The following is a 121,896-nucleotide window of genomic DNA, read 5'->3' as shown; positions in this document are numbered from 1 at the left end:
CTGGCCAAGGCAGGGTTGGGAGAGGCCATGACAGACCCCGCGAGGGCAGAGGCAGATAGGCACCAATTCCACAGCATGAACAAAGCCTCTCCTGGCTCCCTTCCAGCTGCAGAGCACTGCACTGCCACAGTTTATGCAGCCAGCAGGGGTGAGGCCTCACTTGCACCCCTTCCCTCTCCCAGACCCACTGTCCCACCTCCATCCCTGCCCGTGGACAACTCCTGATGTGGATGCTGAGCCTCACAGCACCCTGCCTGTCACCCAAGGAGACGGGCAACGGGTGTGGGTCAACTAGCAGGTCTCTTAAGCATCCTTTCTCCATCTCCTATGTGCATGGCCCCAAGCTCTCCCCACACAGCATCTGGGGGCACACAGTGCAGCCCCACACCCCCCCAGCAGTGCCCACGGAGGAGGCAAACTCCCTTCTGAACTGTCACAAGGAAACCATGCAGCCAGATTCACATAGCAAGTGTCTCTTCAGCGGGTTTGCCCCCATATATAGGTGGCATCTACTGAATATTTACATGCCTTAGCAATAGCATACTGGAAACTGTGCCACGCGTGACTTGATGGTGCTGAACTAATGCGTACATGGTCCATGTACCCTCTAAGTACAAAGTTCCTCCTGTCCAGCCACAGGTGGATCCCATTTTCAGGCATGACTGGTAACCTCCTGCGGCTCCTGGAGGGCACATGGCTTCAGCATCTGCCCAGTTTGCTCACAGAGCTGCCGGATCCAGGAGGAAGGTTTGGTGCTAGTCTGCTGTGGGATGCTCAGGGTGGCAGAGTCCAGGCCAGGTGCTTCAGCCAAGCTCCAACCCTCAGGCCAAGGGCTGGGGTGCCCACTGCTCCATGCCCATGGGTGATTGCAGGCTTGGGCATCAGGCAGCGGCTTGAAAAAGCTCTGCTATGTGCCTTCCTCTCATGGCAGGTGAAGATGTGCTGCACAGCACCCTTGGGGCATCCAAAATGCATTTTGTGGGCAGTTGAGCAGCTCTGGAGGGGCTGTGGTCAGTGAGAGGATGTCCCCTGGGTGCACCTCTCACTGGGGCTGGCATGCCCACTCCTCCCTGGCTGACATGGAGGAGCCAAGGAGCTGGGAGTCCTGTCAGGCTTCTCCCTGTGCAACTGAGTTCTGGCCGGCAGGGAGAGGGCTTCCTGCCCCTCCAGACAAGCATGTCCAAATCCCAAAATGCCCAGAGAGTTTGTGTTTTCACCCTGTAGTTATAGAGCCCACTGGGAGCTACTGTCAGCTCCTGGCTCCTCCTCAAGCAGGTACTGGCTACCAAACAGACCCTGCTCCAGTGGGCAGGTACCTGCACACATCCCTTCCACAGGCACCTGCTCCATGCATGGGCCTGGAGCTTCCTTACTTAAGGAAGTCCAGCTTTTAGTCCAGCTGACATTCCTCCTCTCTGACTGGGGGAGAGAAGCTGCTCTGTCCCAGTCATCGTCACCAAGAACATGCTCCATCAATAAATAACCTTCTTCTCAGCCCATGTTGCTCCTGGGCTTGGGTCAGCACGTGAGCGGGAGGTCCAAGTTGTCCCATGTTGTGGCTCTTCTGCTGCCCTTGAGGTTTTGTTCTGAGGCTTCACTGTACAATGAGAAGACCAGCCGCCCGGATTTCATTACTGAGTTCAAGTGAAGTGGCTTTGCTTTGCACATGGGGCTCCTCTGGGAATGGGGAGGGATGGGGACCAGACCTGGGGGGAGCAAAGGATCATTCTTCACCGGCTGACTCCTGGAGAAGGCGATGGATGTCCTGGAAGGAGGGACGATCTTTAGTGTCCCGTCTCCAGCAGCTGAGCATTAGCTTATAGACTGAATCAGGGCAAAGTGCAGGCTGGGGAAGGTAGGTCTTCAAAACAAAAGGCAAAGATGACAAAAGGAGAGAGTTACTGCCATGGAAACAAAAACAAACATAAAAAAAGCAAACCATTCCTGGGGAACCCCATTTCTCCATGAACCTGGGTGAGGGGCTGTGTGTCCAGGGCTGTGGGGACCCCCACATGCCACAGTGGGAGGGCTGGGAACATCTGCTCATATCTTCCAGCCTGGCTAAAGGCTGGTGAGGGGTCAACAGGCAAGTGGTGCCTTTGACTGCTTGAAGTGCAGAGTTTGCCAAGCCGGGCCCATCACCAGGACTCGTTCCCCCAAAACACCCCAGAGCCAAGCTCCCTGTCTGGTGATCTTAAAGCCCTTTCCCAGATCTCCCAGTGTCCCAGGAGCACTGTTGCCTGTCCTGTCCCATCCTGTGCCATCCCATCCCATGCCATCCCTACCTGCCGGCCCTGATCCCGGAAAAACTCGCCAGTGTTTTCGATGACCTGCTCGTCGGACAGCTGGGAGTAGGGCTGCTCCCGGCAGAGCGTGAAGGTCTCCCACAGTGTCACACCGAATGCCCACACGTCACTGGCTGTTGTGAACTTGCCCTGGCCAAGGGAGCAGAGCAGGGTCAGGCACAGGCATCACCCCATCCTGCTCCATAAGCTCTGCATGCCCAGGGTTCAAAACCTCTTTCTGGATGCTTCAAATCTGGGGCCAGAGGGGGCTTGTTTCCACAGACCTGCTCTTTGCCTGGGGCCAGAGCCTGGCAAGCTCTGGGTCCAGTTTGCAGTGACTGCTCTGAGAGCTGGGGCTTGGTAAGAACTGGGTCTTACATAGATAAAAACTAGCCCTGCTCCCTCTGCCAGGTCTGACCACAGCCAGGAGAGGATGTCAAACAACCTGCTCAAAGGCCAGGCGCCAGAACACCAAAGATCTCCATACTCGCCCCATCCCACTTTGAGAAGGTGCTGCTACTCCTGCCTTTCTCCGCTCCCATGATTGCATGCTTCACCCCAAAGCTGGGTTCCAGGGAGGATGGACTTCTCCATTCCTTCTGTACCCCCAGCCTGAGGAAAGAGGCTATGTCCAGCCCCAGGGCCCTGTCAGCATCCACCAGAGGACCCCCGCCCACGCATACCAGCAGGATGCTCTCCCAGGACATCCAGCGGATGGGGAGCACTGCCCGCCCCTGGATGCGGTAGTAGTCCCCGCTGTAGAGATTCCTGCTCATGCCAAAGTCAGCTATCTTGATGGTGTAGTGCTTCCCCACCAGGCAGTTGCGTGTGGCCAGGTCTCGGTGCACAAAGTTGAGGGAGGAGAGGTACTTCATGCCAGAGGCAATCTGGGTGGCCATGAACCGCAGGTCGCTGCAGATCACAGAATCACAGAACTTTGGGAGTTGGAAGGGACCTTAAAGATCATCGAGTTCCAATTCCCTTGCATGGGCAGGGACACTTTCCACTAGAACAGGCTGCTCAGAGCCCCATCCAACCTGCCCTTGAACACTTCCAGGGATGGAGCCCCCACAACATCCCTGGGCAGCCTGTTCCAGTGTCTCACCACCCTTACACTGAAGAATTTACACCTGATCTCTAACATAAATCTCTCTTCTTTCAGCTTAAAACCATCACCCCTTGTCCTCTCACTGCAAGCTCTTGTAAAAAGTCCCTCCCCAGCTTTCCTGTAGGCTCCCTTCAGGTACTGGAAGGCAACTATGAGGTCCCCCTGGATCCTTCTCTTTTTCAGACTGAACAATCCCAACTCCCTCAGCCTGTCCTCATAAGAGAGGTGCTTCAGCCTTTGGATCACTTTCGTGGCCCTTCTCTGGGCACATTCCAACAGGTCCACATCTTTCTTGTGCTGGGGGTACCACAGTTGGACGCAGTATTCTAGGTGAGGTCTCACCAGGGCAGAGTTACCTCTCTCCATCTGCTGGCCACACTTCTTTTGATACAGCCCAGGATGCAGTTGGCCTTCTGGGCTGCAACTGCACATTGGTGGCTCATGTCCAGCTTTTGATCCACTAGTACCCCCAGGTCTTTTTCCACAGGGCTGCTCTCAAGTGGGACCTCCCCCATCTTGTGTTCAAGTCTTGGGTTACAGGGGGGGCGGGACAAGGGAAGACTGAGGCTCTGGGCAGGATGGCAGCCAGAGGGCCATGACCCTGAGCAGGGCACCCAGCATGCACACAGGGTGCCTAGAGCAGGCAGCCCTGCCCACCCCTGCCCATGTTACCTGACAGTGGGTGTGTGGCCAGTGAGGGGGCTGCCTGCCTGCTGGCGGGACAGGAACTGGTTGAGGTCTCCATTCTCCATGTACTCAGTGATCATGCACAGTGGGTCATCCGTGATGCACACTGCCAGGAGCCGGATGATGTTGGGGTCCTTCAGCCGTGACATGATCTTGATTTCCTTCAGAAAATCATTCCTTTCCAGAACAGAAACCACATGGATTGGATAGACAGACCCAGAGGGCCAAGGAGGTGTACACAGAGCGTGCCACCCGCCTGCCCAAGCCTTGCAGGTACCCATGGGTCCCCTCCCCTGGGAATGGTGGCCATGACGGGGAGCTTGGGGCTGATCCACACATGGCTGTGGGGTGGACTCAGCTGGTAGTGCTAGGGAGACGTTTGGGACCAGCAAGGACGGCAGCTCAGCATCTCCAGATAGCTTGGACACGTGGTCCTCAAGGCTGCACTGAGCACTTGGTGGCCCAAAGCAGGGGATGCTTTCCAGGCATCCCAGCTCTCCTGGGGAGTTCAGTGCAGAGGGCAATGATGCCAGGACATGTATGGTCCTTGGCTCTTTACCTGGCATTCTTGTTGGCATCCGCTCGCAGCATCTTCACAGCCACCAGCATGGGGCAGTTGGAGCTGGTGTCCAAGCCCTCCAGGGCAAAGTCCTTGTCCATGAACTTCTCCATGCCCTCCACTTCACAGAGGTGAACCTGGAGGAGGACAATAGACAGCCCTTACCTCTGCCAACCAACAGCCTCCGCCAGTCCCTGCAAACCCAGAAGAGCTTTGCCAGAGCCCTGCTTGGAGCAGGTCTGGCTCACACTCACCTCCCCAAACTGGCCTTCCCCCAGCTTCTCCTTGAAGGTCAGCAGCTTCCTGGGGAACTCTTCAACAGCCACGTCCTTGCCGGAGAGCAGATCCATGGTGAGGGCTGGCACCGAGTAGGTGTTGCCACCCGTCACGCCCTGCAGGTTCACGATGTCGGCCTCAGCATAGTGGGGGACACCCTCAGGGACACTGGCCTGGGGTGGCTTCACAGGGCCACTGCAGCCTGTGGGGAACACAGCAGGACCAGCCCTGACAAGGGTGTCCTGTCTGCACCCTCTGCTCCCCAGTATCTACTCATGCTCCAGCCTCTGGCTTCTCCATCCCCATCCTTCCCAGAGCCCCCACACTCCCCTGGCATGGCCAGGCTCCTGCAGACACTGAAGGCTGCCACCCTCCTTCCCCATCACCAACTGACCCAGCCCAGGCACCAGATGAGCAGGGATCAGAGCCTGACCTCCAGGTCACCGTGGAAGGGAGGCTGGAGCATCCCAAGAATGGTGGTGGGGACACAGCTCAGCCTGGCATGCACATGGGTGATTGCTCTCAGTCCCAGGCTCAGTGTGACCTTCGAGCTGGATGTGCAGGAGTTCAAGCAACATCCCCCCCCCACACCCCTTTGTGACAAAATGTTGAGAGCTTGGTCAAAAGCCGTGTCTGTGCTGGGCTGGGTGCATGGTGGCCAGCTCTCAGCACACAGGGGGTCCCAGCTCTCACCTGTGTCCTCCTCCCCTGGGGTGAACTCGGGTAGCTTGCGGATCAGGCGGGAGGGCTCCTGGTAGTCGGGTCCCAGGGGGAATATGCGGTCGTAGGTGGAGCTGGACTCCTGCTCACTGGAGGACGAGGAGTGGTTGTGGTTGAACATGCTGGATTCACTGGGCAGGGAAAGGCTGACGGTCATCTCGTCATCCAGCATCCTCCGCGATGCCTGTGAGAGGGGGCAAGGGAGGAGAGAGCTGGGGCAGGAGGTCTCCACAGCACCAGTGGGATGGGGGTCTCCTCTACACCGTGGCACTTTGGCTGTGTCCAGCCACAAGTCTCTCTCTCCGGTGCCCTGTCCCAGGACTGCAGCACCCGCTTGGGGAAGACATTTGTCCTCCTGTAACCCCCTTCTATTGTGTGCTTCTGTGCAGAAGAGTTTGGCTTCATCACCTCTGTGATTGCCCTCAGTTAGCCAGGGGATGCAGTGAGACCCTTCAGGCTCCTCTTCCCGAGCCAGCTTCAAGACAGAGAGATGGAGAAGCAGGCAGCTCCTAAAGTCACCACCCTGCTCAGCTAAATCCCCTTGCTTGGGAGATGGGTGCAAATCACAACCTTCCCAAGGAGAAGAAGGGAGCATAAGCTCCTACACAGACTCCGCTTTTCCCACACTGAGATCCCAGGAGAACCAGCCTTGCACAAGTCCACCACCCTGGGAAAACTCACCAGCCACCCCACCCTTGCCCACCTTCTCCAGCATCTTCTGCCAGAACTGCCGCCACAGTATGATGACAATGATGGCCACCAAGATGAAGATGATTGCCACCAGGCACCCGATCAGGATGCGTGTGTTGCTGTCGTCTACCTTGAGTGTAGGGTCTAGCAGGAGAAGAGGACAGCAAGAGCCAGTGACACTGGTGCATGGGGAGAGTCCTTGCCCCTATCCTCCATCAGATGGGGCAGAAAACCCCCAGAGCATCTCCCCACCCAGCTCAGTGTGACGTGCTTCTCTGTGCCTTACCATAAGTGGTGGGGACCACGGACACCTCTGGAGGGACCAGAGAGTTGTTGTACATGGCTGCATCTGGCAAGAGGAAAGAGGAGAGCATCAGGGTGGGAGGTGTGGGGCCACACTCCCTCCTTGAAACCCTCCCCCCAGGAGGGTCTGATCCCCACAAGGCTCATGGCAGCAGGTACCTGACTGGAAGGTGATCTCACTGAACATCATCCAGGTGTCAGCAAAGTAGTACTGGCACTTGATGGCATTGGCCATGCGGTGGAGCAGGGGCACGGTGACAAAGCGGGCACTGGGGTTCACGTCATCCAGCACCAGCACCGAGGAAACTACACTGGGCTCCCACTCGCTGGTCTCAGCACGGAAGTAACACTGCACCTCCTTGAAGATCTTCACCCCTTTGGCAAACATGTTGTTGCAGTGGACCTGTGGGGCAGCCTGTCAGTGCGGCCATGGCAGAAGACGGGGACAGGGGACGGGATGGGGGGCACGCAGACCTTCATGGCGGTGAAGTTCCTGATGCGGTCGAACTCGAAGGTGATCTCCACGTAGCCACCAGCCGTGCTCTCGTTGCGCCAGCCCACGTAGTCATATCCTGGCCAGACGTGGTACTCGTGGGTCTGCGTGAAGTCGTCCAGCCCCGACACCCCGTCCGTCAGCTGGCCCAGGCCCTCCGTCATGCTGGCGTGTGCGAGGGGGAAAGGGAGCGTGACTCTCACCAACCCCACAAACCTGCCGCCACTCAGCACCCCCTGAGCAGCTCCTCACAGCCCCTGGGAAATTCAGGAGGGGGTTTGGCTCCCTCTTAAAAAGGCTAAGGGATGTTCAACACGCAGTTAGCATAAATCCAGGAGAAGGGCTGGGAGTGCATTCCTCATCACGCTATCCCTATCACCACGTGCAGCCTCCCAGAGCTGGTCGTGTTCCCCACTTCAGGGAAACCCCAAGTATTTGTTCTGCTGAGAGTCAGCACATCAGCCTGCAAATGCAGGGAAGAAACAAAGAAACACCCCCATCTCCTCCTCCCATGGCACCCACAATGTGTGCAAGCCCACCCAGTCCTCACCTGTACCCAAATGCCCCATCATACACCGAGTCGTTCAGGCAGATGACGGTGCCCCCAGGAAGGACAAGCTGCTGCCCAGCTGGTGCGTTGTAGGACACCAGCCCGTCTGCGGGGAGAGGAGGGTGAGTGGCTGCCCACAGCAGCACTGACAGACAGCCCCTCAGCTGAGCTTTGGGGGCACAGGAAGGGCACAGGACCAAAGCACCCACCCAGCCAGACGCAGCCGTACAGCTCCACGCGCAGGCAGACGTTCATGGAGTGGTAAGTGACAGGGATGAAGCGGACAAAACGTGCGATGAGGGGTGGCTCCAGGTCCCTCAGGACGATGTCGTAAGGGTTAGTGTTTCCATCCAGCACCTGGCGAAAGAGAAGCACAATGGTGTAGGCACTGCCTACACCCCAGCCACCACCCAACTCAGCCCCTGCCCACCTGCTCACCTGCTTCCCATGCCGGTTCCTCCAGGAGATCCAGCGAGTGCCATCACGGCTATAGTTGATCTTATACATGGGTGCAAACTCATTGCCATGGCCCCCAGCGTGGCGACCCTGGGTGCCCACCAGAGTGATGAAGTGGAGTGCATGCAGGTCGATCTGCAGGAACTCCTTCAGGTCATCAGGCTCCACTGGGCTCGCAGGGCACCAGGCGCCATCACCATCCTCTGAGTCCAGCCTGCAAACCCAGAGCAAAGGAGCCGTTTGCAAGTGGCCAAAGCCAGGCCCGTGCCCCTGTTTTGCCTTTCCCAACCTTGCCACAGCAAGGACCCCACACTCACCGTCCATACTTGGCAGCTGTGGAGTGGGACCACTGGCTGGAGGCTGAGATGTCCTCTTCAGGGATGTGCCCGCCTGACATTCCCAAGGGGTACCGGCACACCGCTGCAATGAGACCGGTGGGGTGCTGAGCAGGCATCCCTCCTCACCTCCCCATCCAAGGGAGAACACAGCTGGCACACGGCATGGTACTACTGGGGCTGGGGCACACCCGCAGCACCGCGGGCACTGCAGCACTTGCCATCCCTCTGCCTCACAGAGCAGGGAGACTGAGGACAAAGCACGATGTCCTGCACAGGCTGATGCCTGCCCGGGTAAATGGAGCTCCTGGCCAGAAGTAGGAGAGCGAGCCCGTGGGCTAGTGCAGCTGCCCCACACTCCTCATCCTGGGGGCACCTGCAGAACCACTTGCAGCAATGGGCTCCTGGCCGTACGATGCCACTGCTCCCCCACCTGCCCAGGGGAACAAGTGACACAGGCGGGCACCTGCCCTCCCTGCCAGCTCCGCAGCTCCCGCCACCAGCCTTGCTCCCGCCCTGGCTGCGAGTGGAAAAGTACCCAGGGTGGCAGGCAGGCTGCGTCCCCGCGTGGGAGCCGGCTCCCCCAGCACCACATCCACGCCGCTTCCCAGGAGTTATTTTTTCACACCCAGCTGCCAAGGGAGCTGCTGAAAGGCTGGTTTGTCTGCCTGTGTTTACCGTCTGGCCGCCGGCTCCAGCCCATGGTGCTCGCTCCACACGCTGCCCCGAGCAGACGCCGCACTGAGGCGGCAGGGCCCAGGTGAGGAGGCAGTGCTGGGATCACCTCCTGCCCACACAGCCTCCAGCTCACCCGGCAAGGAGCCCATGGTGCTTCCCGGCAGCCAGCTCTCATCCCTTGTTCCCCATGCCACAGGGACCATCTCCTGCATCTCAACAGAGAGATGGGCGCATCTTCAGCATGAGCATGGGGACAGTGAGGAGCATCTCTTGTCTCCACCTCTCCTGCTTGTGCTGCTCTGCAGAGTACAGCTCCCACTGAATTCCCATTTAATTCTTGCTGACCGTGCAGCCAGCCCAGCTCTTTTACCCTAGGTAATAACCATCTTGGCCAGGCAAAGCCAACACTGCCAGCCCTGGATGGCTGCAGAAGGAACAGGATTTCTTCCCTAAGCACCGTGCAACCTCCAGACCCAGCAAACTTCCCATAGATGGAAGCAGCCTTTGAAGGGACCTGTTACAGGGATGCTCTGGAAAAAAACGTAAGGCACTGGAGGCATCTGGGCTCTGTGTCCACTCCTAAGGCACAGGAGAGGGCTGAGTCCTGCAGAAATAACCATTTAAACACGCTTCCCTGGCTGACGTTGGGCACAGTGTTGTGGTTTCTGAGCAGAAGCCAGGCACCTAGTTAAGCTGCTTTACTAAAGCCAACCTTGGTTTGCTGTGAAACTGCCAAAGAAAGAACAATACCCCTGTGCCTTGCCTTCTGCACACCACTGCCCCAAAGCTCAATGAGCCCCTAGTGGAGAAGGGCTCCCCTCAGAGTCCAGAACTTCAGCTGCAGCACCTTACCAGGTCCCCAACACCCCAGTGGTGCTGGACAGGTGCCCATGGCACACAGAGGATGCTTCCTGGGTCACTGGTGATTGCTGAGCTATATGCAGGACAGCAAAATGCCAGGCAGGCACAGGCTTGAGGGCCATCACACACTGCTCCCAGGGAAAGCCTCAGAGATAGTGGAGATGATGTGAGCCCAAGCTCAGACACCCAAGCTCTTGCAGCCACCTGGTCCCTATCTCACTTACCTGGGTTGACCTGGGCTCTTGCAGCCTGCATGACAAGCAGAAGCAGTGGCAGCAGCAGCAGGGCTGGTCTGGGGGTGGCCAGCATGTCAGCAGTCCTGTAGAGACAGAGCCAGGACTTGTCATGCAGAGGCAGATCAGCCCCACAGAAATGCTGGTCCTGCTTGGAGCAACCAGCTAAGGACAGGAGGGCATCCCCTGCACCAGACCCCACAACCCCACCTCAGCCTTGCAGGGGGAGCAGAGCCCCAAGCCTCACATCTGTCCTAGTGGTCAAAGGGGTCCTGGTGTCCCATCTGCTCTGCTGTGACCCCCCAGGAGCCACAGCATCATACTGCCACACCAATGCAGCCACATGGGCAGGTGATGTGGCCCTTCTGTGTCTCTGGAGCTAGTGGTGTGAAATACCCACAAGGCCCACAGGAAGGTCCTAGGGCTCTGCCGTGCAGCTCCACCAATGGGCACCAAGGATCTGGCTGGGCCACCTGCCCTTGGATGGCTTTGAGAGCAAGACATTCCACAACCTCATCATAAACCAGAATAATAGCACATTGCTGCACAAGGTTTCCCTGCCTTCTGGCTCAGGAGAGATAATAGTAGATAATCGCCCAAGATTCACAGCGTATTTGTTGTGACAGCTGCCTATGGCAGAGCAGATCTCAGGGACATGGGTGACACAGAAGGGTGTGACAGAGGGCACAGGAGACAGCTTGTGCCCTCTGCCTCTGGGGGAATATGGGACAGGGTTAGAGGGGGTCTGGGGGTGCTGGCAATGGGGCTTGGGCTTCAGCAAGGGGAGAAAAAAGGCTGGTGCTGGGCGTGGGGTCCTCAAAGCAAGGCGTGGTATGAGGGGATCCCCCCGGCCCCAGGGAGTGCCTGCCCTCTGAGCCAGTGCTGCCACCACAGGCGTTTTGCAGCCATCACCCTGGCTTTGGCTCACCCTCAGTTGCCAAGGAACCCTTGGAGCTCAAGCAGCTCCTGCTGCACCCACACACCTTGGGCAGCTACCATGGGGCATGACACAATGCTGGGGGACACACCGGGGATGTCCCTAAACATCACCAGCCCCGTTCCAGGATCCCCGGGCTCCCCCTTCCCTTATTTGTTAAGAGGACATTCATCCTCCTGGGACAGCTCTCCACACAAGAACTAGATTCACATTACTCCTCTTTTTATTAAAAAAGCATTTTACACGCACATTAACCTTTGCAGGAACAACTTACTAACCCAAGGGTTAAAGGGACCAGAGCTCCTGGCTGCGTTTGACACCCAGGGTAAATCCAAGCAGAGTTCTCTGTACCAGAGCTGGCTGGGCTGGCCCAGCAGGTCCCCGAGCTGGCCCAGAGCCAGTGACACCACAGGTGGGTGCCTGGTCGTGTCCCTGCACCTACCCCACACCAGGACCTGCAGCCTTGTCCCCACCACCAAGAGAAAGCCAAAGCCCACCCTGAACCAGCTGCCACCTGGCAGCTGCCCCCCTTCATGCAGAGCCCAGCTGGATCCAGCCCTGCTCACTGCCAGGATGAGGGTTTGGCACAACAGGAGCAAAGAAGACTTGCTGTGACCACATCAGCACCCAAGGGGGGGTGCAAAGCCCCAGGACCTGCCTTCCACACCCTCCCAGAAGCTCCCCACACCAAGGGGTGGGCTGCTGGGCTGCCCAGGGGTCTGATAAACACCACAAGCTCTGAAGAAGGTACAACTGAACACTTAGAGTTAGGGTGATTTTTTTTCTCTTTGTTTTCTTTTGTTGTTGTTGTTTGGTTTTTTTTTTGGAAAAGCACATATTGGGCTGCTTTTTCTTTTATTCCCAGCTGGGAAAGTTTAGTTGGTTGCAACTAATTCAGCTGCAACTGGGAATTTCAGCTGCATGGCTGCGAGGCACACACGAGGCTCCTGTGTTTGATGACGGTCAGTTTCCCCAGCATTAAAATCTCAATTTCCTTCTGCATTCCAAAAAACATCCAGGAATATTTTTATCCCACTGTTCTTTCAGGCTGAGTGAACTCTTTAAGCATCAGGATACCAGATGCCATAACGTCCCAGGGCAAATGCATTTACATTGAGTCTAATACAGGGAAACGATCCCCGCGCAGCCGTGGTGAAGTGCCTGTTGCTCCTCAGGGAAGCAGGGCTGGTGGGGGACAGGGGGTAGCCAGTGACTCAGGCAATGAGGCTGGGGGCTAAGGGACACAGGGTGAAACTGGCTGAGCAATATTGGCAGCCCAGCTGGAAATAATTTTTGTTCCACCAACCCTGCAAAAGGGATGGCTTTGCAACTTTTTGTCTGAAAATGTTTGCTGAAAATTTTCAATCGCTGGAAATTTTTAGTGCAGAGAGGTTTTTGGAGCTCCTCCCTGGCATCGCCTGGGCTCAGGAGCTTCCATTGGTCTCTGCTTTGCTTTTTTTTTCTTCCCTTTTTCTTTCCCCCCCTCCTTATTCTACTGAATTCAACAAAGAAAATTAGTGGGGGAAAAAAAATATCTCCACAGCTGTTTAGAGACAAACCCCACCTGAGCCATGGTCCCTCTTACTCCCCAGTCAGTGCTGGCTGGTGAAGCCCCCAGAGCCCTTCCCAGGTGGACATTCTCACTGACACCAGAGGAGCATTATCCATTGGGATGGGGCTGGATGGCCTTAGCCTGCATCCCCTGTGCACCCCAGGTCCTGGATGTGGGTCTCCCAGGGCTCCCGCGGCAGCACATTCCTACTGGGATGGAGGGCCGGTGGGAGGACATGCTGAGGCTACTCTGGAGGCAATGTCTCTGAGAGACTCCCCGTGGCCCTGGAGCATGACCCAAGGCATGCAGTGTTTGGGTAAGGGGGCTCAGGACCCCCTCCCCAGCTGGCACTACAGCCCCCAGCATGCCGAGCCGCCGGCGCAGGCTCGGCGGGAGCGCAGCGCAGTGCAGCATGCCGGGATCCGTAGTCCTCCTCCCCTCCAAAAATGCCATTTTAGACCTTCTCTGGGCTGGATGCAGCCCCATTTTCTGCAGCAGCAAGCACCTCCCCAGCCATGGCTGGCCAGCTCAGTTGGGTCATTGCAGCCGTACAGGGTGCTAGGAGTGGCCGGCGCATCCCCATGGCTGCCAGCCACCCTGGAGAGACCTGCCAGCAGCACAGCCTGTGGCCGTGGGGCCTGGGGACACAGTCCAGGGGGTGCTGCACCCCCCAAGCACTGCCAGACAGCTGAACACTTGCCACCCGCCTCCCTGCTCCGTGCCACAGGGCACAGTGTCATCCTGCCACGGCGCAGGGCTGGGAAGCCACAAGCAAGTCCCCAGCACCAGGATGGGAAGCAGGATGCTCAGGAGCACCAGACGGTTGTCTCCATGTCCCCTCCCCAGGGTAACCAGGTCCTAGCTGGGGGACCCTGGGGATAGCAGGGCCTCTCTGGCTGGCCAAACACCACCGCCGGCTCTGCCAACACACACACAGGCGGGAGCTGAGGTGGGACACCAGGAAACACTGGCCTGGCTCTAGGAACGAGAGAAAATGCTGGCGGCTGGGGGAAAAAATAGAAAGAAGGGAGCAAATGTCACCTCCCTGAATAGGGACACTGCCCTGCTGCTGCCCCAGCCCCTTCCCAGGCAGACCAGCACCCCTCTGCCCAGGCTCTGCCGCAGAGCACGGCTCACCCCACATCCCCCCAAAATCCTGAAGCTGGGGGGGGCCCCAACGTCCCTCCACGCACCCGAGAGCGACTCACCCGAGCGGAGCGGTGCCGGGCGGGCTCCTCGCCCCTCACCGGGGGAGCCAGGCGAGGAGCAAACTTTCCCGGGCTGATGCAAGATGCCTCTGGGAGCGCGTTCACATTCTGCAGATTCCTGGGAGCCGGCCAGAAATCCCACAATCCTACATCTTGCACATTTGGTTTCAATTAGGGAGCAGAGAAGGGGAGCCAGTCACCAATCCAAGCTGGCAGAGGTTATTTTCCTCGGCCCGAGGGAATGTGTGCAAGGCTGTAATTTACAGCAAAACCCATTCATAGCGCGAGAGGAAAAAATAAAAAAAATCAAAAAAATCCCCGTAGCTGGTGAAGGAACTTAAAGCAATAGGCAGCATTTTGCTTTCCAGCCCTTGCCCCCACGGCCACAGGATGGCACAAGTGTCTGGGACCCTCCTCCCACCCCACGAAGTGCCGGGGCCAGGTAGGACACCCTCAAAACGGAGGTGATGGAGGCACTTCCCGAGTCCCCTTTGCTGGCCCAGAGGGTCCCGCATGGGCTGCCCTGCTCCGGGCCCTTGGTGGAAGGGTGTTGGGCTCCTGTGGGGACATGTGTGGCCAGGACACCCGCTGGAGAGACAACCTGCTCCAGCTCCCCTGGTTTTACTTCATTTCCACCAGGCACCAGGCTGGCACTACAGCCACCGACCACGGCAGGGAGAAAACACTAATCGGCTCACGTTAATTTTAACGCAACAGCTAAAAATGCAATTAAAAAACCCCGACAAATGAATATGCTTTCAGCCTAGTGTTTTGGCCGTATTTCACACCAGCAACCACACTGCTATGGGAGGCAGGCAGCACCCCAGCAGACCAGCAGCAGACCAGCAGATCCTGCCCTGTGGGGCACCCCAGGCTGGAGAATACCCCTGCCCAGGGTTGCCACCATGCTCCCAAACCCCATCCGTGCCAGACTCCCAGCCCATCTGCTCTCCAGACAAACAAAGCAAGTCCCCACCACCCAGCAGAATGCCAGAGACCTACTGGACACCCTCAGTGGCAGCAGCTGCAGAGCCAGCCCAGCCATGGGTGCAGCAAGAGCCCCAAGACGAGGCAGAGCACCACACCTACCCTGGGCTGGCAGGGAGGGCAGGCAAGAGCAGCTTGGTGCAGTGCCTGCTGCAGCAGTCTGCACCATGTCCCATCATGCCATCCCAAATCACCTGGCCACAGAAAGCCCTCACACAGGCTGCCCTGTGTGCACAAACACCAGCTTCACTCACCTCCTGCTACCTGGAATTGGCAGTCAAACAACTTGGAAGCAGCCAACACCACCACATTGCTCTGTCCCAGGACCTAATGCCAAGGTGTTGGTGGGCAAACAGAGCCAAAAAGCCAAAGCAAACCATCCCTCCTCCAGTGCCTAGGGAGGCAGGAGCAGTAAGACCCTCAAAGCTCACTGTGCAGTCTCTCACTCCTGCTCAGTGCTGGTCCCAGGCCCACAGCATCACTCCAAGGTGGGCCACACTGTGCTCCAGCTGCTGCTGCTCACCCCATGCTAAGGAGCGCCCACCTGCTCCCCAGAGAGCAGACATGTCCCTTCCCCACAGCAGTCGCTCCCAGGGCCCAGCAGAGCCAGTGGGCAGGGGGAGGTGGTAGTGCAGACCACCCACCCCACTCCACACTGTCTCTTCTCCTCTGCTGGCTCCCATCCCAGGCTGTGTCCCCTGGGACCTGCAGCTGCCAGCCTGCCTTGGCCACACGCAGCCTGGCTGGGCACATGGCAAGCCACCAGCAGGCACAGCCCCAGCTTCCCAGGCACACTGCCTAGGGAGTTGAGTGCTCACCTGAGCCCAGGATGCCCAACAGCCACCCAGGCACTCGTGAGACTTGGTGACTTCCCCTGGGGGGTGTGGTTTTGGACCTCATTCCCAGCCCTGCAAGGGAAAAATCCTCCCCCCAGGCCAGTGGGCAGCTGTGCCACCCCACTCCACCCCAGGAGATGCAGCAGGACTCAGGAGCAGCTGAGGTTAAGCAGTATCTCCCCTCCCAAGAAGGAGGGGAAGCAGCAGAGCTACTCTGCCCAAAAGCATAGGGACACCACCCCAGGACAGTGGGCTCTGAAAAGCCCTCCCTGGAAAAGCAAAGAGCACAGGATGCTGCTGGAGGGCAGTGACAGGCTGGTTTCACCAAGTGCTCCAGCAGCATTGCCCACTCACCTCTTCATACCTGCTCCAGGTTTGCCACTGCTGTCAGAAATTCAAGAGGAAAGCACAGCCCTCTGCTTCCTCCACGAATCCTGCAAAGCTCAGCAGGCCAGAGGACCTGCCTGCAAACCCCCTGGGGCGGCAACCTCCCACCCAGGGCAGCAATGCCTGCCATGCCAGGCAGAGCAGAGCACTCTGTGTGACAGAGCCAGACCTCTGCTCCGCGGGAAGAGCCTCTGCAGGAAGTCATTGTCACTAAAGCAACACCAGATGAGACAGGAGAGGGACTCAGAGTTTAATTGGGTGCTTCCAGTTGTGCAACATACAAAGGATGACCAAAAGGAAGGAATGGGCAATGACAAGAACCCTATTAAAAAAAATAGTCATGTAGATTTGAGAAAAATAAAAATTCAAGATTGACCCCAGGCCCGTACCATAAAAATCCTCTGCATGTACAATGACTATTACTATATACATGTTTAAAAATACATGCCCACAGCCTGGAGTGCAGAGAGCAACACCATAGCTGTGCTTCGTGGCAGGGGAATCCACAAAGTGTTTGGTTTTTAAATTAAAATATAAATAGAAGCATACAACATGCCAAAAACCGAGTGGGTTACATCCTCCTCTGCACAGGGCCAGAGCGAGCAGGATCATCCCCTACCAGTTATATCTATAAACCTTCATGTGTCCGAATTCCCAGCCTGCCAAGCAGGACAGGCAGCCCAGCCTGGGCACTGTGCTGCTGCTACATCCCATTCTTCACCAGCTCATGGATCCCATCCTCATCGATAATCAAGGGTGTGCGAAACTCTCGGTCCTTCACATATTTTTCCAGACCCTACAGGAGGATGAAGCAGCTGATTAGAAAAGCACCACGTGTCATCTGCTCTGCTGACCCGCTCACAGGTGGCTCTGGTCCCCTCCTATACTAGTGGCCTGGAGGACACTGCCTTGAAAAGCTCCATGGTAAATTCAAGTAACACTTTGTTACTTCCCGCTCTTCCCTGGCCAGGGCTCACATGTGCCCCACCAGCCCCCACACCTGTCTGGTTAACCTGCAAGGACACCTGAGCTCCAGTACTCACTTCTCCTCCATAGGAGATGAGGGGAGAAATTTCACACTGGATTGGCAGGTCGTTTGCATCCTTCAAGCTGAAGAAAGAAAGAAAGTCAGGAGGGTTAACCACATCACACCAGGGGACACGATGGGTCCCAGAGATCTCACAGACACCAGCGTGGGGGTGACCAGTGGCTGCTGGCCCACGCAGCCCCCGCCAGCACAGAGCTGCCCTGGGTTAGTCAAGCCTTGCGTGCTCTCCACGGAGGTGTGAGCTAAAGTTTAGATACCAGCAGGGGCTGAAAGGAAAGTTTTAGATGTAGCTTTAATGAGGAACTATGTGCCTTCTCACGTGTGCAACTACAGCAGTGCCCAAACCCCAGCCTGTGCCACAGCTCCACTGTATTTGATGCCACATGCAAGCCAGTCACCCATTCCTCCTCCTCTTGCGTCCTTGGGGTAGTGACAGATGCACTCACAGCAGCCTCCTGTTTAGCTGGTGCCAAGAGGTCTTTTTTTAAACACGCTCCTTGTTGAAAGCACAACCTGAGGACACAGGTTGAGCATGTCTGCTCCTCCTGCCTTTGCCTCTCAGATCAATTGTCTCAGCTCCTCTGTTCCGCACATAAGCCCAAGCTGGTGAGGACAACAGCAGCCCCAGGCCAGCACTGCTGGGCAGAAGTTCACATAGGGTCCCTCACCCCACTCCTGCTGCCACCAGCCTTTGTAGGACCCTCCAGATGCTCCCTGGATCCAGCCAGCACATAAGCATGGCCAAGGAGAGCTGGCAAGGAACCAAAGTGGCACTCTGGGCTGCCCCTTGACACTTGCTCGCCACGGCAACCAGGCAGGCATGGCAGGACATCACCTGTGATAACAATCCTGTCACCAAGCTTGAAGTTCGCCCTCCTATCACACACTTGCTCAGCCCCTGCCTGTCCCAGCTGTGAGCAAAGAAAACTCAACCATTCTAACCCAGCCCTTGTCCTTGTGTTTGCCTTAGAGTCAGAGTCACTCCAAGATAATAGTTTAAAGAAAAAAACAGGATTGGTATTAACTGGCAGTGAAGGACCAATGTAGGTTAAAGGACATCCTCTCTCCTACCTGCATCCTTTATTCTACATTAGAACTGTGATAGCCTAGTTATAAGCCTGAAAACACTTGGAATCTTGAGTTAAATACAGAGACTCCAGCCCACTGGAAGTACCAGAAGATACAACTCCTCCCAAAGGGGGTTAGATAACAAGCTTGCTTTGTCTGGAAGTCATTTACACTCCCCAGCTCTAAGCCCCAGTGGCCCAGAGATGCCCTGTACCTACAGAAGAACATGCTGCTATCGCAGAAGTTACTGTAACACTTCTGTCAACTTTCCCATTTACTTCTGTAAACTTCCCAGTGCTGAGCCAGGGGCTTTCCCTGGTGTCACAATCGGGATCTTCAGAACTCAAGAGCTGAAGTCACACAAAGCACAGCTGGCAGCTGCCTACGCCGAGATGTGCACATGCTACATCAAAGCCCACTTGAAATTGACTTCATTTTTTTAGTCCCATTTCAATCTGCCTGGATGCCTGGTGGAGCAACGGGAGATGGCAAGCAGGCTCCAGGATCAGCCAGGGTCTGTCCAGGCTGCACTGCTATGGTGTGACCAACAGGGGAATACCATCAAAGGGACAAGCCAGTGTGCCTCCCAACAGCATCCTGCCTGCGGGGGGGGACGACCTTTGGGGGCTGCGTGCACTCAGCTACCCACTGCCCTCTGCCACCAGCACAAGCCCCCTCCCCTGCCACCCACCTGCTGCCTCTGCAGAGAGGAGGCCAGGAGGGAGCAGACGCTGCCCCACCAGGGTGAGAAGAGGAACCCCGGGGTCCTGCAGCCAGGCATGCCCTGCTCCCAGCATGCGGCCCCGGCAGTGTTAGTCACACCAGGCTCCTGCTGCCCGGCCCGCAGCCACCGCAGCCCCGTTAGCCCCTGAGCACAGCCCCGCCACCGCCCCCGCTGCACGGCGCTATAGTTACTTGTCATTGACATCTGCTGGGGTGGCATCTGACCTTCCGTTTGGGACACTACGTGGGAATAAACAAGGGTTAGCAAGGGTGGGAAAGAACACAACAGGAGTCTGGGGTTTGCTGTTCTCCAAAGAGGGGTGCGGTGGGAGGTCTGTCGGTTGAGGGATGCTGTGAGCCCCAGCCTGGCTGCTGCACGGATCTGCTGGTGTGCTTGGGCTTTAGGGAGCCACCTCCTCCCTGCACTGGCAACCTTGGCTGTGCCATGGAGACCAGCAGGATTCGGTTCAGAGCATTGCATCAAGCAGGAAAGCTCCTGCAGACCAAGCAATTGGCCCTTCTGCAGCCACCACCCAGCCCGCACCTGGCTTTGCCCTGCGGGCCACCCAGAATAAGGGACCCACAGCTGGTCACTCCAGCAATGCTCATTTTCTGGAGTGCTGAAATGGAGAAGGGCTGGGTGCTTTATGCCCAGCAGAAGAAGGAGGCAGGAGTGCTGGGAGCAGCAACTCACCGAGGGATGGCAGGGATACGTGTGCCGTTTTCATCCACAAAGTGTCCCCCCGCATTGAGAACCCAGCAGTGGTGCAGGGACATCAACGCATGCCGGGCTGTGGTGGGGTTGTCCTTGCCATTCTGGCTGTCTGCATTCTTCAGGGGAGAAAACTCATCCTCACGGAGCACCTCGTACACCACAAACTTCCTGGAGGGGGGAACAGGGTGTGGGAGGGTCAGGTTTGGAAAACACAGCTACTCCCCATCATTTTGGCTTCTCCCCTGCCAGGCTGGCTGAGCCAGGGCAACAGCCCCCCTGGAGCTCCAACCCATTGGCTGTCCTCACAGCCACAAAGGAAGGAGAGGACCTGGGCTGTAGGCTCAGTAGATGTTCCTCCAGGTCAGGACAAGGGCTCAGCTGAGCAAGAGGCACACAGCAAGTTCCTTCTGCTGCTCATGTTCCTGCTCACCTCAGGGTACAGTCATCCACTGCTGCCAAACGGCACAGGAGCCAGCATCCTGCCCCAGCCCTGGGGCATCACCAGAGGGCACAGCCCTAGCACCCCAGCAGAGGCTCTCAGAGCTGTATGAGGGGAAGCCAGCAGCCTGCTCCCCGTAGGAAGAAAAGGACATACTTGGAAAACTGGAAGATGTCAAAGACGAACTTTTCCATTTTGATCCCATTGGGCTTCTCAGGTTGGATCAGCTGCCCTGTAGCAATGTCCACGTGTGGGATCTTCTTCTCAGCTACATGGTGCTGCAGCTGAGGTTCATAAGTGCTGCCATGGGCCAAGAAAGAGCTGTCACTCACTTGAGCAAGCCATGTCTCCATCCCCTCCCTGGCTCAGACTTTGCTGTGGCAGGACAGCTGCTCTGCCCCATCCCCCAGGCACAAGCTGCTCGTCCCCATGGCAGCCAGGAGAGGACAGCCCCACACACCTGCACTCTGGCATCAGCAGCCAGTGACGGACCCAGGAAACCTTATCTCAAGGAAGGGACCGTGCAGAAAGGCAGGGGTCAGACCACAGGTGCAGGGGCCAGACCCCATGGGCCTCATGCCAGCACACCTGCAAACAGCTGGAGGTCCAGCAGTAGAAAGCAAGGCAGCTGGTCAGCCTGCTCTGCTCAGCACTGGTGCTCCTCTCCTGGCACCCCAGCAGGCCCTTACTTGACTACATCCTTCAGGAAGGCAGTGGTGAAGTAGTGATTGGCAATGTTGCCTGCGTTGAAGAGCAGCCGTCCATCCGGGCCCCGTTTCTGGGCAGTGGCCAAGGAGATCTCGCTGTATTCCACCACCTGGTAGACACCATCCACTCTGCACACCACACCAACTGGCTCCGTGGGGTTCGTCTTCTCCACCACCTGCCCAAGGGAAGCGCTGTCAGGGAAAGACCCCCCCAAAGCCCTGTGTTTCTAATACACTCCCTTGGATCTAGTGGCTCTTGTGAAGGTGTTTTCCTGCACACAAATGCAGGGAGAGGGATGCTGAAACTCTCCTAGGTGCTTGTGGTGATGGTGACTGGAGGAGGATGAGATGGCACAGCTGGGTGACAGGGTGCCAGGCACTGGCAGGATTTGGCACCAAGCCCGTGTGGCAGGCAGAGGGCACAGATATTTTTAGCACCCAGCCTGCATAGGAACAGCCAGCTTGCCATACACGAGCAGGAGGCTGCTGGCTCAGCAGAGCCATCTTGCTATGCCTGACCTCCCTCCTCTACTTTGTGCCCCTCACACCTCCCTCTAGACATGAGAGCCCCCCCAGCAAACCCCTACCCATCACTTCCACCACAGCAGGGCAATGTGCTGAACAAAGGCTCTTTCCTTTCTGCACACCAGTGTTTATTTCCTCCTTCTCTTGCTCAGGCCAGGGGGAGGAACTGCTTTCCCTTTCCCAGCTCACTCTCTGAAAGCTTCAAGGGCAGCAAGCTCTCTCAGCTGTTTGCCCAAGCCGAGCCCAAAGCAAACAATCCCACAGCCCCTTTGGCTGTTAATCCAGCCCTGAATGAAGCTTTGGGCGTGCAATGTCCTACTCACCAGGCATAGGGCTGGGCTCAGCGTCAGCAGTATCCTGGTCTAGTGCCCATGACATCATAGCTGGGGACAGCTGGCAGCCTGCAGCAGGGATTCTGGCTGCCCGTGCTTCCCACAGCCACCAGGACAGCAGCTGCCCAGCATCCAGGTGGGGACTGGGCAGCCCCAAGGGGCTCCCTGGCAGCTCTGGGTCCCTGGGGCTGTCAGTGCCACATCCCTGTGCAAGGCAGGAGGAGGGCAGTGGCAGGCAGGGGTCAGGGACCCCTCACATCCCCCAGTATTCCAGACCTGAGGGGCAGGTGGGACTCTGGCAGCACGTGCTAGTCCACCAGTGAGGTCCTAGTGCTTAGCTATCTCTCCTGGCTGTGGCAAGGCAGCGAAGGAAGAGTGAAGAGTCAGAGAAGCCAGGCGAGGAGCAGGACAGACCCCACTCTGCTGCAGGAAAGCAGTGCCTTCTGCCCCCAAAACCATACCTTGGCCCCACAATCCGCTCCTTTCTCCAAGCAGAACCCGATGAACCTGGGGTCAGCCACCTTCACCAGAATGTTGTCCACGCAGTAGACGTGGACACTCTGCACACCCCTCCGTTCCATGTCCTCCACAATGCCATGCACCCCCAGGGCCCGGTAGAGGCCCCCATTGCCATCTGTGGAGGGAACAAAATGTTGGGGCGGCAGCAACACTCAGCTACCCCATCAGCCACCCACGCCCATCCTCAATCCCCTGGGAGCTTGGCTGGCTGGTCACCAGCTCAGCCATACCCCACCCTGGTCCTCCCCGCCAAGACAGACACCTCCCCAGCCTGCGTCACCCAGGGGCCACGTCACTGCAAGACCTCCCTGCGTGGCTCCAGCTCCAAAAGCTTATCCTCAGCACCACATCTTGCCCCCAGGCAACCCTCCTGCCAGCTCCCAGCCACTGACCTGGCGCCATGGCAATCTTGCCCTTTTCCTCCAGCAAGATTTTCCCATCAAACCCCAGGGCAGGCAGCATGCCCTGCTGGAAGAAAATGACGTTTTCCTTCTTCAAGCCAAAATAGTGATGCTTCAGGAAGAACTCCTTAGTGGATTCCATAGTCCGGCCGCTCGTCATGATGTACCTATCACAGCGCAGGTGCCACCCAATGAACAGGAAGGAGTGGCAGGTCTCATACCCCTCATCCCAAACGTGAGGGACTGCTTCAGAGCACGACACGCTGGACAGGCTTCTTCCCCCTTCAAACATTTGGACAGCTCTGACCCGCTGCAGTCCCACCTCTTTGGCAAGCCAAGGAATGGCTTCAGCCCTCCTTGCAACACACATCTCCAAAACTCTACCACACCCTGTGCAGCAGAGCAGACACCCAGCTGCAGCAGCCAGCTCCCCCGGCCACACCAACCTCCTGCTCATAGCCCTGCAGCCCCTCGCCTGTGTGGCTCCCATCCCATGCAGCAGGTTGGCCACAGGTGACATTACACATGTTCCCAAGGGCCGTAGAATTTAGCAAGATGATATGGGACCCACCAGTGTCACCCTCTGGGTGTTAACTCCAAGAGGCTATAGCCACAGCTGCGACACTGGTGTCAAAAGGGTCCCTGCCAACCTTGGCTGCCAAGGGGGTCTGCACCAACCCCCTTGGTCCTCAGCCTGCTGACACCAAGGGGTCCCGTGCCAACCCACAGACCTTGACCCGCCAAGTCCAACCAACAGAGCTATGACCCAGCCAACACCAATGGAACACCGCCAGCCCAGGAGCCCTGAGCCCACCAACACCAGCTGTGTTGGTACCAACGCCAGCCCACAGGACCCGGACCCACCAACACCATCAGGGCCCTGCCACGACCATCCAAGCCACGAGCCTCACCGCAGCGGGCGCTCACCAGGGGATGTGACAGGCTCTGCCGTGCTGCTCCTCTGCCAGCTGCTGCAGCCGCCGCAGCCGCTGGGCCTGGAGATGGAAGAGGGTCTTTCGCGAGGGCAGCCCCACGTCGCACATGCCCTTGGGGTAGGGGACGCCGAGGCGGGTGCCCTGCCCGCCGGCCAGCAGCAGCACGGCCACGCGGCTCCCGGCGATCTCCGCCAGTCCTGCGCGGGGAGAACACGCTCACAGACCCGGGCCCCGCCGCCCCGGCCCCGCCCCGGGCCCCGCCGCCCCCCGCACCTACCGCGGCTCTCCCAGCGCGGCAGCAGCCCGCGGTCGCGGCAGGCGCTGCCCAGCACGTCCCGCGGCACCGGCTCCATCCGCACGTCCAGCCCCGCCGGCACCGACCCGCCCCCGTCCCCGCGGGCGCGGCGGAAGAAGCGGTTGATCTCGGCCACGTCCATGTCACGCAGCTCGGCCGCCAGCGCCCGGCGGGCAGCGCTGCCCAGCTCGGGCCAGAAGCGCAGCACATGGCCCTGCCCGCCCGCCGCCAGCCGCCGCTCCAGCTCCGCCGCCGCCGCCTCCATCCCGCCCGCTCCGGGGCCGCCGCGCCCCCGCCGCGCTTTTATACCCCCTGGCCGTGGTGGCGCCGCCAATGGCAGGCGGCGGCGGCACGTCCCGCGCTCTCACTGGCTGCGGGGCCGCGACGTCACCTCGGCGGCTGCGCCCGGTGCCACGTGGTGCCCCCGCCGCCCGCCCAATGGGCACCGGCGGGGAAGAGCGTCAGCCCGCCCCCTCCCCGCCGCGCAGCCAATCGGAGCGGCGGGGGCGCGCGCGCGCGCGGGCCACTGCCATGGCAACGGCCGCCACGTCAGCGCGGAGCGGGGCCCGGCGCAGCCCCCCCCGGGCCGGGGCGGGGACCCCGGGACAGCGGCCGCGGCGGGGAGAAAACCCGGAGGCGCCGGAACGGCGGGCGCAGGAGGAGCCCCCGGGGCAGCCCCGGCTCCAGCATCAGGGGAGCGCGGGGGGGGGGGGGGGGGAACCAGCGCGGGCCCCGCCAGGCTCCGGGCCCCGGCCAGGCCACGCGCGTTGTGCCAAGCGGGGGAAGCATCTCCCGGGGGAAGCATCTCCCGGGGGAAGCATCTCCCGGGGGCAGCGGCCGCGCCGGGCGGGTTTCCCTCCGGCCGAGATCACCTCGGGCGTGGTGACGCCAGAGCGCGCGGGGACAGCGCCCGCGTGCCGCCCGAGCCAGCGGCCCCCCCGCGGCTCCCAGCCCAGCCCCCGGCCCAGGCGGACAGAACTTGCTCGGCTACAGGGCCCTTCAGCGGCGGGTCCCCCAGGAAGAGCACGCTGGAGAGCCATTCGTACTGGAGCATCGTTTATTAAGGGTGTGTATCAAGCACACATCGCTCGGCAACGCTGCGTGACGGGACACGAGAGCTGAGGCCCGAGCCGCAGGGAGGGGCCCGGGCCCCCGGCCCGGCCCAGCGGGCAGAAGTGCACGGAGGGCTCTGGAAAGGCAGCCCAGGTGCCACGTGGTGCTTGGGTGAAGGTGTTAAGAAACCAGCGAGAACAGGATTAGGAACACAACAAAGATCAGGGCTGACTTGTGCTTCGGCCAGTGATTTAAAAACCAGTTCCCTTCCTTGCCTATAAGCAATAGGTGGAAGATGCAAAGAACTTCCTCTCCCTGACTGCTCCCAGGCAGATGCTGGTGGCAGAGGAAGGACAGCTGTTCTTCGACTGGCAGTGACATTTCCTGTCAGGTTGGCTGCAAAACCCAAACACCACCACGGAACAGCAGAGCACAAGCAAGTTTCTTATTCACACAAATGCTTCAAGGGGATGCAGCTCCTTGGACTGCCTCCTCCCAGGGATGCCTGCCCAGAGCAGCACCAGTCTTCCCTGGCTCTCTCAAGAGGCTTCATCTTTCATCCCTTTCCCCCCAAAGCAGATCTCTCCCTCAAAGGCAGCCAGTGGGTTTTCATGTCTTGCTGTCACCTCACAAGACTAGGCAGGTCGGTGCTACACCCAAGGCCATTAGGAGGGAGCTGTCAGAAGCACAGACCAAGAAACCCAGCCAGCATCCGAGTTGAAAGCCTCAACACTTCTGCAACTCAAGCAGGCAGAAATTTGGAGATGAGGAAAGCCAGGCCCATCCAGACACACACCACGACAGATGCCTTGGATTGAATCACCACACACACTTCAGATACAATCTTATAGAGTTAAGAAACTCACAAGTTTTAGCAGGTCTGAAACTTATGCCAAGCCACCAATAGATCACCAAGACACTAGAGCAAGCTTCAGCTTGACAGAAAAAGGCTTTGAAGGCAGAGGGTGAGGGATAATGATAAAATGTTTCTGCTTCAAGGAGCTTCTAAACCTTCCTGTACCCCACAGCCTGCAGAGGGAAGCCAGGGGCTGGGTCCAGTGACAGGACAGAGATCAGCATCTTCAACTCCTGCCAGGAGGAAAATTAAGCAGCTTTGGGGTTTTTACCCAGCTCAGCACTCGAGTCTGTCAGTGAGCACCCAGGGAGAAAACCTGGTAGCAAGAGTTTGCGTCTTGAAGATTTATTTAGCTTCTATTAAAGCAGCTGAACAGAGCCCCAGCCAAACTAGTGGAACAGCTCTACCATGCTGCAGGAACAGGCTGTAGCTCCTCTCTAAAAATGAATCCTGGCAGGGCTTTAGTTGCAAATCCAAAATGTAACTGACTGAAAGAGTTATGCTTGAAAGATGACAGAGCAGCTCACAGTTCCAGACAAATGCAAGTGAGAGCTTAAATGCATTTAATCTCTGCACCTGCACCCTGCCATCTCCCTGTACCCCTGTAGGTGACAGACCTCACACCCCAGGGAGCTCCACATGTTCCCACACAGGCTGGTACTCAATGGGCAGGAGCTCTCAGGTCTGCCTCTGCCAGCTGACAGGCACACATGCAGCCAGCACAATGCTGCCACCAGGATGGCATTCAGCAAGCAAACTGCTGTGCCAAAGGGCTTTCACCTGGCTCAGCCAGGGACAGCAACAACTCCGAGCTGAGGAGGTCCATCAATACCTACTGATACTCAAGAGTACTTGAAACACTGCTGTTCACACAGGAAAAACCCTCATCCAGCTGATCATCCAGTTCCTCCCAGACACTGAAGATGCTTCACTGCAAGGACAGTTAAATTAAAAGCAATGAGTGACCATCTATGCAAAGCTGTGTTACAGCTATGTACACCAAGGAACAATCAATCATCCTCAGAAAACCACACCTTTAAACTCATCGTGGGTTTTCTTGTGGTTTTTTCCTGGAAAACCTACCACCTCAAAGGCAACAGAAAAATTCAAAGAGATTGGTCCTTTCTGGGGGAGTCTGGGAAAGGCCACAGTAGACAGGACTCTACACCAGCACAGAGAGGAACTCAGGCTCGTGAAATGTTGCAGACACTGTATCTCCTGACAGACCATGCAGGCACACACAGAGCAAAAATCAAGAAGGACGTTTAAGTGCAGGATTCCAGAGAGTCCCAGTGTCAGCAAGATGCAAAAAGTAAACTGCAAGGGGATTCAGGTATTATTCCAGGGAAGGTCAGAGATGGTTCAGGCAGCTGCCCGCAAGTATTTCAGCAGGAGAAAAGAATTCACAAGGGCTCTCCTCCTCACTAAAACTGGTACCAAGGCTGCAAGCCAGAACATGCTGGTCCCCCTCCACATAGGGCTGCTCTGTGCTCGCCAGGAGCCCAGTGCCCACCCCTGCAGGTGGAGGCTGTGCTGGGTGCCTGGTCTGCACACCCCTGGGAAATGGCCTCTGCCTGCCTGGCAGCTGCCCAAGTGAGCTCCTGCCTGTGTGCTGAAGCCACACCAGCAGGACATGCTCTCCCAGGCATTTTTTTCCTCAAAAGCTGTTGTCCCTGACACTGAGAAAGACTTTTCCCCTGGCCAGTCAAGTCTGATGACTGTTCAAGCCCTTTCCATACAGGATCTCAGGTTGCCTCAGGCCCTTTGTGTAGCCTATGAAGGACCAAAAGTGTCAGTGCTTCTAATCTACAAGTCTTAATAGGTTAAAGCAAAACCGAAACGCACAACACGAAAAGCCAAGCATGGGTATCTACAACAGACAAATATTTGTTCTTTCTTAGAAGACTGGCAGGGCAGGAGTCCTGCTGAGACACAAAGAATCATGTGTCCTGTAGCACTCCGTTCCAAAAATATCACCTAAAGACGCTTACGTGTTACAGATGATTTGGTGTCAGAGCTAGGGAGCACCAGTGCCAGCACACGGTACATGCTAGAAAGATGACTCCACACAACAGGGTTTTCACATCACCTCAGGTTACAAAGTGCTTACAGGTTGTGTTGGGACTGAGGCTAGCACTGCTCTGACAACACATACCCACCATCAGTCCCTGCCCACCCCAGGCACACAAGCAAGTTCAGTTCTCTGCAGGCAGCAACACCCACACCTTGCTGCCTGAGCCCAGTGTGCCACTGGTGCCAGGTCAGAGGGACAGATCTTCTTGGGACATGAGGTTGTGACAGGGTAACGCCATGTGCACAGCAGATCTTCATTTCACTGCTTCCTTCTGCTCTACCTGATGTGAAGACCCAAAAGTCTTCCTGGTCTAGCTTAGAGAGGACAGTGCTTCTGGTTATTCACCACAGGTATCAAGAAAAGGCAGGGAAGCCTTCCTCCTTCTGCTCCTCCCCAGCACTGGAGAAGACCACGGGCATGACAGGAAAGCTTAACAAAGAAATTCTCTCTCCAGAGCTAAGTCAAGTGCTAAGGCTGAGACTTTAAATGGTCTCATTGCAAATTACTTGAAAGCACTTGCCAAGATCTGCTCGGCCTCCCAGGCTCCTGCAGTCACCACTCCTGCCACCCGAGAGCCCGCCGGGGCAAAGCCACACACCCAGTGTAAACAAGCAAGCACAACACACACACACAAGCACACGCTGAAAGCCATCCTGGCCTCCTCTGCACACCACAAAGCAGCAGTAAAGGTTTCAAAGCCCAGTTAAGTCCTTTGCATCTCTCCTTCACAGATGACTCAAAAGCAGGGCTAGGAAGCTCTTTTGTACATTCAACTGTAAAACACATGAGGAAGAGGAACAAGACAACTCTCCTGATTGTTGCTACTGCCTACAGCAAGTTTTGGTACAGATATCCTCTCTTATAGGCACTCAGTGGGTAAAACGTAGCCACGACAAATTTGCCATCGAAAATTTTTCCAGTCAGCATTTTTTGGGCAGCTTTGGAATCACCAGCATTTGCATATTCAACAAAGACCTGAAAGAGAGAGAGGAGAAACAGGACTTCCAGCACAGCCTGCCACCTGTCCCCTCTCATCCCTCCAACTGGGGGAGCAACTCCCAAATAAACTTTTCCTCTCTATCCTTCATTGAGCCCAGAGCAGTGGAGCTAAAAAGGAAGGAGCTGCAATGTCACCTCTTGATCCTCATGTCTAAGGGCAGCATATTTGGTGAGGTGGGAGAAGGTATGATTATGCTATACATCCTCAGAGCCTCATCTCCCACCCATTGGCTTCTCCCCTTCCCTCCTGTATCCCAGCTTCCCTACTAAAGCTATTTGATCTCCCAGGTTAGGCAACCTTACATAGCCAAGAAGGAACCTGTGCTGTCCTTCAAGACAACCAGCTATTTTTAGCACTGTCACCAGCCAGGAGATTGCTGGGAGCTGAGCAGCACTCCTGCAGCACATGGAAGGTACCTGGGAATACACAGCTGCTCCCCTCCTTTCACTTACTTGGCCTTTACCAGGATTCTCTTTTGGAATAAGCAAAGAAACCACCGGTCCGTATTTCTGACACTCCTCCTTTATGTCTTCCAGGATATCTGAGAAAGAAAAGAGCTGGTTGTCTTTCAGTTTGCAAACTAAGATGAGCCAAGAAACAAATGAAGGCCAGATGAATACATCAAGAACATTCAGTCAACAGACAGTCTTTTCCTCTCAATCTAAAATAAACAATTGAGAGGTGCCAGAGCAGAAGATGCCACTGCTTAATGGCCAGATAACAAGACCAAGTGTCTGAACAGAAGCTCAGGAGCACAAACCTGCAGGCAGTGAGTCCCCAACAGCAGGGCTTGGAGCACATGGACAGTGCTCTGCTCTGCACATAAAGCCTGGCCTTCCAGTAGCTAAAACATTTGGGATTTGTGAGTGCTTTTTCTTTTTATTTTGTCACAGTGCTTGAAGAAAGGGAACTACAGTAGCTGCCACAAACCCTTCTTTGTGTGAGCAGAAGCCAGCCTTTGACTCACATCCCCAGAGCTCTCTAGTTTTGCCACTCAGGTGGATTTGAGAGCAAGCAGAAACACAAACCCCACTGACCTGCCTTGCAATCTACCATGTATAGTTTCTGCTACAGTTTAAGAACTCCAACAAGATATTTCAGTTCTCTGCTGAGACCTTGGCTAAGCTCACTAGCAAACTTCTGAGGATCTCTGCTACTGGGCTCCAGAGTCCTGTGCATCTCCAGCAGAAGCTCAGAGCCACAAACACATTATGAGGTCTGTGGGCATTTAACCAAAGAAGAAAACAAAAATAACCTTTTATTATTTTTTTTATTATTTAATCTGGGATCCTTCAAGAACTTTGCTACAAGCTGCTCTTTCTGTATCAGTCTTTTAATCTATTTTCTGTTGGTGCAGTTGATCTACTTGGTACCAAATCTCAGCTGAGCAGCTCTTTGTTTGCTCTTCTTGTGTCTATGAACTGCTCTTCTGCTTGCTCTCACATCCCCAAAGCCAAACAAAACAAAGTCTGTAAGACAACACTGCTAGAAGGAAATTGCATGGCTTGCACCAACCTTCATATTCTTCTTCGCACTGCAGAGAAGCATCACTTAGAACGTTTAGCAGCCTCAGCACAGGCGTGGGGAGCATCACCAAGTCTTCAATATGGGGAGCTGTTCAACACCCACAGAATTAGAGGAAAGAAATTAATGTCCAAAGGAGCAAGAAAACAGGAAATTGACTCAATATGCACAATCATACACAAGCACTTACTGCTCTGTGCAGTACAGTTTTGCTTCTTTCCATTACTACCTGCATTTACAGCTTGTGTTCTCTGTTTCCAACTTAGAATCATAGAATTGCTTGGTTGGGAAAGACCTTTAGGTCCAACTTATCTTCCCTTGTGCACTGAGGTACTCTCCAAAGTGTTCAGTGCACTATGCAATAATAACTGAGGCCACCACCTGAAATTGCTTTTAAAATTGCAAAGCAAGTAGAAATGAAGCCTAGAGTTATGCCTGCTTAGCTCAGGTTCAGAGATTGACACGACCTCAGGAGCTATGCTAGTTGAGCAAACTGCCCCATATATATGGAGATGCAGGAAGGTGAAAGAACTACTTTGTAACCTGCCTCTCCTTTTACTGCTACCAGACAAGCTGAAAACAGGCTGGCCAGCTGCTCTAACTCCAGTGCTTCAGCTACACTAAGGCACAAGCCTCTGCTCTCTCTAGGATCTTTCAGTTCTTCCCTAAACAACCACGTGCACCTTCCCCCATTCAAAATCTAACTGTAATGTCCTGTTTTGAAGACAACCATACTATGTTGCAACAGAAAGGGGAAAAAAAAACTACCTAGTTACTTACACAATGCAGTGCTATAGAATAAGGCACGGCCACAAGAGGTTGGCCACAAGGTGGCCCAGCAGTGATCCTGTGAACAACCTCAGAGGAGCAGAAACAAAAGCTGGTGGCCATGGGGCACTTGGCTCTAGAAAACAAGCAGCTCCAGGATGGCCTGGCACAGTGTAGCACAGAGACTAATGCGGAAGAAGGAAACAGCCAAGGTAGACAGACTACGGCCAAACTATGAGACGTGTCCCAGAGGACACCCAGTCCCCTAGAAAGTCAAAGCAGCAGGGACAGTGTCAGTTCTCCAGAGACAAAGGCTTGATTTCATGCTCCTGAAAAGGAGTGGCAGGCCAGTCATGAATTTAAGATCCGGGAGCTCGACTTGGAGTATTTGAAGAGAATTTATGTTTTTATTTGTATTGGCAGCTCCAGTAGCTGAACACACTATCAGTACCTCACAGTTTTCACACTTGATAGCAACAGGAGAGCAGGGAGGAAATGGCTCCAGTTCTCCAGTGTGAGCCTCCTGACTACCTCTGCAAAGATAACAGGCTATCATTTCCTTGGAAATACTTTTCCAAGCTAAGTACACAATGCATGAGGGAGCTCACATCTCTGCCAGGCACAGACAGAAGGCGATTTCATAGTGCAAGAGGAGATCATAGGCAAGCACACATGCTATAAATCTTCTCCTGTCTGACATGGAAGAGGCCTTATGAATAGCTTAGAGGATGAAAGGCCTTATCAGTCTAGACAGTGGTCAGGGACAGCCCTTCGAATAAAGGTGCTGTATTCAGATAACCAGGCATGTTCCAGCTCCAAGTGAGCCTCTGGGAGCATTCTTCCACAGGACTGTTGGCAACCACAAGACAACATCAGATGAACTGGGGACTGAAACAACATTTATGTGTTTTTCATTTACTCTTTTATTCAAGTAAGCCTGTCCTTCATTTCACATGTCTTTTTTCAGAAAGGGAGACAAGTCAACTGCTAGGACTCAGAGCCAGCTGGTCTTCCTGTAACCAAGGGACAAAGGCAACTCCTGCAATGCTCTTCTGCCCTGGGAGGTACCTTCTGCCCAGCTGCTCTGCTCCTCTTCTAAGTGCCAGGTGATTCCATCCACCCTGACAACACAGAGGGCTGCAGCCTCCAAGCAGCTTAGGAAAAGAAGTTGATGAACTGGAAAGTCAAGACTTGACAAGGAAAGCCATTTTCAGCTGTCTTTGCTCTAAACAAAACAGCCGTGTCCAGGTGAGAGGCAGTGACAGATCATTTTTTGACTTCCCAGGAAAGCAACAGTAAATGCTTCTTTGTGCAGACAAGCCTGTGTACAAGTTTGGCCAAGAGAAGCAGCAACTAAGACAAACTGAAGCTGTTGTATAAACTTGTAGCACTAACCACAGAAGCACCTTCCTAGATACAGTCAGAGGTCTGTGTGTTTTAAACTAAACAAGAAAGCACTGCTAATATACTGTTCCCTCTGTTCTAAAGCAGTACTGGCTGCAAGGTTCAGCTCCTTCCATGGAAGGTGGCTTTGATTACAACAGTCCCAGTATCTGAGATGCAAGAGAAGTCTGAAAACAGAAATGAGTTTGTTACCTTTGCATAATACACAGGACGCCCATATCTTGACGTGACCTCAAAGAGGCAATACTTAACCTTCACTGCAAGGTACATCAAGCAGCTTAAGAAAAGCAGGGCTGAGATTCAAGGGAAATTGCTAGCCCAGCCAGGAGCTCGATGCCTGAAACACTCATTTACACTGCAGAAATGCTGGATGCAAAGGTATTAACTGCTGTTCTTGAAAGCAGACAAGCTCTGGAGAACGCTACTGTGTTGCTTTTGGAACAGAAAACAGGGAGGAGCATGAGCCTGAACAGGGTGGTCTCAGCCCATCTTTTGCTGACAGCCTGCAACCCACACGGGGGCTCTGGGGAAACACCACCATTTTATTAAACTTAAGTGCCAGATCAAAGCAACAGTGACATCTGTTTGTGACCTGCCACACACACATACCAGACACGACAGGCCAGTCACTGCAAAAATACACTCACACAAGGAGAACACACTGGGATTATTCGACACATGCAGAAGAGGCAGCAGCAGATGCTGTCACCGTGCACTGCCCTAGTTGCTCACATTCCTGGCTTCTCATCTGGAAAACTCTTGCCATAAGAAGAACCACCCACTCACCATAAACAGCACTGCACCCTTCAAAAGCACCTTAACGGTCACAATATTAGGTAAGTACCTTGGTTATCTCTGTCCCCTCTGACAAATGCTGCTGCCAATACACTTGGTCAGTTTGATTTGGGCAGAACTTAGTGGGAGTCCAAGCAGGGAAAAGTGCCAGCCTGCAGGGCGGCACGGGGAGCGCAGGCACCGCTCGGAGCTGCGGTACCGCAGGGCTCTGGTGAGCACCACAAGGAGCAAAAGAGTGGCAACAAGGCCAGAACCAGAACCAACACAATGCAGCTGCTCTCTGTGCTGCTTCCAGGACCTGCTGAGAAAGCCAGGAGCAGGGGCGACGTGCACAGCTTACCAAAGGGAATGCTGAAGAACGGGCTGCATAAAGCCTTCTCAGCGGAAGCTCGCTTTCCTTGGTCACAATGAAGCATGCTGGAAGAGAAGACACCCTTATGTTCTTGCATGAGACATTCCTGCACGTACAAATTCAACCCAGTACAGAGGAATACCCTGCCTTTGGGATGCTTATGGTACAAAAAGAAGAGTGAAAAGCACATCTTCCCAGACACAGCTGGAGCACACCAGAAGGATCCCCCAAAAGCACCGTGGGTACGTGGGACAGCAGGCTCTCCTCCATGTCTCTCAGTACCAAACGACAGAAGTTGCTGACTTACTAGTTCACAAGGAACATGGCATGTTCCAGCTTCACCTCCCAAGGCCACTCAGCCCACGTCTCAGGCACACATGAGGACTCATGAAAGTGATCACACTCTTGACGAGTTCCCGCATCTTTCCACAAATGGGATTCAAAGTAGTCAACAGCCCCGGGCTTGTCTGAGAACATCCCCTACTTGGCTTTACCAGTGGCTCCCAATGCTATTTCTGCCAAGTTGTGTCCTCATTCACTATGTAGCCTCAGAGCAGAGCCACAGGACAGCAAAAACAATCCCCTCAGCAGCCCTCTTACTGGAGAGCTGCACAAGTGCATCTGAATCCTGACAGCAGTGCAGAACCATCACTGCCTGCCCCACTCCCTCATTCCTGACAACACTGCCCTAAAGCAGCAAAGTCTCCAGTTTTCTCCAAATATAACCTCACTGGCAGGAAGTGCAAAGCACTGAAACGGCAAATGATGAACATCCTGACTGATATTCTTTATGTGCTTACTCTGAACTGTGCCAAAATCTGAGGAGCTGAAGCATCTCTGCTAATGCTTGCACTTGGTATTAGCAGAGTGGCAGGGATGTATTTTTTAAAAAAGAAAAAAAAAAAAAGCCTTAGGTGTGGGCTCTAAGTTACCAAGAGCAAGGCATGAGACTTTACAGAGCACATCTTTAAGAAACAGTAAATACAGTAAGATACCTTTTGATAAGGTCTCTGAGGTGATAAGCTGGAATGGCTGAATTAACCACCCCTTCACTGGCAAATATGCGATCAATGATGGCAGAGCTGTTTGTCTGGAAAGAAAAAGAAACAGTGCTTAAGGAGGAAAGAAAAGATCAGTGCAAACTTTGAAACAACACATTATTTTCTGGACTGGATGCAGAGGGCTCTGGTACTGTGGCATTTTATGACAGATCCCCAGTGCTCCAGCCTCACAGGAGGCCCATGTCAGATGAAGTTTTTCCCATCTGCCTGTGCTAAAGCTGGAAATTTCCATGCACTGGCAAATTTGCTGTTACTGTGGAAGTTACGATGCTGAAAGGATACTCTTACTGGGACAGGGAATAGAAACCAAAATCATCTCATACACAACAGGCTCACAACACAAAGCCTTCCTCTTGTTTTCTCAGGATAGAGACTTACAAGAGCCAACATTAGACTAAAACCAGCAAATAATTCCTCTGTCACTGTGCTGCTGAACATGCTGGCAGCCATCAGCCATCCATTTTGTTCTTCCTTCTGTGCCACACTGCAGCCAGGGCAGATCTTGGCAAGACACAGGCTCCAAACACAGACTCCTGGAGCCCTCATCTTTCAGTAACCTGAACATAGGCAGGACTCAGCTATGCGAAGCTCACAGGGCAGACAAGTTATTTAAGGCTCTTTAACATTAATTCTCAAAGCAATAGGATTAGAGAAATGTCCTGGGAACACTCTCTACCTGCTAAGTGCTACCTCACAAAGCCAGGTTATTAACAAGAAGCGTGAGGACTGCTTAGTGCAGGCAAGAGTGTCCACAGCAGCTCACCTTCCATTCCTGAGATTGGACTGTATGTTTCAGTTTCATTCCTGAGAACATTTCCAGTAAAACAATTCCCAGACTCCACAGATCCACAGCAGAGGTACACTCCGTCTCACTCTGGAGCCCTGCCTGTGCCAGGCAGTTCTGCAGTTCTGCCTCTGGAGCCCGATACCCGTCTGTTTGAATATATTTCACATCCTATGGAAGACCAAACACACATAAAAAGTTAATTTTCCAGATTCAGGCTCTCCTTTCTATCCTTAAATAATTTCACAGAGGGCCTTCCAAATCAGTCACCAAAATACTATTGCTAAATTGACAGAAAGCTTTGTACAGCTAGTCCTGCTGGGCAGGCAGTTAAACTCCCTGCACTGTGTTGGTGAAGAAAAAAACAAGACTGTCTGGAAGAGAAAACATCTCCCAGCAAAGCAGCAGGCATCCCATAACATCTGATCTCTCTGAGAGACAGCACTGCTGGGAGGAAGGGGCTGGGTATCACTGCAGACTGATCCATTAGCCTCTCACAAGTGCAGAAGACAGTGGAAGTTTCAGGATAAGGATGGAACACCCACAACATGCTCCCACATCAGCTGCATGAGGGCACAAACAGTGCAGTCTGAGCAGTGAGGATCCACAACAGCTGCCATTACTCAAGTACTGATGTTCTCTGGAACAAAACATTGAAAGAATGAACCTAACGCCCAGACAAGGGAATTATCAAAGGCGCTTCCCACGCACCTCCTTCCTCTTCCCCATTGCTGCCAGAAGTGCTGCAGCAATCCATACCTGCCCAGCTGCCATGGCTGGCAGAGGACAATAAAATGCCCACATGCTGCCTACTTAAAAAAATAAGGAATTACAGAATCACACAAGAGCTGGCTGGAGGAACTGCTCTGAAGGTGTCCAGTGCAGCCTCCCACTCACAGCTCACACCAGGACACCTGGTCAGTCAACTGTGGCTTTGGCTAGCCACGTCTTGTAGGTGACCAAAGACACATTGCATGCTGCATCTTTTCAACACTGGAGGGCTTCTCTGAGATGTGTTTCAAGGAGTGGAAGAAGAATATTCAAGCCTACATCCTGGATAAGGCGCAGGATTGGGAATTCTTACCAAGAGAATATATTCAAACTAAAGTTATGGGTTCTCTGATTGAAAATAAAATTTTACAGAAGACATTTTCAGGCATGTGGGAAACAGAGCTGTTAAAAAATAATTGATACATGAATTGCTCATCAGTGTCCCTCCTCCTGTCAGCAAAGAGCAGAACCTCTAGCACAGCAAAAGCAGCTGTTTAGCAACCCCACCAGACAACATTTACACACAGAGAAAAGACCATGGGCAATGCCACCAGCAAAAGAGCAAGGTGGAACTTCACTCCTACTATCTAAAGCCTTTTGAGAGAGCTGAGACCTTGGTCTATTGTACAGCCCTTCTCTGTTGAACAGTAACAGCAGGAAGTTATGGACAGATAAACTCAGATTGAGTTTTTTAAAAAGTTTAAAAGTAATGTAGCCTTACTCAAATAAGGAAATAATGCACATATGCTGCTGCATAAGGCAGGGGTGGTGAGGGGCACCTGATATCCATAGCATATCCAAAGCAGGGTCAGAAGCTTCACCTTCTGAGTTAACCAGTATATATCTGAGAATGGGCAAAGGAAACTCAGCCCAAAGAAAGCAGTTGGGAAAAAAATCACAGAAGCAAATAAAACACCTGATCAACTATTACAAGGCACCTCACAGAGCAAGCAGCAAAACACAGTCTTAAAGAGGAAAAAAAAAAAAAAGCTATCTGCATTAGACACAGGACACCATGAGAATGTTTTTTTGCTGATAGACAGCAACAGATTACCAGCACATGCCAGTGTTCAGCCAAGAATGTGGGAGAGATGAAGAACAACACGGAGGATTTAAGAAGTACAAACATGAAAAACAGCTTCTGTACCAAAGAATTCAGAGGCAGGTCACCCACACGCTCCTCTGATACTCAGATCAGTGGGCTGTATTGTCAATACCAGGTAAACCAGTTTAAAAAAAAAAAAAGTGCATGGATTTACTCTAAATGAGTGCATGGAGTAGGCCAAGGAGGACAACGTCTGTGGAGAAAATTTACAGTTTGTTTACTAGACTTACTGCCCATCATCCCATGATTAAAGTCACATTTGCTAAGAGGCTACCTGATTAAAAAGCTTTAGTGATACCCTCCACAGATGGTTATTAAGAGAGGGAGGGGTGAAAGGAACATCCAGAGGTTCTCTGCTCTCATCAGAGACCACGGAAGAGAATAAAAAGAGCAAGGACAAACTTACAAAACCCAGTCATCACCAAAACAAATGAGTGACAGCATGAAAATCTGCCTGTGTCAGTAAAGAACACTGACAGGACACTGCCTACCCACAACCAGAAGATGGGCTTTCATCAACACGATGGCATGGGAAAGAAACATCCAGACTTCCTGAGAAAAGGAAGCTGCTGAAGACAGGATGAACGTAAAGACAGCACAAGGACGCTGCCAGAGATTTTGCAATTGACTGGGGAGGCTGGTGATGAAGCCTGGATGACTATTACGTGTGAGATGGGATGATAAAAGGCAATTCTACGGATCTGGGTGCTCCCACTCATCTAACCACAAAAACTTCCCAGGAAACCGAGATACCACTTTTTCAGTGCATCATGGACTTGGAATTCACGGTCATGCGTAGCACAAAGGCCAAGGCACCCAGAGAAACCAAAGACATGCATGGAGAGCAGGAACATAAGCTTCTGTTTCTAGGGCCAGAAAATATTTTAGCCTGTTCCAGGAAAGTCTCACCACCAGCTCAGCTCCTACTCTGACTAGGCCACACTGACCATGACACGCACGAGCTGAACGCATCACAGACCCACGCAACTCAACACAGAGCCAACTGCTTTGAAAGCAGCATGTTCCAAACCTGATTCCCCTCTTTGAAGCTAAGTCCAAAGTCAATGAGCTTAAAGCACTCCTCCTCTGCACTCCACAGGATGTTGCGTGGCTTGAGGTCAGCGTGCACGTAGCCTTTGTGGTGCAGGAACGCCAGGGCTTCCAGAACATCCCGGGCACAGTGCTGGATCATCCACATGGAGCAGCCCTGGTTGCTGGAGTGCAGCAGCAGCTCGGACACACTGATGTCCAGCAGCTCCAGCAGCAGACAGCGAGTGGGGCCGTTGGCAGAGTAGTGGTTGGTGAACACGCCGTACAGCGTCACTGCAGGGAGACACATCGACAGGCGTTGCTGACAAGCAATCAGACAGTCATCAAGCTCCACCGCTCTCTGCTACTGCCCAGGGGACCACAAACGCCGCAGAGGGCAGCTCATCTGCTTTACAAAGTGTGACATTCAGAGAGACGGGGAATCAAACTTCAGAGGGAAAAGCAGCAGGGGAACACCAGCTGCTAAAGCAAGGGGGCCGGGCACTCCTGCTCAGGACAACCTCTGGGACACGGATAGGCAGATCCCTGTGGGTAAAACGGTGGTAGTACCACTCCCCATGGGACATCTGCCAATCTCTTCCTCTAGGTAGGTTACAACATTAAAAAGCATTTCGCACAGACAACAAGTCAGTGTCAGGAGAACCAGGAGCTCCCAGGAGCAGGCTCCCTCCCTTCCTGAGCCCGCTCCCACCAACACAGGCAGCCCAGGGTCTCCCACCAGAGCAGGGCAAGGGGGTGGGCAGCTGCCCCTCTGGCAGCACAGCTCTTGCTGGAGCAGCTCCGGCAGAGAACTTCGGGGTGCCCTGCCTGGGGTACCCAAAGAGTGACTGACACCCAGCTCCTCCTGCTCCTCAGGGAGGTGACCTGTGAGTCCCCAGGCCAAGTAAGGGCTGGCGTGTCCCTGCCCCAGGGGGAAGCACCCACCACACAGGGACAGCTGCTTTGGGGCGTCCAGCCTGGGGGGCAAGGCGGGGCTCAAACCTGCCCACCCAGGGGTGCCAATCCGAGGGGCAGATTGTTCCGGGGGTCCCCAGGCCTGCCGCGGGGGGGTGGCTGCCGGTGCGCCCTGGGGGAGGTTGTCTTGGGTGGGAGGGGGTCCGGGGACAGGGGTGCCCCGGGAAGGCGGGGTTGGGGGGGTTACGGGGTGCCCGGGGCGGGGGTTGTGGGGGTGCCCGGTGGGGGGGTTGGTTGCGGGGGTGCCCGGGGCGGGGTTGCGGGGTTCCGGGGGTGCCGTTACCGATGTTGCGATGCCCGCGGAGCTGCTCGAGCGCGGCGCGCTCCTTGCGGAAGCCGTACTCGGCGCAGTCAGCGGCGGGCGGGCGGGCGCCGGGGCGGCGGGCAGGGCCGGGCCGCGGCGGAGGCGGCACGAACTCCTTGACGGCGCCGGGGGGGGCCCGCGGGTCCCCGCAGCAGCGCACCCGGTAGACGGAGGCCGAGGAGCCGCTGCCCAGCGGCGCCTGCACCTCCCACAGCCGGCCCAGCGCCTCCAGCAGCGGCGCCGCGCCCCAGACGCACCCGGACATGGCGCCGTCCCGCCTCACATCGCCGCCCCGCCGCTCACCCGCCGCCGCCGCCGCGCGACCCGCACCGGCCCCGGCCCCGGCCGCCGCCGCGCTCCGGCCGCCATGACACCGGAAACGGGGCGGGGCGGCGGCGGCACGGCCCGGGGGGACCGCCCCTCCCGCGGCGCGGGGCGGAGCCGGGGGAGCAGCGGGGGGGAACGGGGGGAGCCGGGGGAGCCTGGGGAAACCGGGGGGAACCGGGGTGGGGAAAGGGGGGAACCGGGGGGAGCCTGCGGGGAGCCGGGGGGGAACCGGGGGAGCCTGGGGGGAGCTGGAGGGAACCGGGGGGAACCGGGGGAGAGCCGGGTGGAACCGGGTGGAACGGGGGGAGCCTGGGGGAGCTGGAGGGAACCGGGGGGGGAGCCTGGGGGGAGCTGGGGGGAGCCGGCGGGGGAGCCAGGGGGAACTGGGGAGGGAGCCGGGGGAAACCGGGGCGAGCCGGGGGGAACCGGGGGGAGGAACGGGGGGAGCCTGGGGGAGCTGGAGGGAACCGGGGGGGAGCCGGGGGGAACGGGCTGTGCCAAGCACAGCGGGGCCGCCGTGTCACCCCCTCAGCCCGGGCGCTGCCGAACTCGCCCGGCGACCCCCGGGTCCCCTTGAGCCCCGTGGCTTTCAGCCGGCAGATCCTGGTGCCCGGTGCGGCCCCCGGAGCAGGCCTGGCCCCGGAGGGTTTCCCCAGCAGGGCCCCAGCCTCATCGCGGGGCTTCGGAGCTAAACCAAGGTGCTGCAGGGGGTCTCCTACCATCAAGGGACTGCGACGTGTCAGTGAGTAAAAAAGGGAAAAAAACATTTATTGTGCAATCTGCATCTTTTGTCCCAAACTACATACACACTCTAGACAATATAAATAGAGGGACTGGACCAGCAGTGAGGTTCCCTTGTGGTGGGCAGGGTTGGAAGATGCTGGTTCCTCAGAGAAGGGCTACAAAGCCCTTGTTTATGTCAACATATACAATGCAGTGTAGGTCTAGGCAGCATACACATATACACACTCATAGATTTATATTTGTGGGGTGGCATCAGCCGTAGAGAGCATAATCACATTATACACAGGGTGTCTTACACCTCAGCACTGGCTGCGGGCTCTGGGCAGCTCCAGCATCTGCTTTGGAGCGGGGCCTTCCCCGGGACCGAGTGCTGCACAGCCCCAGCCCTGCCACGGCACCCACCTCACCCACCAACACGGCAGGCCCCGTGGTGGCTCTCAGCACAAAGGGATCCACCCTCATGGCTTCCTTCCTTCAGCAGGACCACGACATGCCTTTGGGTGGTGGAAGACATCCCTTCACAGCCCAGCCACCCTGCATGGCCCAGGAGGAGCTGTGACCAGAGGTGCCCCATCCATGAGACTTTAGCCTCCTCTAGCCTTAATCTTGTCTTCAGAGCTTTTCCTCTCAAAACCACTTTTGTGGTGAGGATGCGCATTAAAGCTCCAAGCAAGAAGTGCCATCTCACAGCTGCTTCCTTGCACCAGCCCAGGGGTCCACAGGCTGTCTAACCTCTCCTGTAATTCATGGGGAAACAATCATAGAGCAATATCAAAGGACTGCATGGCTTGCTTGTGTTCCAGTATCACAAAGACATCACCATCCCAGGAAACAAAGGAGAGTGGTGGTGCTGGCCCTCACAGAGCAGGCTGGCTGCCTGGGAAGGTCAGTCCTGTCTGTGATGGCTGAGACCAGAAAACAAGCAGGAGCTAGAAGGAGGTCTCATGGGGAGCTCAGCTCCCTGCCAGAGCCCACTAGCCAGCACCTGTGCAACCCCAGGCGTCCCCCTGCTCCCTACCAGAGCATACACCGTAAGCAAGGGCTCTGCTGCAAAGAGATGGCACTGAGTGAACTGACTCCAAGGGGCTAGCCCTTGGAGGAGGCTTTGGGAACATCAGCCATCAGAGCTCCCTGTCACCAGTGCTGGGTGAGCCTGGAGGCACACAAGGATGGGGTTTCTCAGCAAGCATACAGGGTGAGCTGGGAAATCCTTTGGACTGGGACAGTTACTGCAGACGTGGGGAACCACATGGAATGCTCACCCCAGCAGAACCAAAGGGTTTAGGGCCAGGCTGCTGCTTCTGGATCCACAGGTGAGGACCCAGGCTGCTGAGTGAGCCCACCCTCTGTCCCCAGCTCAGTGTGGCCCCTGACTGCAGACAGGATGGTGGCACTGTGGCACAAAAAGGAGGTTGGCAATGACTGAGCTGAACAGGCCTGGGATGGGGCTGCAGAAGCCATGCCAGGACAGGCTGCACCTCTCCTGGGCATGTGGGGTGTGATGGCTCCACACATCCCACAATGGGGCAGCAATGTCTCCTGCCACCCGGGGGCTCTCCCCTCTCCAAAATGACAACTCCAAAAAACAGCATGTGTTTGGGAGAGCCAGCCCCCCGCTGCTACTCAAAGGACAGCAGGTCAGGATGAGGCCCCTCCACCTCCCGGCCAGGGGTGCATGGCTCTGGCTGCCCTGTGCTCCCTGCTGGCTCAAGCTCCAGCCCCAGTCTCCGGGAGGGCTTCTCCAGGTGGGGGGAGGTCTCAGCCCCTCTCTCACCCACTCGCCACTGGCTCTCCAGGCTGCCCTTATGGATGAGGTCGGGCACAGGGAGGGCACCAGTGGACTGGTCCCCACTCAGCTCTGGGGTGTCAGGGCACTCTGGAGGAGAAAGATCCCTTGACCCTGGCTGCTCCTCTGTGGGGTCAGGGTGGGCTGCAGGCAGTTCAGGGGCCTCCTCCAAGCTGCTGCTTGGGCTGGTCCCTGCTGGCTCTGGTGCAATCAGCATGTCCTGCGGGGTCTTCAGGGCACGGGGTGTCCGCTTCTTGGTGACGGGGGGTGGGGGGTCCAGCCGGGGGAAGACGTCCAGCCCCACAGCCCTGCAAGCGCAGAGGAGAAGTCACACACAGCCCCGTGCGGAGGCTTCTCCAGCCTGTTCCAATGGCCCCGCCATGGGGTGCACGCCCTGGGGACACTCACCCTTCCTCGCTGGCTGGCTGTCCCACGCCCAGCACGGCACCGGCGCTGGGGTTCACCTCCGTCACCCCCAGGCTGGGGAGGCCAGCCGGCTCCTTGCGGCGCAGGAGGTCGGTCACCTTGGCCCCCACTGCCTTGCCCAGGTTGCGGAGGTGCTGGCTGCCAGCAGGGCGGGAGGGCTGCGGCGGGACCCCCGCCGTGGGGGGGACGTGCTGCGGTCGGGGAGTGGGTGCCGTGCTGGCACTGGCGTTCTCAAACATGCTCTGGTCCACTGGAGGGAGAAAGGGAACAGAGAGAGGATGTGAGCAGGGCTGGAGAGGGGACCCAGGCAGGGACAGCACGTCCAACAGAGCTGCCCAACAACTCCCAGCCCAGCAGCGTGGGGAACACAATCTGGGGGACAGGGAGGCTGTTTCCTGCAGCCCCTCCAGAGGCTGGGGCAGCCGTGCCGTGCCAGGGCTGCGCAGGGCAGGGCATGCAGTACGGGCAGCAAGGGAGGAGATGGGGCAGCAGCGAGCCCAGGGCTCCACACTGGGCACTGCCAACACACAGAGAGGGTCTCTTACCTGACACAGAGCGACTTGGGAAGCAGGTTGTGGAAAGAAAGAGAGAGAGAGAGAGAGAGAAAGGATTTATCAAGCGAATTACAAGGGGACAGTATATGCCTGCCCTTCCACATTGCTGGGCAGGTGCACTGCTGACCCCCTGCCCAGACCTGCCACACTGCCTGCAGAGATGGGATTCATGTGGGGCTCTTACTAGCCAGGCACCAGCTCTCTCTTCTTGTGAGATCCCACTGGAGTACTGTGTCCAGTTTTGGGGCCCCCAACACCAGAAGGATGTGGACCTGCTAGAGCAAGCCCAGAGAACCACCAAGATGAACAGAGGGCTGGAGCACCTCTCCTCTGTAGACAGGCTGAGAGAGCCGGGGCTGTTCAGCCTGGAAAAGAGAAAGTTCCAGGGAGAATTTATAGTGGCCTTCCAATACCTGAAGGGGCTACACAAAAGCTAGAGAGGGACTTTTTACCAGAGCATGGAGTGACAGAACAAGGGGGAACGCAGGGCAGTTGGAACTAGATGATCTTTAAGGTTCCATCCAACCCAAACCACTTTATGAAGCAGCAGGGCTGGTCTCTGGGGACACTAACAGCCTGGGCTCTGCACTGCCCACCCCACCAGTGCTCCCTCTGCAGCCCAGGCTGGCTGTCCCCTTGTACTGGTCAAGCTACCCAGAGACCCTGGGGGCTGAGCCCACTGCCTAGGCGCATCCTGCTGTGCACATCAGCCCTTTGTGACATCAGCTGGTGACAGCACGGGTACCATGTCTCAGGCGCTACACACCAGCTCTGCGAGGGTGATGGATAGCTTAGACCCGCCCACTGTTTCCATCGAGGACACGCCTTGCAGCAGGACCAGTAGCCTGGAGGACCTGTACCCCTGGGGCCCTGCCAACCTGCCCGGTGAGCCCAGAGCTTGCCTGCAGGGAGGAAGGGCTCCCCTTTGCACCCCCCACCTCCTGCGGCACAGCAAGGGCCTGCAGGCAGATGGCTGCAGAGGGGTTTAACTGGGGATATCCTTCGTGGGGGGGGGGGGGACAGGCAGGCGGGAAGGGGACCAGGAACACCTGTGGCAGTGGGTGCTTTCCTGAGGGGGTCCTGCAGTCATGCCCCACCTCTGAGCTTCCACCAGTTTCTTCCCCATGTCTTCCCAGCAATAATCCTCAAAGCTGTGGGTGCTGCTCCTGGAAGCACCAGCTCAGCCCTGCAGCTGCTGCCCCCATGCCCATGCAGCTCTCCATGGTGTGGCTCCAGTGGGCTGCTGGGCAAGCCTTGTGCTGTGCCAGTGACTAGGTGCTCACCAGTTTCCTGTGCCCATCTCTATCCCTGGGTTCCATGGGGAGAGGGGTGGTACTCTCCATGTCAGGGGGACGTACTGGGACAGAGCCAGACACCTTTGCATCCCGTGGAGATTGAGAGGAGGGTTCCCCAGCACCACTCCCAACGCCATGGGGGGCTGGGTTCTTGCAGGAACCCATGACTCACTGCAGACCTTTCCTCCACAGCGTGCAGCCCCGCAACCCTGACGAGCAGCGTGCACACTGACCACACCTGCACTGTCTACCGGCCCTGGTTCTCGCCCTACAGCTACTTCTTGTGCACCAAAGAAGCCCCTCAGAAATACCAGGGAAGCCTCTCCACCAGCCTGGCCTGCAGCACCCCGGAGACAAAGGAGGCTGATAACCTTTCAGAGACCATCTGCTCCTCCCCTAACTCTTCGGACAAACCCCAGCACCCCAAGAGCGAGAGGCAGGCCAGGGGTGAAGCCAACATCACGGTCCAGGACATCCTCAACGCTTCCCAGCTGCAGCTGGTGAGCCAGCACGGCTACCAGTGCATGTCATGCTGCCGTATCTTCCCCACGATATGGTCGATTAGGACTCACATCAAGCACAGCTCCCAGGAGGGCTACAGCTGCAAGGTGTACTACCGCAAGCTCAAGGCCCTGTGCGAGAGGGAGCTCAAGAAGCAGGAGGCTGCAGCCCGCAGGGTGCCCGTGTAGCCCCAACCAGCTGTGCAGCCGCCACGGGAGGGCACTGCTCCATCGCTCTGGCCAGCAGCTGAATAAATTGTTTTAGACGCAGCCGGACCTGTCTGGTTGCTGCTCTTGCCTACACAACACTTCTGCCACCCTTTGAGAGAGGCTCTTCCTGACTTTTTCCTTCCCTGGCAGCCAAGAATCTCCCGAGTCCCTGAAAGCACTGTTTAGCATCTCTGCATCTCCCTGAGGAGCTCTGCAGATTGTGGGAACTCCCTGGCACCCTTGAACTGTCAGGACAGCCCCAGACAAGCCTGTGGGTGAAGGGGAAGGATGAACCTTCTCCCCCCCTCCAGCAACATTTGGGCACCCCGCTCTCATGGGCAGCCCATGGCTGGGACCACAAGCAAGGGTCCTGCTGGGGAGGATGCTTAGGTTGGAGGGGGTCTGTACAAGGCCAAGGGATGCCACCAGCAGTGCTGGCTCCTCGTCGAGGGGGAGAGAAATACAGAGAGAGAGAGTCAGTGAGAAGGAAAAGACAACAGAAAGCCTTGAGAAATAGAAAGATTTATTTAGCAAAAGCCAGTCAACTAATGACAACACCCAAGGGTTAAGTGCACTTACATTGACAGACTGGTTTCCCAGATAGATCGAGTCAACAGTTAGTAACATGACAGTTTTAGGAAAAGAAAGGACAAAAAATATAGCTATAAATCTCCAGTCAAGGTCCATAACAAAAGTGAGAGGCTAGAGAGGCATCTTGGAGGCAGCGCTGAGTTAGGAGGAGGATCATTTACACATGTACACCTGCAGTGCAGCAGGACACTGGCAGGGTCCCACCCGGCTCTGGCAGTGTCCCCTCAGCCCGTGGGGCACCTGCCACCATCCACTGTGGGTAGAGTGCCAGGCAGAGGCCTGAGCACACAGCTGGTCCTGACAGCTCCTCACAGGGCACTGCCTGGGCTGTGTGTGTGCAGCAGGGATGGGCAGGAGGGTGCCTGGGGAGATGGCTCAGCCCACATGGAAATCCCTCTCCGAGCTCACCCACACATCCCTACCCTGCCTGCATCACATCCTGTGCATGCTGCCATCCCCACCTCACCCTCCTGGTGGAACCAGCCTCTCACCCCATGCTTCCACCTCCAACCACTGCAAGCTGGCAGTGGGATGTTGAGGTCCCCAGCAGAGGGTATGGCACGTAGCTGTGCAGGAAAGGGCATACAGAAGTATTGGTGGCCAGAGGACAGGAGCACCCAGGTACCAACCAGCGCTTGCTCTCTGCCCTCTCTGTGCCTCATTCAGGGGCTTCCCTGGACACCTGGATACTACTATGGACACTGAAACATGGCTTTGCTTTCCACTAGGACAGTCTAGGTCCTCACAGCACCCAGCCTTCTCCCAGGGCGGAGGGTGAATAGCACAGCTCATACTGGCACTGGGGCTCTCACCCACACCTCACTCCTCAGCAGCCCTCAATCCCAAGGAGACTGGGGCAGAAAGAAGTGATGGACCTTCCTCAGCAGCAGGGCTAAGTCCTGGAGGACAGCAACAGCTTGTGCCTGGGAGATGCTCAGCTTGGTGTTAGTTGCAGGCAGATCTAGCAGAGACAGAGCTGGTGAAAGCAAAAGCAGAGGGAAGCAACAAAACAAAGCAGAAGCAGGATAGGAGGGTGGATGGGGAGGAAGACAACTGTGTCAGTCCTCACCTCAAGTGTTTCCACAAGGAGCAGGGCAGACTTCAGGACTCTGGCACACACCCTTTCAGCTGTAGCCTCTTAGAGGCTGCAACAGGCAGCTGACACATGTGCTTGTACAAAACAGACAAGTTCTGGATCCCACGGATGCATTAGCCACAGGCAAGTCAGGGTCCAGTGGGGGATCCTGACATTGTAAATTCACTTTTCTGCTGGTTGCAAAACAGATGTGAAGGAGCCCACCTGTAGACATCAGCAGTTCACTCCCCATCCAGGGGTGGCAAGCATGACCATCCCTGCACATGGCTGATGCCAGCACTGCATCCCCCTGCCCTGGTCTGGGGACAAGCAACTGCTTGGAAACAGGACAGTTGGTCTATAAAGCAATGCAGGGAGTTTGTGCTGCTGGTGGGTGCAGGAAAGTGATTCAGAACATGACTTAAGAGCACCAGAAAGACTTTGAAACCTGCAGAGGAGCCCAAGCACTGGGCAATGAGGGAAGGACATCCCACAGCCCCATGCTGCATGCCCTGGCTCCCTGCTCCTTGTCGAGCCGTACCCTCCTCTCTGCTCCAAAGCCTGGGAGAGGAGTGTGCAGTGCCTGCACACCCTCCACCTGCCTCAGGCAGGGACAAACCCTGCCCTGCAAGTGCCCCACACACCAGCCCTCTGCCAGGAGCTGCCTGCACCCAGCCACCCTGCGTGACCTCGCCTCACCCCTTCAGCTCCTTCCCAGGCTCATCCCCACTGCCTCACTGGCACACCCATGCCCAACCACCCCACTAGCATGGCCCTGGCCTCACCTCCCACCCCCTCCACCACGCAGGGAGCCAGACCCCGGCCAGCAGCTCTGTTGCTGCCCATCACCCCATGCTGGCTCCACAGTCGCTCTCCTCCTCACTCACTGCCCTGTCCCTGCTCTCTCATTCCCCCAGCAGAAACCTCCACCTGCTGGACGGCTCCAGCAGCACCAGCAGCAGTGGCTGATGTGGCAGGGAGTCCCTTGCCTGTGCCTGACCTCCAAGAGCAGCTCGCAGGGGGACAGTGTCTCACACAAGCAGCTGCCAGCTCACCACCCAACGTGAAGTGGGGACACTCCAGCTCAGCACACAAGCCCATGCATGCTGGAGCAGGGCATGCCCAGCACATCCTCTTGGCATGGCGTTGTCCTCACCTCTGCACACCTCCTGACCATGTGCTGGAAGCCTTGTGCCCCCCCTTCCACCCCCTGTCCCTCTGGGTTGTCCCATCCCTGCCAGGGCCAGGGGGCTCTGGCCAGGGCCTGCCCCAGCTCCAGCAGGTCCTGGCTGCTCTGCACCACCTCCTGCCCACCCCTACACCGCGATCTCATCCTCCAGGCTGTCACCCAGGTCCTGCCTGGACTGGACGTGGAGCAGGCGTGGTGGTTCCTCCTGGGACCAGGAGTCACGCTCCTCGCTCTCGTCCGTGTTGGACTCGTACTCAGAGGCGATGCCCGACTCGCGGAACTTGATGAGCTCCAGGCTGCCCAGCGCCGGCTCCGGGGCAGGCGGCCCTGAGTCTGGCAGAAAGCGGTAGCACTCCAGCTTCACCAGACAGTCGTTCCTACCTATGGGGCTGCCCAGGGTGCTGGGAAAGCCCGAGCTGGGGCCCAGCGGTGGCGGGTGGGTGTCCTCGGGCTGCGGAGTGGTCGGGTCGCAGAGGACGGGGAGGATGTTGGAGCGGTAGGTGATCTCCAGCAGACTGTCCTGGGAGCCTGCTGCAAGAGAAGGGCATGGCTGAGAGGCAGACAGTGCCACGACGGCTTCCCTGGGCATCCCGCAGCCACCACAGCTGGCTGCAGACTGGCCAGAGGAGGACAGCCATTTGGTTGTCAACCTGCTCCCACCAACACCTTTTAGAGGGGATCACTCAATGCCTCTGGTGTCAGGAGTTGCTGCTGGCCAGCAAAGTGCCAGTTTTGCAGGATAAAAAAACAACAACTGTCTCACAGGCCAGCTCCTCTGGGAAGCTGATGGTCACGTCTACTAGAGAGGAAGGCCAAGGAGGGGCTCTTGTGCAGGTAAGGAGCTGGCCTAGACCATGCAGCCTTTGGGGAAAGTGAACATACAGCTGATGGACGTATGAGACTGATGGTCCATAGAGCCCTGCCCATGCCATCTCCCACGCTGCTTGCAGGAATGCTGCTGCACACACACAGGCCAGGCCAGAAGGGCACTAATATTCATTCCCCTACACAAAACCACTGGAAATGCACAAAAACCTCACAAGAAACACCCCCACACATGAACTCCACAGACCCAGCCAGCTGCATGGGGAGAGGACGGGGCAGGAGTGCTTACTGTTGGTGTTCCCTGCCAACTTCAGCTCCAGCTCTTGCACCTGTTTGACCAGGAGCGAGATGTGCTGTAGCAAGTCTTTGTTCTGGAGCAGCAGCTGGTGCACACGAGCTTGGGCCTCCAGCCGTGCTGCTGCCTCCGCGGCCAGCTGGTCCTTCAGCAAGTGGACCTGTGTGACAGGAGAGAGTGGGTGAGTCCATAGGACATGCTGCTCAAGGGCTAAGAGTTTTGACTCCAACTATCCCTGCTTCTCAACCACAGCTCACCAGCATCCCACCAAGTGACATGATGAAGAAGCCATTCCTTGCAGGTGCCCACAGATGTGATGAGGACAGTAGGGGCTGGTGGCAGTGTCAAACCAGGGCACCCTCAGCAAATCCAGTGCTTGGTCCCCTGGTCTCTGATGGAGAAGTCCCAGCCCAGACTAAACCATATGTCACATATGTGTGCCACAAATGCATGAGGAAAGGGCAGACCAGGAGGCAGCCAGATGGATGTGGAAGAGAAGACACACTTGAGCAACTGGATGGTGCTGTGATGGTGCTGTGGGTGTCCAAGGGTGCAGCCACGCACCATGAGCCGGCCCTGGCCGAGCTGTCTTTCCAGGCAGGTTTCCCAACAACAGTGTTTTGCACAAGGCAGGATCCTGCCAGCAGTGTCTGTCAGTATGAGGGGTGGGAGCATCAGAGCTGCCCCAGAGCTCCAGGCAGCTCCAGCTGTGACAGGCACGACATGCCTGGAGCAACACAGATGGCAGAGTGCTACCGAGGCGGCTCTGGGGACACAAGCTGACTGCTCGTTCTGGCCTGGGGAAGCGATGCCTGGATGTTAATTGGTGGGAGTCCATGGGCAAGAAATCCATTGATTTTGGTGTAACTACTCATACACGAGCATCTACATCAGCAGGAAGGGTGATGCTGCTGGGCAAAGACCAGCCAGAAGCACTTGCCTGGGGGCAGCTCTCTGCTCTGAACTTTAGCAAGGAGAGCCCCAAGAGTGTACTCTGGGTGGTCCCTGTAGCTATAGACCAAGCACAGATCCTGGTCAACACACTCGATCTCCTGGCTTTGTTAGTAAAGGATTAAGCCTGTGCCCATCACCATGTGTTCAGAGACAAACTGACTGGGTACTTTTGAGAGAAGACAACAAGTGCCATTGACTGAGGTGCTGATGTAATGCATTCAGTCATCTGAAAGGCATTTGAAATGATAGGGCCCAACTTTTTCATTAATAAAGTACAATGATACAGAATCACCATGGTGCATGCTGAAGGGATTAGAGAGCAGCTAAGAGACAAAAACCACCCTGAGGTGGGCAGAGGTCCAGGGCAGAGTGTCAGCCCTTGGGGAGATGGGGATGAGCCCACTGGCTGCCATCCCACAAGACAGCCAAGAAATGGCATTACACCATTTCAGGTACTTTTTATTTTATCTGGAAGAAAGAATAAAAATAAATGGCAGCTGCAAGGCTCTGCAGGTACACAGACTGGGAACTACTGCAGCTGAGCAGTCCCTACCACAGAGGGACTCCGCTTTGCCTGGCAAAGCTTTGCCTGTAGCAGCACTATGCTTGAGCAGACGTAAAGCATCCCCTAAGGATGCAGGTCCCACTTCCAGAGGGAAAAGCATCTTCCCAAGCCCATGAAGACAGAAGGCACGCAGGCTCTTGGGGCAGCAGTACAGCCAGAGGGACCAATACTGACTTTCTGACACATGAAGAAGGTGGCCATGGGAAAGCACAGAAAGGCTGCTGAAGCCCATCATTCAGGCCAGGAAGGAAGTCAAGCAATTGCAGAGAGTGCTGGGAAGGGCAGGGAAGAAATAAAGCTACAGTAATGAGTTGGATAAAGTGGCCAGAACTGCTTAAATGAGAAATTCCTGCATGGAGACCAAGTGGGCAGAGTTTAATGCTAAGGCTGGGCATTTGCAAGAACACAGGGACCAACAGACTGAGGAAAGCTGGTGGCATGCAGACCTAATGCTAACCCATCTGGACTTGACGGAGCCATTGCTGGGAGCAAGGACACCACGAGCCAGCCTGGGAAAGCACAACAGAGCAGGCTTTGCTGCAGGAGACAGGACACTGCCTGGCCTGCTCCCATGTCCCACTGCTGGGGTACCCCCTGGCTCAGGTCGGGTCCCCACTCATGCCTGCCCCTCTCCAGACAGGAGATGCTCTGGCACTGAGGGGCTCAGGAGTGCACCCCAGCTCTGCCACCACCCCAGGAAAGAACAGAAGGAAGAACCTGGGCCACAGCCACTTGTGTCTGCTGCTGCTGCTGCTGCAGGAGCTGCTGGAGAAGCTGCATTTGGTGGTGGGCAGAAAGGGGTGTTCCCAGGTTTGGCAGCTGGGTGGACGAGGGCAGCAGCATCTTGGGCGAAGCTGTCAAGATGTCTTCAGGGTGGAGGCAGCCCTGCAAAATACCAAGGTTGGAAGTGTGATCTTGTGCCCTTGCCCATGCAGAGCCCCTAGGCATACGTGGGCTGCAGGACAGAGCAGCCCCCCAAAACACCCAGGAAAGAAGTTGCTGCATTCCAGGCAAACATACACTTTGCTGGGGATGCTGAAAAACTTTGAAAACAGTATTTTCTCAGTTTTGACAAAAGCCCAAATACTGAGGCTGATGCCTCTCATGGGAATTTCCACTGTACCAAAATATTTTTTATTATTTTTGTGTGTGTGCGTGGAAAAAAATCCCTATCAGCTCTGCCCCAGACACTTTTCCATGTGGACGCACAGAGCTGAGCCTCAGTACAGCTCTCTCCGGGATCACCCTGGGCCCTGAGCCAAAGGGCAGCCCCGTGGCAGCAGACAGCTTTGATCCAGGAGCCTGGGAACGCTGCACAATCCCTCCCGATCCCTGGGCCCCCGCGATGCAGATCGGAGCCACGGGAGCCACAGCCGTGCCCTGAGTGCAGAGGGCAGGGAGCCACCCACCTTGGCATCAGCATAAGCACTTTCCTGCTTGTCCACGGCGTCCAGGTCGGTGACGCCGCGGCTGAAGTCCAGGATGTCGGCTCCGGGCAGCGGCAGCTCCACCGCATCGATGTCCGTCTCCTCGGCCGAGGCGGCCGCCCTCTCCGCACCGGCGAGGCGACAGGCTGCAGGAGCAGGGGCAGAGCACAGCACAGCCCACTTGGAGCGAGGAGCTCGCTACCACGTACCCAGGGTGCGGGGAGTGATGCCCACCCGTCCCCCCACCACCCCAGTGCCACCCCACCCTCCAGCTCCAGGGGAAAAGCAGGTACAGAGCAACCCGGCTGCACTTCCCGCTGCTGCCCAGGATGGGGCTTCTGGCCAAAAAAAAACACACCCAGCCCCAGCATGTCAAACATGGGGAACAGCAGCCCAAACCCCTGATGGGGGAGAATCAAAAGCAGAAAACACAGAGAAAGCTAAAGAAAGGTAAACAAGAGATTATGGGGCGGCAGGGGGGCGGGGAAACAACAAAACAAATGTTCAGAAACCCCCAGGGAACTGCATATCATGGCCAGGACATTGTGTAGAGGAAAAACAAACAATGACCAGTCCAGGACAGTCCAATGATTAGGTCATCACGACAGCACTGGTTCCAGAGGCAGGCAGGAAACCATGGCACAGCTCAGGCTGCTCCTGATGGGATGAGGAGGATCTAGCACCCAACATGGAGCTGCAGCCTACACATGGATGGGCAGCAGGACTCAACAGCCTCCTGATGGGCATTAGAGCAGTGTGACCAGCCTCTTGCCAAACATCTATCTCCCCTCCACTGAGGAGCATAGTAGTTCCCTAGGGCCCCACAGAGCCCAGGGTGATGGGATGGACCAGCAACCCCCAGCCAGGAGCATCCCTACACCCTCTCCGCACAGGGCTGAGATGGAAGGGGGGGTCCACATGCTGCCTGTAGCCCTAGGAGCTTGGTGCAAGATCCCAAGCATGGCTTAATACACACAGGAAACTACAGAGGTGCCAGCAGAGCATGAGCTGGGTCCATGGCAGAGCCAGCCCCAGCCCCACACGAGGAAGGTCAGTGCTTAGGGCTTCATCTGTGGAAGCAGCCAGGAAATATTTGCAGTGTGTGCAGCCAAGCATGGAGAGTATTTAGGCACCCAGCAGAGCCCCGGGCACTGCTAATGGGCTCCCAGCAAGGGGGATGTCTGTGAGGATGATGGCTAACACCTAGCGAAGGCTCCTTGCTGGGCAAGATCCCAGCTTGAGCCCGAGGCGCCGCCGGCCAGACTGCTGTGCCAACCCATTCCCCGCAGGTGTCAGCCAGCAAGGAGCAGCGTGGGAAGATGTTGACCCTGCCAGGCTCCAGGACCCCAAACTCCAAACCTTGCAGCGTACCTGGGACATCCAGGTCGTCCCCATTCCTCTCGCTGTCCCCGTCCTCCTGCCCGTCCGCGTTCTGCTGGGTGTGCTGCAGGCTCAGCTTGTGACAGACCTCGAACGCCTGCCCCACCGTCCGGACGATGCGCATGGCTTGGCTCTGCGGTGGGTGAGGAGAGGAGCAGCTCAACCCCAGCTGCCCCAGCCTGCTGCTCTCCCCAGCCTGGCACAGCTCTCGGGGGGCTCTGCCCCAGCTGCCCCTCTGAGACCCCCCCCCAGCTGCAGGATGAGCATCCCAAGACCTTTACCTTCTTCTTGGATTTGAAGACGTTGCACCTGAAGATGTTGCTAGACCCATCCCTGGCAATATAGCTGAAGATCTTTAGGTCCTGGGAATCGTGCGACACGTAGAATATTCTGCAAGGACAGCAAGGAGAGGACAATATCTACATATTACCCACATGCCCTGGAGACTGCCAAGGCCACATCCAGCACTTCCCAGGGCACAGGGTGCTGGCAGACACCCAGTCTCTGCAGCACATCCCTGCTAAAGCCCATCAGAAATTTTTTTGGCAGTGATTTTGTCTCGGCTGGGAAAATTAGCCTGCTGACTCAGCAGCAGCAAATATTTTGTGAAGGCAGATCAGGGCTTTCTCTGCTCAGCCCTCCAGGGACAGGAGAGCAAACCTGCCTTCTCTGCCTTGCCTGGTTGGAGTGCCAGCCTCCCTGCTCAGGTGCCTGCCTCAGCCAGCACACCAGCCCCTGCCCAGCATGGCTGGGGCCCTTCCTCACTCCTCTTCAGCTTTGGACACAGACCCCCCCATGCTCTTAGCTTTAGCTAGTGAGATGGAGGAAAAGTGCTGGGGAATTCTGGAGGGCACAGCAAGCGAGGGGAGCTGCCCTCCACGGGGTCAGGGTGGCTCTCTTTGGTCAGTCCCCAGCAGAGTGCCAGTGTGGCACAGGGTAAGTGGCACAGCAGAGCCACACAAGCCTTACCTGTAAATGGGATCGTGCATGATGAGCATTTTGTTCTCATCCCAGGCCCATTCTTTTTTCTGCAACAAAAGAAACTGAAAATGAGTACGTCAGATGCTGCCCTTGAGCTCAAGAACAGGGCAGACATGGTCCAGGGACAGACCTGGGAAGCACTTGTTACAAGCTCTGCTGCTGCTCCTCTGCAAACCCTTTGCCAAGGGCTGGATCCTGCTGGGGTCGGCCTCCCACTGAGGGAGCCCCTTCTACACCTGCTGCAGAACTGGCTCTGCCATCCCACAGGAGCAAGGCTCATCCATGGCTGATCCCAGCCTCTCCCACCCTCTCTCAGAACTGATATTCACGGACCCTGTAAGATCCTTGCATCATAAGAAGAGTGACCCTGATGCCAAGGCACCACTGCCACAGGGACCGGGGGTGCCTACCTTCTTCTTCTTCTTCAGAATGACCTTCACACCATCCACTGACACAATGAGACTGACTTTTTTCTTCTTGATGTTCTTGGCTTTAAACTCATACTGCAGGGGACAGAGGAAAACACCAGAATTAGCTTTTGCCAGGAAAGCCCCAGGGACAGCTGAAAATGATCTGATGGGAAGGGGCAAGAAGGGCAAGGAAAGATCTCCTCCAGTACCACAAGCCCACCCAAACACAAGCAACATGCCCACATCAGCCTGTGCAGCCCTGCTAGGACAGGGGACCTTTCTGCCCCACAGCATCCCCATGTCCAGCATCCAGAGGAGCACACTGCAAAGCAATCCGGTCCCTGGATGGGGATAATGCTTTGCTCAGTCCAGGATGCTGCTGGGAATTTTAACTTGTGTTTCAAAGGTGCCCGTTCTGTCCCTGTAAAGAGCTGCACCTCCCCTGAGAGGCACAGCCACCTCCCCAGCCCTGCCAGCCCCTGGGACTCTGCAGCCTGGCCAGGCTTGCCCCACTGGCTGGAGGCCATTGCTGAGCTCTGGTATGAGAAACCTCATTTCAAGTGGGGGTTTTTTAGGGGCTTAGTATAAAACTGAACACAATTGCTGAGGACTTTGTGAACCTCTCCAGGGGACATGAGATAATGCAATTACCCACTACGATTAGAAGTCACTGGACAGGAAAAAAAAACCCAGCAGGAACTTCCAAATATCAGTGACTAAACACAAAGCTCTGGCCCAGACACAGGGAGAGGATGAGATTTCTAAAATTCAGCCACTTTTGCATTTGGGGTCTTGCAAGCAGGGAGGGGACTGGCAAGGGAACAGTCTAGACAAGCCCTTTAGGCTGAGCAACCCCCCCACTCTGGGACTTTTGGGGAGTCCCACAACCAGTCTACCATAAGTGTGTACCCACATCATGTACCCCGGTGTGCTGGCCCCACAGGCAGGGCACTGTGCACAGCCCTAGGGACAGACCCTCTGCACCCACCCAGCAGCAGCAGAGCCCCACATCCCGCACCTCCCATGTCTGAGGAAGAGAGGAACGTAATGAACCCTCTCGTTATTCCGCCAGTCTCTCTGCAGAGGGAGCACAGGGCAGGCGCCCCGACGCAGAGCCCTGCCTGCACTGAGCCTCCCGGTGACATTTCCAGCTCTGCATGATCTATTAACTTTGGCAGCCAGAGCCAGCAGGCAGGAAAAGCTGCTGGCCCTGACCTGCGATCGAATGATAAAAGACCTGGAAATACAATTCCTCAAAGCCATTTTAAAGTCGCCGATGGGGATGGGAGGGAAGATAGAGGCGACTCGGAAAACAGGGGGAGGGGGAATGCAGCTCTGCCCTCCCCAATGCACACACCCGTCGAGCTGTGCAAACCCCCCTGCTCTGGGGCTGAAGCCATGGTGATGGGCTGCAGAAAGCAGAGCTTAGTCTCCCACCACGGCTGTAGCCAGACTCAAAATCCCCAGCATATACCTATATGTTGCTTGCAGGGCTTACTCGACATGGAGAAGGGTCTCACTGGAGGCCCTCACCAAAGAGACCATCAGGGTGGGTTTCCAAGTCTCATCTCTCACCTTTCCCTTCCCTGTTATTACAAGCAGAGGTGAAACTGCATCCAAGAGCCCCATCTCTGTGTCTTGCTAAAACACCAGACCAGTACCGAGATCACAGCAGTGTGTCTGGTACCTAAAGCTAAGGAAATACCTTGATTTAGCCCTGAAAAAGCGAGATCCAGCACAGCTACCTTGGAGTAATTAACCAAGCACCATCTGAAGCTCTGCATGCAATTTTTTCCAGGAGCCACAGGCTGAACTGGATGCTCTCAGCAGTGCCCAGAGTGACTGCACAGCACCTCATGGAGCCGCAGCCTGATTTCTTGGTCCTAACAATCAATGGTTATAATCATCAAGTTGCCTTTCTGAGCTGCTGGAGCCCTGGGGTTTCTGTTCTGGGCCCTCCCAAGTGCTAATTAATATGGGCTTGGAAAATACAGCAACCCTAAAAAATACCTCAGAGTTAGAGAGACTATTTTTAGCCTGTTTTTTGAGTGAGTAACAGCCCCAGGACAGCAATGCAGACAGGCCAGAACACTTCAGCAAAGATGTTACTTAGCCCCAGCATATGTTCCAGGGACAGAATCAATGCAGAGCTCCTTCGAGAGGCTTCCACAATCCCTGGCAGCAGGCAAGGGATTCTGCCCAGGCTCGCTGAGGGGAGTGCCATGGGGGAAGCTGCTTTGCCTTTGCCCCCCTGAAGCCCAAGTCTCCTTGTTGCTGGCAAAACTCCAGCAACAAGTGACAGGAGCAAAGAAGTCAAACTCTCAGGAGGGCCTACCAGCCAGATTTGTTAATAACTTTTCTGCACAAATCCAGGCCTTTATCCCAATGCCAAGGGGAAAGCCAAGCTCCTTTGCAAGCTGGAGCCATGTGCTTAGAGAGCTATTGCACACTCTGTCCCAACCAGAGCTCATTAGTTCAATCACACCCAGTGTGGATGCTCTTCGGGATACATCTCCCATGCAACAAAGCCCAGCTCCAGTCAATAAAATGCTAATGAACTCATGCCCACTGGGTCTCTAGTGAAACACTAACCATAATTTAATAACAAATAACCAAGGAAGGATTCAATAAAAGGATTTAATAAAAGAGCAATTCAGCCCAGCTTCCTCTCACATCCCTGAGCTGCGTGGGGCAGGGACACAGAGTCCACAGGTGAGGAGAGGTGTTGCTGATTTTGGGGGGCTTTCAAATCCGAGTTTGGGTAAATAGGTGCCAGAAGGGAGAAAAAGCACTGGGAAGAGAGGGGCAGCAAAGCAAACCAAAAGGGAGCACATATTGCTCTGCAGAGCCCAGCAGGGCCATCAACACCCTTCGTGTGCTGCTTCAACTCTGCCTACAGCCACAGCGTGCAATTTGCTCTGCCTTATTCACAAGGCTAATTTAGCAAACCAGAGGGGTTTCACCCCAAGCAGCAGCTCTGGCCAAGGTCAGAGGAGGCATCAGGTTTACACAGCTCCTTTGAGTGAGATTTGAGCCACAGAGAGTGCAAGAGCTGAGCCCAAAACTGCACAGAGCCCAGTCTGTGCTCAGCCTCCCAGGCTCATGGTGCAGCAGCTCAAACCAGCAGCAAAGCCCCAGCCCCCCTCTGTGCCTCTCGTGGGCAGCACAGCTCCCTCACAGCCCTGCTGTGCCAGGATGCTGCTCACTGCTGCAGCAGGAGGGTGGCATGTCTCACCACGAGCCCTTGTCACCAGCGGTGGCACCAGCCCAGGCACAGTCCTGGGCACCCTGCGTGAGAGAGACTCTGGCTCTCCCCAGCCCCAGGTGGGAGAAGGTGGCCCTACACTGCCTCCCTGGACCTCTCCCAAGCAATGGCCAATCCTTTCCATTAGCTGACTACAGATGCCAGCATGGCTTTTTGTTCCTAAAGACTGTTGGACATCTCAGAAGGTCCCACTGATGTGCTGCACACTGACAGGACCTGCCCGGACTAACACTTGCCCTGAAAGCCTGTTCACTTGTGGGTCAATAGGAAACCTCTCTCCATATGGTCAATGGGACCTCCTGGGCTTGGAGCTATTAGTGACCACAGCTCTGTCAGTCCTGGGCACAGAGGTCTGCCAGCTCTGCCCACACTTGTCAACATCCTTCCTTTACTGTCAAACAGAGAGAAAAAAGCTTGAGACAGAGGCAAAGAATTCGAGTTTCAGCTTTTTCAATTGCTGGGAGGAAAGCAGAGGTGATGGTGGGGTGGCAAATGCTACCAAAGGGACTCTGAGACCATCTCCACAGCAATTGCTGCTGCATCCAAAACCTGTGGAAACCAGGTGACCCAGAGGAGAAGAAAACCTGCATGTTTCTTATAACTGCCTAAATGGCATAATAATCAAAAGAGCTTTTCTTGGTCTTTCTTGGCCTCCAACCCATCTTTTTAGCCCATCTTGGGCATGATTCTGAATCTTTTAATCTCTGTAATAACACTAAGTTTGGGTTAATTCTATTAGTTACTGGCTAGAGCAATATGCCAGTCTCAGAAGATAAGACATAATTTCAGGGAAATGCACAGAAAAATGGAAACAGCAGATAAAACTGCCTGCTCCTGGACTTGCAGAGCTCCAGTCAGTCTCCAACTGAAGCTTCTACACACTCTACTAACATTTTTAGCAAAGATTGAAAACGGACATTTCAGATATGCCCAAGTTTAAAAATATTCAAGAAAAAAAAATGGTCTTACTAATTAAAAAGAAGTATTGGAACACTTGTAAATTCCAACCAGCTAATTAGTGAATAAAGATTATCCCTTAGCTTTACACTACCCATGAAAAAAACATGTTCATCCTCTCAATCAGAAAAGAAACATCTATTTTGTCAGAGTACAAGAGCCTTTCCATTGACCTGAGGTTAGTGGGAATCTATTTCCAACATCTGCCTTCTATGCAGAGCTCACTATTTAAATAACTTTAGATGGAAACTAATGCCAGCTGGTGTATGCATCATTGTGCAACACATTCCTACTGCCAGAGTATTAAAATTGCCCTTTCTGGAGAACAGAGTAACATATGTTGCTTAATAGAGAGCACTTGCAACTTTGTCAGCTTAGAGTAAAATTATCTATGGATCCGAGTGCCATGGGTATGTGTGAAAAGCAGGGAAAACTCATCATCAGTAGAAACATGGTAAACCTCCCTGTCACACTGTTTTTACACGGTAAAAGTGTAAGAAAACTTGTAACCACCCACTGCACATGCTAGGTTAGGCAGATCAGGGAGATGGTGTCTGTCTATATTCATCATTCCCTTGCATTCACAAGCATCTGACAAAAGTTAATCTGAATAAAAATGCCCTCATTTCATTATAGCCCATCTAAGCTGCAGCACATGTAGATTGAAGCCTACCCACTAGCACTGTCCATCAGTTAGGAAAGGTACCAGGAATGCTATACGGTCAGATTGTGCTAGTAAAATATAAATAAATGGGAAATTTTTTAATAGAACTTCCCCTAAAAGCATCGAGCTATCCCAGTCTCCTTCCATCCTCTATCCACTTCCTCAAAAAAAGAAATAAATAAAAATTTAAAAAATTAGTTTACAAGCTTGTACTGGGGAAAGAAAACCAGTCTGAGAATTCAGTTAATAGGGAAAAAACAATGTTCATAAAACTCACTGCTACTCTGCTAGCTCAGGAGGCAAGAGGAAAAATTTGCTGTAAGAAAAAGCATAAAAGGGGCTGTATTTTTTTTTTTGCCAGAAAATTGTGTTTCGTTGTGGTTATACAGAAAGCAAATGAAACTGAGCAAAGCCAGGTCCCACAGAGCCACCTCTGCTGGAGGGCTGGCTGGTCAGGTCCCTGCGAGGTGAGCAGCCTGAGCCTATTCAGCTCTGCCACAGCTCCTGCAGCCCCCCAAGTCATGGGAAGGGAACAGCAGGAGGGGTCCAGTGCCCACCTCCCCCAGCACCCACAGCAGCTCCTCCCTGCAGCTGGCCAACACAGCAGCCAACAAATACCTTTGGAGTTAGACTTTAACCCAAGGTCAGCTCAGGCTAATGGAAGTGGGGAGACGTGGCAGGCCAGTGAAGGATTTCCCAGCACTCTGGGTACTGTTCTCTTGATGAAGAATTAACTTATTACAAACTGACAGCTGAGCTCCAGTTCAATCAGCACAGGCTCCACGGCTCCAATAATTAGTGACTGGGGGGGAACCACATACCTCATAATTTCTGCTGCTGAAAATACAGGGGATGAAAGTAAAGCTCAGAAAACAGGAGATCAGGCATAACCCGCAGGAGGGAGGCCTGGAAAACCTTGTGGGATCTTAACAGCAGCAAATTGGGAGGGAGGGCAAACAACAGCACCTCACAGGGGATGAGGATTTTGCAGGATGAGCCTGAGATCTCAAACACGGGCAGCACAAGCCCATGTGTGCTTCTGTGGGCAAGGAAGAGAGGCACAGAGAGAAGCTTCCCAGATGAGCTTCAGCAGGGATTGCTGACCATCCAAGAGAAGCCTAAACATTTCATCTAAATGAAATAATACAGCCAGTATTCTCTAAACAATGGCCAGAAAGAAAAGAGCACTGGAAAGGAAAAGGGAACAATTTAAAATACAGCTTTGGCACAGTTTGAAACGCAGCCAGGAGACTCACAGAAGAGCATTCCTAACCATCCCAGCCACACGGGCCTAAGAACAGAGGGGTGGTGTCCAGCAGGAAGCTGGGCATGGTCTCCTACATGACTGGGAATGGGGGCAGCAAATGTTTTGAGAACCCGACCATCAGAGGGACAGGGCAGCAGAGAGCCAGGGGTCCTGCCAGCCAGGGGGTACTCAGACATGGGGCATCACTCCCTCCCACTGCCCTTGCTGTGGGTTCCTGCCCAAAAGCAGAAAGGCACCTGCCAGCCTGCCCCAGCCCACCTCTCCCTTGTGCATTGCCCCAGCTCCACCGAGGCAGTGGCAGATGCTGGAGGATAAAGCAGCTGGAAAGCCGGATATGTCCCAGGGGAGAGGTCAGTTTCATCCAAGAGGCATTTCTGAACAAGGCTTCAAAACATCTGACAGTCAGTCCACTGCTCCTGGGCTGCGCTTTAAGCCCACAGGGGACTCAGGCTTGCTGGAGGGGAGCACACTGCTTAACCTACTAAGCTGATCAGCAATAAATGGACTAAAACCCATTTTTAGAAGACTGCCTTAAGCCGCTCTACCAAAGGGCTGTGCTGCTGCCTGTGTCTCTCAAGGACTCCCCTTTGCCACGGGCACACAATCCCACTGTATCTCCAGCAAGCACCGGCTGTTCTCCGATTCCCACAGGCAGCGGTGGGTCCAGCCGCGGCACGTCCACCCACCACACCTCAGTGAGTGCCCACCCTGGGGTACCAGCAGCACCACCTAGGGCCAGGAAATGGAGACAAGGACAGCCAGGAGGTGTGAGGATCTTTGCAGTGCCCTCATTGTGCTTGCACTCCTCTTTCCTGCTGCCAAAACCTGAAGCAAAACCAGCCTGCAGCACACGTGCCCACAGGGAGGACGGCTCACATCGCAGGACATGGAGTCACAGGGGGCTCCAAGGCAGGACCAAGGGTCCCACCAGCTGGCACCACATGATCAAACAGGCTGGACACATTGCTGCCACCCTGCCAGCTTGGGTTCGAGCTGCTCCTTATGCTTAAATTTCCCATCTACACCTGTCCACAGGTGCATTTTGCCCTGTCTGCATCCCAATGCTGGTGGTTTTGCCAGTGGCTACACTTTAACCAGAGGCCAACTGCAACCTGGAAGGAGGGGAGGAGTCATTAAGTACTGGATGCTTGTTTGCGGACTTAGCGATGCCTTTTAAAACTCTTCCACAGTTTCTCAGAGTTTGCATTTGCACACATGGGAAAAATACGGCTCTGAGATGCAAGCGTTCATCTGAAAGAAGAGATGCTTTTGGTTCATACTGACAAGGTCAGTGTCTATTTTCCCATCCAACTTCAGGTTTAATTTTGGGAACCGTCTGTGATGGTCACAAGTACTGATGGGTATAAATGGGAATCAGTCTAAAAATACCCATTGTTGTGAGAGCAGCAGAGTTAAGGTTGTTGCTTTAAGAGAGTCCCTGGATCACAGTATACCCATTTATCACATCAAATATGTTTTCCAATAACATTGAATATCTCACAATAAATTCCTTCTGCTCGGTTTGCTATTTCCTACCAGATATGACATAGCTGCCTCAATCCACCTCCTCCAACCTCCTCTCACCACCTCCAAGTTTCAGGAGTTGAGCTGCCAAACTGGGACACGCATACAAACCATCTTCAGTCTATGCAGTTTCACAGGAATCTCAGAGAAATCGGAACCAGTAAAAATTGAATCCCTATCAATCACAGGGTTAAACAGATAAAGTTCCTCTAGGTAACAGCTTAATCTCACCCCATCTTTTTTTGAAGATTTCCATGTACAAGATGATTTACCTCCCTCACAAAAAATCCTCAAGGGATCCACACTTCCCTGTATCAGTTTTCAGGTGGTTGGTTTTGTTTGGTTGTTTTCTTTTCATTTGTTTCAGTTTGGTTTTTTGGGTTGGTTTTTTTTTTTTTGTGGTGTTTTGTTGTTGTTTTTTTTCTTTGTGAAACCTTAAAATCAGAGGTTTTGAGGAGTTATGACACACATCACTGTAAATCCCCTCTCCCAAGGCCACTTGTGCCCCAGCCCTACGGGGTGGCACTGCACACAAAAGCAATGCAGCCATGGTGCAGGAGCTTTCCAGCAACATCCTGCCCAGCAGCTCATCAAAGCCACCAACAGGTCCTTCTGCACATGTTATTGTTCACTTCACTGGGGCTTAACTAATACTGAGCTTATAAAGGAAAGCTAGGGACCCCGTCCCAGCACAGCCATCTCATTTCTCCCCTGGCTCAGGCACACACAGCGATGGCTCCAAGCAGGAACTTTCCCAAGGCTGGGAAAAGCAGTGCCTCTCAGCCAGGTGTGAAAGTCGGTGGGGATGGTGCCACAGGACAGCTCCCAGCCTTGAAAATATCTCTGAAGCCCTTTCAGAAAAGCAAGCACAGGCTTTCAGAAAAACAACACAGGCTGGACCCACGTGGGAGACAGCAAGCTCCCACCTGCCTTCACCACTGCCATCTCTGATGGCCAAGAATGGCGTGTGTGAAGTAACCAGTGTGTGGGTGTGTATGGGATACTGGTTGAACTTGTTGCAAAAATAACCAGGATTTGAGCTGCTCCCTTCCACTAATGAAAACAAGGAGTGGGCTCTGCTCACATCTGCAGGCACTGCTCTCACACTGCTTCTTGCAGCCCTGGAGATACAAGATGAGAGATGAGCTGTACATGTTTTAATAATTTCCACCTGTCACTAAAATAAGCAGAAGCACATTCCTTGGAAATCCCACATCTGACCAGAATTTGTGGTATTTTTAATTAGATATGCACTGGTTTGACCCATGTAGGCAAGAGCAATGGATGCACAAGCTGTCTGGTGACAGCTCCTTGTGACTGCTCTTTGAACAAAAAAAAGCACAGACCATAGAATGGTTTGGGTTGGAAAGGACCTTAAAGATCATCTAGTTCCAACCCCCCTGCACAGGCAGGGACCCCTCCCACTAGACCAGGTTGCTCAAAGCTCCATCCAGTCTCTCCTTGAACAACTCCACAACTTCTTTGAGCAACCTGTCCCAGTGTCTCACCACCCTCACAGTAAAGAATTTCTTCATAACACCTCATCTAAACTTACCCTCTTTCAATTTGAAACTGTTATTTCTTGTTCTGTCACTCCATGCCCTTGTAAAAAGTCCCTCTCCAGCTTTCCTGTAGCTCCTTCAGGTACTGGAAGGCTGCTATAGCTCCAAGACCCTAGAAAGCACCTCTGTCCATCCAGGCTACAGTGGGTCTGAACCCATGTGCTGGAGCGAGCTCGGCTTAGAGAAAAGAATTGCCATTTGCAGCAGTTTACTCATGCCCATTTGTGGTCATCCCTAATTAAACTCCTGCCTCTTTCTGGCACAGGCAAGAGCTGATGCTCTAAGGGACGCTGGAAGTGCTGGGTGCTGAGCAGCATAGGGAGTGCCCACCAGGCACCAGCCAGGCACCTTCCTCCACCCCAGGAGGAAAACAAAAATCTTGTATTCAAGGTGAACTTTCCTCCCCAAATGCTTTCTTTCTCACACAGACCCTGCCTCAAGGCAGCTGAGATCATTCCCACCTGCATGGAGAGGGCTGGAGGCAGGGCTGGCACTGCAGAAGAGCACAGAGTCACCCCAAACCCATCCTGAGGGCAGGTGACAAAGAGAGGGGCCCCATCAGAACATCCCCACGCAACGCTTCAGCAAAGTGTCAGCTCAGGATCAGATCTACTCCCCAGGTTGTGAAATACAGGATTTATTTTGGTATGTTTTTTACCACTCACCTAAGAGCTGCTCTCCCACAGTTGCATAAAAAGCTTGAGCAAGAGTAGTTGAGAAGGCTGACAGGAATAACCAAGCAGAAGAGCAGTGGCAAACTAAAGGAAGGCAAGCTGGTAATACTGTATCTATATCAGCAATTAGGCAATTCAGAAGATTAATGAAGAATGAATGAGCAGCAGCATTAAACACTTAGCACATCAGAAACAGGCCAGCCCTGTTAGGCTCGTTAGATGCTCCTGGTGCTCAACAGCGTTTCTGGGTTGTAACTGGAGGAGGAGGAAATTATTAATATCACGCTTGTTTCATGGTTCCTCTTTCAGCAATGACTAACGCAGGTATTAAAAATCATTCACTACATTCTTCATGTTACAGACAACAAGTCTAAATAATGTCTTTCAGAGAGTTTAAGAAGGAATTACACAGACTCAGATCCTTGCAAAAATTCCAAGCTCATAAAAGTCTGAAGATTTTAGGTGGAGTTAGAAAACAGCCAATATAGCACTTAACACCAAGCTAAAGGATTGCAGTAAAACTCAGCACAGCACTGATTCTACACAAGTTGGGATCCTAAGCTATCTCAATGAAATTAAAAGTGCACTTCACAAAGCTATTAGGCTGGCTAAGGAACTTAAGAGACTATCTCGCCGTTTCCCTCTTCGCATGCATTTTGACACAAATATTATCTAAAGTGACCACATAGATGAGATAAAGTGGCTGAAATCCACCTCACCAGCGGAGCCCCAAATGAAACAATGAAGACAGACAGATGACAGGATGCCGCTGTGCTCCCAGGACACTCCACAGCAAGGAGAGCACAGCAATGCTCAATTTTTTGCAGGTCTGGAAGAAAAAGAATATTTGCTATCCAGGTCAAGAGTACAGAAACTTGGCATCAACACATTTCAGGTTGATTTTATGTGGCATTGGCCAAGCAGCCTCCCAAAGGAAAAAGGAACAGAAGCTGTTTAGGATGCATAAATGCATCCTAAAAAAATCCCCTGGAGACATCAAAAGGTGTAATCCCAGTAGAAACGACACTAGGAAGAGAATGTGGTTCTGGCCACATGAGTAGGGCAACATCCAGCAAAACAGAAAGTGATATTATCTCAAAACATTGCACTGTTGAAATCACTACTAATATAATCCATCCCAACACAACACATTCTGCTTTATCATATACTTCAAAGAAGCAATAGAGAAGAGTTCAGAAAAAAGCTACAAGAACATGAGGCAGGTTTCCCAGACTCCGCACTCCCAGAGGTTAAAACAAACCCCTTATACTCAGCTTATTCAAAGAGCAGGCTTTTCCCCCTCAGAGGGGACTTGTCTGCAGCTCAGACCTGGGGCTCAGGGAGAACTTCTTCACATCAAAGGCTCTTTCCCTTCAGGCAAATGCAAAAGATTGACTAGCTGGGAGTTGAAGCTGGATCCATTCAAACCACAGAAAGACCTATCTCTTTTCACAGAAAGCTCAGGGGGACCTGCACCCCGAACCACAGTCACCACCAGCTTTGGGCCAATTACTCTTGTTTTCTCTCTTCTAAATATTGAGGATTTCTTTGCAGTTATGTAGAGATCAGCAGAGACATGATCTTCATGTTTCCAGTAGTGGAGAAACACACACACACATCCCTAAAGTTCCCAGGAATGAGGGAATGTTTGAAGGACTCCAGACCAATCTCATCCATCATGTTGAGAGGTAGTAAGAAAATGTAATTGGGAGTTAAATGCCAAAACAAAACCAGAGGCTTTGGAGGGAAAAAGAGCGAGATGGCTCTCTGTAATGCATATCACTATTGCAATCCAAGAACAACACTGTAAAACATCACAAATAGGGCCAGTTTCAGTTAACGAGTTAAGCTGAAATTTGACAACGTTTGCTGAAGTTTCCTGTCATGAATACCCACTCCAGGCTGAGTTTTGGATCAACAGTTTCCATAGGGAAGTATATGGCAAGGAGAACTGGTTTGTTTGGGGTTTTTCCCCACCTTGTTAAACTCATGCTGGTGAAGACCAAGCAACAAGATTTAAGTATCACTAGGATTCTTGTTCTCCATCAGGGAGGCCTGGGCTGAGAAGAAAACATATTCTTCTCTGAAAATTCATCCAAATTTGGCTACATCCTTCACCTAGAGTTTTCCTCTGGGTAGACTTCACTGCAGCTTGGGGAAGTCCAACCTCCCCCAAAATCCCAGCTGAAGCACAGCACGCACTGACTATCACCCACAGGGATCATGGAGCAGCCAGTGCCCATGGCACAGTGCCATGCTGAGGAACAGCAGCCTTTGCATGGCTGGGGTGAGGAGGTGCAGGCAGGAGGAGACAGGGGACCTCCAGAGCTTTCATCATGCTTTGCACACTCCAGCCCCTCTCCCGTGGGACTGGGAGAGGGCTCAGCTCCTTTATCTTGTTCTCAGTTGTGCTTGTTGTTCTGCTGTCCTAGAATAGACACATCCTTTCCTCCAGCTCCCTAATTAAACAAGATCCATTCCACAGACCAGCTCACAAAATAGTTTTCACAGCCTCTCCTCTTAAACAGATGTGATCCTTTCCTCTGCTCCCCCACGCTGCAGGAACATGCTGTAACACACACACACTCACACACACACACCCTTGCAGCTCTCACAGCCACAAAACCCGTTGCCAAAATCCTTCTCACCTTGCCGCAGGCTGCCAGGCAGGCACTGACACTGCTCTTCCCCCCTGGCCATTTGCTGTACAGCATCCCCTGGAATATCTTCCTGCTGTACCAAGCCAAAACCACCAAGAATTAATTTTAGCAGTGAAGAAACTGGGGCACGTGGCATTTTTTCTGCAAGGCTGCAGCACCCTGCTTTGCCTCTCTTCTTAAGTGACGCAGCAGAGAACACTTCAACAAATTAAATCAAGGAGTCCTTGGCCTTTGAGGACCAGCAGAGAAGCACAAGAGATCAGAGAGCAGAAAGGATCATACACACAAGTACAATTTAAAGTGTTGACTTGGTTTGATTTTAATTCTCTCCAGTGCCCTGCAAGGAAGGAGTGTGACAAGTCACTTAGTCTCCCCGTGTCTCAGTTTCTCACACATAAACCAGACAGTAAATATTGCTAGACCCCTGACTCCCTCCTTGTGAGGTTTCTTTGACTTTTTGCTCTCCTTTTCCTCAGTAATTTCTCCCCTTAATCACAGCACAAGAGCCAGGTAGCATCTCTGGACACACACCTGCCTATGTCTCTTCTGCTCAGATCCATGCAACGTTCCTTCAGTGGTCAGCACAAGGGAGCTTTTGGGCAGGGCCCCACTTCATCCCAAGAGTAAAAAGCTGCCATGATGGCAGCAGACTGATGAAAGCCCTGATTGAATTTAAAAGTGCAGAAAAATTCCATGTTGTAGTAAGGGAGACGAAAAAATACCTCCAAATAGAAGTAATGGCAAGGGTATGAGGAGAAATACTCTCAAGGGGATTGGAAAAGGGAGATGAGTCCAGCTTTCCACTCTGCTGACCAGGAAACTACTGGGAGATGCCAGGATAGGTCACAGATCCCAAAAGCAGCCACATGGCACCTCAGCATGCCTCTTTCAAGTCCATTTTCTGCAATGTTCCTCCCTTCAGCAATATCTCAGGTGCTCCATGAGCTTATTGTTATTCACAGTTAGGAATTTCCCCTAAAATGCAATGCTCAGTGGAAAGGGTTGCCTTGGCTAGCAAGTTTGTAGAAGCAGGAGTGGACTGTCACCTCTTAGTGACAGTGTTGGAGCTGGAGAGCCCTGAGCTGGGTGCATTACGGCTGGTGATGCTGAACGCAGCCCCTTCCCTCAATAACAGCACTTTCTGACACAAGTTAGAGGGTCAGGCAAACCAAGGCAGCTCTGTCACCTTGCAGAAGGAGAAGAGCTATCAAAGGACGACAGTTTCCATAAGAATTCTTCACAAATGGCAATTACCTGCGCTCTCGTGACCCCAGGTCTCCCAGAGCAAGCTGCAGACCTCCCCCTTGACAGCCAGGCTAAACTGAATCATGCCTGTGAGCCAGAGCACACAACAAATCACTGCCTCCTCAGCAGGAGGAAAAGGCACGGGGGGGAGCAGAAGAGGCACTTCAGCCCCACCAGCAGCCTCTGAGCAGACAGTGTCTGTGAGCACCAGGGCTCCGGCTGCGCCGCGCGCCTGCGAGACACCGGGTCTGCTACAGCACATCCCTGGGCTTCCAGTGCAGCTGAGTCCTGGCATGGGCCAAAAATGTGTGCACCACATGGAAAGAGCCCCAAAAGCCAGAGGCACCCCTCCAGCAGGCACCGACACCCCTGCACGTGCTCAGCTGAGAACACAACCTGTTTGTGCAATGCTTAAAGCCTCCTTGGAGAAACATTGCCAAGGAATCAGAGAATCATGGAATAGTTTGAGTTGGAAGGGACCTTAGAGATCATCTAGTTCCAACCCCCCTGCCATGGGCAGGGAGACATCCCACTAGACCAGGTTGCTCCAAGATCCATTCAATCTGGCCTTGAACACTTCAAGGGATGGGGCATCCACAACTTGATAGGCAACCTGTTCCAGGGCCTCACCACCTTCACACTAAAGAACTTCCTCCTAATGTCTAACCTAAACCTCCCCTCTTCCAGTTTGAAACCATTACCCCTTGTCCTATCACTCCATGCCCTTGCAAAAAGTCCCTCTCCAGCTTTCCTGTAGCCCCTTCAGGTACTGGAAGGCTTCAATAAGGTCTCCCTGGAGCCTTTTCTTCTCCAGGCTGAACAATCCCAACAGGCCCAGCCTGTCATCACAGGAGAGGAGCTCCAGCCCTCTGATCATTTTTGTGGCCCTAAAGGAGGGACCTTCCTAGAGGAAGAACAACCATGAAGCAGGACAGGCAGAACACAAGGGCACAAAATGGGATGGACATTTGTGAAATGGCTTGGCAGGCTCTCCATTAATTTAGAGATGGGCTGGGAGCCAGCAGAGCACACCCCAGCTGGGAAGGAGTGATGCTGAAGGTCTGCCCCCTCCCCCACGTGCAGGGAGTCTGTCAGATGTAATTCCCCATCCTCTCCCTGAAGCTCCCAGCAGATATTTGCCGATGGCTCAGACAATGGGCAAGCTGGAGGTGAGTCACTGTGTGATGGCAGGGAAAGCCAGATGAGTCACGGGGAGACGCTCTCAGAGAATGAAGAAGCCCAACCAAGGAAAGGCAAACCCAAGCAAAAGCAGGGGAGGATGTGTGACAGGGACACACTGGACACAGGCACTGCTGCCTCCCAGTTTTTACCAGCAGCTCCAGTCCTGCCCCAGGTTCGGTGCCTACCTGGCTCCCAACCTTTCTGAAGGCATTTGCCTGGCTACAGGCCACCACCAGCATTGCTGCTTGCACTGGCATGCCCAGTGCCAGTGGACATGCTCCTGTCAGAGCTCTGAGCACCACCTCCCCGTGTGACACTTGCCCACAGCAGAAGTGTTGAGCTCCTCAGGGAGACAGGAGGCATGAGGACGACCACGCACCAACATACACCTCCTGGTTCATTAGCCTTCCCAAAGCATGCTCCTGCCTGGGTTATGGTTTCCTTCATCCTCACTGGCTCCACAACCCACTCTCTGCCCAGCTCCCAGCTCTTTCCCAGGCTGGACCCCCTGCCACCAAACTCTCCTCCCCACTGCAGTTTGGAGCCTGGCCACAGGGGACACGCTGCCACCCCAAGCCTGGCAGAGAATGCTTAGCCAAGGCACTGCCATTTACCTACTTAAACTTGTAATTTTACTACATGTGCATTTCAACAGAGTGTACGTACAACTCACACTACTTAAAGCTGCCAATAACTTTCAAAGCTTTGCTGGAAAGCACTTGCTGCCTCCTGGCCATGGTAGTAAAGCAGAGAACAAAGCCAGGGCCACACACTTTGGCCAATTCTCCTGGAAACTATTCCTCCCCTATGGGCAGTCTTGCTCAAAAGGCTGCTCCAGTGAATCTGGGTACTAATTTAACTAGTTTAATCATTAAATACTAACTGCAAGATGAGATCCTGACTGTTTGGTGCAATCAAGTAGGGAGCATGTTAGTAGCAATGCTGGCGAGCCATTATTTTATTGTGCAGCTAAGTGGCACTGATGATGCTGGGAGAAATACGATAAACTTGCTGGGAAACATTCACCCTCTTTACTGTGATTGTCACAGCACTGAAAGAGCAATTGTAATTTTCACAAATATCCCTTCGGTTCTTCCCGGATCTAATAGAGCGTAATCTTGTTCGCCTCGGATAATCCAGTCAAATCATTAGCTCCCTGACAAGTCACCTCGCGTCGAGTGCTGTGACTTTGCAAAGAGCAGGCTGTGCTCTTCTCATGGCCAAAGGCTGAGCATCTCCTGGCCAGCCCCCTGCCCACATCCCTGTCAGCAGCTTGCAAATCCTGCTCCGTTTTACAGCCACGGCTCTGCTGCTTCTTGCATGGCAAAAAGAAGCAGCAGACTACCTCATCGTAAATGACCTCATGCTTTTAAAAACTAAGCATGGCAGGGACAGGGGTTATCTCAGAAATATTTTCATTAAATGAGCTCCAAACTACAGCAGGCGCTCTACACAAATAACTGGCCAAATGCTTCAATTTTCACACCAGTGCGACTGTGCGTGTGGTTTGCAGAGGATGAGAAATTTTGCTTTAAAAGAGCTTGTTGAAATTCAGCAGTTTTGCCAATTTGCTAAAATAGAGCTCAGCTATGCAAAGATGCAGAAGCCCCACAAAATCAGATGTACCTGACTGAGTAGGAGGTGTAGAGGAGCTAGGTTTTAAAATGCTTGAAAAGTCTTCTTTTCGGAGCCTGCAAACTCAGCTGGACACTTCCCAGAAACAGGCTTGCAGAAGACTTCCACAGAAGCAGCTTTTAAGAGGTGCTTATAGAGAATTTCATCCCTTCTGGCACCAAAGAAAACCTGGACTAAAGCCACACTCAGCAATGCAAGTAGCAAAGAAAGGATGATTCCGAATCGTCTAGAACAGCAGCACCAAACCCTAGCCAGGTAGCACTGGCTGCGCTGGAGACATGCCAGGAGCACGGAGGAAAGCACCTGCATATATTTACACCATGAAAGCATAAGCAATATACAGTTTTAATTGCCATTTAGGGCTCCATGTGCTCAGCCATTCTGAAAAAAAAGAGAAGATGTCTTGCACCTTGCTCAGGCACTTTAAACTTAAATCTTCAACAGCTCATAGACCATATGGTTGGGAAGATGCATCAGCTGAGCCCTGGCTCTTCAGTACCATAACACGCACTTGGGTAGCTGGCAGATGTATCACCCATCCCAGACCACACTCATGAGCTCCCATCTGAATTCCTCAAGCTTTGCCCATGACCAGTGCAGAGCAGAAGAGCACTGTGGCCTCTGGGCTGCTGCTTCCAAGGAGAGCCAGGGCATGGAAGGTCCCCTGGGCTCACACCAACAGGACCAGCTGGCTGCAGTTCTAATGAACATTTAACTACTGGTCAACTTGGGACATGCCAGCTGCTTGCCAGGAAAACAAGCCCTGGCCTATTGTATTTGTAAGTATTGATACAGTCATTGGTGCCATGCAGGAGAGCCAGAATGATGTAGGCTCCAGAGGAAAGCTGCAGTAAATGCTCATGAAATTGCTGCCCAAGTGCACCCTTGGCATGGTCAATGGCCCATTCCACTGATTACTTTCGGGGTCAGGGATTTTCACTAAGGCACAGGGCAAGACAGGGGCTGTGCCCCCAGCAAGCCCAGACAGTGCAGGCAGGAAAAGCAGGAAGGCATAAGCAGTCAGCTGAGCACCTCCCCTTCCCTTCTTGTCCCCAAGCTGCAAGAATCCCAGGAATTCTAGAGATATCCTCCTGCTCCTGGATAGAAATCCTCCCTCCGGACAGCACTGTGAGGATGGCCATGCTGCCACCAGCCCTTCAGCAGCAGGAGGATGGGGATTGCAGCCCTGCCCTGCAACACCAGCTCCTTGTAAAAAGTCCCTCTCCACCCAGATCCACAAAAGGGAGCAAATTTGGGCTCAATATGCACCTCTCGCTCTGGCAGAGCCGTTCTGCCCACGGCCCCTTGCTCTGCTTTGCTCTCAGGAGAGCGGCAAGGGGCGGCAGAGTCAGGAATCCCAGCAATGCCGGCTATGCCGCCTCCTCCTCTGTGCCCCCAAAGGGTCAGGTCTCCATCTAAACAGGAAGCCGGGATCAGGCAGGCTGGACTGCGGGCTGGGGCAGGAGCCAGCGCTGCAGGAGGGGCTGCCAGGGTGCTCGTCCCCCTTGGGAACCCCGCTGGAGGGCAGGGTGCTTCCTCACTTCTCTGCAGGGTAATTCTTTTAAATCATTGTGACATGGAGCCAAAGCCCAGTGAGTGGCTAGCACAGAGGCAGCACCGAGGCAGGGAGGCCACACTGGTGGGCTTCCAGCAGTGGGATGGAGAGGGTCCCCATCCTTCAGCAGCACTGGGAACATGCAGGGACACCCCACTTCCCCCTAAGCCATGGGCTGTGTTAGAAACCACACAATCCCCAGGGTCAGCAGCTGCTTCACACGCAGAAGCGCCGCATCTTGCACTTGGAAAAAAAACCCCTCCTGTTGCTCACTTTCTGTGCCTAAATAAGCTTTTTCTTCCGCTGGTTTCCCCATGCCAATATTCTGGGATTAGTTTATTCCACAAACAACACAACCACCCTTCTGCTTTAAGAAGGACACACATTCCTTGACCTCCAGCCAATTCCAAACCAGGCTCCGGCGCCCAGCCCGGCCAGCCCATGCCCTTGCAATGCTGTGATAATGTCTTGCTGTGGGGTGCAAGGCCAGCACAAACCACGGGAAACCAGGGAAGGGCTCCACACAAACTCCCAGCAATCAAACCACCCTGGCATCCTCTTCACAAACACCACCCCATGACAAATAAACAGACATTAGAAGTCTCTCTGGCAGATCCGATCTGCAAACTCTGGGCCCTCCAATGACTTATGTCTTGACATTGTCTCCTGTCTTATGCTAGAGCAAGGAAGCCTGAGCACACATTTCAAGCACATAATTTACCATGAAAAATTATATTTTACTTTAGTTTGTGTCTATTTCCTGCCATTCAGAGCTTTATCTTTGAATTACCTAGACTATGCTTAAGTTTATTTACATTGGTCAATCAGGATGTTTTGGTGGTTGGTTTTGGTGGCTTTTTTTTTTCCTATGGTGTATTTAAAGCCCTCAAAGTTGTGCCAATCCTTCCATACTAATGTGGAGTTACAGGATTTTGGGGCTGGAGCTGCATTCTTTCAAAAGTCTTATCTTGACATGCAGCAGAGGAAACTGCTGTTTACAAGAGCTTCTGATGAAGTCACAGTTACTCTGCCCCAAACCTCATTTGGAACCAAGGTGAGCAACCCTAATGCCATAAAGGACTTGCCAGCTTGTGCGCTGGCCACAACATTAACCACCATCAGGAGGACAGGGGAGCAGGGAGTAAAGCTGCTGAGGAAAACCCACAAACTATTTACACACTGAAAGTTTGAAACAGAAGAGCCTTGCAAGCAATGTCCTTGGGCTATGATGCTCCTCTCCTTGGGATATGACACCCCACTCCTCCTCAGGCTATGATAAAAGAGAAAAGATTACAGCAAGAAGTGCTGAGAGAGGAGCAGGGCAACAGCCAAGCCTGGGTAGGACTACTCAACCCCATGAGCAGGTCCGGTGCTGATGGGACCTCATGAGCCCACCAGAAAGACAGATCATCCATTACTCAACACCCCTGTGAGCATCCTCAGCTCCTTCCATTTAAGAGTGTTATTTCCAGGATAGAGCCATCCCTGGAAGACAGGGCAGACCTCTTGCTGTGACCCAAGCAGCAGATGAAAATACCTGTGCCTGTGGCCAAGGTCCAACCACCACCCAAAGGGCTGTCTCCTACATCGGAGAGCAGTCAACCTCCTGCTGCTTTAAGGCTGGGGACAGTGAGCTGGCCAGGAGCATGGTTTGTCCCCTCCCAGCCTGCCCTTGAACACCTTCCCCTTGTGCAGGCGAGAGGAAAAGCTCCTCTCCTGGCCATCTGCCAGGCATTATACAGTGAGAGCGTCCCGTATCCTGACTATAAGTATTTTGGGAAGCCTGATGACTTCATTACCAGCTGACATCTCCTGACCTACTTGCTGTTAAACAAGCTCACTGCTGGCCAGCCCCAGAGCTCATTAGTCAGCACTTTAATTTGCATGTTGCCATTTACCAGGAACTAACCTGTTGGCATATCCAGGCAGTGTCCACATTTTCACACAGCCGAAGTGCTTATGCAAATGAATTTACTTCTTCCACAAGCAGCTGCCTTTGAACTTAGGGACTGACACATGGGGAAATCCTCCCAATCATGGACATGCATGGTTTCCATCTAGCACTGGCAGCCCCACATCCCACACCCACCTCCTACCCCATCCCTGGGGATGCTCCAAATTGTGAAATTGTGATGGTGTGGCACAAAGTCATAATTTGCAGCCACCAAGCCTGGGCCACACACAGATCTCCATGGAGAGATTGGTGGTGAAAAACAGAGTTAGGAATAACCTGGAGGACAGGACTTAGGTGACACAAGGCTGCAAGAGGAGACTGAGGAGCAGTGCCCCTGCCACCCCAACACACAAGGGGAAGAAGCATCCTCTTCACACTCACCCTGATCCTCCGCATGGCTGTCACAATCTCCACCCGGCTGTTTGGCCGTGGCACATCCAGGCTCCCGATGTACTAGAGAGAAAGAAAGAGTGGATTAGTTGAGTTTCCACAGCACTGAAAACCTCATGGCCCCACCACGACACCCTGGAGGAAAACCAGTGTCGCTTCTGGGAAACAGGCAGCATTCTGTTCACTGCACTTGAAGCACTGCTCACCTCCCACCACGAAGCTATTCGCCCACCACAATGTTTCAAGGATTCAGCAGCCCTCATTCTAACAATAAAATAACTTCAGTAATCAGGCCAGCAGGACTCATTCATCTATGGTGTGATCAAAGTACATTGGTATAAGCCAACATCCCCTCGGCTGCACTGAGTCACCTATTATAGACCTAGATATTGGACTATTGCTGAAATAGCTGGGGCAACCTGCCTTGTGACAGGCCCTTCACTTCTTAATTACTGCCCTGTCAAACCCGTGGCTGTTCCTGCAGCAACGCTGAGCCTTCAGGCCAAGCCTGTGGAATAAAGGAGCTGCTTTGCTATTCAAAGGGGACCAAAGGCAGCACTGCTGCCACCCAGCACAGAGAGATGCTGAACAAAACCCTTTTTAAAAATAAAATGGAAGAGGGCAGATTCAGAAGAAGGTTCAGGAAACAGACAAGTGACGAAGAGTCAATGCAGAGCACTAAAAATGTGTAGTTAAAACAAAAGCATTTTGAGTCTATTTACAAGCCCCCTGTGCTCCCACGCTTCATCTCAAGGCAAGCGCTGACGTAACCCTGGGCAGTGCGGGACGGGCGCTAAACCTGGCAGGGCTGCGTGTTCCTGTGAATACAGCTGTAGCCTTTGCTGACACCATGAAAACCCAGGTCACTGGTTTCAAGTGCCAGTGTTGACACGGGTGCTTGAATGGCCGAAGAAGTGCTGGGGATCACCATTCAGGAAGAGGCTGTGCAGGGGGGTTATTTCTCTCCCAGCATCGCTGCGGGACTCCCTGCTCCTCTTTGCTGGGAAGCTGTTGTCACCTGTACCGACGGCACAGCACAGGGCTGCGTGACCACTCATGGGTTTTGTGTGTGCGTGCCATCCTGGTCAGCCTTCCTTGCCAACCCTCCATGCCTGCACCCCAAACTCCACAAGCCCAATGCCTGACAAGGCCATCCCCAGCTGCACAGCTCCTGGGTGCAGAGGGAGGCAGGTGACCGGCACCGGGCATTGGTGCTGCGAGTAGATGTGAAGAGTGAAGTTATAAAAAGAAACACTAAACAGCTGGCATGTTTGACACATGCTGAGCAGGCTGCCACAGTGCAGGGCAGCTTTATGCAACCAGGAATCAAAGCCCATGCTGCCAGCAAAGGCAGCATTGACTGTCCAGACCCCACCACTCAACACCCAGCCACAAAAGCACAGGACTTTAGTCACTTCCCCTAAACAGAGCCTTCCCACTCCTTCAAAGGTTTGGGTGTTATTAGGATAGGCATCTTTGACATCAATCAATTCCCTTTTTTTATGTAAAGTCTGGAAACTATCATTGAAGAGTAGGAGATGAGGAGGAAAGCTGATGTGGCCAAAGCCCTGGGCACACAGACACCAGGCAACATGTAAGGAGAAACCTTTCCCATCCTCCCCCATCAGACACAGATCCTGGCTGCATGGCACCTCTGCCTCCAAGCCTCCCCACGTCACTCTGCTGCTGAGGACCACCTGGCACTGCTCCCCTCTCACCTTCAAGAAAGACTTCTTACTTTCGATTGTAAGACAGACAGACTTTTCCTAGCAAAGGGGACAGCCACAGGATGTCTACCTTGTTCTAGCTATTCCAAACAGCACAGGGTCACCACTGCTGGAGGGGTAATTGCTTTCCTTGCACAGAAGAACACAGCCAGAAACAAGAACAGGGCAAGTGGTGGCAGCTACCAGCCAGGCAGGAGACAGCCCTGTCCACTGCTGGTTCCCACAGCCACATGAATTCAAGCAATGCCAGCCTCCTGGCTGACAACCACAACCTCGGCCAGCAGCCACACTCAGTCCTGCCTGTAATTGTGTCTGAGCTGAGCAGGGCTGGGCCACCCCTAAGCAGGTGATGGAGCAGAAACTGGACACGACCTTGGACCTCCTTGGATGGCCCTCCTGGAAAACAGCACCAGCAGTAGGAAGTGCCTTGATGCTGTCCTAGCTACACCCTTTCATTCAGCTATTCCCCTCCAGTCCATGCTTGCAAGCACCAGAACCAAGGGTCTCAGGTCACAAACTATGGCAGGATTCACCTCTGCTTCCAAACCTGGGCTCCAGGGCATCCTGCTGCATCCCATGCTTGGGAGTGTGGCTCCACCAGCCCCCAGTGTGGGCTCACTCCACACAATTACTGTGCTCACAGCTCTGAAAACACCCACCTCTCCCTCTGCTCTGGAGGCAGGTATTTTTTGCACATTTCACAAAACTCAACAGATGGACAAACTCTCCACAGATTATTTTTGCCTTCAGGGCAGAAATCACACATGGGAACTGCACTGCAGAGGAGTAAACCTTCACAGCACAGTGAGTATCCTCCCAAAATTGTGGACTTGGAAGGTTGGCCTTTCAGCTAAGCTACCATTCCCAGGCAAGCAGCAGGGATGGCCTGAGAAACCACCCGTATTTAATAGTGCTTTGCAGGTGGTTAAGTGCATGAAGGGCCACTGCTGCTCAGCTCTCCTCCTGTCCCCCTATTCACAGCACCGACCTTCATTTCAGGAAGAAGCATGGAGGGAAAGTGAGAGGCAGAGGGGAGGATCAGCAAAGCAGCAGGAGACTCCAGGGTGTAGGACTCTCTCTCATACTACCCCAACACTGACACCCAGCCTCCCCCTCCCAGGACATGAGCCCCAGGGACCCTTGAGCAAGGGGGCTTTTGACTTTCTTTAAAATCCACGTGCCCCAAGCAAGATGCCAGGCACGGTAATGGCCCTGGTCCCCACAGGTATTCATGCTCCAGCTCCCAGGGCTTGGACAAGCATCCATGCCACCAGGCCAACCCTGTGGGAAAGGGAGGCAGCGGCTGAGCCTGGGGAGGAGAAAGGAAGGGGCCTGAGACAAAAGGAAGGAAAATAAAGCTGTGTGAAAGAGTGCTGACAAAGAAAATAAACCCATGAAAGAACCCACCCTCCCCAAGCCCCCGGGAAGCAAGGAGGAAACCATATGCACACATGCAGGACACGGCTTTTCCAAATAATCACCTCCAGACCCATGGCCCCACCACCCTGCCAGGGGGCTATGGGGGCAGAGGGGGAGCCCCCCACGAGCCAGGCAGGATGAAGGCAGGGGAGGGCAGACCCAGCAGCCCCCTCTTCCCTGGCCCAATTAGGAGAAGAAAAGCCACCTGCTCGGAGCCCCAGTGAATGGGCAGCCAAGGGGGTCCCTCCTGCGACGAGGCCTCTGGCAGCCCCACAAAGGCAGCCCTGGTGCTGCAAGCGGCCAGAGCCGCTCCGGGCTGTGCCAGCACGGGCGGGCAGGCACAAAGCACCTATTTTGCAGGGTGCTTTTGGTCCCCTGCTGCTCCTCATCCCCTACATGGGATCCAGCCTTCCATCAGACCTTCCTGGGCCCATACAAAGGGCAGCCCCTCTCCTTGCCGTGGCACAGGCTCGGTGGCTGTCACCTGTCAGGCTTCTCAGCACCCAAAGGGAGTTTGCTTGCTGCTGCCCTCCCATGCATCAGGCTTCACTGTCTGTCCCAGGCATGGCTGGAAGTGGCCTCCAGACACAGCCCACACCTTGCTCTCTCTACCTACAGCTTACAAAAGACCTGTCCAGTTCAGGGAAATGCCAGTCCTTCCCTGGCCAGAGGTAAAAAAAAAAACAACCTCAAGAAAACAAAGGAGAGCATTTTGCCAAAGCTGTGTTTGCACAAGTCACTTAGTTTCTCATTTTTCCTTGAGGCTGTTTAATTCTGCTCGTTTTCTGCTTGGTCAGAAATTAATTTTCTTGAGAAGGTGCATTTTCTGTGACAGCAGGTGGGAGATATTTTCTGAGAACCCAAGGCCGATCACATCCCTGATGGGAGGGACACCTTCCAAGGGGTGTTGATGAGATTCCTTGCAGGTGGTGGACAACCAGAACCTTCCCCAAGAGGAGCTGTCACCTTTCCAAGGGAGGGAGGCATGCTGCTGCACAAAGGTCAGGGCTGAATCATTCCCAACTTATAGGGAAGCCTAGGTTGTCTGGCTGCCAGGTTTCCAGCTTGGAAAGCCACCCTGAACCAGAGAGATTTCCACAGACAAGGAGCCTCTGCTTCTGCAGGTGGGCAGCACAGGCAGTGCAAGCAGAGAAGACATGCTGGCACCAGCCCCAAGCTGGATCATGGCACCGTGGGATATGCAGCCATCCCCAGGGCCAGGAGAGCCTCCTCTGAGCAGGGGGTCCTGGCAGCTGGGCTGGGGAGGGGTTACCAGAGGTGCTGGCAGACAGGTGAGAAGCATCAGGTACAGGGCACAAAGGTCCCAAGATTTCTGGAGTCCAGGGCAGCACGAGGCTGCACCAGGTCCTGGAACATTGTCCCCAAGACACACAACTGTGCCACAAAGAGGGCCAAAGTACTCAGGCACCAGTCCCCAGCCTTTATTTCCCCAGTGCCCAGGGAAACACCCAGCCTATCTGCAGCCTGGCTCATAAGGGCTTCTCCCCAGGCTGCTGCCATCAGAGAAAGGAAGGAGAAATCCAGTTCCTGGGACTTTGGCTGTCTTGTGCTCCTGCTCTCCAGTTGCCCACACACAGCCTCTACCTAGGGAGCCACAGGGCTGGGCTGGCATGGCCCTGGCTCTGCCCTGCACCCCAGGAACACCCAGCCTCAGTGGAAGGAAAGGGAGGAAGTTTACTCAGACTACAGTGGTGCAGGCTCAGAGGCCAACAGGGATGGAAAAGTCACGATGCCAGCTGACTTCAACGGATAAAAGCTCTGGCTTTCCAGCCTGAGCCAGACAGGCAGGTGCAGCAGGCTGCCTGTAGAGCTGGAGGGCTCCAGCCCTGTCCAGTGCTCCCTTAACAGGGCTCTGGAATCCTCAGGGTGCAGCCAGCCCTGGGAGCCAGGTAGTTTAACACAGCATGTCAGTCCTGTCCAGAGCTACACAAACAGACAGCTGGCATGACCACAGGGACAGCTCATGCTCAGCACAGGCAGTGCTGCTCCAGCTGATGCCCTAAGGATATCAGTGCACATCTGCCTGCCCATTCTGGAAGCCTTTGCACTGCCTGTGAGCTGCACAGGGGCTTGAGGGCCAGAAACACAGAGCTCCAGGGGTCCTGAGAGAAGATCCCAGAGCCCAAAAAAAACACATCTACTGCATCCACCCTCAGCTCTCACCAGCCAAAATGGGCCTTGGGTGATAAGGGGAGACACCTTCACAGCAGGAAGCAGCCCTACAATGCAGACACCTGGATACAGCAGGTGGGGATGCAGCAGGGGAGCTGAAGTTTTTCCATGCCAATGAAGCAGGGTTGTCCACTTGTCCCTGTTTCTGCACCCCAACCAGCCATGCTGCCCACAGCTGCTCCCCACGCAGGTGCTGAGCTTCCTGCACTTAGACCCAGCTACAGCCTTAGCAGTACAGGGTACAGGATGTGCAGGACCAAAGCACTTCAGCAGGCAGGGCTTGGAGCATCCTACCTCCATCGATCCTTCCTTGGGACCTTCTGGCATCTGCAGAGCCCACGTGCTGCCCAGCTGAGACCTGCAGTCTGAACACACACAGCTTTGCCATATCCTGGAAGAGTTTTCTTTGCTAAGAGCTTCACTAAGCAGCCTGTGAACTGACTTAGCAAGTACGGCAGAAATCTGCCACTGTTTCAGATGAAAACTTTTGTGGCACTTGGGAAGGTTATTTATAACCTCAAGCAAGCCATCCCAAGCTCAATCACACTGCAGCTTCACTCTAGGCTGAGCAGCCCTGACAGAGCAGACCATACTCCAGACCTGCCAGTACAAACAGCCCCCTAACAAACCTGCCAAGTCTCTTCCAGTCAGATAAAGAGGGGCAGAGCTTCACACAACCTGTCTCCAGCTTCCCAGCCATCTGGGAAAAGGAATCTTGCTGGGAAGGGAGCCTGAAGAAGGAGAGGAACTGAAGACCACAGTCAGAGCTGCGTGCAGCTCTGCTCACTTCCAGTGCTCTTATGTACAGTCCCTATGTATACAATATACACAAGAGTGGAAACACACATGAGTTTGCTGCTTATAGCATTTATCTGAGGTGATCACCCTTTTCCTGGCAAAAGATTTATCTTTGCAGCAACAAGCAGGCTCTGCCAGTGCTTGCAGGCTCAAGAAGGTGGCGGGCAGGTGAGCTGGAAGGACCCAAAGGAAAGGACATACTGGATCAGACTAAAGTCTCCTTCATGTCCTGTCTCCAAACATAGACAGCAGCAGATGCTCGGTTCAACTTCAGTTCCCACACATAAAAGCAGAGAAAGTACTGACAAATATGATAGAAAATGCCTGGTTGCTAAGATCCTTTAAAGGGAAGAAAAAACAACCCCCCACCAGAACCCAAAGCCCCCACCTGCTGCCCAGAAGAACCGCAATTCTCCCAAACCTCCAGTCCCACATCTATTCGCAAACGGGTCTGGTATGATGAAAGCTGGGTCTCAGCACGTGTCTTGTCCCAGCCCATGGCAGTCCTGGGCCACAGGTAGTGGGTCTGCCCAGGACCAAGGTTTGCTTGGACAGACCCTTCTCCCCTCACTTGCAGATGGGGAAGCAGCAGAGGCCTCCTTGCATCCATCTCCCCCCTTCATTGGGAACAATGTAAATGGTGGCAGTGCCAAGGGATTAACCAGTCTTGAGACTGAAGAATTAAAAACTGTTCCCAAAAAATGGGTATTTGGTAAGGTGGGACCTTGCTATGGAGCACAAGATCTCCAGGGCAGGAGGGATCTCTCACTGCTCTTGAGAGAGGTCCAGCACTGTGAGCTCTGGAAATGTCTTCCCCATGCAAACCCAGCAGCACCCAGCACCCCTGCACTCCAGTGGATGGGGATCCAGCACTCTGATGACAGATTCCACCACCCCATTCAATTCCTTCTACGTGCTGCTTTCTCGGGATGTGTTGGAGCAGCCTGAGTCACAATTTCTGAATGCGCAGAATTGCTGGTGTTGCACAAGCAGGACCTTGGGTTTTGTCCCACAGCACCAAAGCTTTGGGAAGATAACAAGCTCACATCCCCCTCCTCTTCATCCAGACTGGAGGAACTGTGCTGGCCAGAGGTGGAGGAGGACAGAAGGAGTCTACTCCCTACATACCCATTTACTTAATCAGGATACCATTGCACAAGCAGGAGTTTCTGCCTGTTGCCCTGCGCCACGCTGCAGAACCCAGATCTTTCATCCGAACGCTTCAGCTAACTCAAGAGGCCAGGGTTTTGATTTTATTTAACAATTCAGACCACAAGACACAGAAGAAACCAAGCACCCTGCCTCCCCTCGGAGCCAGCTCCCCTGATTCCCAGTGGGTGCCTCTGGGATACAGAGGGGTTTGATGCCAAGAGAGGCGGCCAAAGAAAACAGATCCAAAAGTGTGAAATATATTACCATTCCTAAGAAGATGGAGTGGGATTTTCCAGCTATTGGATTTATCTCCAGAAAATGGATTAACATAATCCTCAGAGGACACTTTACTCAGACTCGGTGTCCCCAGAGCATACGGCTGCAAGTAGCTTCAGTGGGGATGAACACCACAAGTCTCCTGACAGCCCTGCTCACTTGGGGATGAACACCACAAGTCTCCTGACAGCCCTGCTAGCTTCAGGGTGAGTCCATCACTCTGTGCTGGAGAACAGCCCACCCCAGGATGCCTGCAGTCCCTTGGGAGAGAGGCAAAAGGGGCAACAGCACAGACGCCAGCAGCTACCGATGAACCCAAACATGCGTTACGGTCACAACATGTGCCAATGAAGACAGCAGCAGATAGAGCAGGTCTGAGTGCAAAAATAAAATTAAAAATTAAAACAACAAATCAGTGCACTGAGGCCTGTGTTACCCCCTGCAGTGAGCCCCAAGCAAGCTCGTCAGGAATCTCAGGCTGCCAGAGCAAAGAGCACTGATCCAGCTGCTGAGGGCTGTAACTTCAGGATCCCTGCCACCCATGCTATCAGCAATCCCAGGAGGCTTTTAGGAGACCGACACACGAGTCCCAGTGTCCAAGATGGGCATATTTCTTCTTTACTCTTCCCCCAAAGTTCTGCTCTAAATCAGAGTTCCTCATTTTTGTGACTGGCGCTGGGTGCCTGGGCGAAACAAGAGTCATGCGGGTTTAAGCACTCGGGATTCTTGGGGATAAAAGGAACTAAAGGAGTGTAAGCATTTAATTAATCTCCAGCAATCTAATAAAAGGATAGAGTAATTGCCTAAGCCATCTGCATTCTGCATCTGGCATCAGAGGCTGCTGGAGAAACCCACAGATTCAGAAGCTGGGTTTGGTACAGACTGTGCTTGGCGTTCACTCGTGCCACAGGACACCAAATAGGAGAAAGAGGAGCTAACAAAGACTTAATATGCACCACCCCATTAACGCAGCCAGACCAGCAGCACGGAAAAGAGATGAACCATGAGCAGATCGAGGGGCAAGTAAATCCCGCTCCTCACCCCCCAAGCTGGGCTACCTAAACCTGGCATGGAAGAGGCACGTGGAATCTAGAAGGCTCTGCAGCCTCCCCACAGGTGAGGGGTGAGCAGGTGCTGGCAGTAAACCAGCAATCAGCTCCAATAATACAGGAGGAAAAGGCTGCAAAGCGGAATTTGAACAGCCTTTCCCAGGAAATAGTTGCAAAGCAGGTTTAAGTTTGCTCCGTAAACAACAACCCTGTTGTTTTGCTCTCTGCAGCACGGTGCCTGCCATGGGGCAGGTGATGGCCTCTGCAGAGGAACACTCCCAGCCCTGAGTAAAGGGGCAAAATAACACTTTGACACCCTCCAACGAGCAGCAGCCTTGCCCCCGAGGCACTGCACACAATTAGATGCCAAATCTGTGATTATTTTTTTCCCCTGCCAGCACATGTGCTCCAAGGACAATGGTGTGTAACAGATGCCTGCCTCTCTGCTGCTCCAAAATGTTTTACACCAGTTTTTTTTCCAAACCAACCCCACTTAGAGTATCTCATCAGTGTGATAACTGTCCCTGCCAGGACCAGCAAGGGGTGCAGGATTTTATGTTTCCTCTCTTCAGATTTCATGGCCAGCTACTTCCCAGTGTACTCCCCAGCCAGCACTACCTGCTCAGGGCTGGGCAACACGGACAGGTAGCTCAGCTTTTTCCCAGCTTGCTGCAAGCACCCAAGCACTCAGCTTGTGGGAAGCCACAGCCTAAGTGGAGTAAAGAGATTGAGAGGTCCCAAGAGAGGAGGAAAAAAAAAAAAAAAAATAAAATAAGGGAGTGCCTCCTGCCAAATCCACTAGCTAGAATGGTTTATATACGTAAGGAGAAACAGCAAGCATTTATTTTGGGCAGGCAGCCCTGACCTCTTGCACTGCACCGCAAATGGCATGCAGCTCCTCCATCTGCTCACACCGTGAGTTTATCCCATTAGAGGAGCACCAGGATACAAGACATCCTGCAGGCACCAACCGTTCCCCGCGGACACACCGGCACTCCAGCGTTACCCACAGCCCTGGAAACGCGGAGTAAAGCCCAAGTCCTCCGCGCTTTCCCGGGAAGATGCACCCAGAGCCTGGCTCTTTGGAGCCAGCGTCCCCAGGCAACACCACGCAGGGCCACGGCGGGATACAGGGCCAAGGAGTGAAGGGCTCGGGTGAAGCAGCTCGGTGACTCCGCTTCAGCCTCACCCATCCGATCAGCTTCCACATCCCTACGGGATGGGTGGAAAGCCTCACCTAACTCTTTACAGCCGAGTTTGGAGGAGAGCGGGCAATGCCCAGGGGAAGGGCTCGTGGGGAAAGCGGAGAAAACGCCAGGCTATGTGAAAAGAGAGACAGAAAGCAGGGAATCGCGAGGGGTGCGGGCAAAAGCGCCAGACAGGGACCCCCGCCCCCCCCTCCCCGCCCCTGCCCACCTTGGCCTCGAAGCAGATGCCGTGCTGGAAGGCGTCCTCGTTGTGCAGGGGGATGCGGAGGTCGTGCCGGTCGTCCACCAGGTTGTACTTGGATTTGGTGGGCATGGCGGCCCCGCGGCGGCCGGGCTGCCCCTGCAGCGCGCCCGGCCCCGCCGCCGCGCAACCTCCGCCCCTCGCTGCCGGCCGGCCCCGGGGCGGGGACGCGCCGCCGCGGAAGGGAGGGCGGGGGGTAGGGGAGGAGAGCGGAGCGGAGAGGGGCTGTGGGCGCGGGTCCCGCACCCCCTCCTCTGCCAGCGGGGAGGGGCAGGGGAGCGCTGGATCCTGCGGAGCCCAAAAGGGGCGGTGGGGAAGGCAGCGCTGACATCTAGTGCGGGGAGCCGGGGCCGCAGCCCAGCCCCGCCGAAGTTTGAAACAAAATTTTATATATATATATATAATTCATTTTTAAAAAAGCTTAGCAAGTAGTTGGGGTGGTGGTGCCCCTCTCGGGCTTATTGAAAGGCCAGCCCTTGTGACCAGATCCTACCGTGCCTTACTTTTTAATAAAGCCCTGAGACGGGCTCCCCCACCCACTGAAGGCACAGGAGCTGCTTTTCAGACCTGCGGGGCCCACTGAGGTAGTTCTGACTGCAAGCCCAGGCCGTTTCAACCCTTACCCCCGCATGTGGCACACCCTCAGGCAGGGCTTCATCCTCGTGTTTTAACACCTACAGATGCTACCCAGCAGCTGGGAGGCTCATTGCATTGCAGCGTGGCTGAAGAGCTCATCACACTGGACTTCACACAAGCCAGAGACACCACTTGGGACAATCCTTTTCAAGGGCAGACATGGTCCCCCACTTCACGGGAGACCCACAATTCCCCCTGCCCTTGTCTTGCTCTGCTTGCATGGTCCTACACACCAGAGCATGTTTCCCTCACATGCCTGAAGTTTCTAAGTGTCTGCAGCGCCAACAACAGCAGTGCTGGCTGTTGACCCTTCCCTGGGCACGAACAGCTTCAGGGCCATTGATTTTTCAGACTGAATTGATGTGGTGAAAGCTCCTTTGAGTTTATAATGTAGTTCAAAGCCATCCACAGATGCAGGGTTTCAGCCATCTCTGAAAAACTTTTGTTTTCCTTCAAAGTGGAGTGGGCTTTCCAGCATCCCCAGAGGCTTGGATGTTGAGCTGGGCTTAGACAATTACACGACAAGCTGAAAAATGCCTGTGCTCAGTCATCCCCATGAGAGGTGTATGGGAACGGCTGCTGTGCTGCTGGCTTCTCTGCTTCAGGCTCAGGGTGGGATCACATAGAGCTGTCAGCACTTGGAGAAGTGAATCATGGCATGCATTTCCCACTGAAAGCAAGATGCCAGCAAGGCTCTTGAAAACCTTTACTCCTTGTTCTGGAAGGGAGCAGGGGATCAGTGCTGTGCATTGCAGCTGCAGCAGCTTGGTGACTGCACTCACAGAGATCCTTGGGCAAAAAGGGTCTAGAGCACTGACCACCTACGAGGCACTTGAGCTCACTTAAGTCTGGGACAGGCAGAAGCCAGTGGTAGGACAATTTTGAGACTGTATCTTTTCATGGTGTTTGATGCTCTGTGTTCCTGCTGAAGGTTTCGTTTATACCCCTAGTAAAGGTTTAGCTGACAGTTCTTAAGTTCCAGGTGCTGGGAATGATAGAGCCACAAGAGAAGTGCCCCAGAGGTCTGTAGTACAACATCTGCTCCAAACAGGGCAAGCTTCAAGACCAAAGCAACAGCTCAGGACTGTGCCTAGATGAGTTGCAAGTAACTTCAGAGACGGAGATCTCACAGCCCTGTGCCTGTGCTAAATTTGGTTAAAGCCAGTCTTTGCAACTGCTGCCTTTCCACAGCTAGCAAAGCCCTGTGGATTCACTGACAAATTGAATACTCATATGGGAGGGCTTGCAAGCATCTCTTCAGTGACTGATGCCTTAGGGGAGGTTTTCTCCTGACACAGACATGACTGATAGAAAGCCTTCAGAGCCTGGCAAAAAACCCAATCAAACAAAAAAACCAAGAACACAAAAAAACCTACAAAAACAAAGAAACAAGCAAAAAAACCAAACAAGCCAGAGTCTTCCAGGCAACCCTGGTGGGTTTGCCTGGCAGCACTGAGGCTGCTCACAGCCCCTATAGGGTGATGGATGCCCTGTCTCTTCCTTGGTCTCTTCCACAGTTGCAGTGTGGATGTTCTCACTGGCTGCTGCAGTGCCTAGAGCAAACCTGGAGACTGCTTTCAAAATACTGGACTCTCATGGGACTCATTCACTGCAGCATGGAAACAGCAGTTTGAGAGGGGGAGAGGAGAACGGGAGGACGAGGGGGTGGCAGCAGCTCTTCCTGCAACTGGTTTGTCCCAAGCCTCATCCTGGCTGATGCCCCAGGTACTTGGAGCATCAGGCAGTGCTCCAGACGGAGTCACACAGGCTCTGCAGGCAGTTTAGGATACCTGTGGCATTTCACACGATTCCACCCTCACGTTGTGGTACAAAAAAAAGAGAGAGTCACCTGCCCTTGCACCAGGCCTGCCACACCACCATTTCTTCCTGGGAGAGACTTCCTGGGCTTTTGACACCAGGATGCCGACCCTAGTCCGCCACAACCAGAAGACACAGGAGATTCCCCGAAAAAATGGAGCGAGGATTAAACTGTCACACTTGTGTTTGCCCTGCAAGTCCGGAACCTGTTTCCTCCCTTTCAAAATCAATAATTAGAAGCCCTGGAATAACACGTCGAAGTTGTGTAACCGGTTTGCTTGTTTTCGCAGCCCCGTCCCTTCCCACCCCGCGGCGGCTCGTCCGCCCTTGCACAACGGCCTGGGACAAAGGTCCCAAGTGCCACCCGTGCAGGGGGGACCTCACCAGAGCCGGGAGATGGGTTATGGGGGCTGTGGCCCCTGCCATCTTCGGAGAACCGCAAGGACATTTAGGACCCTTCCATTAACAAGAGTTTTGAGCAGCCTCCGCGGGGCGCGGAGGAGAAGGCGGAGGGGGCAGAGGGAACAGGGGGGGCAGAGGGAACAGCCCCCTCCCCCGCCGGGGGTCTCCGGGGGTCTCGCCCAGGCCTCGGCTGCTCGCTGCAAACCCCGAGCCGTAAATTAATAAACCTGGCCTGCCATCTCCTGGGAAGATGGAGAAATGCCGCTCAGGCAGCGCGGGCTGGAGCAGCCCAGCCCCGGCTGCAGCCCAAGGGGTCTCAGGGGCTTTTGTCCTTGCTCCTGCCTCAGCCACCCAGGGAAAACGGTCCCACGTGTCACCTGGGATTTTTCAAGCCTTCTTTTTTTTTTTTACCCTATGAAGTTGGGATGATGTTCTTGCAATGCCCACGTGAAAGTCAGCCAAAAAAGGATGTCACCAGGTGCCAGCTCCCGACACTCCACCAGGAGACCCCTCCAGACAGGGCCAGCAGCAGGTGACTTGGAGGCAGAGCCCTACAGCCCCACTACATCCTCCTGGGTGCTGAGGTGCCCAGGGCACAGCAGGAACAGCTGGCTGCCACCACACTTCTGCATTTGTCTGCACTGAGCAACATCTCCAAGGCAAGGGACTTGCAGCAGCTGGTCAGGAGTGATTTAAGTTCACCCATAATGGTTTTCAAAGCATCAGAAGGCTTTGGTAGGTTTCAGGACTAGAAAAGAGCTGATATTGTGCAAATATTTTGTAAAGATAATCTGTCCTGCAAGTGTCAGCATGCATGCAAGTCTCACCCTTTAAAAAAACACTACAAACATCCTGTGGTATTTCCAGCAGAAATATTTGCTACAGTGATATTCACAGCCTATAACAGAAACCACCTGCAATCCTTTATCTAGGCTAGGACATATCGGGAAACGTGATGTTTGCAGAGCACTTTGTGCCTCAAACACTGTGCCAGCATGGCAAGGCTGCAACTTGCCCTGCAAATCTTATGGCTCCCCATGGCAGGCAAGATGACACCCACCTGCACACAAGGCAACAGCAAGCACAGCCCAGGCAGGCCAGCACCCCCCTTCCCCTGCAGCTAGTGCTCTCAAAGTAAGTGATTCAGTGTTATCTACAGCTGATGACTCCATAACCATGACTGCACATGTTGCTTCCACAGCAGCAGTGCAGCCCAGTGGTTTTGGGGAAAATACACTGGCACTGTTTGTGCCCAGGAAGCCCCTTCTCCAGAGAGCAGCCATGAAAGGGCTTTTGGCCAGGTGTGCAGATATCTTTTTATTGTGCTGGATGTGGGTGGGAATGGGAACCATCACAGAGCACAGCTATGAGAAGAAACAAGCAGATGGCAGATATTGCATCTCTAAGCAATAAATTGTAGAGCAAATTAGCTCTTAGGCAGGCTTTCAAATAGGAAAGGTAGGATCCAGCTCATATTTTGGTTCTCTAGTTTACTGTCCTCCCAGGAAATCCTGTAACAGCAAATTGTTTTATGGTCATGGTTCTGCAATGTAAGATTGCACTAGACCACTCACCTGTGTAACCCCAGCGCATCCCTGTCAACCTGTGGTGGGCTTGGGCAGGGAGTCACCTTCTCCCTCCAGTCACCAGCAGAGTCCCAGATGGAAGAAGTGCTAAGCAAGGTGTATGGGTCAGCATAGCAAGCAGATGCCTTTTCTGCCTAATAAAAACGGTGATTAACATCTAAATAGCAAGGGCTGAGAAGGGAGCAAAAAAACTTCAGAAAGGGGAGGAAGGCAAGTCTGCTGGAATTAAGGTCAGGAACTTGCTGGCATTTGCTGACATTTTATTCTGAGGAGCTGACAGAGCTCATTGTCGTCAGGCACAACGTATGTATGCATTTATTTATTTTAGAGGTGGGACTGTGAACAATTTCAGAGCTGTTTTTAAAAACACAGACCCATCTTTGATGTCTGCTGTGGTGCAGACAGACTGCTAATGGAACCACCTGAAAACTCAGATTTTGCTTCCATAGACATTTTCATTCTTTGCACCACAATTTCCTTTCCATTTGGAACTATCCCAGGTTTTTGGAACCCCTCCAGAAACCCAAGTCTTGAACAATTTTTGTTTCAGAAATACAAACACATGGTGCTTCTGAAATAAATACATTCCCTGGAGTGGAGCAGGTGCCAGCTAAAATTAACATTCCTCCCTGCCAGCCTCACCACAGTCTGCAAGTGAACTTTGAGAGCCTGGCAGGTTTGGGGCACGCAGGGTCCCACTGCCACGGCAGGGAGCTGGTGGCAGTGGGAGCCCATCCCTTTGAGCTTCCCAGGGGCTTCACATGAGGCAGCTGCCCAGGACCAGCAGCTGGAGCACTCCCACAGCAGGCAGAAACAATTCCTACATCCACTCAACATACCCTAGCCACGCAGGAGCCACCTTATACAGTATTCACCTTGTTCTAATCTCACTGGCCCATTAATGATAAACATACCTAGATGTGTATTACAAAAAACACGAGCTGCATAAACATAATCCTTAACCACCCTCAGTTGTAATAGTTGTCAGTAAACTTATAAACAAAAGAACTAACAGCTGCTCATTGTAAGAATCAATACTTACCTCCTCAGAGTGTTTTCCATCCTCAAAGCAAGCTCCTTCCCCAGCTGCCAGAACCTTTAGGCTGTACCTGGACACAGCTAGAAAACATCAGCAGCAAGGAGCCAAGAGCTGCACAGAGGGCACAGGAGCCCCACCACTTCCCAGCCAGGACATCCTGCCACCCTCTCTTCCCAGCCTGGGCTGCATTTCTGCAAGGTAAGACACATCCCCTTAAATCACCACTTCTCTAGGTGCTCCCCACAAGTGAAAGAAGCTGCCCTACACCACCTGCCAAACTGGGGAGGGAGAAAAAATAATGCTAACATGAAAGATGCCAACAACAGCTTGTTCCCAGCTGGATTGCAGGTTCCCCTGCCCAGGCAAGGCTTGGGCTGCCCGCAGCAAAGGGGAGGGGAATTGCTGAGGGCAGGTGCCAAGAGAAGGAAGGTAAGGACTTGATGTGAAAGGGAGCTGTGCTAGTGATCCCACGGGGAGGTGACAGGCAAGGATGTGGCAGCAAGCAGCTGCTCCAGGGGTGCAACACCACGGGGTGCTGGCTCTGCCAGCCCTCAGTCTGAAATTCATTCAAAGTTATCATGCTGCTGTACCCAAGGTAGAATCACTGCAGAAGGAAAGGTCTTCAGGTTAGTTTTGTCTGGACACAAGGGGGTTTACACTGCAAGACCTCCCCTCTCTGCAGCAAGAGCCCAGGACATCCAGGACTCCAGGCTGGCCTTGTCCCTGTGACTCCAGTCCAGAGTGCATGATTTTGGCCACAGCTTTTATGTTGCACCAGAGACAAGAAGGAATCTGAAGGAATATGGCTTTTCTCAGCCTCTATAAGAAGGACCAAGGAAGAACAGCACCCTTCTTAATTTGTGTGACAAGCAGGTAGCCATATTCAGATTATATGTTAATTGCCATGTCTAGCTGTCAAGCTTCTCATAGCAATCCCTCACTTGTGGCTGATAAATGAATATAATACTTGGCATTCTTCATTTGGGAATGCAGCTTATGATCTTCAGACATGTTATTGCTCAGTTCCCCAGTGCAAGACACCAAACTGAGGAGGAGCAGCTCTCCTGGGTGCTCTCCCCTGTGAATCACTGCAGCTAATTGGAGCTACCTTTGATACGTTTTTAATTTGCCAAGGCTTATTTGCTGTACAATCAGACACACAGCCCCTTCCTTTAATTGCCTTGTAAACCACCAGAATGATTAATTCTGACACCAGCCATCATTTATCTGAGGGTTGATACACAGTGGCTTAGAAGGGTGGCAAAGTGAGGGCGGGGACACCCCATCCAGCCCACCAGGTTGGGGGAGCATCTCTCCTGCAGGGTGCCAGTGGTTCATCCTCACCCTTGATAGAGCTGTGGATGTGCAACGGGACATGAAACTGGGTGCTCCAACCACAGCCAAGCCAGCAGGCCAGCACCTGCCAAGGGCTGCAGCAATCCCAGGGACACTCCCTGTGCCCAGCCCTGCCGGGGCAAACTCCACAACAAACATCTCCCGTGGCACTCACATACACCCTCAGGGACACCTGCCAGTCCCTGCCATCACCTGGAAAACTTCCTCCAGCTCTGCCCACCTCCACAGCCATCATCCCACAGCCTGGCAGTAGGCAAGAGCCCACAAAGGCACTATTTCACTCACTCCCACATATTTTATGAGCTAATGTCCTAACTCTGGTATGTTTTCATAAGGGAGCTCTTGTATCAGGTCAACTTTCTTGCCTGGAAATGCTTTCATATGAAAAAAAGAATATAGTTATTAGCCCCCACATCCCAGTGACTGCAAATGCACAGGGAGGGATTAAGGCAGCAGAGTTGACAGCCCCAGCTGCCATCATAATGGAATCACCATATTTTCACCGTGGCTGGACACTGGTGGAAGAAGGGATGAGCAGCTCAGGTTGGTGCCCGGGTGCTTGGCTACCTGCTGGGATGGATGGACAGACAGACTGATGGAAGGAGATGGGGGGAGCAGCATGCCCTGAGCCCCAGTCAGCTCCTTGGTGGGGTGGTGGGGAGAGGGGGTGCTAAGAGATGATTAGGTGCTAAGGTGATTAGGCATCAGCTGAATCCTGCCCTAGTTGGCTCAGCCCCCTCTCAGTACAGAGGGAGAAATTAAAGAGGACTTTGTTTCCAAACAATTGCAAATGCATAGTTTGAGAATCTGTAATTTAAACTCAAATCCTCCTTCTATTACCAGTGATGGATGGCTTTTTCCTACTGCTTTGAGAGCCCTTGGATCCTGCACGGCAGATACCTTCCTGATTTATGGCTTGCCTCTTCATGTGATGGGAAACAAGCAGCCCAACTCTAATTACCATGCTCTTCTTAGGATAGTTTGCTGTATTGCTTCCATCTTATTACCAGGGCTCCCCACTCCACCTTTGTGCAGCTGACTTGTGTTTTACGGGTAACCTTGGCATGGATACAAATAATCTCTGTTGCACTCGTTTTGCTGGCGGATAAGTTCATGTGCTCCATAGATGGATGGCAGGCTAGAAATGGTAGGTTTTTTCTGAGTGGCTCAGTCAGTGAGAGGGGTCAAAATGCGGGGATGGGGATGATGGGGAGGAAGGAGAAAAGCTGATGCCAGCAGCATTTGCCTGTCTCCAATGGGCAGAAAAGAGGGAGCGATGGATGGGACCACATGAAGGGCTAAAAATAAATGTTCGTCCTAAAGATAATCTTGCTGGTTCAACTCTTTCCCATTCTTTTCTGTGTGAGAGTGGTTAATTCTCCTTGGGAGCCCATTCACTCAGCAGATGTTGCTTTTCTTTGTGTGATTAGCCTGAAATCAATGGCAAATAATCCTGTTCTTTAACAAATATTGGAGTACACGATTCCAGTGCTACAAGGTGCTTCAGCAGCCTGAACAGATGCTGAAATTACTGTCTGAAAGAAAACCTCACAGAGACATATTTATGCTTTCAAAATAGCATCACCCGAGTTTATGTGATGATGTGGGGAAACGCCTGTTTGCAGCTGCAGAGCTGAGGCTGGGCACAAGGACAGGGACCTCCTGGAGCAAGTCAATGAGGCCACTGCAGTGGCCAGGGTGGGAACACAGGCTGTATGAGGAGAAGCTGAGAGCTACATTAGCTCAGCCTGAGGAAGGGGAGCCATCCAAAAAGCCTCTACCCCTGTGCTCACTACTCTGGCCACTTGGCTAGTCCTGGCCAAGCAGCAAATGCTGCCAGCAGTGACACTGTTGGTAGGAATGCTAAGCCCTGACCCCCAGACCCCAGCAATGCCCACCAGCTGAGGGTTTCTGGCTCACAATGACTTCTTAAACTGAGCTTGTCAGCTACATTTTAATTAATTTAGTGGGTTTTTTTCCCCAATAACTTTAAATCAGACTATCGTGCTGTTCACACTTAAATGCCAAACCCAAGTATTTCACATCTGTGCCATTACCTTTACCAGCCACAGTCATAATCTTATCAGAGCAAAATTGTCTGATGAGCACAGTGTCCCTGTAAAAGTCAGAGGATGGGGATGAAATTTATTCTTAGTTCCCACTCTAAAATCACTGCATCCCAGTAAACTTGCCCTTCATTTGCTCCTGTGAAGTTACCAGGGATGCTGTCCCCAGCACTGGCCCAATCCAGCCCTCCACCACCTCCTTCATGGCCCTTCAGTCACCATGCCTAGCTGGAGTAGGCTCTGATGCCCACCTCTTCTCTCATCCCTCCCAGGCATTGTGGGAAAACATACTTGTTTCTGATCACCCCCCTCCTGCTTGACACCCGCGTCACTGCTCTGCAGGGAGCCCAGACCTCAAGCTACCACCAGTCACATCCTACTGCTTGTTCTGGTGATAATTTTCCCCACCAAGAAAACCCTTGGGTCACATAACAAGCACTTTTGTTTCAACTAATTTGCAGTCAATGCCGTTTCATAATTCAAAGTCACCTCTCGTGTACCAAGGGGAGGGAGCAGCCTATGAGAGCTCTTTTGAAGTTGGTGTCTCTAATCTTCCTCTCAGACACATGAAAATGGAAATCCTTTCCAAACAGCATTAGATCGTTGAATCCAGCAATATATTTGTATGGCAAATTTGGTGTTGGTCCCTGAAATCATTGCCCTGCCTCAGGTCAGCACTGGAGTGCTCTTCTGCTGTGATGGCTCCAAATCAGCATCTCCCTGCTTGTGGGAACCTCTTTGGGGACATGGGCTGGCACTGCTGGGGATGGAGGGAGGGGGTGACCCAAGCAGCTGGGCTGGCTTGCCTGCCATCGGGATGCTCGTATTGAACCTGAAACACTTCTTTCCGTTGCCCAAATCCCAGGAACCTTTAAAGGAGCCTGGAACTCCGCTGGGCTCCGCTGCACTGCCAGCCAGCAAGAAGCAGCCCCAGGGCTGGCACAGCGCCTGCTCCCCCCGGCTCCAGGGCGAGCTGAGGACAGCCCCCACGGATGGGGAGACACAAAACCTGTTAATCACCTCCCCGGCTCTGCGCCCTTGCATAAAATTGGATTTAACACCATTAGCCGAGCGGCTTCTGAGAGGCTCCTTGACTCCGGCTGAAACCACTCTCCCATTGCAAAGCTGATTAACAGAGTGTGTCCACAGTATTTAATTAACCTAATGAACCTTGACGATAAAATTAGAGTCCACTTAATTCCTAGTCCCCCACTGTGGCATGCAGGTGAAACAGCTCACAGTGCCACAACACCCGCAGCCGCCTTGCAGGGGTGCGAGGGACCCAGCACCAGGGCTGGGCCAGCTCCGGGCTGCAGGGACAGAGACCATCTCTTTGCCCACTGCACTTGTAAAACTCTTTAGAGCCCCAAGAGAGAGGACTGGGGATAACGAGGGGACAGCTCACGGCAGAGGAATTAACTGGTCCTTACACTCCAGGGGGTGCAAAAGACTCCAGGTCCCACCTCCAGGCATTTCTTTTCATAGGAAAGGGCAATAAATAAGAGGCTGGGGGACGCTGGCAGAGGCAGTGCTGTCCGGTTGTGCTGCCCAGGATGCTGGGAAGAAAGAGGATGGTGGCTGGGGTGAGGAAGGGACTGGGTCCCCCCTGGGCTGGCTCAGCAGGCTCCAGCCACAGAGGGCAGAGCCGGCTGGAGTGGTGCTGCCAGCCCAGCCTGGGCCCAGCCTGCCTGCCCAGCTGCTCCAGACATTTGGAAGGAAACGGTTGAAGCCAAGCGCAGGTTTGGGGCTTTTCTCTGTTGGTTTTACAAATCTGGGGGGTTGTTTTTTTTTCTGGTATAAGCACAGCGCTCTGCCTGGCTGAGGGTGAGCTGGGAGGCAGCGGCAGCAGGGTGTGGGCTGCCCCACTGCCTCTTTTGGGGTGGCTGGGGAGAGCTGCCAAGCACCCTGCACGAGCATGGGGCACCCATGGGCCATGTAAATCCTCCAGCATTTCATGCTTTCTAGTTACAACTGGGTTTCTCTCTGTGAGAAGATGGATTGTTGTCTCTTGGCCAAAAACTTGGCTTGAGGGAGGAACCTCCAGGTGAACTGCTCTGGCTGTGGCTCTGCAGAGAGTAATAGTCCCTGCTGGCCCTAAAAGCTTATGAACCTATAAACCAGACAATTACTAAAATAGCTATGCCGTAACAATCATTTAAAATATATTTTAATATACAAAATGTGAAAGATAAATGTTCCAGGGAAACAGAAATGTCAAAGAGCATCCATTCTGACACTTGCAGCAAAGCAAGATGCTTTTGTGATGGAAGAGCCTTCCTTATGAAAATGAAAAAAAAAAAAACAAAAAAACAACCCCTCTCCCCCTCTGGGTTCACAGGAGCCTCATCCCCCAAGTTACACCTACACCTTGCAACCTGCTCCGTAGCCAGGTATGTGGTGAGAAGCAACAGTACAAGCAGGGTGTAGCACCAGGCAGGGGTGTAAGGGAAAGTTGCCTTTCCTCCCTGAAAGTCAGTTATTCCCTTTGTGCCCAATTTCTAGAGTCCAGGGGGCTTACAGCCTTCTTGGGTGAAATGGCTCAGTGCAGGAGTTTAAGAAGCCAATTCAAAGGCAGGTTCAATGGCTGTGGAGCCTTATCCTACACTTGCTTCGTGCTTTCACCTCTCAGGCAGCTCTGTTCAGAGAATCAGATCCAAAACCAATGGGAGAAAAGCTCTTTTGAGCCCAGAATGAAGGAAGAATATGATGTGTTTACTCCTGGAGTTGCAGAAATGTGACCCTCACATAGGAATTTGTGGGAGCCTTTTCTTGTCTGAATTTCAATGTGCCTTTAAAGTCTCAGAATCTGGGACTGGAGCAGTGAAACAGGGAAGAAGCAGCAGTTCAGCTGCCCAAGCTGTTTATGGTCACAAGATGACAGGTGTGGAAAAAAAATACAGTAAATGAGAGAAAAATATAGTTCAGTTTATTTTTCCTCAATTTTGAACTTGTAATAACCTATACTGTTGCTTGTCCTGCAGATAAGCAAACAAGAGATATTCCAGATCCACCCAGATGGAGTTACTTAGTATGCCTTCAACACGGAGAGAAATGGAAATGAAGTCTAATAAGGCTCCTGAACTCTTTCTTTACTACCCTCAGAGAGAAATAAAGGCATTTAATTTCCTGCAACCCAAGAGCATAAACTGCACTCAGACACTTTATAAAAAAGCCGTCAGGCATCTTTCTGAAAGATTAAACAAGTAGGACAACATTTTCAAGAAGCTGAACTGGGGTTGCATGAGCAAACTGCCTGGCCAGAGCTGCACCATGTCTCTTCTGCCTGCTCTGATTTCTGCCCTGCTGTGAGGCTCCTCCCCGCCCTGGCAGTGAAGCAGAAGTGAGCCTTGGATGGCATCAGCCATCCCCCGAGCAGCAGCAGTGCCCTCTGCCTGCCTGTCCCCTGGCAGCAGAGGAGCAGGCTGGCTTTGCTGCCTGCACATCTCCTTCTGAAAGGTCAGAGCTCCCCGAGCATCACACCAGGGCACCCAGAGGGAGGACGAGAGGCAGAGGTTGCTGTCCTTCCACAGGGGGCTGAAAGAATCACAGAATGGCAGGGGTTGGAAGGGACCTCTGGAGATCATCTAGTCCGACCTCCCTGCTAGAGCAGGACCAGGATCCCCTAGAGCAGATTACACAGGGAACATATACAGGTGGGTTTGGAATATCTCCAGAGATGAACACTCCACAACCTCCCTGGGCAGCCTGTTCCAGTGCTCTGATACCCTCAGAGTAAAGAAGAATCTTCTCACATTCAGGTTAAATCTCCTGTGTACCAGTTTGTGACCATTGCTCCTTGTTCTGTCACTGGATACCACTGAGAAGAGTCTCACCCCATCCTCCTGGCACCCACCCTTTAGATATTTATAAACACTGATGAGATCCCCCATCAGCCTCCTTTTCTCTAAGCTAAACAGACCCAGCTTTCTGGTCCCTCTCCTAGGGCTGCAGCCCCTGGGGACCTTGGTGAGCCACTGCCCGGGGTAAGATTATATTCATGATGTTTTCTTTATCCAAGTGTAGGGCAGACGGTCACATTTGCCAGCATGCTGGCTTCCCCACGGGAACAGTGTCTGATTATGGCCCTAAGCAGGGGACAGAAAAGCAATTCTGCCTGCAGGCTGTATGGCAGGGGTAGACTCTGCTGACCCACAGCACAGGGTGAACCACAGGGTTCAGAGTAATAATAAGCAAGAGTTAAGAAAAATTAGAGACAATGAGGGCACCTCCTTCCACGTTATCCTCCTCTCCTACTGGATTAGGGTAATTCCAAGAAGCAGGGCAGGCCAGGGAATGCTTACTTCCCCTGTTCAGGTGAGAAAAAGGGAACTCCCACCTTCCCCCACACCCACGCAAACAGGTCCCAGAAGAATTTCAAGTACTTGCAAGCAAGAGACACTCCATTTGGGCAGCTCTGCTTCTGTACCACACACCAGTAATCTTGCAACAAAAGAACTCAGGGAGCGAACTCCCTGTGTAAAAGGGAGAGTCCAGTTAAAGGAAAAGCTCCCAGGGCCTTCAGGAAAGTGCTCTGAGCAGGCGAAGGGAATGATGCTACTGCACGCTGCTGGCTTGGGCATCCCCTCTCAGGTCTGCCCCCTTCCATATCTTTTCCATGGGCAATAAAACCTTAAATGTGCAGCAAAGTGCCATTTCCTGCCCTGCACTCTGGGGCGTGGGGGACAGTGTGTTTGGGGAGCATTGCAGGGGGAAGGGGCTGGATCCTGTGTACAGATGGACAGCTCATTTCTGAGCAGGAGGCAGAACTCCTCTGTCAGACACGGGAGCTGGAAAGAGCCCAAAAACTGCAGCTGTGTTGAGCAAATTGAATCATATTAGAAACCGAACAGGAGGAATCTGTGAATGAGAGCAGCTTGATGCTAGCTATTTTTCATCTGAAGAAGGATTCAACAAGGCAAACCCACTTCCCACCGTTACCTTGGCCACAAGATGACAGAGATGACAGTTTGATGTTCGGTCCCATCATATCTCCTGCCATCAACGCAAATAACCCATCAGGCTTCTCCCACCCCTGCCTGCTTCTCCAGCTGACATGGCTCTGCTGGGAGCACACAGAGCACTCAAGTCCCAGGAGTCTGGAGAGCAGAAGGGCTGAGATGTAAATCAAGGCTAGTGACAGAAGGCCCCCACAACCTCAGGCACTGCCTGAAAACCCCTGCACAGGGGCAGGGGGAAGGGTGGCTGCAGGGCACGGGCAGCCTGAGACAGGCATCGTGGCACACAAGTGCTGGCTTTGGGCTGCTGGAGGGGCATTTCACAGACCCACCTGGCTGTGGGTCCCCAGGACCCATCCTTGGGAGCTCACTGTACACACTGGTGAGGACTGGAACTGGGAACAGAAGGCCATGGGCTATCCTGGCTGCCAGACTGCAGGCTCTTCACCATGCTCATTGGCTTTATGAAGGAGGAAAGTGGCCTCCTGGGGACAGCCATGCTCCCAGCCCTGAGCATCAGCTATGGAGGGAAACCCAGCTACAGGGGTGCTGGGGGTCCCCTTGCCTTCCCTGCCACAAGCCTGCCTGGAGCCAGCCCCAGGCCTGGTGCAGCGTGCTCAGCAAGGGGAATTTAAGTTAAATGTCAGCCATGACGTGGCATTTTATCTCTAAGTGGGGGTGAGTGACCTTTCTGGCTGCTGTCGGCACGTGCTCCCGGCCCCTCAGAGGCAGGCGCAGGTGGCTGGGGAGGAGGCACCAGGCCATGCATCGATTTTTGACAAGAAACAACACCAGCTCTTTGTTGTATGCTGTTTCTTCCTGCCCTGGAGTCATTGTTAAATTTGTCAAGAGTGATTTACAACCATGTCAACAAGTGGGATCCAAGCTGCTGGTTCACACCACGGGAAGCAAGAGAGGGAATAGCTCCTGAGACGCAACACAAACTGGAAGACTCAAAGAGAAAAGCACAGCTACTCTCCTAAGCTACAAGGCTGTCTAGTCAGGTGTTGCTGTAGCTGCTCAGCATTTCCCAGGGTCTGACATCACCCCTGGACATTCCTCTCATTGTTTAAATGCACCTGAGTCTGTTTGACAGGCTGAAACTCAGACTACAGTTCAAGGGGTTCAGTATCTTCAGCTTGCTCCTGCAGCGTGCCAAGGAGTGTCGTGCTTGTCTCCCCAGACACGTCACGGTCCTTCTCTTGCAGGGAAGGCTTTGCATGTCAAACCTCAGAATCACCAACATTTGCTTTTCAGGCCCCAGTCCAGTCCATGGCTCAAGGCTCAGCAGCCTTTTGGTTTCTCTGTGTCTCTCCTGAACCAGGGACAGGGGCCCAGACAGGGCTCTATTAAAGGTGCAGCTTTGCCAGCACAAAGCAGAGGGGTGTAACAACTCCCCTCCCTCTCCTGGCCTCCCTCCTCCTAAAGCAGCCCAGGATGTGATCGCCTTGTCCTGTGGTGTGTCTACAGACCACCATGCCTCTGGGCCTCTTTCTGATGGAGGGGGACTCAAAGCTCCCCGAGATGACTGACCAGCAACCACAGAGCCACGTACCACGGAGCAGATGCTCTGGCTCCCAGCGGCTGGAGCAGGATCAATGGACAACTGAGATGACTGAGCTTCTGCATCACCCTGGTCAAATCAAACACCATCTCCTTTGCAAAGCACCCAAAGGTTCAGCAGGCCAAGCAAAGAAAGACCCGATCCACTTCTATTTAACATCACACATCAGTGCCTGCAGAGACCTTCTGCTCAGGTGGAAACATCACAGAGCCCTTCAGCTGGCACCAGGCATGTTGCCTTCTTGTGGCAAAGAGCCCTGCTCCTTGGGTACCCTTCTGCCTTCTGTGTCCTGACTCTGAGCAGAGGACTGGGGCAATTCCTGCTCACAACTCCCTGCTGCAATGCTTGTCTGAGGTCAGGTGGGGAAGAACAGTTGCTCTCTGGAGACCAGAAGCAGTTTTGGGAATGCATGACATTTTCCTTCTGCTTTATCACTGGAGCAATCTAGACAGACACTGCCTGATGGAGTGAAAACCTCTGCCACCATGTAATTATATGCAGCTGCTGTTTATTTCCCAATGCAGAGAAACACTGTAACCACAGACAAATCTATAATCACCAGTAAAAAGCAGCAATGGAAGCAACCTCGCACTGGAGCTTTCCCATTGCTGTGAAATGCAACCATGAAAACAGCCATTCTCCCTCCTTTACTTTCAAAAGGTAGAAAAAACCTGCCATGCATTCACGTTGTGGGGTCTCAGACCCAGCTGGATCACCTTATTATCAAATGGCCTAGAGAACACATCATGCCAGGTATGTATGAGGAGATTAAAAAAAAAAAAATAAAAAGTAACTTCTCTATTTTCCTGCAAAATTTTCATGTGACAAGTGGATTCTGCCCCTCATTAGAAGCCACCTACATGTGAGCAAGCTGTGGTGGAGCTGATTTAAACATATCATCTGGCAATGAAACCTGTCGGTAAAAAATGTACCTTAATGAGGAATCCTCAGAGGAGCTGGAACGATTGTCCTCGCAGCTCTGCAGAAGAAACTCTCTTGGAGTAGCATGCATGTCTGCTGGGCAAAGGGGAGGTCCCCTCGAGTTGGGGGCTGCTGCACGGGGGAGGATTTTGAAGCTGCAGGAAGCGCCAGGAGGCAGAGGAGGAGTCCCACTGCCCGCCCCCTTTCACACGTGAAAGGGTTTAGAAATAATCTGATTCCCAGGGCTCAGCAAATAGCATGTGCTAGGGTGGCTCTGCAAAGGGCTATATCCCTGCAGGAATTCCCTGTTTATCTCCCTTCCTTTGGCATGCTGCTCCTCCTGCTGCAAACACAGCTTGTTGCTGTTATTACTGTTATTGCTGTTATTATTATTATTACATGTAACTTTTAAATTGCCTGGTAAATTTGCACTACCTCAAAAAAAACCCAAAAAACAACAAAGGCAGATGTAATTTGAAGTGCTACAGCAAGCAGGAGTACAGATAGGATTATTGAAGAGGTGATGAGGACATTCTTAATTGTAATTATTTCAAATCAACTCATTTTGTAGAGCGTGTAGGTTTACAAAGCAGATGAAATGTAAATTGATTCATAATTTCCTTTAATGTTCTGGTCTTTGGAGAATTTGAATCCATATGAACATAACCTGTACCAGCCAGTTAGTAAGAGACAGGAGAAAATGAGCACGGGTGAAGCAGGAAGACTGGCATGTTAAACCTCCCTGGGCCCTCCTGCTGCATGGGGGCTGGGACCCAGACTCCTCAGTGAGGGGCTGCTCTGGCACCCCCGAGCCCCTGCAGGTCTCCTGGCCTAGGAAACCAGGGGCTTGGGAGAGAGCAATGGGGACAGGAGCAGAGGGCACTATCCCAGCCTCTTCCTGCAGCTCCACGGGGATAAAAACAACTCAAGAACTAGGAGAAAAGTGTATATTATCCATCACAGAGGTGGACAACTGCTGCCTAGTCCCCTCTGAGCAGCCTCAATTTGTTTTTTGCAAGTGTTTTTCCTCCCACTGCCATTCATTTTTGTGACCTTCTCCTCATCCTTTTCTCTCTTGACCTGATCCTTCTGATGCCAGTTTCCCACTACCCAAAATTGTATGTTAAGGGAAATGTATGACTCAATCATGTTGTGCAGTGCTGGAAAAAAGGGTCCCATTGCAAATCCTGGTACATAGGAACCGCACAGAAGTTTTAAAAGCCTCTTGCCCTCTGCCACTGGATGTCCCAAGACAGCCAGTGATGAAAAGTAACACCATGTTCCCCAAATCCCTGCTGGGGCAGGCTACACAGGGATGTGCAAGGCTCCCAAGCACTTTAAGAAGGTAACACCAGCATTTGTCATTTCTGGTTTGAAAGAGAAAGCTTTTATTTAGGAAATAAACAATAAATTCCTTTAAGAAATAAACAAATGCAACAATAACCAGCTACAGGAAAAGAATCATCAGGCCTGGTGGACCACAAGAATAAAGACACCTATAAGCTTTGTCTATAAGCAAAATTGCTTTCTATCTGTTTTTATTTGTGCTGTCGCTGTTCTCTCTGCTGTGCAGCTGGAGGATGAGGGGATGTGGACAGAGGTTTGGGGACAATACATCCCTGCCCTTCTCCAACAGAAGGCTCCAACAAGCTGTGCTGCAGCAGTCAGGGCTGACCTTGCTTGCAAGTCCTTTTGTGCAGTGACAAACGCCTTCCTTTGGAGACTGCTCTTATTTCCAGTTGGACAGAAACCAGATGTAAAAAGCCCAGGAGGCAGCTGGCTGTGTGGGAAGCTGGCTCAGAGCTCTCTCTGTGACAGGAAGGCTTCATTACCATTTTTACTTGTCCTGCACAGTGTCCTCCTTGAGTCAGCCATCCTGATGTGGGTTGGACATCTCCACTGCTGCCAGAGCCAGCAATGGCCAGTGCACAGGGCTCAGCAGAGATGTATGTGGCCACCCAACAAGTCACCATGAAGCCCTTTGCTTGGCCACCAGGCCAGACCCTCTAGCCACCAGGGGCCATGGGAGATGTGGGGAGGCAGCAGCAAAGTTTGTCCCAGCCCTCACAGGTGTTGGCAAAGCAAAACACAACCCAACCAGAAATATTGCAAGGTGACATTTACTGTTTGCTCTCCTGGCTGCAGTCTTGTTGCTGTTCCTTGTGGGCAGGGATGATTATTTCTTTGCAAGAGTGCCAAGGCAGGGAGATGCACATGCCCCACGTTGGAAATGCAGCTGGTGGTGAAAGAGCTGTGTGGGTACACTCTTGCTGGTGTGGCAAAAGTGCCAAATAAAACAGCAGGTCATGGTAATATTAATCCAATAAAGCAAAATCAATTGTGGAATTCAGTTCAGGAGGGAGGGATTTCATGGCTGCCTCTCACAAGTGCAAGCACATATTATGTCATCAGCAGAGCAGTAAATCAGCATTTCTGAGACCAGCTGCCCAATTACTGAAGCAGTTAGATGATGGGAACTGTAAATTGGATGTATGCAAATACATAGCACGAGACAGTAAATACCTCCAAGAATTACTGAGAAATCTCTGGACCAAGTTGCCAAGCAAGCAGTTAGCCAGGTGTGAACGTTCTTGGGGCACAGAGCTGAAAATATGCCTGGGTGCTGTTGGCGCTCAGACACCATCCCCAGGGCCAGGCCAGCCTAGACTCCCTGTGACCTGCAAGACCCCACAGCTACAGCAGGCAGGAGCACCAAGTGCCTGGCACAGCTTGGGCTGTCTCACAAAACACACCTTCTCCGTATGCTGCTTTATGTCTCCTTCAGGGTCTTTCAGTGTCGGGGTCCTTTGGGTTTCTGGAAAGGAGCTGCAAGATTTGGCCAGCTTCGTGTTGCTGGTCCTGAAGGTGAGGTAGCCATCACATATTTCCTTGTCCTTGCTTTGAAGAGCATCTTTCCTGGGCACACGCTGCGGTAAAGAGGTGATGTCAGTTTTGTCTACTCAACAACTTAACAAAAATGAACATTTTTAATTGCTTTCCTCGGTGTACAATTTCTTCCCTCTGTAGTACTGAAAGAGATAAGGTAAAGCTGCAATCCAGTGGGAGGCAGAAAAATTTGAAGCCATGATGATAGGAGAACTCAAAGCTTATGTTTATGCCTGCAGAGCTGATGAGGAAAAACAATTGAAGTTCTGCACATTTACAAGATTACACCTGTGCCAGAGGACATTGGAAAGCTTGCCTGAAACACACCTTCTGTGCCTGTTTAAAAGGACCTCTACTTAACTTCTTTCTCTAACTTTGGTTCCTTTCTATCTGTTGTCTCCACTCCCAGGTTCTCCTTCTGCTCCATGCACTGCTTGCTCTCTCTGAGGGTCTGTCCATCCAGCACTCCTTGCTCAGGACAGCCCTTCTCATGCACTGCCATGCATCCTTGCAGAGCATGGTGTAAGTTTTCTCATTTGAGCACCTGCTCAAGTATGGATGATGGAGTTTCTCGGCTTAATCTGCAGAGGGCACCAACAATTTGTGGGTGACCTGACTCCTAGTGGTGCTGAGCCCACCAGGTCTCTTGGTAATCTCCTGGACAGCCAACTGCTCTCACAAGCATAGTGCTCCTTACATTTGCAGTTTGAAATTTGCTGGATTTTCAGTATTGGACATTGTGGTGTCTTCATCAGCTATTTCAAAGACCTATTTAATATCATACATCATGTCCATGGACAGATGCCTAAAGTTTGTGGTCAGGTGTCTTCTTACCCATCTCTTTAATAAGCTGATCAGATGGAGCTCCTTGAATCACTCATCAGTATAACAACAGATAAAGAGCTAATTACCTTGGGGGCAAGGCTCAGGACTCAAAGCAAAGTGAACATGGCTCAGCAGAAGTGAATTCTAGCCTGACTTCCCAAAGAAAAGGGCACTAATGCATCTGGGCTGTTTGTCTATTGCTATTCCCATTCTCCTCACCTCAGCCTCTTGCAACCCTGTTTGTCCGAGGGACACAGAGCCAGGGAGATACACGCTGGAAGCTGCCTGGGCATGAGGTCCTGCAGGCTGTAACCTTCCCAGTTGTGACAGGGGGGTTCTTTGCACCCCGGTTACTGGCGTTAGCTGTGCGCTGTTCTGCGCCTCTCACAGCACCGACAAACCAAGGGCACTCTGCCGAGGGAGGTATCGATCGGAAACGACTAGCAGCTTGCCTGAGATGAGCACAGTGTGGAGCGTGACGAGCTGCCGGCCCCGGCTCCTTGACAGAAAGACAAACTCTCCCCAGCTTGCCCTGGGGGCTGCCTGGGCCGAGGCTGGCACTGCAGGGGTTGCAGGCAGCAGCAGGGAGCAGAGCATGGCTCTGGGATGACCCCCCCTCCCCGTGGCACCACACTGCACCGACCAGTCTTTCAGCCCCATCAGACCCTTGATTTTGCTCCTGGCTTTGCCCAAGAGCAGGGTTGGGTGGTCCGTCAGGACCAACAGCAGGTGGGGAGGAGGAGATGCTTCACTCACCCTGGTGCACCAAGGGACCCCCATAGCCTGGTAGCAGTCGGGCAGCCTCATCTTTGTTTGGTCTCTAGCCTGTAAACGGGTGAGGAAAGCATCAGGGAAGCAGCCCGGGTGGGTAGGAACCTCCTTGCTGCCTTCCCTTTGCACTGCCCAAGCTGCACAGGCTGTGGCAGCAAAGAGCCTGGCTCAGACCTCCTGCTTGCCCGGGGGGACAGTGCCCTGCGCTCGCCTGCGACCGTGAACGTGGGGCGAGAGCCTCTCTGCCGTTTATCTGTCCCTCCAGCAGTCCCGGTGGGATGTCTCCCAGCTTAGTCTGGCGTTGTGACACTGCAAAAACCTCCTGCCAAAGCCAGTGTCTGCCAGAGCGGAAAGTGAGTTAAAAATAACCCTGGATCCGCAGGACTGAGCCTGGGAGCTGCTCCCGGGCAAAACACGTCCGCTGTCGAGCGGCAGAGGAGGAGAGCGTGTGCGAGGCGGGGGTGTTGGAAGGATTTCTTTGAATTTGCGATCATCAATCCCTGCCATCAGCGTTTCCCCGGGTGAGGCGGGGCTGCAGGGCTCTGTTCACGCCGCGGGAGCTCGTCCTTCGGATGGAGCCGGCAGCTCTGCCCGGCTTCCCCAGGCGCCTTGTGTGAACAGACCCAGCTCGGGCCGGGGGGCAGGCTGCTGCTTCTGCTGCCCCCAGCCTGGCCTCAGTTTTCACTTTACTTTTACCTACCTTCGTCTCTTTTAATTGGCAGCCGGCCAAGGTCAACCCTCCGCAGCCGGTTCCCGGTGGGAGCTGCCGTGCCCAGGGGAGGGGGATGATCTGCGGGACGAGGCAACGGGTCCTGAGGGAAAAGGTGGCTGTTAGAGCCCGGCATCTGCAGGGAAAACCAAGCTGCGCTTCCCCCGCCCCTTGCTGGACATTTAAATATTTCATTATGCATTTATCATCATTTCTTCTCAAGCCAGTCGAGTGCATAATGAGCTGTACCAGCACCGGCGTTTGGAAATGCAACTCCTGACTGTCACCGACTGCTCACCCACCCCACGTGTCCTCAGGTGACAAGATTGCCCTTGACAGGGACACCTTGCTGCCCAGTGACTTCTCTCAGGACAGGGTCACCAGCTACGAAGCCTGGGGCTAGCAGGGCTAGCACAGTCCAGGCCCTGGGAAGCCAGCAAACATCCAGGGAGAAAGAGGCGAGAACCCCAGAGCCAGTGCTCTCCCTGTGTCCCGTGCTGTTCTGAACCTTGTCCAGAAGCGATCTGCTCCTCCTCTCTCTCTGCTGCTGGAGAAAAGCAGCGGAGGTGCAGGTGGTATCTCACACAGGGATGATGTTCTTCATCCTGGGCTGCTCCAGAATATGGCTTCTGTGCCCAGCCCTCTGGTGTGAGGCTGGCAGGTCTCTCCCACCATCCTTTTATGAGGCAGCAAATCCAGAGCTGCTGCCTGGCCAGTGCTGGAGCAGGGTGACACTCTCCACATCACACCACCCCTTGCATCCCCTGCAAAGGTGGTTTCGGGGTTCTCCTGCTGTTGCTTGGCCTAAAGGCTTGGACTGTTTTAATCTAGTCTTGATAATATGATTAATTCTGATCACAGATTCATGATATAGGCTTTCTGAACCACAAGTGCTTTAGTATTTCTTTTCATGTTGCTTTCAGGGTTACACAGGTTATTCCACAAACAAGAGGTTGGGACAGTCATTAGCGTGTGAAACCAGAAATGCACGCATCAGTAGCTATGGCAACTCTGGAGAGAGCACCAGTGCCTGGTGAAATCAAGAATTAAGCTTGCATGAAAATGCTGAAGTAAGAGAGATCCTATCTGCTGAGGGCTCAGTATACATTTAAAAAAGAAGAAAGGTCTGAAAGAGTCAAGTATACTGAGCTCACCCAAACCTGGCTGTGCTGTTGCATCCCTGCATCTGAACAATAACCACATGCAAGAGCTGAGCCTGTCCACCTCCAAAGGCTTCTCATGCTGCCCCTGCATCCCTCTGTCTGCCTCTCCAAGGAGCAAGCCAATGCTGCAGCACAGCTCACAGAACTGCAAGGCTCCAGGCAGAGGGGACCTGCCAGGGGATGCTCAGAGCAGCATCCTTAACGGGTGCTGGAAGAACAGCCCTGCTGGTTTGGGCCCTCTGGTGATGTCAGGTGTCAGATTTCCTTGCAGCTTGTAGATACAGCGGTTTGGAGCACTGTGTGAAGGCATCAGCACACTTCCCCCTAAATAGTTAATGTTATCATTTTGGCAGCTTCAGTATGTAAGGACTTTTCCCAGCTGTGATGAAGAAAGCCTTTGCTTCGTGCTCCTGAAGGCTTTATTGCCTCCTCAATATTTTCCTTGTCCGCTATATAATTGAGAAAACAAACAAAACATCACTGGGGTGAGGTTCTTAGGTGCCACCCCCTCTGTGGAGTGAGTGCACCTCCACGGCTGGAGAGCTTAGAGGTGTGACAGGTTGGTATTTACATGTGAGCAAGCCCGGGTGCTGCTCCACAGGCAGCACCTGCTTGCATCGAGCAGGGGTTTTAATGCTGCACTGAACAAGGTGCTATAAATACCTCAGCAGCCCAGGGAAAGGCAGGAATTAAAGGAAATTAAAGTTTTTTTGGAAGCAGCTGCTTTCTCAGAGCCTGATTTAGTGATGCTTACACCGCTACCTGTGATGATGTTTGCCCTATTCCCAGTTGCTTTTCCAGTGTAATCAGCCTCAAAACATTCAAATGGAAATCTTTCCTGCTGCTTTCTGCTTCACACTGATTTGGGAGAGGGAAGAAAAATCCTGCTTACATTCTCCTTAAAACACATCTAGAGAGGAAACTCTGCACTCAAGGGACTTTCTGCCAGCCCAAGCTTGTTGAGGACCACATGCTCCACCACTCTCCATGTGCTGGAAGGACAGTATGGGGTCAGCCAGGTGGGCCCAGAAAACTCCTATCAAGCAGAATAGCTGCCAGCTCTCTGCCCCAGGGTGGACACAGTCAGACTGCATGGCCTCCAGTTATTATCTCCAGCTCTGTTTTCAGGTCATGGAAGCACAAACATAATTTGCATGGTGGACATTCAGAAAGAAATCACAAGGCTTATCAGAACAGCTTTGTGCTCCAAGAGATCAAGTTTTTACAAGGAAGATGTACATTTCAGCTGAAAAATCCTCAGGAAATTTTTTAATATTGAAGACTACAAATTCCTTGGAATCCTCAAGATACAGATGTTCATGGCCCAATTATTGTGCTCATCAGAAAGATGGTACCATGTGCATGGGTTATGACTTGCAAATGCACTTAGCATGAACTTGAAACCCTGACCCAAATCTAAAATACTTCTCTGGCAAAAGAGGTAAAAACTCATCTAAAATAAACCCTTACTGAGAGTACCTTATCCTCTGCAAATTATCTGCAGGCTGTAAGTCTGTACATTTACTATACAGATAATAAAAAATATCTTTTCCAAAGAGGAGAGAAATCCCTTCTTTATTTTCTGCTCTTAGGCAGACATGATGCATTTCCTTTCCACCACTGTTTCATCAGCATAAGCTGATATTCCTGAACATTCACAAATTTAAAAGGCCATAAATACTGACAAGGCAAACCAGACAGGTTCATTTGCCATAATATTGCAGATGCATTAATTTTATCCACCCCGTTTGATAAGGATGAAAACTCCTTGGGGCAGGTTGGCTTGAGAGCATCTTGACTTCTGGCTTTGATGTCTTTGGTCTCATGTTTGAGTTTTATCCCCAGTGGGGTTTTTTGGAGGAATTAAATACATATGACAGAGGGAGACAGCATCTCTGAAGCAGCCCATAAATGTAGGCAAACATAGGGCTCAAGTGGGTACTGGAGCCAGGGTGGCAGGAGAGAGAGGAGCACCAGAAGCAACGAGTCTGGCTGTCAGGAGTAATCCCCAGGGGGGAACACCATTGCTGGAAATGCCTCCCAGTGGGACTGGTGGAAATCTCTTTGCTACCTCTGCTTTGACAGGGCCAGGTGATGCACTGCTCAGGGGAAGGCAGCTTCACTCTGGTTCAGCACTAACCAGGGGGCAGGAATGCCCAGGCAAGGATGGAAGCTCCACAGAGGCAGCTAGGTAGGACAGCCAATTTTAAAATGTGCCTCTTTAGTGCAAATAGAAGAGAGACCATCCATCATCTTCACCTGGTATAAACACATGCCCTCCTTCTTTCAATCACACTTGCCTGCCCCTTTCAAATTGCCAGCTTTTTTTGCCCACAGGAGGATCTGCTTTTTCTTTCCCAACTCTGCTTAAATTCTTCTTGAAACAGTGGCATCTATTCCAACATCAAAAATTTTCTTATTACTTTGCTTCTCATCTTAATTTCCTGTGCTTCTCACAGCATCTTCTTCAGAGACACCTTTCCCTTCCTTGTTTTCCAACTATTATCTTGTTTTTAACAACTCTCAGGCTAAGATTCTAGGAAATGTTATTCCTTCACTGTTCTGTAAACACTTCTTCAAGAGCTCTTTAATTTTCAGTTGACAATCATTTAATTGTTGTTTTTTCCACCCAGTTTTGCTGGCAATTTCCCCCAGTTGATGCCAGCCCCCCAAAACACCTCATAGCTGCACTAGTCCCTAAGCAATTACCACTTCTTCACTAATTAAATCACTACAGCAATACCACATCCTCTTGCATCTGTCTTAACAGTCTCTCTATTGGAAAACTTTCACCTGAACCCCTGGAAAACATTTCTTATGCTCACTCTGGTCACTCACATTCCCAGGAGAGGTTTCCCCATGGCATCACCACCCCAGCCCCACCAGAGGAATATTGTTGGGGGCAGGTGCAGCTTTCTTCTTCAACTTGCTAGACTTTTTTTCCTTTCTGATTTGCTAAAAAGCCCCAAATCTAAATTGTCTGATGATGCCACAGGAATGAATGTCCAGAGGGTTTCTATTACAGCCCCCTTCTCCCAGTGTGCCCCCAGCAAGTAGTCGTTGAGGCTTTCAGCTTGATGCCAACTGCCCCATCTTCATGGCATAAGCCAGTAATGCGGCAGGGGAAGGAAATTCTGTATAATTCTTTTATAAAAGAAGTGGCCAGGCCCTATTTACCCATGTACAGCTGAAATCCCCACCACAAGCTCTTGCACTGACATTGCACAGAATGGCTGTTAAGTATTTTTACTGCACAATGGCAAGAAGACTGATTTATAGCTTGGGGATTTAGTGACATCTTTTTCTTGTTAAAGCATCTCTTTCTCACCCAAGGTGTAGGACTTGGTGTCTTTCTGACAAGAAAAAAAAAAAAATTAGCCTTTTGTCTTTCTCTTTCCCAATAGCACCTTACAAGGGTCTTTTTCCTAATGCCTCTGAAGTGCAGACTGCTGCTGTGGAGAGACTGTGGAGAGCAGTCCCAGAGGACCTGCTCCTCAGAGCTAACAGAAAGGAAGCCTGGCCTCTTCAGACAATTTTCCCTGCCAACACACTTAGCCCTTCTCAAGGCTGGGGATGAAGAGACCAAATTACCTTGGTTTTCTTCTGCAGTACCTCTTCTCCTTTTGCAGTAGCTGTGACATCCATATCCGCCAGCTCACGTGTAAACACGTCTATACCAAGTTATGGCTGCTGGGGTTCACCTGTATTCCATCAACAGCACTTCTCAAGGCAAGGAAAAGCCTCACTATCCCAGCTCCACTTTGGGCAAACCCTGAAGCAGTGAGCCCCATCCCCAGCCCACTCCCTTTATAGCTGGAGACAGGCTCAGCTGGCCCTGGGGATGCTCCCTGATGAGTAATGAGCTGAACCTGTTTCCAGCCTCTGCAGCCCTTCCTAGTGCTCTTTCCAAGTGCACAACATGCCAAACCTGAGTCCAGCTCTGCCTCCTGGAGAGGATTTTTGGGTTTGACCCCCTTCCCTTAAAAAAACACACACACAGAAAGACTTTTCAGAAAAGAAGAAAAAAAAAAAAAACACACAACAACACAAAGAAAATAAAATCCTGCCCCTGCCTTTCTGTCCTAATTACAAGCGACCTTTAGTGCCAAAAACAGTAGTAAATCTGTATTTTTTCCCCAGGAAAGGCTCTCTGCTTTCCCCTGGTGCCAGTCCCAGTTGGGATGGTTTTAGCCCCAAACATTTGCCATGGTTGCCCCTGCCCTGGCTCCTACACTTGCCCTGTGGAGGTCTAATTGGGCTGGGCACATGGAACCTGCTTCACAGACCTCTGAGGATGTGTGGGGTTACTGGCACTTTTCTTGGTGCTGTGATGGCCGGGAGGATCACTCTCATATTTTAGACACAGCTCAGTCTGTATTTGCCGAGTTTTGAGCTATATATTTTCATTACTGGAAAGAGCTGAGAGCTAAGGATACTTAAACTGTAATAAATAGATAAATTGTTGCTGAAGACTCCCAAACACCGTGATGGAGGCCTGGGGAAGACACAATTACCTTACAGTGTAATTGAAGCCCTCAGAGAGGTCACTTTATTTCCACAGCCCTTAATTTTTGATGAAGAATGGTTCCTAATATGTGCTTGACAAAGATGCTCATATAGTGTTGCTAAGTGAGAATATGAGAAAAGGGAGGCAATGCGATTACGGTGCTGCAGAGAGCAACACACCATCTTTCACAGCACCACTGCTGATGCCCCTTCTGCCAAACACACACCAGGGACTAAACAGGCTTGGGGCATGTTGGCTATGGGGAACTGGACCCCCCCACCCTGTGTAAAAGGATGCTGGCAGAATGACCTAAGTTTGTACACCCAATTCTGGGGACTCTAAATCTGCCCTCCTGGCCTGCTGGGGGGCTGTACAGAGGAGGGGGTGGGTGCCCTGGGGACAGAAAGGGGGCAGCCTGCCAGAGCTGGCTGCCAACGGCAGCGTATACTCACCCAAATGATCCCTTGAAACCTTCCAAACAACTCATTATTACAACCTGGAACGTGTTTGTTTCTAGTTTGTGGGTGGGGAGAGGGAGAGGAAAGGGGGCCAAGTGATGGGACTTTTCGTTTCAGGGCGGGGAAAGGTGCTGGCAGAGGTTTGCAGCTCTGCTTGGTAGGCAGGGAGCCCCTCCACTGCCCATACCCTGAGCAGGGGGAATGCTCTGGGAGGTCATTGTGCCCCAAAGCCCCTGCCCAACACACCAGAGGTTGGGGAAACCTCCTCCCCTGTGAGTGCACAGGCTGCTTTTGCGACAGTGTTTTAACTGCTGCATTAACTCTTTGTGAGTACAAGTTACTTAGCTTTGAAATTGAGCTGGGCTTTGGGATGGAAGGGACTGACAGCTCAATTCTTCAGAAATTTATTGTCCCCGATTAATTATACGACCCACTTTGGTCACAGGCTTTTATCTTTGCCTGCTGCTCATTTTGCTGTAAATCTCTGTCTGGGAGTTTTGACTCATGAGGTACCATATAATTTGGTTCTGTATATTCATTAGCGTTTTCTGATACTGCAGTAAAACCTTTTTGCATAAAAGTGGCTATTTATTTTCCTGCAGTAAGTGTAAAAGACAACCAATGTTACCCATAAAAATAGCTGTTTATTTCAGGAGCAAGTGTCTCCATGGGAAGCAAAAGCAGGATTGCCAGGCCAGCTGCCTGGCATGGTTAGAAAGTGCCCTCTTACATGGAAGAAGCACCCCAGGGTGAGCACTGCTCTGTCCTTGTGCAGAGGCTGGCACAGGCTGAGAGAGCACCCTGGGGACCCACCAGCCCCATCCTTGGGCACCCAGGTGGCCCAAGACCAAGTGGTGCAGGAGCAGCACCACATCAGGATGCAGAAGCACAGGAGCTGGGCTCCTCTCAAGCTGGCATGAAGGGACATATTTTGTTTGTTCTTCCACTCCTCAGCCTGAACAAACACAATACGGTGTGTCTTCAGGCTTTTCTTCAAGCTGTTTGTTGTTGTCTCTCTTTCCTTAAGGAACACTTTCCATTTTACCCCAGCTAATAAAGGACAGACTCTGTTATTGGGCTCATTACCAGGGCAGCTGGTTGATATTCTCCAGCACAGACCAGTGCCACGTTCCTCCTTAGGCAGCACCACGGATGCTGCCGGAGCAGGGTCCCAGGATGCAGGCAGCCCCTCTGCTCCCGAGCTGCAATTAGGCATTCAGAAAGGGTTCATATCAGAGGATGTAATTCCATTCCCACACATTCCCTAGAGAAATGAGAGTTAAACAATGAAAAGATTGATTTTCCAATGAATGCCAATTTGTTTTCTAACCGGAATATCAAACCACGGCGGGGAGGGGAGGAGGGGAGCACAGCACAGTGCAAGAGGGGACTTGTTTTAAACGGGCAAACAATTAATTCTCAGCTTCGTTACAATGATTGTAAGCCAGGGTACATGAAACAGTAAATGCATTTAATTTGGAGCCTAGCATTTCCCCTGATGAGTTCGGTAGCTTCAATATGCTCTCGCCATTGGTGAAGTCTTCCCCTGCGAAATTTAATTACCTCTTCATTACTTCAGGAAATTGATAGGAGACTGACGTGAGGCTGGGAACTTCACACCATGCTGCCCAAATCACCTCCCCCACCCTGCTCCAAGGGCTGCTGATATGGGACTGGATAGGCCCTGTGCCCCCACAGCTCACCTCCCTTCCTGCAGGGAGCAGCACACCTTCTCCCCAGGGGGATCCACAGCAGCTCTGCAGGGATGCACTTGCCCTGAGACAGGCTCAGAGTGGGACACTGGCATCTTCATGGCTCCAGCCACCCCTGGACATATAACCCCAGCAAGGTAAGGAGAGCAGGGTCCCCGTACTGGGGTGCTGCCTAACAGGTTCCAGGGGCGGGAAAGCACAGATGGCTGCCATGCCCTTCCTACAGAGCCCCAGTGCTGCCTCCAGGGCTCCTGAGATACTTTCCCTGAAAAGCCAGCTCCAAACAGAGCTGTCAGCAGTGCTGATGCGATAACGGCGTTTGCTGGCAGTGCTGGTAAACAAGTGCCTTGGAAACCTCAGCTGAAAATAGAGTTGTGGCTGTCTCCTGCTCTCTGAAGGAGAATAGAGCGTCGCACCCCCAGCCACGTGCTTTTTTCTGCAAAGTCTCCAGACAGCTCAATCTGCTGGCGAAAGTGCAGCAGGGACGTGCTCTGGATGGGGCCAATGGGTTGGAGGCTCCCCACAGGTCCTCCCGCAGTCCCCAGCAGGCACAGCAAACCTCAGGCAAGCTTGCCATCACCTGCCCACTTCTTTCAGGATGGATTATTCATTCAATGGGTTGCCATAAAAGCACAAGGAAACTCTCACAAATCGGGCAAAACTGCCATTTCTCTGGAGTAATCCTGTCTTCTCTCAGCAGCAGGGACCTGTGCTGGAGCCCATTAGGACCGTTCCTCGCAGCTCCTGGCAATGATGGGGAAGATGCCAAAGCACACAGCCACCATGGGAACTGCCTGGAGAGGTTTCAGTGCCATAGATCTCCTGGAAAACACAGCTCCTGGGCTTGATGAAGCATCGTGGGCAGACTCACCTCTCTGCAGGAGTACCTGGGTACCATCACACCCTTTGGGCAAGGATGGATATCCTACAAGCAGATTTATGTCCTGGAAACTGACCCTCTGGCTTCTGGATTGCCCCTCCTGTTGAAATGTAATTCAGCTGTATACAGTAAGAGAAAAGCAGCATGGGTTTTGGGGGGTTGGAAATTGCCCAGGGTTTGAGGAAAGGGGATTTTCAAAACTATTGTGCTGCAAAGCAGCTGGTGAAATTGCCCCTGAAATGCTCACCCTGCCTTCAGCTTTGCTTTTATCTTCAAAGCCCACAGGCATATTGAAACCCTCAAATCTGAGACCAGGAAGATATGATTCAGCAAGACTATTGCTGCACCTTTTAGGTATTAAATTAATGGTGTGTAATTAGCACGGCAATAATGAGAAGTTATTTAATAATTCATTTCTTCTTATGAATTATTAGGTGTATGCTTAATTTCAGGGCTGATGTGTTATTTAGCAGAGAACATCCCTGAAGCCCTCTCAGGGCATCCTCTGGGTGCTGCTTGAGCCTGACCCTGCTCCCTGTCAGCTCCCCAAGGGCCAGAGAGGCAGCATCAGGCAGCTTTGAGCTGGTTTTACGTTCCCCTAAGTGCACTCCCAAGTGCAAATCCTCTGAAACACAGAAAATATAATTTTCAGGCAACATTGGAGCAACAAGAGACTTCTGTTTCAGTGGAGGGAGGAGAGACCCACCATCCACATGACTGTGGTTTGAGCCTCCATTTGCTCTCGCTAACTCTTAAGTTACTAAATTTACAGGGAAGCAAGTAAATCCGCCTCAGCCCTTCACAGAGGCAAGAAACATCACCCACAGACTGAGTTGTTCTCACAGAGGGTCTGAGCTCAGCTCCCAGGATAAATGAGTTCTGGCTGTAGCCATGGAGCCATCTGTCCTGCCAGGCTCCAAACCCAGGGGAAATGTGGTCCCAGAGAATCATATCATTGTTTATGTTGGAAAACACTTTCACAACCATCAAGTCCAACCGTAATCTAGCACATTGCCAAGCCCACCACTAAACCATCTCCCTCCCCACATCTACATGTCTTTTAAACCCCTCTAGAGATGGTGACTTCACCGCTTCCTTGGGCAGCCTGTTTCAGTGCCTGACAACCCTTTCTGTGAATAAAATTTTCCTAATATCCAATCTAAACCTCCCCTGGTGCGACCTGAGGCCATTTCTTCTTGTAACTTAGGAGAAAAGCTTTGTGGGCACTGCCTGCTGCTGCCAGCCTGGCCCTGCCAGGTGCCTGAGGCTCTTCCCGCTGCCAGAATCATCTGGGCTTTCTGAGCCTCTGGGCATTAGTCCTTTTGACATCAGCTTCCCAGTGAGATGCTGACATTAGCAGGACCATCTCTGATTACATTCCTCACTGTGGTGTTTTGCCTGGCCTGGTTAGAAACCCGTGTCAAGGTTCATCTTCTCCGAAGCAGAGCAGCTTCTCCCATGGGGCTCGAGCACCCTGCTCAAATCATCACCAATTACTGACTCAGCAACAGCAGACCTATTCCTATGGCAGGGTCTGGCTGCCCACCTCTGCTCAAAATGCCAGTTAGTCTTTTTAAACGATTTTGGCTCCATCAGAAGCCTCCAGTCCCAGCACTCTGCAGCCCACTCACAATTACTGCCTTGCACACCCAGCTCTGGCATCCCTTGCTGGAGGCCACCGTGGCAGTGTCCCTCACCCCACCTGATTTTTCCCATTTGCACTGTGCACACAGTTTGGGGTTTTTTGTGCAGGCTGAAAATCACATTCAGGCTTTTTGCACCTTGGGATGATTCGAGGCACCAACACATTGAAAGTGAAGTCACTGACACGTGTCGACGGCCACCTGAGGGCGGGTTTTACTCCATCGGCATCACCATCCTCAACATGTTTCCTACTTCACTCTAATCACTGCTCATCTGCTTGGAGTCACACCTCATTACTGAGCTTTTGGGGGACATTTATTATGCTTGCTGGCTCCTTCCCTCTGCTTCCTCGCTGGGCCCTGCTCCACAGTCCTTTCTCCCTGCTGGTCCCCATGGGGAGGGAAGGACAAAGTGCCAGGACTGCATGGTACTTGCACATGCCTTGAGTTGCTTGCTTGCCATGTGTCTCATCCTCAGCCCATGAAAACTTCAGTGTCTCCAGCCCCATCAGGATCTGGCTGCAGGTCTGCAGAGGTATTCTTGGTGGCTGGAGCAGTTTCCATCCTCACATCCCTCTCCCCCTGCATGTGTTACCTGCCTGGGGGCTTTCAGCCCATCTGAAGTACTGAGGGCTGACTCTGCTGAGGATTTGGGAGCTTCTATCAGACACATTCCTCCTGCAGGACACTCCTCATCCCTGGCCCTTGCTGCTGCTGAATTAGCTAAGGAATCTGTCCATCACACTTGTACCTGACTGAAGATCCAGCCCGGCAGAAGGAGCTCAACACATCAATCACAAATAACTTTAAATTCATAGCTTTTTTTCCCCTGTGTGTGTGTTATTGAACAAAACCTCTACGGTTTTTCATTACATAAGTCTGTTTGCACAAAGCAATCAACACACTTCAGTCCTTATCCTGCCTGGACCCTGTGGAGAAGATGAGTTTGGAGCATGGAAATGCTCTTCTGGCCCCCAGTGGGATGGCCAGCATGACACAGTGTGTGCATGCTGGAAGTGCACAACTATGAAGTCCCTGTGATGTCCCAAGCAGCTTTCATCTCTCACACAGACGTGACTCACCTGCAAAATGCACCAAAATCAGCTCAGTCTGTTCCTGGGGGTTCCTTGTTCAGATGTCTCTCCATTTATTGAGCTTTTACAGGGCTTGCAGGGAGACCATTCACCTCCTGGCCTTGCAAAGTGAGATGTGTCATACACACTAGGATATCATTATTTCTGACCAATATGTTTTCCTTTTCAGCCATGTTTTAATTAACAAACTTGCCATTCATCTCATCTTCTTTCGCTGACCAAGAACAACATAAAGAAGCAAGATAAACCCAAAAGAAAAAGGTAGCTGGTAAAGAAATCATTTCTCCCTTCCCCCCTAACCCCCCGTCCCCATCCCTTTCCCACTGGGAAGGATTCAGACAGCCACCCACAGGCTGGTTTCATTTTGAATGTAGCCAAGTGCCACCTCCACAGGCTGTGGGGCTGTTCCTGTCACTCTGCATGGATGAGCACACGGTTTCCCAGCTGGGATGCTGCTTCTTGGGGGGGGGGGGGGGGGGGGGGGGGCGGTGTCTCCTGGTCCCAGGTGGGCACCCTGGGCCTGCAGCAGCAAACCTTGATTCCAGCAGTATTTTTCTCCATTCCCAGATGCAATACTGACACATAGCACCTGGGAGAAATTATCTGAACACCGAGAGCAGCATTGATTTTCAATATTCAGAAGTACATCCCCCCTCAATTGCTCTCTGCAGGAGTGCAAAGGGCAACGCATCCTGAGAGAGCCAAGACAAGGACTGAAGCTGCTCCAAGGGCAATTAGCTCCTCTCCTCCTGTCAGCCCCTTCGCAGCCCTTGCTGCTGTGCCTGTCCTGTTCCCCCAGTTTGTGCTCTTCCCTCAGATTTCTTTTTTTCAGGACTGCCTCCCAAGCAGCATCCTTGCAAACAACTCTCCAGGCAGGCTTTGCTCCTTTGGCAGCCTTACATTGCCATAAGCTTTTCTAAGCCAATAAACAGAGAGGGTTTTCTTTTCTTTTTCCTCCTGCTTTCTGAAAGCCTTTTCCTGCAGCATCCTGTTGTTCCCTTCCTCCTGAATTTACATCACAGTGTCTGTAATAAATTGCAATGGAAATATTGCTCCTTATTTCCAGGAACTAATCAAGTGCAATTGTGCAGCATGAAAAAGCCAGGGCAGCTGCTCGGAGGAATAAATCCCAAGGGAGGACAGAGCCATGCTGCCCAAAGCTGGCTGGTACCCAGCCTGCCCCTACCCAGCCAGGAGAGTGGGGTGGATGCAGGGGGAACAATGGTTTCTCTGGCACCCAGCCTTCCCCCACTGTTGGGGACTGACTAAAACCAGCACTTGTGAGCATTAGATACTGAGAAAAAGGCTGCCTCTCATTTTACCCAGTTTTTAGCTGTTTATTTGTCAGAGCTGGCTGCAGTCCAGGCTTGGCATATGTAGAAGTTCACCCCATGGAGAAAGAGACTCTCCACCCAAGCAGAGTTTGCTACCAGGGAGCTGCTAACATCAGCACCGAGATGGTTTGGTGAGTTATGTGCATTGATGTCAATCACATTTCCCTTTGGTGCTTCTCTCTCCTGCAGAGAGGTACAATAAATCATGTATGAGTATGATCCCATGCTGCCTGGCCTTGGAGGCAGAGGAGGAAACCCAAGCATCACACAGGTGGAAAAATGCAGGTATTCCTACAAACATAATGGAAAACATTTGTCTGCAGCTGGTGTAAGCCAGCAAATCCAGCCACAACTGATCAAAACCAAGGTTCTGTGCCACCTAAAAGAGGTTTTTAAATGTCCTTGGAAAGAAGCATTAATTCAGCTTGCCCCATCTAAATCCAGGATCACGTATTACGCATTTTCACCAGAATTTTCATTAGATCAATGAGATGGCATCCATCACCAGCCTGCTCCTTGATGCATGTCCTGGTGAAGCCTGAGTGCAAGGGCTGGCAGCAGGAGCAAAAGCTGGGACAGGGCAGGGACTAAAGGCAGGAGGAGCAAAAACAAAGGAGGAGAATTTAACTCCAAAACTCTAGGCAGTTACCACTGCTAATTCATCACAGCCTGGACATCCTGGTCCTTCCCTAGGTTAAGGTGCCAAGCTGCTTCCTCTCTACTTTGTGTTCTTCTCTCCTATTTATACACCCTCCCCTACACACTCTTGTTTATACACAGAAAAAAAAGCCAGGCAATGACCCGCTGCTTTATGAAAAATCCTACCATGCCCATTTTAACTGATTTAGAGGGTGCCAAGTAATTTTCAGAAGACAGGCTTTCACATCTCTCTTTTGGAGAAATACAACATTTTTCCTGGGCTACAGCAAATTTTCTTCTGTCCAGCCTCCCCTTTGCCACAGGAATGAATCTCAGAGCTTTTTTTCAGCTCATTATTCTAAGCCTTTCCCGTTAGGTATCTGATTAGTGTTTCACAAGCTGTGTTGTGCTATAGTATCTGCTCTTGACGTGGGTTGCAGCAGCCAGAAGAGAAATCCATTGCATTTTAGATTGAGATAACAGTTTAATCTGATCTGCACTTGGGAAAGAAAAATCTGCCAGGGAAGGTCCAGGTCCCTGAAGGCAGCATACAAGGCAGAGGCTCTGCTAGCTTCCATATGCATCTCTGCAGAGAGGCAACCCATTCTCAAAAGAAAGCACTGGCAGATACTTGGACTCTCTTATTCATGGCCATTTTTCAAGCTATCTTGAAGCCTGTGACAAGCCCCATGAGCAGGCTTTGTGCCACGTAAGAAGAAACCAATCAAAGCTTTCCCTGGCTTTGCAAGAGGGCTTGATGCTTAACGTAGAGAAACCCCTGGACATTTGCAAATGCTTCAGATGTAGCAGCAAAAGTGGATTGTGCCCGAGAAGAAAAGCAACCTGTGGTCTGGAAGACACTGAAACAGGGCAAGAGCTCCTGCCTGGCCAGGTTAAGGACTCTCCACCCACACACCACATCAACAGCTCACTCTCTGCTGGTCTTAAGTGCTACACACCTGTGAGACCCTTGAAAGCTCAAAGGCAGATTTGATTTTAAGGTGAGGTTGGCCAAGAGCAGCAAAGAGATCTGTTCATATTTGCAATCAAAAGCTTTGAAGTCTGTTCCCTTTTCTTTTTTTCCTGCTGGCTGTAGTT

The 121,896-nt window shown here is 52.9% G+C and overlaps 6 protein-coding genes across 9 annotated transcripts; 1 reads left to right on the top strand and 5 right to left on the bottom strand.

Moving 5' to 3' along the window:
* Positions 1-517: 517 nt before the first annotated feature.
* Positions 518-14,032, bottom strand: DDR2 (discoidin domain receptor tyrosine kinase 2). The gene is made up of 17 exons (XM_051625617.1): positions 13,932-14,032; positions 10,226-10,320; positions 8,445-8,547; positions 8,110-8,341; positions 7,881-8,028; positions 7,672-7,777; positions 7,103-7,286; positions 6,788-7,031; positions 6,612-6,674; positions 6,339-6,469; positions 5,609-5,819; positions 4,894-5,117; positions 4,640-4,776; positions 4,066-4,257; positions 2,969-3,197; positions 2,286-2,435; positions 518-1,861 (listed from the first exon to the last, which is right to left on the bottom strand). The coding sequence occupies exons 2-17, from the start codon at positions 10,308-10,310 to the stop codon at positions 1,724-1,726; spliced, it is 2,577 nt and encodes an 858-aa protein (XP_051481577.1). The 5' UTR covers positions 10,311-10,320; positions 13,932-14,032; the 3' UTR covers positions 518-1,723.
* A 2,345-nt stretch (positions 14,033-16,377) lies between these two features.
* UAP1 (UDP-N-acetylglucosamine pyrophosphorylase 1) lies at positions 16,378-24,121 on the bottom strand. Of its 3 annotated transcripts, none has more exons than XM_051625375.1 (10): positions 23,831-24,121; positions 23,546-23,750; positions 22,610-22,785; positions 22,160-22,332; positions 20,824-21,017; positions 20,291-20,434; positions 19,675-19,863; positions 19,173-19,220; positions 17,185-17,251; positions 16,378-16,937 (listed from the first exon to the last, which is right to left on the bottom strand). In XM_051625375.1, the coding sequence occupies exons 1-10, from the start codon at positions 24,111-24,113 to the stop codon at positions 16,845-16,847; spliced, it is 1,572 nt and encodes a 523-aa protein (XP_051481335.1). In that variant the 5' UTR covers positions 24,114-24,121; the 3' UTR covers positions 16,378-16,844. The 3 variants fall into 3 exon arrangements, with proteins under 3 accessions (XP_051481335.1, XP_051481336.1, XP_051481337.1); XM_051625376.1 differs by having other exon boundaries at positions 19,206-19,220; XM_051625377.1 differs by lacking the exon at positions 19,173-19,220.
* Positions 24,122-24,887: 766 nt separating this feature from the next.
* On the bottom strand, positions 24,888-40,075 carry UHMK1 (U2AF homology motif kinase 1). Its single transcript, XM_051625093.1, has 8 exons — positions 39,683-40,075; positions 38,426-38,718; positions 35,499-35,690; positions 34,670-34,764; positions 33,663-33,739; positions 30,347-30,445; positions 29,284-29,372; positions 24,888-28,806 (listed from the first exon to the last, which is right to left on the bottom strand). Exons 1-8 carry the CDS (start codon positions 39,966-39,968, stop codon positions 28,660-28,662), a joined length of 1,278 nt encoding a protein of 425 aa, XP_051481053.1. The 5' UTR covers positions 39,969-40,075; the 3' UTR covers positions 24,888-28,659.
* Positions 40,076-40,773: 698 nt separating this feature from the next.
* On the bottom strand, positions 40,774-44,289 carry C7H1orf226 (chromosome 7 C1orf226 homolog). Its single transcript, XM_051625182.1, is given in 6 exon segments — positions 40,774-42,868; positions 42,969-43,236; positions 43,532-43,545; positions 43,681-43,742; positions 44,086-44,154; positions 44,156-44,289. Coding segments are annotated over 6 exon segments (996 nt in total). The 5' UTR covers positions 44,264-44,289; the 3' UTR covers positions 40,774-42,393.
* Positions 44,256-45,605, top strand: SPATA46 (spermatogenesis associated 46). Its single transcript, XM_051625181.1, has 2 exons — positions 44,256-44,425; positions 45,028-45,605. Exons 1-2 carry the CDS (start codon positions 44,287-44,289, stop codon positions 45,522-45,524), a joined length of 636 nt encoding a protein of 211 aa, XP_051481141.1. The 5' UTR covers positions 44,256-44,286; the 3' UTR covers positions 45,525-45,605.
* A 446-nt stretch (positions 45,606-46,051) lies between these two features.
* Positions 46,052-85,960, bottom strand: NOS1AP (nitric oxide synthase 1 adaptor protein). 2 transcript variants are annotated; one of them, XM_051625179.1, is made up of 10 exons: positions 85,802-85,960; positions 75,763-75,834; positions 55,238-55,330; positions 54,816-54,889; positions 54,128-54,236; positions 53,838-53,979; positions 52,449-52,612; positions 51,757-51,924; positions 49,515-49,680; positions 46,052-48,931 (listed from the first exon to the last, which is right to left on the bottom strand). In XM_051625179.1, the coding sequence occupies exons 1-10, from the start codon at positions 85,904-85,906 to the stop codon at positions 48,528-48,530; spliced, it is 1,497 nt and encodes a 498-aa protein (XP_051481139.1). In that variant the 5' UTR covers positions 85,907-85,960; the 3' UTR covers positions 46,052-48,527. The 2 variants fall into 2 exon arrangements, with proteins under 2 accessions (XP_051481139.1, XP_051481140.1); XM_051625180.1 differs by having other exon boundaries at positions 54,816-54,874.
* Between the last annotated feature and the right edge of the window lie 35,936 nt (positions 85,961-121,896).

Source organism: Apus apus, chromosome 7 (genome assembly GCF_020740795.1).
Source record: "Apus apus isolate bApuApu2 chromosome 7, bApuApu2.pri.cur, whole genome shotgun sequence".
In the NCBI taxonomy this organism is placed as follows: Eukaryota; Metazoa; Chordata; class Aves; order Apodiformes; family Apodidae; genus Apus; species Apus apus.
This window is presented reverse-complemented; position numbering and strand designations above follow the sequence as displayed.

Bases quoted from the DNA above. Each gene is read 5' to 3' on its own strand.
- DDR2 (XM_051625617.1), bottom strand. From the start codon at position 10,310: ATGCTGGCCACCCCCAGACCAGCCCTGCTGCTGCTGCCACTGCTTCTG. The intron at 7,778-7,880 runs GTGGGTGCTTTG...CTCTCCCCGCAG, and splicing joins GTACGGCTGCGTCTGGCTGG to ACGGGCTGGTGTCCTACAAC. The intron at 6,675-6,787 runs GTACCTGCTGCC...TCCTCTTGCCAG, and splicing joins TGAGATCACCTTCCAGTCAG to ATGCAGCCATGTACAACAAC.
- UAP1 (XM_051625375.1), bottom strand. From the start codon at position 24,113: ATGGAGGCGGCGGCGGCGGAGCTGGAGCGGCGGCTGGCGGCGGGCGGG. The intron at 22,333-22,609 runs GTCAGTGGCTGG...TTCCCTCCACAG, and splicing joins CAAGATTGCCATGGCGCCAG to ATGGCAATGGGGGCCTCTAC. The intron at 19,221-19,674 runs GTGAGTTGCTGC...ATTCCCACGTAG, and splicing joins CGTATCCCTGCCATCCCTCG to TGTCCCAAACGGAAGGTCAG.
- UHMK1 (XM_051625093.1), bottom strand. From the start codon at position 39,968: ATGTCCGGGTGCGTCTGGGGCGCGGCGCCGCTGCTGGAGGCGCTGGGC. The intron at 35,691-38,425 runs GTTTGGAACATG...GGTCTTCCATAG, and splicing joins GCTTCAAAGAGGGGAATCAG to GATGTGAAATATATTCAAAC. The intron at 33,740-34,669 runs GTATCTTACTGT...CTTCTCTTCCAG, and splicing joins CTCAGAGACCTTATCAAAAG to CATGCTTCATTGTGACCAAG.
- SPATA46 (XM_051625181.1), top strand. From the start codon at position 44,287: ATGTCTCAGGCGCTACACACCAGCTCTGCGAGGGTGATGGATAGCTTA. The intron at 44,426-45,027 runs GTGAGCCCAGAG...TTTCCTCCACAG, and splicing joins GGGCCCTGCCAACCTGCCCG to CGTGCAGCCCCGCAACCCTG.
- NOS1AP (XM_051625179.1), bottom strand. From the start codon at position 85,906: ATGCCCACCAAATCCAAGTACAACCTGGTGGACGACCGGCACGACCTC. The intron at 55,331-75,762 runs GTGAGTGTGAAG...TGTCCCCTGCAG, and splicing joins CAGCCATGCGGAGGATCAGG to TATGAGTTTAAAGCCAAGAA. The intron at 51,925-52,448 runs GTGGGTGGCTCC...GGTATTTTGCAG, and splicing joins GTGCTTATGCTGATGCCAAG to GGCTGCCTCCACCCTGAAGA.